Below are 128,843 nucleotides of genomic sequence, written 5' to 3'. Positions count from 1 at the left end.
CGAAACAACCCTCACCAAGTCCTGCCAGGCTCTTTCCCCTTTTATACCACTGCCTAGTTCCTTACAGTAGTCTAGCAGCACTCAGAACGCGTCCACAAATTGGAAAATTGCACTAGAAAGCACGTCATCACTTTGAAACACTACACAAAAGCAATATGTTAACAATCCTGCCTCAGGAAGAAAAACATCAGTAACAAATAACTTTGAGGCTGATTCCTACGTTAGCGGCCTCGACTTAAGCCATCGGCGTTACCGTTGAGACTCCCCTTTTTGTAACGCACCTCAAAAGAACATTGTTACAAAGCGAGGCTCCAGCGCAGGAGGCGGCCATTTGTGGAAGAGATGGTCTGCAGCCATTGGAGAGGGCAGTGATCCGTCTCGAAGCATGCGAAGCGGAGATCGCAGCGAGCGACCGTACACTAGCTCAGCTGGCGAAAACCCCGTAGCCGCATGCGGCGCGGTCCTCAATGCAAACATCACCCCAGGCAGACACAGCTCCCAGTCAGTTTGTTGTGCAAGCCACAATGCTCTCAACACGCGCTTCATGACGGAGTGGAGCTTCTCAACGGAATTCGACTGTGGGTGGTACACTGAGCTGTGTAACAGCTTTACGCCACACCTTTCGAGAAAAGTTGTCGTCAAAGCGCTAGTAAACACTGTGCCCTGATCTGACTGGATTTCCGCAGGAAAACCAACTCGCGCAAATATGGACAGTAGTACATTGACTATCTCAACTGAGCTGAGTTCTTTAAGCGGCACTGCTTCAGGGAACTTTGTCGCTGGGCAGATCACAGTCAAAATGTGTCTGTACCCCGTGGCTGTTACCGGCAGAGGTCCCACTGTATCAATAACGAGCGGTCTAAAAGGCTCCGTAATGATAGGTACCAACTTCAACGGCGCCCTCGATTTGTCCCCTGGTTTGCCCACCCGCTGACAGGTGTCACATGTCCTCACAAAGTGGTCTGCGTCCCGTAAACACCCTGGCCAATAGTACTCTTGCAAGAGACGGTCTTTAGTTTTCTTAACTCCTAGGTGTCCGGACCACGAACCCCCATGCGACAAGCGCAACAGATCCTGACGGTAGCACTGAGGCACGATCAGCTGATCGAACTCCACTCCCCTGCGGTCTAGATACTTCCGGTACAGGACCCCACCTCTTTCCACAAAACGAGCATTTTTCTTGGCGATACCTTCCTTGACATTGCAGCGCATGTTTTCTAGGCTGCCATCCTTTTTTTGCTCGGCTATCAAAGCCGACCGGCTGACTTTTAGCAACCTATTAAGTCCGTCTGACGTAGGCGCGATGAGCAAATCTGCAGATAGCTCTTCTAACTTTCCCGTGTCGGGCATTTCCTCTCCAGTATCTGGTGCCTTTAACGCTACAGGCTCAATTTTATTCAGTTCGCGCGTGCTTTGAATATCAGCTTGCTGCGCCTCTGACCCTTTCTCATTGTTCGACAACGTCGGCCCCGCAACTACCGCCTTTGCAGCGAGCTCCCGAACCTTCGATCTGGTTAAGGCCTGAACGCTAGCCTCACCAAACAAAAGCCCCTTCTCGCGCAGGAGGTGATCGGACCTGTTCGAATATAGGTACGGGTACTGGGGGGGGGGTGGGGGGGGGGCAGCATAGATGACACTGCGGCCTCCGTCTCAAGCGCTCCGAAAGGTCCTTCAATAAGCACTTTTGCTACGGGCAGACACACGCTATGAGCTTCCACGGCTTGCTTGATCCATGCGCACTCGCCCGTGAACATATCGCGTTCTACGTTAGAGGGGTGAACTACATCCGTTGTAGCTGCGGAATCGCGAAGCACTCGGCACTCTCCCGTTCACGAGGAGGTCTCGCATGTAAGGCTCGAGAAGCTTCATGTTCTCGTCAGTGCTGCATAATGAGAAAAACACGACTTTTGTTTTTGTTTCTGGACACTGCGCCGAAAAGTGACCCGGCTTCTGGCACGTATAACAAACGCGCGCTTGCCTCGTCTCGAACCGCTTTCTGCGTTCGGCTTCGGCTGCCGCCGTCTCCTTACGTTCGGTCGGACTGCTTTCACTCGCATCCGCACTACGTGTGTCCCCCTTTACTCTCATGGGTGTGAACTTCGGCCTCTCAAACTTGGAGCCAAATTCACCCTTTTGACCGTCTTTAGCTCCGCGAGCCCGACGCGTCACAAACTCCTCGGCTAGCTCAGCGGCTCTAGCCACCGTACTAACGTCTGGCCTATCCAAGACCCAGTACCGCACGTTCTCAGGTAACCGACTATAAAACTGTTCCAGCCCGAAACACTGCAGAACTTTCTCGTGGTCACCAAACGCTTTCTCTTCTTTGAGCCACTCCTGCATGTTTGACATTAGCCTGTAGGCAAACTCTGTATATGACTCACTTCTGCCTTTCTCATTTTCCCGAAACGCCTCCGCTGACAGCCTGTACTTTTTTAGCAGACTCGATTTCACTTTGTCGAAATCCTCTGCCTCCTCTCTCTTCAAGCGAGCGACTACGTCGGCCGCCTCGCCGGGTAACAAAGTGAGCAAGCGTTGTGGCCACGTTTCCCGAGAGAACCCCTGCTTCTCGCACGTTCGCTCAAAGTTAACCAGGAACAAACGAATGTCCTCTCCAAGCTTAAACGGCCGCATCAGGTCAGTCATTTTGAACGATACTCGTTCTCCTGCACCGTGTGCCTGACTTCCATTACGAGCGCGTTCCATCTCTACCTCGAGACGCTTCATTTCCAAAGCGTGTTCGCGCTCTTCTTTTTTCTCTTGTTGCTCTCGCTCTTTCTGTTCTTTAAGTTCGCGCTCCTGTTTCTCTTTTTGCTCTTTAAGGTCGCGCTCCTGTCTTTTTGCCCTCTCCTCAATGGTCTCAAGGCATTCCGACAGCTCGTCATCCTCAGCTTCAAACTCAAGAGTAGCCCTCAGCAGTTCTGGTTTTCTGAGTTTGTCTGAGACATCCAGACCCAACTCTCTTGCAAGCTCCAGCAATTTCGGTTTGCGCAACGACTTCAAATCCATGGCTGCTCTGAATGCTGCTTTCTCTACTGCCTACTATTGTCTTGCCGCAAACTAACCCGGCAGCAACGACAACCACAATTACCAGCTCTGTTTCTGACACTAACAAAAGCCTGGCAAAACTCAGAAGAAGAAAGTCCCGCACTCACCAAACCTCGCAGCCAAGAATTCAGCGCAGTCGTTCCGCTGCAGGCAACCAGTCATCACACAGGGCTCGTTGCACTGCTCCCGGATGGTCGTTGTGCTGCTCAGCATACAGTCGACCGCATATCTTCGCTGCTGGCCTCCGTTGTCGCGATCTCACCGCTGGCAGACAGTTGTTACAATCTCAGCGCTGACGCCCGTTGTTGCAAATGGGTCGCAAGCCCCAAGGGTAGCGTTGGCCTGGCGGCCTGGGGCACAACTGGAAGCATCCGAAGGTCCCGGCAAAGCATGAGTCGACTGGTAACAGAACAACTTGTTTATTCTAGCATCGCAAAAGAGCGGGCGGTCAGGTCGACCGAAGTGGAGAGACGGGAGAGCACGTAACTCAACGGATGAAATCGGAGCCTCTCTCGGCGTCCGGGAGCAGCTGCTCTTATACTCTCGGAGTCGAGGGGAAGAAGGAACGCCTCGATAGGGGCGCACGTGACGCGGGGCACGGACAGGCTGAGAGACACGTTGAGACGAGTGTAGTGACGCATCCGCAGGGCCGGCGCCGGTCAGACCTCCTCGCTTCACACTTGGGGAGCTCCTCTCCCCGGCTGCCGCGCTTTGACAAGCGTGGGCACCAACATGCACACACACACACACGCACACTTGAAGACACGTGGCACTGAAACATGCCTGGACGCGCGTGGCGGGGAGGCGTATCAGCGGCGCTGAACGGGCCAAAATGTCCGCCGCTTTGAACGAAGCCCCGGCGTCCGTTGCATCCGCGCCGGCTATACCGCGCGTCGTAGGCGAAACGTAACACTGTGAAATTATTGCAATTGAAGAGACCTCCTCCTATGAGGTGTTGTATATACTCACATAAGGTTGTCACTTCAGTGAACAATTTTCCGAAGTCAAACGAAGTTTCAAGTGCAGGAAATATATATATATATATATATATATATATATATATATATATATATATATATATATATATATATATATATAGGGGGTTTCTTTAAAGTTCAGCACGCAGGACCCGACGTAACATACGCAGGAAAGAGACGACGAACCTTCTGGAAGACGTAATTATTTAACGTTTTCGACTGGTGGACCAACCTTCCTCAGAGTACAGTAACGCAGTAACGCAGTAACGATGCGTTACTGTACTCTGACGAAGGCTGGTCTACCCACCCGAACCGTTAAGTAATACGCCTTCCAAAAGGTTCGTCGTCTCTTTCCTGCGTGTGTTAGGAAAGTTGGTCGGAGTTAGGAAAGTTGGTCGTGCCTCAGCCCCCCTCCCCGGAAAAATGAGAACTTTCCGCCTATGCAAATAAGGTGCGTGGATAGCATGGCTGCAAAGATGTAAGCGATGATACTATAATATGCTCTCGTTAACGGGGCTTTAACAGGCGACACTCTCTGACCAATATTTATTACGTGAAAAAAAAAAGATCTACACGCAGAATATCCTGTGGGAGTTCTCTAAGTTGTGCGTAAGCATTTGCTTCTAATCGCCTGCCGTTTCGTCGTTGTGTTTGATATAACTGCGAGAAACACCGCGAAAGAATCGTGAAACGGAGAAGCGCAAAAGGACGGAAGCACATTTGCAACACCGAAATGTTAACCGAGACAAGGGTGAGACGACGGAGAAGAGGCGAGTAGCAGCAATGTTCAATCAGGTTATAGATTTATGAACTCCCGGAGGAAGCGTACGTGGGATGAAACGATCGAGGAAAGATATTTTGTAAATAAAGCAAATATGTACATCTATTATGTACGCAGTCTATTGTTTGGTTCTTCTTATTGCACTTCTTCTTTATCATCAATATGGGTGATGGGTGCATTTGGATGGTGCCTGCTTCGTCGAGGATGAGCACTGGCCGATACGTGCTGTATAGCACGTGACGTAACTGAGCAGCGTCACGTTTGGTAGGCCTCGCACTTAGACTTGGTCGATGACGCTGCTTCCTCTCGATGCGAACCATTATCAACCGTGATCAACAGTACTCTGGCGGCGGCTGCGTATGGCGTGGGCCCTATCTTGAAAGTAGTCAGCGATGGGGGTCAGAGTGCGCCGAGTGCACATATCTTCGTGAGCGCTACGTTCCTACCGCTTAGTTCACATTGAAGCGAGAGGCCGCAGGAAGGTCAATTCGCTTGCTACCACGGGCCCTATCTCGAAAGCGATCTTGTCTTAGGTGACGGACGGACGGACGGTTTTCTTAACGCGACAGCGTTAAGGAGCTCGTGTCGCAGAAAAGACAGTCTTCGGCGTCGGTGTCGGCGGCGTTGGCCGTGAGCAAAAAATCCCGGAAGGCAATTCATAAATAAAAACAATTTGCAAGATGGGCTGGGTGGGAATCGAACCAGGGTCTTCGGAGTGTGAGACGGAGACGCTACCACTCAGCCATCAGTTCTTTTTTTTTAATGCGGTGTTGCCTTAGATACGTGCCATAGAAAGTTATACTGCTGTGTACATCGGTAATTATGGGCATGTAAATTACAGAAGTCGCAGTTACACGCGTAGCGGAGTACGTTTCCGCTACATTTCTTCTCCGCTTGCCGCACACGCAAAGCCATCTTGCAGCAAACACAGAAGACCCCCTCCTCGCAAGGTACAGCGCTGCCCCGACAGGTGGCGCGCAACTCGCCCGCTTCTCGCCTTCGTCTCGTTTGAGCGCATTTGGGCTGTGCGGGGACCGGTGCGGAGGCGCGTCGCGGCCGGGCTGTCCGTGCCGATAACGAACGTTTGGCTCGCGTAGATCGTTTCCCCCTCCGAGACACCAAGTTCTTTGGTTCGTTCCGCTTGCTCAGACGCACGTTTCGTTGCCGCACCGAACGCTGTGTTGCTCGGCGCTCACCGCGTAATTGGTGGGTGGAAAGTCCGATGCGGGGCGCCTCGTAAGTGATCGCTGCGCCGTAGCGCACTGTCTTACACCCCTTGGCGGGTCAACGAGAACGCTGTCGCGTTCCACTCTTGAAGTCGAAGCTGAAGCGTCCTCCAATTTTTTTTATAGCGAAGCTGTCTGCGGCTGGACTCTGAAAAAAATGTGTCCCCCGAGATATCGACAAAAAAAAATCATCATGTGGGCCGACCCTGGTGATAGTCAAGAAAGGGTCCAAGCTCAATGGCACATACCCCTGTGGGGTCGGGGACCTGTAACGCGCCCTTGAACAACCCTTATCACACGTAGGACCCAAAGAGGTCCCAGGCACAAGGGTATGAACAGATGTTTCTTGAAAAAAATGTTTTGTACAACTTTTTCAAAAAGGACTGTCAAAACATTTTGGACTCTGTACTCAGGACGTCATGCTGCAAATCAAGCAGCAACTACTACACAGTAAATCCAGGTCCACCAGAGCTATATTAGCGTTGGATCTCAAGAAAGCATTTGACAAAGCAGCATGTTCAGCCATACTCAGTCGGGTCAGCAACCTAAACCTAGGAGAAAGGACATACAATTACATTCGAGACTTCTTAACGAATAGGAAGTCTACCCTCACCATGGGGGAACTCAAGTCTGAGGTCAGAGACATTGGCGGTTCGGGTACGCCTCAGGGCTCCGTGATGTCGCCCATGCTCTTTAACCTCATTATGATAGGATTGTTGGAAATGCTCGACGACATCGAAGGAATCAATCACTTCTTATGGCGGTGGTGGTAAAACTTTATTTCCCAAAGTAGGCGTCCTGAGGGACACTCGGCTAGGTGCCAAGTGTAGAGGGCACCTCCTACGACGGCACAGATAGCCCGAAGCTCTCCGCCGCCGCGCGGGCCTCCTGTACAGCCCAAAGTTGGACGTGTAGTGAAGCACTTTTTAGCACTTTGTCCCAATGTTCCTTGTTCTTGGTGTCACTCGATGCACAACCACACAGCATATGGTTCAAGTCTACACGTTCACTGCAATGTTCACACACATGTTGTCCGTCGTAATATGCGTCGATGTGCTTCATGCGCCAGGGGTTGGGGTATGAGTTCGTTTAGAGCAAGCATAACGTGACCGACTGGCTGCGCGTTAATTTCTTATCCGGGAGGGGAAACTCTCGTCCGCCTAGATAAAAGTGCTTAGTGAACTCGTTCTAAGTGAATAATTGATCCCTGTACACGATATGTGGGGTAGCGGCGGAAACCGGTGAGACGCGGTCGATGAAACCTCGCGCAGCCTCGTGTGCGATCTCGTTGAGATTCCGCAGGCCGCCCCCTAAGCTGCCCATGTGTGCCGGGAACCATACGATGGAGTTATCGGTGATGTTACGTCCACCTAAGATTCGTAGCGTCACAACTGTATACAGCTACTCTAGAGCAATCACTGCTTATACGCGGATGATATTACCATATAGATCTCGCAAAGGAAGTGGTGTAGAGATAGAACAGAAATTACAGGAATCGGTAGATAAAGTGGAGGAGTACCTTACAGGCACGGGGCTTGAATGCTCTCCAGAGAAATCAGAGCTTCTCCTTTACAGACCTACCCTCAAGGGCAGGCCGCCCAAGGGATACATCAAGGAGAGAGATTACGAGAAGATACAGATTCGTACGAAGAATGGCGGCGCCATTCCCATCGTTAAACAAATTGGGGTCCTGGGACTCAACATTGAGCCCAAGGGAAATAACGGCGAAACTATTAGAAAGCTAGTTACCAAGGTCATTAACGCAATTATGTTGACCAGGAGAATCACGAACAGGTATCGGGGAATGAAGGAGGCTAGCATTGTTAGGCTCATTCACTCTTTTGCTATGAGCCGCATCATTTACGTAGCTGCGTACCTTAACTGGTACAAGGGAGAAAAGGACAAGATCAATACACTCGTAAGAAAAGCTTTTCAGCAGGTCATAGGCTTACCCGAAAGCACTTTAGAAGAATTTATTGAAGCTCAGCAGACAGCTCAGTTGGAAAGACTTACCAGCACCCGGACTGGCAGAAGTATACTCGATAAATTACGAATTAATTACCATAACCACCAAGGACCCACGGTTGCATGGCCAGAGAGATTAGAAGCAAGATTCCAACCCCAAATATACCCAAAAATGTGCACCCGGAATTCAATCAGGGCCGGAGAACGAGCAGAGCTAAAGCTCTATTCAAACAGTATGGAAATGACGAGAAAGCGCTGTTCGTGGACGCCGCGGAGTATTCAAGTCACCAAGCGTTTACAGCAGTAGCAATTAATACAAAGCAAAAAAGCATACACATGTGCTCAATCAAAACCACGGTATCTGAGGTTGTGGAGGAGGTTGCCATCGCTGTGGCTATCGCTTCTCCCAAATATAGATACATAATTAGCGACTCTCAATCGGCTATTCGAAATTACGCCAGGGGACGGATATCAGCTGAGGCTTCAAGAATTCTAAACAATAAAACCAAACTCATATCATCTGAGGAGTTTCACGACAAGAAAATCATCTGGTTCCCAGCCCATACAGCGTGCGAATCCACCACCGCCCCCAACCTTAACCAGTCTGCCCATCGTGTTGCGCGAGGACTCGTTAACCGCGCCCGATTAGGGGTGGAGGCTCTGAGCGAGGAGGAGATGTAACGGAAGGATAGGGATAGACTGTTAAAAAGCATTTGATTCAGTCGAAACGTCAGCAGTAATGAAGGCACTACGGAATCAGGGTGTAGATGAGCCATATGTAAGGATACTGGAAGATATCTATAGCGGTTCCACAGCCACCGTAATCCTCCACAAAGAAAGCAACAAAATCCCAATAAAGAAAGGCGTCAGACAGGGAGATACGATATCTCCATTGCTATTCACAGCATGTTTACAGGAGGTATTCAGAGACCTGGAGTGGGAAAAATTTGGGATAAAAGTTGATGGAGAATACCTTAGCAACTTGCGATTCGCTGATGATATTGCCTTGCTTAGTAACTCAGGAGACCAATTGCAATGCATGCTCACTGACCTGGAGAGGCAAAGCAGAAGGGTGGGTCTGAAAATTAATCTACAGAAAACTAAAGTAATGTTTAACAGTCTCGGAAGAGAACAGCAGTTTACGATAGGTAGCGAAGCACTGGAAGTGGTAAGGGAATACATCTACTTAGGGCAGGTAGTGACCACGGATTCGGATCATGAGACTGAAATAACCAGAAGAATAAGAATGGGCTGGGGTGCGTTTGGCAGGCATTCTCAAATCATGAACAGCAGGTTGCCACTATCCCTCAAGAGGAGAGTGTATAACAGCTGTGTCTTACCAGTACTCACCTACGGGGCAGAAACCTGGAGGCTTACGAAAAGGGTTCTGCTGAAATTGAGGACGACGCAGCGAGCTATGGAAAGAAGAATGATAGGTGTAACGTTAAGGGATAAGAAAAGAGCAGATTGGGTGAGGGAACAAACGCGGGTAAATGACATCTTAGTTGAAATCAAGAAAAACAAATGGGCATGGGCCGGACATGTAATGAGGAGGGAAGATAACCGATGGTCATTAAGGGTTACGGACTGGATTCCAAGGGAAGGGAAGCGTATAGTAGGGGGCGGCAGAAAGTTAGGTGGGCGGTTGACATTAAGACGTTTGCAGGGACAACATGGCCACAATTAGTACATGGCCGGGGTAGTTGGAGAAGTATGGGAGAGGCCTTTGCCCTGCAGTGGGCGTAACTAGGATGATGATGATGATGATGATGATGATGATGATGATGATGATGATGATGATGATGTTCTCATTCAGTGACAGTAAATTATATAGAAAGACGAGGTGTATATATCCGTCCAGCCCAAAACTGGACAGGTCTCACGCGGTTGACTGGAGGCACCTTCAAACTAGAACTTAGACGAACTCGGTACATCTTAACCGCATGTTTTCGGAATTACACCCTGATGCCAAATGTAAATTATGTGATAATAAAGGAGCCACCCTAGATCACATACTCTGGCATTGTGCAATAGTTCAGAGGAGAATTGCAGTCCCCCCCGGATGGACTATAATAGAGGCGCAGTGGAGAGCCGCACTGACTAGCTCAGATCTTCAGGATCAACTTTGGGCAATCCGGCAAGCCCGTGAGGCTACAGAGAGAAGAGTCTCTCTGCTACCCCCGGCGTAGCCTAGACCCAGGCCATCAATTGCAGGATAATTAATAAAGCTGTCACACACACAGATGCAACCACGCAAACGCGTAGTGCACTGCTCGCGCGTTCGTCGTCTTCTTCCTTAGCTGGCTGCGTTGTGCAAAAAAACTATCATCATCAGCAATGGCTCGAGCGCCGTCGTCTTCTTCCTTAGCTGGCTGCGTTGTGCAAAAAAACTATCATCATCAGCAATGGCTCGAGCGCCGTCGTCTTCTACAACTGGCTCCGTTGCGGCGCATCATTCCAGCGTAGAAGGAAGGAATGAAATCAATTTTATTCAAGGTCCTGCAAGCCACGAGAGCTTTGGGCTCTCATGGAGTGGGCGTCTCCCACGACGGAGCCCGGAGGTTGAGTTTCCTGGCGGCGGCGTGGACCTGCTGGACGGCCCAGAGTTGGGGAGCGAGTTCTTCGCTCCGGATTGCTTTTTCAAACTTGCGCTTGTCTGGTTCGGAGTTTATGTGAGCTTGCGAGCAAGGCCAGAGTAAATGATAGACGTTAAGGGATATATAGCAATTGCTGCAATAAGACTTGTCGTAGAGCTCAGGCATGTAGTGGTGTAGTCTGTTTTGCGTGGGGTATGTGTCTGTTTGTAGCATTCTGGGTGTAACCGCTTGAGCCCGAGTGAGCGTGCGGTGTGGCGTGCTATATCTCTAAGTTGTAGGTAGTAGTGTTTAATGATTTCATTGTATGTAGTGGGGGCGTCCTTGTTCTCCGAGTGGTCGGGTGAAGCCGCGCGGTCTGTAAGCGCGCGCGCAGCCTTGTGTGCCGCCTCGTTAAGGTTGGGGACATCGCCGATCTTTGGTCCTAAGTGTGCTGGGAACCACTATATGACGGGGTTCTTAATCTCATTCTTTGTGTACGCAGACCGTGCCCTTTTGGAAAGCTCTGATAGCGGCTATGGAGTCGATGTAGATGTGAGAAAGATTGTAGAATTTCTCTTTTGTCGTCGTAATGGGAAGGAGGAGGGGGGGGGGGTGTCTGCGCTTACTGCGTATGAGCCTTTGTCTTATGTAACGGACACATTTAATAACAGAGGTGATACGCGAATGTGTGTGCGTACCTATATCGCCACAATGACCACAGATTAGAACAATAAATATGTTCGTACCTTTGTCAATATTCTTGTTCACCTCTGTGTCGTGCGCTAAACATCTTCGCTGGTCACCAACCTTCAAGGAGTGGAATGGCTCGTGAATTTTTCTTTTTCTAGGGTAGGCATGGAAATGCATACTCATCAATGACGTAGTAACGGGGGGTGTTTCCAGGTGCCAGATGAGGGGGGGGGGAGGTCATATATGTCTGAAGAGCCGCCTCTTTCCGCCGGCTTGACTGGGCGTAAATGGTAAAGAATGCTCCGGTAACCAGCAGCCCGAGCTCATGTACCCGATGTACTACTACATGTGTATAGTGCCACAGAATTGTCGGCTACAGTTTACCAACATCCTGCATAACAATTGCGCGAATGTGCGGCCTAAACAATTTTATTCGCTAAGTAGTCGCTAACGTTTCATGTGCCCGCTTGTGTGGTGCGCTCATGCTCGGAGTAGGCGTGGCTGAACATACAGCCGGCCGATGTGGCTCATAGTCCGCGCTCCGAAGAAGAACAAAAACAGCAGCAATAGAAGATTCCTCCTGTGGGCGCTGAACGAGCGCGCCCGGCGCTCGCGTTTACGGTGAAGCGTGCCTCAAGAGCGACGGTGCAAAGTTAACAGGTGTGCCCGTCGACAGGCGCGAACGGACTGCAGTACTTTGGCACTGCGGGCAGCCCACTATGGCAGTGCCGAAACAAATATGAAAAAAGTGCTCCAGTGACGTCGATCTTTCTATACTTTCCGTTGCGAGTGCAGATTAACAGTAGCGCAAGCTTTCGTTGGCACGGGCTTCATCGCGGCCTTCTCTTTTTTTGCATGGTGACGCCAGGAATCGACGCAAAGTGTGCTCTATTCCGTTTCCAACTTTGTGGTGGTGCCGCTGCTCGTATAATCGCATTTGCCAATAGCATAAGAAGAAGAAAGAAAAAGAGAGAGGTATTTATTATGATAAAAAAGCTGGGAGGTCACCTGAATCAATGTTCTGACCTGCTACTCGGCGTTGGAGGAAGGGGAAAGGGTGTAGAAGGAAATAAAGAGAGAAAGCAAGGGTGTTAACCAGGAATGCGTCTGGTTGGCTACCCTACTCTCGGGGACGGGAAAGGGGAAATCGGAAGATGAGATAGAGGAGGTAGGGGAGAGGGAAGTCACGCAGAAGAGGCCCACATAGAAGTTCCGTGCAGCGCGCTGCGAAGCCACTAGCGGCGCACATGTGTTGAAAATGAAGCGCGGAACATATACAATGGTTAACCCCGGCTATTCAGAGAAGACCGAGGGGACGACGGCGGCGACAACAATTCGATTAGTTCCACGAGTCCTGCCGCTCCTTGAATAGCTTCAGGGTTAAACAAGTCCCGGCATGCTCGGCCATGCTGTTGCCTGCTTCCGAACGCACATTTTTTCTAGACGTGACCAGTGCATGTAGGCTCACCGCTTGTGCTATGCTTGCGATTGTGTGTACCGCGAATCTTCATTGCCCCGGAACGTGGAGTGTCATGCCAAGATATGCCTAATAAGTGTTGCGTGCCCAATTGCCGGAGCAATTACAAATCGGGGCAGAAAAATCATGTCTTCAAGTTTCCGCAAGATGAAGAAGCCCAGAGTGCCTGGATTAGGGCGATACCACGTGCAGACTTCATTGTATCACCGCACTCCAGGGTAAGATGTTCAGAACTTCTTTAAGTAGTTACTTTTCAAAAATACGGGGTATGCCGTGTACGCTACATTGAAAAAGCTCAACTGTTCGAAATGCAGGGACGCACTGACAGAAAACAGGTACGACCTCTTGGACGGTACGACCTCGTGAAACAAGTTGGCAGGGGAGGACTTCTCTATCCAGCTATACTTGCCGTCAGCGCTGTCGCACACAACTACGTGGTTGATAAGCAACTATCAGCGAAAGAGGAATTTATTAATCTGCCGAACCAACGTCGTTTGGTCACTGACCTCACGCTTGAACTGCTTGTCAGTGATGATTCCTCAGAGTTCGACGCCTGCGACGATGGACACAAATGCGAATTTGTGTTGAGGCACCTTTTGTGGTGTAGCACGAATATTTTACTGAAGAACTACTGCTGCAAGATGAATGACAAAATATTGGATGCCAACGCTAAGGCAACGAAGAAAAAAGCTGAAGAAGAGAAGAAGTATTTTAATGACTGGAAAATGTAGAGAGGTCGGCCGGATAATGGAGCATCTGGCCTGCTACTCTATAGGTAAGGGAAGGGGAAGAAAAAGGTTCACAATGGGGGATGATAATGGGAGGAACGAGGTAAAGGACACACTACACAACTGGTATCACAGGCGTGAGTCCAGGCCCGTGTCACCTAGGAAACGTGAAAGAGCACGGCAGCTGTTTCCTTGTAAATAGCTGCAAGAATGTTTTATATCCCATATCTAAACTTTTTTGAATTGTTGTAAATTAGTGCACTGCGGTAATTAGTGCGTCGAAAGCGAAATTATTCGTTTAAGCATAATCTAGATTGAAATAAGTACATGTGTCCCCAATAAAATTGTTCATACGCAATTGTGAAGCTAATGGAGTGCGTTACGTTCATCGTTGCCGCGCCATAAAAAACATAAGTACAAAAATAAGGAAGGAAATGTTTTTATGGATTCAATTTATTCGAAGTAATATGGATGAAGTATGGGGTATAATAATAATAATAATAATAATAATAATAATAATAATAATAATAATAATAATAATGCACAAACAACGTACATTACTAAGACGACAAAGCGCGACGCTATAAAAAGCTGCTGGCATCAATACCTGCACAAGCTTTACAAAGCTGCTTTGTATCTTGGCGTCTAAATAAATGCTTTGTAAGGTGTCTGCTGCTCATTCCGCACTTTCGACTGAAGAAAAAGTGTGGAGTGGTCAATGGAAGTATACTGCTGCTAGGTGAACCAAGCCGCCATCCCTTCTTTCAACCTGTATTCCCAAGAGCGCCGTCGGCCTCTTCTCTGTGACGTCACTCGCCGAGCACTCAGGCCTTCTTGCCTAGGGGGTGGATTGATGGATGGATGGAAGGTAGGAGCGTCCCCTTTGAAACGGGGTGATGGCAGTTGCCCCCATGCTCAGCTTTTTATTTTTGTTTAACTGTGTTTTAAGTTATTAAAATTCGCCATTTTCTTTAAATACGTCTTCCTACACTTTTAACCTTATGTCACCTCTCTGCTTTTGAGCCACCAATCCTCCCATCACTTTTTGCTAATTTCCACCGCATATTTATTTACATGACTATTGCTATCTCTGAACCCTAGATCCTCAGGCAGCGCGACTGTGCCCGCATCGACATCGGAATGGATACCATCACATTTTCGTATGAGGTATTCTATTGTTTCTACAGTTTTACCACACACAGTACATGCGTCTTCTTCTTCGTTATTTTCTTTTTTTGTAGCTCCGCGTTCTAAGACAACCTGACCTAGCTTCAAAGAGTAGGGCACTGACTCTTGAGCTATCATAAAACGCTTCCTTCCTGATCTGCTGTTTCCAGTATCGATATAGTTTAAAGCTTCTTTTCCATTGAATTTATCCAATTATTACCTTCCGCGTTTTTAACCTGTCGTTTAATGCTCTGTCTTTCTCCGTCCTCGTGTCTGGCATACTTACTGGTTAGCTTCCTAGTTCTTTTCCGCCATTGTGAGTCAACGCTCTTTCTGTATAGGTATTTAAATACCTTAGCTGCCCACCTGTTATCGTCCAATTTCCTCAGGCGTTTTTCGTGTAGGATTTTACTCTGAGCTTCCCGTGCTTCGAACGATGCCCAGCCCATATGCCCCTGTACTGCTTCGTTTGTGGTTTCCCGTGGGCACCTGCTAATCTTCCAACAGCTCTCTGATTTACTTCTAGTCTCGACTGAACTTCTACCCTTAAGCACAGGACCGCATTCCCGAAAGTAAGCCCCGGCACCATTACTCCCTTCCAAATACATCTCAGTACCTCATGCCTATTGTACCCCCACAATGCCCTATGTTTCCTTATCCCGGCATCTCTTCGCCCTTTTGCTATGAGAGACTGTTCGTGCTTTTCCGTGCGCATCTGCCTTTTGTTTATCCATACTCCGAGATATTTGTATTCGCCCACTCGGGGTATTTCATGGCCTTGTATTGTAAGCTCCTGATCAGTTGTATCGTTGAAAAACATCCCACCGCACTTAGCTGCACTAAAACTGAAACCTAAACTGTCTCCTTCTTCTCCACAGTAATTAAGAGTTTTCAAATCCTCCTGGCTATCTGCTAACAGTACAATAGCATCCGCATACATTAAACCCGGTAGTGGTTGCTCAACAACCTTTTCGCCTAATCTGTACGACAGATTATACCCTAGATTGCTTCGTTGTAACCTTCTTTCCATGCTTATCATATAAAGCATGAACAGCAGCGGTAATAGCGGACAACCTTGCCTTAATCCTTTGTGTGCCTCGACAGTTCTCGGGCTCTTAATTCCTTCCCATGTTATTTCAAAATTATTTTCTCGATATATTTCCTGTAGGAAATCAATTACCTCATGACCGATACATTCATCTTTTAATATGTTCCACAGGAGTTCCCTGTTCACGTTGTCGTTTGCACCGCTTATGTCCAGGAAGGCTAAATACAAGTCTACTTTCCGCCTTAGCTTTTTATATGCACTGGGTAAGCACGAACAGGCTATCATCTAAGCGCCTACCACTTCTGAACCCGTTTTGAAGTTCTCCGAGTATTCTATTACTTTCTACCCATGACTACATTTTTAATTTCACCACCTGCATCGCCAGCGTATATATAACTAATGCTATCGTAATTAGTCGTAAGGATTTTATGTTCGTCTTATGGTCTTTCCCTTTATAAATCAAATTCATTATACTCTCTTTCCAGCTGTGCGGAATGTGCTTATTTGTTATGACTGCCTTCAATGCTTTTATCAGCGTTTCCTTGTTTCTGGGGCCAAGTTCATTAGTTAACTTGATTGGAATTTCGTCTATTCCTGCGGACGTGCATTTTCGAACATTTGCTTCCACCTTTTTCCAGTTAAGATTCGTCAGTTCTAAGCTGTTTTCTATTGTGCCATCCTGTGTTCCCTCATTTGGGGCGATTACCCTATCGTCTTTCCTAAGTGACTCAGCTATAACTGAACCAATGTAGTTCACAGCCTCATCTCCTCTAACCATTTTCCCTCGGCATCGTGAATCTGTTCCTGCTTTCTGTGATTCGATTTACCGAGAACGCTTATATGGTTCCAGAATTTTCTTGACCCCCCTTTAGTTGCATCGCGAACTTCAGCCAGCCAATAATAAGAGGACTGCTTTATTTCAGCCTGGACGAGGACCTGCACTTGTTTCTTTTGTCGATAAGATTCCCATTCTTGGCCTATTTCCTCTTCAGATAACTGCGCCCTCTTTGCTTCTCTGTGTTCCCGTTATGCCAGCCATCGTTGTTCGATGGCCTCCCTAATTTCCTTATTCCACTAATTTCGTGGCTTCCTCTTTCCTCTCCAGCGGTTTACTCCTTTTACTTATTTTATTTTTGTACAAATGAGTAGTTCTAGCTGATTATAATCCCACTTTTCCATGGAATGTTTCTCTATTGCTGCCTCTATGCCAGCCGCTATTTGCTCTATTTGTTCGTCATTTAACTTTGCGTACTCTTTTTGACTTCCCTGCATTTCTCTTTTGAGCAGGGCTCCCAGCTGTAGACTAATACGCTTATGATTACTTCCGAGGCTGTACTTCCCCTCTTCGTCTATTTCCATTATTGCGTACTTGCTATACATCCCCTGCGACATTAAACAGTAGTCAATGGTAGTTTGCCTGTTACGGGGTCCCCACGTGATTTGTCCCTCACACTTAGTTTCTCTATTTACTATAACTAGGTTGTGTCGCTCACAGAAGTCTAGCATCAACTTCCCGTTACAATCTGTGCATCCATCCAGATCCTCGATGTGGCCATTTATGTCACCCAGCATGATAATATCCGCACCTTCTCCAAACTGCTTTATATCATCATGGAGACTCTTCACTAGATCATTGTTCTCTTGCCTGCATTTGTCCCCTGTCCCTCAATAAACTACTCCTAGCCATGTCTTTTTACCGGCAATTGTACCTGATACCAAGACATGTTCTTTGCAAGTTAACTTGCAAAGAACATCACTGGGTGTTGGGTGAGCTCACGCACGCGGAGGGCCTGAGCAAGCCAAGGGCGTTCAGATAGGCCAGGCGCCCTTAAGAAAGACACAAGTGCCTTCATAGCTTTGTGGGTCGACGAGCGATAGGGACGGTCTTCAAGTAGCACCTGCACGGACAACGGCCGATCGTCCAGTCGTCGCAATAGGATAGATAATGTTGCTCTTTCCGACTGAAATCGATGACAGTGGCACAATAAACGTACGATATTCTCGTCGCCGCCGCAGACGTCGCACGCAGCACTGTCGGTCATTCCAATCAAAGTAGTGTACGTATTCGTGAAAGCCACTCCCAACCACAACCAATATAGAAGCGATGCGTCACGTCGGTGCCGCTCGGGTGGAGGTCGGAGCTGGAGCGAAGGGTCCAGTTCGTGCAACCTGGTGCGCCTTATAGTTTGAGGGTTTCACTCTGTTAAAGAGAGCTGGCGTGCCAGGTGACGAAGCTAGCTTGCAGCGTGTCCTGGAAAGAGGAATGGGTACGCTGTGTTGTTCTTGGCGTGCCTCTAGGGCAGCTTTGCTTCACCATTTCCACTGGTCCCGCAACGGCCAAGTATCCACTGGAAAATAATTTCGGGGCCTTTCTGTTTGACGTCGTGATGAAGTTTGACAATATTGTACGTTAGCTGTGCGTGAGCTCCACGTCGGAGAACTGATTGCATGCTGTGTAAAGCCGGTTTCGAGTCGGAAAACAGGGTCCATGTACCAGGACTGCTTCAATAAATTGAAGCACACTGCGCATAGGCGCGAGTTCTGCGACCGTAGACGTCATGACCTGTGACGTCTTTAACCTCAATGTTATTCCTCTCGTCCGTATAAACACAGCACCGCCAGAACTGGTCGATGTAGTCGATACGTCAGTATAGATGTGTATATGGTTACTATATCTCTCGTGCAACAGGAGTAAGCTCAATTTCTTTAGTGCGGACGGTGGTAGATCTGACTTTTTATGATGTCCTGGAATTATGAGGTGTGATTCAGGATGGCACAAACACCCTGGAGGCGACACCAGCCTGGCCACACGTGTGTGCCCTGATATAAGTGAGGCACGATATGCGCTGAGAGTTGTGCTAAATTACGTGCCGGGACTTGCCATGGTCAGTGCGGCGGTGTGGTGGCAAGGGGTCCGGGCAATGTGCCTGACATGTGCACGCATTGTCTCGACTGCGAGGTGCGTCGCAATTGAATTATCTTGAGCAATCGCAATGGTTTCAGCCGTTGACGTAATTCGTGGTAATCCAAGGCATATCCTCAGAGCTTCGGCTTCAATGATCTGAATCGCAAGCAAATTGGTTTTGCAGGTGTGATATAACAGGTAGGCTCTACCGGAGGAACCCAACAAACAGCTGTAACATGTATTGTGAAAACACACTCCAGTTCTTTCCTGCAAAGAACCTGAACAGACGACAAATAGCAATCAGTCGCTTTTTCACGTGGTTCACGTGAGGAGTCCTGGACAAGTCTCTGTCAATCATGAACCCATGAACGTAGCTATAGCTACGAACCCAGAGATATATCTTGCCGCCAAGTGCTATTGCATCTAACGCTTTAAGGATGGCTTCAACGGTAACGTTATCGTAACTTCCTTTAATGACTAGAAACAAGGCAGAAGACAAGCGTTTACAGGCCTTCTGGAATTCGACGTACGTTACCAAGTCGACAACGTTGTCTACAAATGAACAGCCGCGCCTGAACCCTGTCAGCGTGTTTGGATAAATTTCACAGTGCTCTAGGTACCACTCTGGATGGGTTAGAACCATCCTTTCCATTACTTTTCCTACACAACTAGCAAGGGCGATCGGACGGTATGACATAATGTTCAAAGGTGACTTGCCAGATTTGAGAAGCGGAATCAGACGACTTGGCTTCAATTCCTGGGGAATCCGTGCCAGTCTGCCACGAGTTGTTGCGCAGGAGCAGGCGTGCTTTTCGAGCTCGTTAACCAAGGTTGCACAGAGCGCCATATGTAATTCCATCTGGTCCTGGCGCTGAGGAATGCCTGCATAAAGCAGGTGCAGCCTCTAGTTCCTCCATAGAAAAAGGGCACTCCATGCGGGTATCACGTTAGAATGGTGAATGGTCGTGAGCGTGCATTCCCGTGGAACTTGCTTCACCGGCAATTCTCCTATAGAAGGATTATGCGCCTTCACTCTCTTTGCATTGTAGGTAAAGAGCCAAGAAATTAAATGGGTGGCGCTGTCCAGGGGTTGCACGGAGGCCACGACCGGTTCTCCTTATAAGGGACAGAGGCTTTCGGGGATGCAGAGACTCGCAGAAAGGCATCCATCGTTGTGAAACCAGCTTGTTACGACGCTGTATTTTCTGTGTGCGTCTAGCCAATTTCAAATCATAAATGGACTTTGTGCGCCTATATCTTCGTTCCGCGCGCCGCCGAATTGCCCGAAGTTCCTCTAACCCGATCCTGGTGTTAACAGCACCAAACCTAGACGAGACACGAGACGGGAAAACGACACCGTAAGCGCTTGTGGTGTTGTCTTCTCGTCTCCTGTCGCGTCTACGTTTGGTGCGGTTAACACCAGGATGGAAAACGAACAAGCCCAAGCTGTTATGCTAACTCGATGTCGAATTCGGTACGTGCGGAGCTATTCAAAACCGAATGTGTGGCACCCTGTAACGCAATTTTCATTGCATCCCCTAGGCTGGATCCATCGCGACAGCACTCTTTGAAGATTTATTTAACTGTAGGCCAATCGATGCATTTGGCGGCTCCGGAGAACTTGGAAAGAAAGGCTTTATGGATCAGAATGAAAAGAGCTCTGTAAGTGTCATAGCAGTGGGGCCTGCGCAGTGGGGAAGCGGCGGCATTTTCTAATAGGGTGGGGAGATCAGTGTCACTCACATGCTATTTAATGTTCGCTTGGGTTCAGGGCTGCCCACAGCTCAAATACTGCACGCCGCGGTAGCACCTGCGACGATTTTTGTGAAGTCGTTGTTGGGCATTATTCGACTGTCGGGCTTTGATTTTGCAAATGCAATCTTGCCTCTAAAATCGCTAATTGAAACCTCCTTAAAATTTATTTTGTTGCTTGACAGCCATATTTTCCACCATGCCACACCTGTATTGGCTACCGAGCGTGTCTGACAGCAGATGTACGAGTGCACTTATCACAAATTATCAGCGCAGCACCCTGTGTTACTTGGTGCAGAAAAAAAGCAACCTGTATACCTGCTATATTCGTGATCTCTGGGAACGAAAGCGAAAAGGGAGGGGGTGGGGCGACATGCGTGGTATCCAAGGCGGCTGTGCTCGTGCTGAAATATAACCCCTCCACCTCCGGCCTTGCCTGGAATTTTTCGATATCCGGGCCTTCCCGACTACACCTGGGGGGGGTGGGGGGAGGACAGAGGACCTATGGGTCTCGGGTGCCAGACGACCTATAGCTACGCCACTGGTACTCATTTAAAAAATCGAGAATCTCGATTTCCTTTATTTTCCTCAATTACCTGTTGCATAGAGAGTCTCGACTTTGGCACTCCAGTTCATGCGATAAGACAGTACACAAGTTGCCTGCTCCTAGTGTACGTACATGACACCTACACTTGGGTGTTCCACATTCACCGCCATAGCGGTGAATGGTGCCGTCTAGCTATGCTGGCTAGAGTCTAGCTCTCCGAGGGCTACATCTAGCACACATACACTACACCAGAGTATAGCGAACTAGAAGCCTTCTAGTTCACTGTAACCAGAGTACAGCCACCATGGCAGCCCGTATTACGTACATAACGCAAATGGGCTTGGCTCCCACCTGCGAAATGTTGCCCATTTGTCTCGTCCCTTATCACTTATACTGATTCTTTCTACATTTAAATTAATAAGTTGCAGCACCTTGTACTTTCAGTCTTCATTTTCATGTGGTTGTAAATAAAAAAGAAGAGCCCCTCGTTGCCATTTTCCTCACTCATACCAAGATTTTTTATTTTTACCTTACGAGCTCCACGCAAAGCTTTTATTTTACTTTAATTAGAAGTGTGAAATGTTCAGTATTCAACTTGATAGACTACGGTCGTCTTTCTCAAATATCTCTAGTCAATTAGTTTAAGAAATGTTGTTCTTCGAACACCTCTAAAGAAGAAATAAAAAAAGACCAAAACGATCGGATGATGATGCTCAAAAGTCAACAGATAGCTTCGCAGTCCATTTGCAAAAATACTGCTGTTGGCGTCAGTGGGGAATGGTTTGCTGCATCAGTTAATGGTATGAGGTGCGTGGGTACCATGAGATTACGCTGCCCCTAGACTCTGCCTGCATTACAAACCGCATTGGAACCATAGCTAGACACACACATCATGCACTAGTACCAAGATGGCCAAGTCACCATTTCTGGATAAGTTCTCCATGATCAGGCCAGATTTAGTTTGCCAGACAGCTGTTCAAGCATTTTAAGGAAAAGGGGCAAATAAAGCTGTGATTTAAATATTATGCAGATCCAACACAGTGTGTAAATGTTACGTGAAGCATCTTGCAAAAAGGTGGCTATCTAGCCTAGTTTCAATTTGCAGTGTGCTACAAGATAACATGCATCTGTGTGAGGCAAGTGATTGTGTGGCACAACGATGGCATGATAATGACCATCGAATGACAGTAAAGGCAGCATGACAACTACGCCCACAGCATGTTAGCCGAGACAAGAACCTACCTCCTACAAAGTGCTTGGCACGAGGCAAATAAAGCTTCACATTCACATGAAACAAGTGCACAAGGATTGCATGACACTTTTATGCTATACCAAGTAATTTAGTTGTCCAGCCAAAATGTCTGCAAGGCAATTGCTTCTGCCGGCCAGTGAACATGCAGAGCTTGGTGCAATTGCTTCATACTGCCACGTCTGCACCAGCCTGCATTGCCTAAAAGCAAAGTGGGACTGCTGAAACAGCTTTTGGAGCAGGCTGAAAGGTACGAATGCTTGTAGCTGGAACTCCTAATACAGAGCAGCCTAATATAACGAAGGATCTGAATCTTGTAGCAAAATTTTTACAATATGTTTTAGGATTAACTCCTGCAGTGCTTTTAAAGATCCCCGAAAGTTATAAAACCCAACTTCACTAGCAATGCTTTTATATTCAATGATTAAGGTCCCGAAATGCCTGAACTCCTGTCGACTATGGTAAAAAAAACGAGCATTCTGAGCCAAAAAAGAACAACCACAACCACTATTTACAAACAGGTATACGCAAGCCAGCTTTAATTATCATACAAGAGCGCCAACAAAATAGTAGCAGCAGCAACAGCACTACTGCCAGCAACAGAAAACTTTGTATGCATATATTACACTATGTACAGCTTTTTGCTTTCTGCTGAAAGTCCATAAATTAGGGGGTGCATGCTGATAGTGACAGAAAAAGATAAAAGGACACTGTCCACTTTCTCCATCCCATTTCCCACACACGTGCAGTCTTTTTCACTATAGTCCTCTATTTTTCCTTCACACCAGTGCCGGGAACAGTTCCGACAGGGGGTCCTCCCAGGGCGGAGAGTCATCAAAAAGGCTGTCCTCCCGGAAGCTGCAGTCGCTCAGTGGAGACACTGCAGACTCGTAGCCGGTCTCTGTGCTGTGTGCCGATGGACTGGCAGCCATCTTGAACATTTGTGGCGACAATGACAAAGCCTCTTGCGGAAGGCCAGATCCCTGCGCGTCACTGCTCTCGTCACAAGCGAAATCCAGATTGAGGGGGACCGAATTGGGGCTTCCAGGAACCGGGGAAGGGCAGTCGTCGATGACAACCACGGTGTCTTCAACCTCAATGACTGACGCGGGGGACACTGGGGCCATCACCGAGACTGGGGTGTGGGAAGGGGCAGCCAACGCTGTCACTGCTACTACAGTTGTTGAGGCATCTTCCATGGCAACATCAGCTGTGCCTGCGCTACTGCCATCTTCCTGTTTGTAGTAGACATGGTCGAAGTGGATCAGTTCTTTGATGGAGTCCAGCTCTTCTGGTGAGGCCCCCACCATACGTGAGGAGGCGCTCCGTTTTCGACCAGGCGATTGCCTGGGCTTTGTTGTTGTTGCTGCCGCCGTTGGAGCAGCAGCAGCAGGAACAGGCAGAGAAGGGATGTCCTCTGTGAGGGGCATGCCTCCTTCAAGCAGGTTCTGGCTGCACTCTTGGAGCAGGGCGAAGAGGTCATCGCACTCGTCATCAGCTGCCAGAAGCCGAATTGCATCATCCAGAGAGCAAGAGCCCGCAGCGGAACCTGGTCCTGCTGCAGAGGTCCACTGATGAGCGATGCATACTCAACGGAACCGCTGCTTGCTCTGGTCTCTGGTGATGAACACGGCTGTGTTGACCACAACAGGTTGGAAGGAAAGAACAAAAGAGCAAAATTAGGCAACACCAAGCAAGTTAAAAGAAACTGCACACATCATAGCCGATGCTGCTGCTATATAAGTTCTTAATGAGTTACTAGCATTGCTTCAATGCAGCTACCACAGTCCCTGCCAATATAAAGAATATATTGTATAACTCTGATAGGAAAGGCAGCTGAAGATTGAACTGCTTCCTCCTGTCCCTAACATAATATAAATTGAGCAAGACACTACACAGAAACTAATCTAAGATTGGGCAGCTTGAAGAGCCACCTCAGAAAATCATGCCAGGCCACATAAACTCAAGGAAGCTCTGATGTGCTGACCACACTATCTTATGACGAAGCAGGACTTTGTCGAAGCTCATTGCCACTTTTAGGAAACGACAATGACAACTCTAGTGTAGGCTTGAAGAGAGACTAAAGAAATATTTTGGCAATTTGGACTGGTAGGTTCTTTCAAATCACTACATGATTTACTTAACAGAAAAAGTTTTACGTACAAGTGAAAACACCAATGACGTGCGTTAGTGTGATGCTGCAAACTTCACAATATTTTCCCATAATTGCATCCCCTTTGTGCAAGTATAGTCCAATGTTTTCCAGCTTAGAGTCTGTTTAGTGAGGCTGAGAACTGCTATAGCAGAAGTGCAACCTACTACTCTAGGTGAGATTAACATGTTTTTAGTTGCCTTTCAAAACAGCACTAAACAGATGTCAACCGAAGTTCACCTTATTCAACCTGTCTGCACCATTCAATTTTATTAGGAAGCCAAAGGGCTCCCTGTTACGGCATAATTTCAATGAACAGAAAAAACACGCTCTAAGTCAACTGGATTTTGCATCTTGGCAATTCCGTAAGAAACAGTAACTGTTACCGACTCCCCTAAAAATAAATAGACTTTTAAGCAGTGGCATCAGTTCATTCCATCCCTATGTGCCATAGCAGGCAATGACTACAAAGATACAACCTGTAGTATCTTGTACCATCTACCCATCACAATACTGAATGTGAGCAAGCTAACACAGTGCACATAATACAGACATCATGCATCTGCATCTTTTGTGCATTCAATCGGTGCACAGAAGCATGCCATTGAATGCCACTGCATTAGCAGGTGTACTGTAATGACAGGCAGCAAAAGTGCATCTACCTGCTGTGAGAAAGCCATGTCCCTTGCGCAGCTCTAGCAATGTAGCTAAAAAGCATACACGACAATGCCACAGCATACAGACAACCATACCATGTCTAAGAGATCACGCTCCAACAATGCTACAGTACCAGGCCTATCTGTCTACTCACCTCGACTTTGATAACTGGTGGAGCTTCAGATGAAGTGGTGGTGGTGGGTGTGGAAATGGCTGCAGGAAGTTGGTTGGCAGGCTTTGCCTCGAGCCTTTCAACAAGTCGCTTGTTCTCCCTCTGGCATTCTTCCAGCCTTTGACGCAGGAGGCGGTTCTCCTCCATCAGGGCTATCCTCTGATGTAGAAAAAAAAAAAAAAAAGAAAAACGACATCAGTTTCTACAAGGGTATTCACTACCAAATATGAACTGGCACCCTCTATATCAAGTGGTGCAATAAGTGTTAATTTCACTATGACCTTTGTAAAGCTTAATGCAGTGAGAATTTGGTGCATTATGTAGCTGTACACGGATTCTAAATATAGGCCTATTACAACAGCATACTGAAAAGTGGCACGTGAAATACAAAGTGGTGCTGCTATTTGCTGTCCATGGGAAGAAACCCATTCCAAGTGAACTGAAGGATTGGTTGCTCAACATTTACGAACCGCGCAATCAGACAGTAACCCAGCTGCACAAACTTCGACATGTAGATTAACTGGAAAACCGTTGTAGTGCTGCAGCACAACCAAATGCACACATCTTAACCCTCGGCCTGCTCACCTTCACTAAGCTTAACGTAATTCACACGGGGTCATATGAGCACTCACAATCCCTAAAACGTGACAGTAAGTGCAAAGCAAATCTACTGATGTGGAATGTACGCTGAAAAGAAGAAAAAAAAATTCACTTACGTCTGCCTGCAGTTGCGTGACCTGGTCCTCGAGTTCATCCATCCTTGCTTTTTTTCTGTCGCGGGCACTCTGCGCTGCCACACGGTTCTTCAGTTTCCTGGGAGCGGCCAAATTTGCATCGTTGAGCATTCAAGCATCCCTTCTGATATCCACCATAACAAAAAAGGAAACCAGAAGTCAGGGTGAAATTTCACGTGTACCTAATGTCCAAAATGCTGTTACGAACAGACTAGCCAAAAGAGTGTGTTCACACTGCTGCGCGGTGTTTAAGATACGCGATTAGCTGCGTTAAATAATTATGACATTAAGTGATGGCACCGAATGCAACATCTCGCAACGCTTTTCGAACCGCACACACCGGATACTCGTAATCTAAAAAAGAAAAAAAAAAACAATGTGGGACTTTAAGTGGCAACACCATGATCTGATTATGCGGCACGCCTGGGGTTCTTTAACGTGCACCGAAATCTAAGCACAAGGGTGTTTTCGCCCCCATCGAAATGCGGCCGCCGTGGCCGAGATTCGATCCCGCGACGTCGTGCTTACAAGCCCAACACCATACCCATTAAGGAACTACGGCGGGCTACTCGTAATCTCGGATGTCTGCGGTGTTAAACCATCAATATACAAGTGAACTACTGATGGCAAGCTACTATGAAAAATTCCCTGGGAGTCAGCTGTGTTGATTTTATTCAAGCGATGAACTTGATGCAACGATGTCCATTTAAGCGTGCCGCGTAGCTAAGCTTGCAGCGCGCTATCTTATTACGAAGGTCAAAGACCCGAGGCACAGCGGTTTCGCAATCTCGCGAATGTCAAGTAGCCCGCAACTACAGTGAACTAGAATACTTCTAGTGCACTATACCCGCAACCAACCCTCAAGCCGTGGCGTGAGGGACAAATCACGCAGCCTTTCGCGGAACACAATCCGTCTTTAAAGCGCAGACACACTGGCTGATGCAACAGCCGCCGGCGCTGTCGCCATGGTTACGGTGGTCACACAACAAACGCCGCTTGACGTCACAGATCAAGCCACGACCCCTGCCTACGCGGCTCTCTCCATATCCCGTCGACGTGGCGACTCCGAGGTCGGCGCCGACACAGCAAGCGATTAGTAGGCGGTTTAACGCATACTCAGTTCGCGGCGCGGGCTTGTGGATACGACGCAGAAATCCGCAAGTAGAACAGGGACAGCATATTACACCGATCAAAATACATCGATCGAGGAAACATAGGCGAACAGGTTCGCGAAAGTGAGATTGAAGGGGCACACTAGACGGCTGATGGAAGCGAATGGAATGCCGGTAGCACGATTGTTACATACGCCGTTCGGGAAAAGAAGAGCTTACCCTCAAACGAAACGGAAGCAAACATGTTTGTCGTAATGGGGCGGAACATTCCCGGCGCGGTCGCAAGCGATCACCATTCCCACAGCAACGAAAGATCGCCACTCACCTTCTCATGATCTTTTCCTCCCGCGTCAAGTGGTCGAGCCGCTGCCTTTTCCTCACGGGCGCAGCGGTGACGACGGGCTCCGCGACTTCCATCTCGGACTTGACGTGCCAATCTCGAGGTGCGATGATTGTGGTAGCTGCTTTCTCCAAAGAACGGTCGCGAACTGCCGTGATCACGATTCTCTTGGGAACACCCATGTTGATGCGGGGTACGAGGTTGTGGGACGCAAGCACGTCGAACACGTCAGAGAGGCATCACTTCGAGTAGGTACGACACAGAGCCGATCGCTGCATAGCCGAAACTACGCCAAAAGTCGTGAACGCCCTACGACACCATTCCGCAGCGTCGACGAGAACCGGACTGCCAGCAAAGCGGCGAAGGGATCGTGGCGTTGCCGGATTGGACGGGCCGCGACTTCTAGCACGCCCTCCGATTGGCTCGCTAGCGAGTGATGTCATGAAGCTGCGGAAAGTCGCGGCTTGTTTTTGTTTTTTCCGCGCTTCAGAGATCGGCGAGTGCCGCGCAGTTACTGAATTCTGCTGATGCAAGTTGACTGCGACCGTTGCTTCAAGTCGCACCGCATGCCATCGACACAACATTCTGCATCCATGAATACGTGTTTGCGTCCTTGATAGCAGTAACACTTAGGCAGGCAGACAACAAAACATCAACAAACAACCTTTATTTTCATTTACGTGTCAGGTCACGGCTGACGCAACAACAGCTGTTGCAGAGAGGGGAGAAAGTTCACAGCCACGCGAAGCGCAGCTGACGAAATTCTGTGAAATATTGGTTCCGTATGCACAGATCGAGGCGATGTTTACTGAAACTTAAACGTAGTCCAGTTCTTCCGGGATGCCGAACTGCTTGTTGAGCACCGTCTCCTCGATGAAAAACTTGTTCTTTACCCAGGACTTGATTGAAAAGATGTTATCTGCAAATATACAATGAAATGCTTATGAGTACCTGACATGCATATCACACTTGGAAACCCGCCCCAGAGGAGGCGTGCGAACACGACGATCTCATCTCACTCTGCCGGGTTATAACTTTGTCGGCTTTAAATTGCGATTACGCTTGTAACTGGTTCAGCTCTATGTGACCTTCAAGTATTTACATCTCCCGTTTTCATACCTTTCTTCTAAGAGCTCACAAAAATGCGCTAAAAGCTCGCACGTGCATATGTCGCATCGAGGCGAGATAGCGGAATTCCTTGTGCCGCGGGAAATATGTCGTCTTACGGAAATTGTTTATTCAGCCTACGAGCGGCACAGTTTCCGGCGCGCTTGAGCTATCCACGCATCTTGCAGGGCACTGGACGACTATTATGGGAGCAGAATCGCGCGTGCGTACGTCATATCGCGGAGAGATGGCCAAGTTCCTCGTCTCGGGGGATGTATCGGCATTACGGAAGTAGTTTTGTCTCGGCCCACGGTGTCTCAGCCTCCTAGGGGAGAAGCTTCCGACGCGCGTCAGCCATAACTCGGCAATCCACACGATTTCAAAACGGAATGAGCTGACGTGTTTTTAGCCTCTATGCATCCTCGTATTTTTCCGCCGTACAATAATTACTGAGCATTAATTACAGCTGTAGCTAGTCAATCGAATGCAAAAATCAACCTTCCACCGTAGCAATGGGCATTGTGAAACATTCAAACAACAGTTAATAAGCTAACTTCTGTGTAATTTGAAACACAACATAACAATGTATCAGTCAAAGCACTAGGCATTCACTGCTGCCCTATGGAACAAAGTGCACGAAGGTTAGCTGAAATTGATTTATGTGTTTCCGAATGATTTCAAAACCTACTGACTCGGACTGCAGCGTAGATTGGTAGAATAAGTGGATACTCACTCACCAATATTTTTACAGGCTATTTACTCAATCGCACTTACGTGTACTCATGCTTACTGCTACTTGTGCCCACTTGTACTCTCCAACACTCACTAGCGGTCCTGTTCATATAATGGTTCAAAAATAGTTCACACTTACAAGCACCCACTCATGGTCATAGTCACGTTCACTCAAACTTGCAGGCACTTACACCCATTCATTCACAGTCACGTCCATTCAGACCCTTAAATACTCACTAACGCACTATCTCACACCTGTGTTTAGAGCGAGTTTTTGACGGTGAACTTGTGAGTGAGAACAGCAAATGGACCACAGAAACTGCAGGTCACAAAAGAAAATACTGGCAATTAGCCCCTGTAATTATGAACCGAGGGGGGGAGGGTATTTTGTTGTGTGTTGACCTAGTGGACTGTCAATTTCCACCAATGTTGATTGGCTGAAGTAGTACAAGCAAGAAGGAAACTGGCTGGAAATGTTTGCCTCGTTCTGGCTTGCACCCCAGCCAATCAGCACTTCAGCAGCAGCCAAAATGGACAGCTCACTAGGTGGACACTTACAGAATATGGCCCCAGGCCTCGTCTCAAAGCTCTTTCTTGGCTCCACAGTGATTACTCTTCGGACAATGCTCCTCGAAGACCATCCCCTCATACCAGGCGCAGTTAATGTCTCTTTGCAGTGACTTTTAAGGTGTGGATTACAGAGCAAATGGGAGTAGCCGGTATTCTAGCAGAGGTGAAGAGAAAGAAAGGAGTTGTGCAGGCCATGTAATGCATAGAGCAGATAACTGCATGTCTACTAGTGTTTCAGAATGGGTGCCATGGGAAGTGAAATGTCGTCACAGATGGCAAGAACCAGGTTGTGTGATGAAATTAGCAAACCTGCTGGCATCAGCTCAAGCCACTAACGCAAGACAAGGGTAACTTGAGATTCGCCAGGGGAGGCCTTCGTGTTGCAATGGACATAAATTAGTCTGATGATGATGTGAAATCGAACATTCTACATAATGGGAGTAGGTACCATTTTTGCACGGTGGTAGTGCCAATCTCATCTTAAAGCTTACATAATTTTTCGCGCTCATAAAGCCTCTGCTCTTGCTAGATGTGCGGCTTTAGGTAATGTGGAACGTGTCACTTTACCTCGCACCATATATTTGAACCAACTAGAAAGTCTACTCCTAACCTAACCTTTTTCATCCGTATACCTGCCACCTTGTTAACATAAAAAATCCGTACAAAATCTGCATTTATGACTAGGGGAAAGGGCATGTAAAATTTAACTTGGGCATACACCTCTTGTGGGATACATAGTATGTACATATTTTATTAACAATGTTTACCTTTCAATGCAGCGTAGAAGCAGCAGTGAACTAGGAACTGCAGAGGTTGACAAGCAAGTCATCGTTTTTGATCACAGTGACTTCTTTGGCGACTTTGCTGCTGCCGATTTCGCCTGCTTCGGAAATTCGAATCAATATACTTGCTCGAAGCAAGTATGCCCCTGGTATACGGTATCTTGTGCTGCTACAAAAAGGGTAACACAGGTTCTATCGCAATCACTTCTATGCATCTTTTTCCTATTATGTGCAGCCCCATCCCTCAACATTTTAGCAAGCATAATCTATTTTTCGTAAAACATGACAACATTCGTCAAATCATAAAACAAGCCCGAATTCGTATAATATTTTGCAAAAGAAGTTCAGGAGAGTTGGCAGGTGTACATCCACCAAATCTGAGCACATGAGTACTTGCATGTTCCACCCTCACTGAAATACAGGTGCCACTGCTGGAAACCAAATGCGCCAATTTGTATAATCAACCACACAATGCCAAAGCCACTGTTCCAAAAAAAGGTGACTGACCTGTCCATCGGTTGGTTGCCTCCTTGGCTACGACTGTCTGCTTCTTGACCTCCTCCAGAACCTCGGGGTCGCAGTCTTTGTGCTTCTCCAGCTCAGCTGAAACCTCATCACGGCTCCGCTCCAAGTCGCTCAGTTTGGAAATTAGCTCCTCTCGCTCAGACTGCATTGATATTCCATGTGTCACTCGCTAGACCAAAGAGACAGCCTGATGATGTGAACTAAGAGTAGGGCCGGTATAATGTAAGGATCGCATTCACTCAATCACCACTCATTCATCACTCTCAACCTCCCAATCCTAACTTAACCTAAGTGGAGCATGATCAGACCGCTGACGAAGCACAAAAGGAAAAATGAAACAGAATGGTTGCACTTTTTTAGGGGGGGGGGGGGCAAGGTAGTAGTGGCTAGACTGCAATTGCGATGAAGTTATTCTCGCGACAGCTTGTGGTCATAAGTTTAGGTGCCTGTCCTAGATATCTTGAGGTACTATTTAGAGGTCGTATTCTAGGTCAACGGCTTTTGAGGATATCACTTTTAGTGAACACTAATTGGCTAAGCCTGAATGGCTGTCAGTCGGTGAGACATCATGCCGAATGCCATGTCACATGAAAGTACCTCCACAGAAGTGAGCAACCTAGAGCGCAGCCCCTGTGCAGATGTTTTCTAAAGAATACGCCCATTATTCAGACCTGCCATAGACCAATTTGATTCACAGACCCTTAACACGTAAACAATCTGAGCACACTTCAGATGGACATATTTTGTTTGTTCATTCAACATTTTAAGTGGTCGCTAGTAGCTGGATACTGAAAGCACGCACTTCAATTTGATTTGCCTGCGCTGCACCTAGTGGTTGGACATCCAATTATAGCCACATGGTGTATTGTACAAGATTTATTAGTTTTTAATTAATCCACCTATATGTATTAACATCTAACAATGCAGTACACATGCATATGAGTTAATTATATTTAACAATGAGATTTAAAGGAAATAGGCAAGTGTCATTCTTGCATGCATGCTGCCACCAAGTCAGCCAGTATCTCAACTAGGTCTGCAATACATCTAATCAGTATTATGAAGTGTTGTGAAATAAGGAAGCGGAAGTGAAAACAACATAAGAACCTAAGGCAATAAAAATTAAATACATTGGTGATCTTCTTTCATTTCTCCTTAAGAGCTCCCTTGATGCATGAGAAACCTCACATAACAAAGACTGCATCAATAACTTAATTAATTTAATTGTAGGGTTTTACATGCCAAAACCACTTTCTGATTATGAGGCACACCGTAGTGGAGGAAATTTCAACCATCTGGGGTCCTTTAACGTGCACCTAAATCTAAGTACACGGGTGTTTTCGCATTTCGCCCCCATCGAAATGGAGCTGCGGTGGCCGGGTTTCGATCCCGTGACCTTGCGCTCAGCAGCCCAACACCATAGCCACTGAGCAACCACGGCAGGTGATCAATAACTGTTAAAGGGACACTAAAGAGGAACGCTAAATCAGGTTAAACTGGTAAAGTATAGTAACAGCTTCATTTGCATTTGATAATTATTTTAAAAAATGAAGGCCAAACTTCCCCTTTCTTCAATTTAAGAATAAACCATAGCTCTAGCACATCAGTTTGATGATGGTGGAAAAGACACAAGACCATGTGAAGAAACGACGGGACAGCAAAGAGCATCTTTCCGATCCAGTTTAGTTTTTTTGCATGGTTTCATGTCTTTTCCCCTGCAATATGCAAGGACAAACCAGCCCAGCAACCAGCAGTGATCAGTCTGATGTCACGGAATTCGAAATATCTTCTCATAAATTTTAAGCCATTTCTTTGCCAAAAGGTTTTTGCACCATGCTGCGTAGTCTTTACGCCCGTTAGAATGCACTGTAGTTCAGGTACCTTTTTTACCAGAAAGCAATTAGCTAGGTCTGAGTAGACTGTCAAAAACCAATGATGGCCTGACAAGCTGGTGCGGGAACTTCAAGATGGCATCACCACCATTCTCTCACGTTTATGTATTTCCAGGGTTACCAGACCTCCTCCTGGAGAAAGAGTGGCTGCTTTACCATTGCAGAAGTGCAATTCATTATTACAGCTTAACTCTACGCTTCTCTCTAGTGCCCCTTTAACTACCAGCGGCTATTATCTCATTAACAGCATAGGAAGTCACATTGGAAGTTGCCACTCACCGAATCTTCCCTTCCCACTTGAGCCTTCGCCAGCTGATTCTCCACAAACTTGAGCTTCTTCTGTACATCGTCCACTTTTGTCTTCAGCTCATCTAATTTACGTTTTCTCTAGAAAGAAAATGTGCATTTTGCTGCTGTAAGCCACAGTTTATTTACTTGCTTTCACACTCTCCATTGCACAAAGGCTTTTGAGAGAGGAGGCAAAAGAACAGATATGATGATAAAAAAATAAAATCTTGGGGTTTTACATGCCAAAACTTCAACCTTTTTATTAGGCACGCCGCAGTAAGCGACTCCGGATTAATTCTGACCACCTGGGGTTCTTTAACATGCACCTAAATCTAAGTATGGGGTGTTTTTGCATTTTGCCCCCATCGAAATGCAGCCACCATGGCCGGGATTTGATTCCGTGACCTTGTGCTTAGCAGCGCAACACCCAAGCCACTAAGCAACCATGGCAGGTAGATACGATTATCAGTGGCTGTCTTGAATTTCTTGGTGTTATAGATGGCAGTGATGGAGGCAGGGAGGTGGTCCCATCCTACTGAGGTTCTTCATGCACATTAATTTGCTCCAGTCAGGTTGCAAACATCTGAACACCCAAGTGACAGGAGTAACTGTGGCGTGGCCTTATTCAATTTGCTTACCCAATATGCCAGGTCTCGCTTATATCTATAATTAAACAAGTTAGAAAAGGTGAGCCAGAAATTAGGTCTCTACATGAAACATGAATTTCAGAAAAAAGCTCATTGTGACCAAAGTAAATGTGGGAAGTAAATAGCAAGGAAACCTGTGTTACACCTATTTATTTATTTCCAACTAATGCCATTAATGTTGAACTTGTGTAGCCTTAAGTGCAAGCAATGTTATGCAAAGTAGATTACTTTTTCACACCTTCTATCATCCCCCATACAACATGCCATCAAGAGTAGTGCTCTGCTGTAAATACTGGCAATTTCCCCAAGTTTAAGCTTTTTATTTTCATGCTGTGAAAGAGGCCAGACAAATGCATTATTATCAAAAGACTAAAGCCAAGGCTCACCAAAGTGTTGCTTACATAAAGCACTCAGCGAATGAAAATGTCATAAGCATGGAGTTATCACTGGGGAGCCAAATACAGTCAAAATATGTCACAGAGGCTCTCGCATTCATCTTATACTGGAACGCATCACATTGGTGTCCCCAGAGCAAACCGGCAGCCATGCACTCCGAGTATCGCGTTTGAATCGCTGATAACTGTACATCATGCAATCACTATACGAGTACATTCTTATCGAAATGCTTGAAACTGCAAAAATAAAACCCATCATCAAAATGTTGATTACACTATATAATCACTGACAGTTGCTTGATGTACAATAATGCGACCACAGTTACTGTGAGATTGAACTTACTTACATTGGCTTAGGCAGGGCACGTGAGATGTAGACAGATACACTTTAGTAGAATGACTTAAGTATATACCTCACGGTCTCTACAGCACAATGTCACAGTTTAGTCTAGATTAACAAGACTCACCGTACTGACAGCTTTGCTTGGGAACGACCAGAAGTAAACTGATGTGCCGATCTTTTCAGAGTCCACCAGGCCGTCATCCACTAAAGACTGAACAACATCTTTAACTGCCTGCGCTATGACGCCCTTTTCTTTGGGACCAATCTTCTCGAGGTCTTTCAGTTGAAACACATCTTTCTGCAAAACAAAAATGAAAAAACGGAAAATGCAACGGAGAACGCCGGCCCAGAAGCTACGCTTTCCAAGGCTTTAAGCAAAAGCTAAGGTTAGCTGTGAAATTGCAGCTTTGAGAAACGTTATAGCGGGGGGCTTCGTATTAAATTTGACTACCTGGGGTTCGACACGCATTATAAATCTAGTACATGAGCGTTCTTTTCCAGTTCGCGATCGAAATGTGGCCGCCGAAATATGTAAATGTTCTCGTGCAAGAGACAGTGATGAGTCAATTAAATTTCAGACAGCTGCTATCGACAAATAAATAAGCAACTGAATACCATGTTTCTAAAAGACAAAACAAAGTTAGGAATAGTACATGTACGTACTTCTTGTGATTAACTCAAACTGAACGTGCGTGATGAATACGCTCACTTTTTCATAGAAGACTTGCAGCATCCGCTGTCGCTTTTCTTCAGCACTCACACCTTTTCTCTTGGACTGTAAAAACAATAAAAAACACTAACAATGTGTTATAACATCGAAAACAGCGCCGAAAACAGTTTAGGTTTCAGAGTGCGTCACTACAAAACAGAAAATCACACACCTAAACAATAATAATAGAAATCACGAGAATTTTAATGAGCGCTGCACTATCCCAATAATAAACCTTACCATTGCAGCCAGCAAGAATGCGAATTTTTGTCCAACACGAATGATGTCGTGTCAGGTGCTGTCGTGTGAAACAAATTTGCCGGGCAAGTCAAGACAAAGCAACTGTCACGTCTGCCTGCTCAAGCTCGGCGCGTTAACTGAACGCATGATATTAAATGCATAATATTCTAAATAACTGTTAGTATTAATACATATTTACGTCGATATTGCTTTACTTTAGCTCATTGTAGAATTTTTTAAACAAAGTATAAACAAATTTTGGATTGCAAAATACTTTAGAAGTCAGCCAAAGTCAACAACGTGCCGCAGCTTTAAAAAATGGCGGCTCCCATGGTAGACGCCGTCTGCTCATGAGGAAAGCGGGTTTGCAACATAACGGCGCAGGTTGAATAATCTATTCATAGAGCACTGCTTCCTAAATATTCAGGAAGCTGAGGTAGGGTTTTGGCTAGCCTTGGATCATACACGGGCACCATGGTCGACGAGATAAGGCAAACTTTGAGGAGTCAGCAGTGCGGTGCGTTTTTAACATTACTAGAATTATCTCTTTGTAATGTTGGTTTCAAAGCCCACTAAAACCATAGCACCCAGTTTCATCAAGCCTTTGCTTTTACTTGCAGCTGAACAGAAAGAGCGTCGAAAAAAACTTGTGGACGACAGGCGAGGTGCGTCAGTGCCTTCTACGAAAGAGTTCGAACCCGTACCAATCGAAGAGGTACGTTGGTTGATCTGGCATATTTGTAGGCTACAAGCACCTTTCATGTTTCTCCGTCTTCGCAGTTTGAAGCAATGCTGAAGCATTTGAAAGCAGAAAGGAACAACACGCACTATTTTAGGAAGCTGAAGAACTCGCTGGCTTCGGGCGACGAATACGTCAGTAAGTTTCTCAGGTAAATCACCCCACAGGGCCCTACGTTGCTGTGCTGTCGCACGAGGAATACGAGTCCGCTAAAGTCATTACGAGCTGTACAGGAAAGCCAACAGCTGTGTAATACAGTCTTTGATAGACTTGGGGACAATTTAGCGTGCACGAGGCCGATGGGTCGCCGAATGAAGGCGTTACTCCTTTTCTTGAGTTGACTGGGCAAGTGATGTAGGCTGTGCCTGTGTTACGTGCTCAACTCTTTTGCCATGAACTCTTTACAATATTTTTTCGTCTCTCCGTGCTGGAAACCCCTTGAAAGTTTTGAACTCTGGGACCTATTTTTCTATTATTATACCTGGCAGTATCACTTCTGCCAATTAGCCCACAATGATGAATATATCATTTTTACATGCTGAGTTTGTTAGCTCAAAACTCAGATTTTAGCGTGGGAAACACTGCAAAACTCATCGTAGTGTTCTTGACACACTGACGTGTAGTTTCATTTGCGTATAAGGGTGTTTCTCGTAACTTGAACCAAAGATTTCAAAAAAGTGGTTAACCACAGCTGAGTGAAACTAACAACATATGGTTTGCCGTCATGTAGGGCTTCTCAGTATGTATATATATATAATATTCTGCTTGATATTAGTTCAACAACTCAGATCCATCGTTCAAAATTCACTTTGGGCCAACTGGATTTCGTTACTTTGCAGAGGTGGTTCAGATATGACCAATTCAATTTTTTGTGGGAACATACATGCTACACGGTGATTTTTTTTTTTTTTTTTTTTGTCTGCGTGTAATGAAAGCTCATGAAATATGAAATAAAACCACGTAACTGCACTCGTGCGCTGTCGTATTGCAGCGCTCTCAACCGTGCTTCGAGCCTATCCTTTGACCGGGACGACGGTGCTTCCTTTTCGTGTGCCACCGTCAAAGATGCTGACGTACTGAAACCTGATGCCTTGAGCCCCGAACTCTCACTTTACCACGGTCCGCACTCACGTTTCTTTCGCTCGAAGCACAGTTGAACACGCAGCAATACGATAGCGCATGAGTGCAGCCACATGGTTTTATTTTACGTCTCGCTGGCTTTCTTTAAACACCGAAAGAAAGTTGCCACGCAGCATGTACAGACTTGGTCAAAGAACTTGCACCCGCTGTGAACGGCCGAGAATAATGAAAGAGGGCAAGAGAAGCATGTCTCTTACTCTCAAGCGTCGTTTGATAACAGCGCTCGTGAAAAACTAGAGCTGCTAGTGTGGTGAGCGTGACGGTGGCGAAGCGGAAGCCACCCGACCCGCTAGCATGCTTTTTGTAGCGTATGCTAGATGAGCGGGCGGGGGTCTCTGGCGACCGCTGTCAAACGCAATACGCTCAAATTTTGCAATTCCGAGTATCGTAGTCATCAGCTAATATTTCTCAGTACCAAATTAAAGGAACAATGCTATGAATAGTCCTGCGCATGCTCGAGCACGGGCACTTTGCGAGTATTGTAGCTAAGATCTGTCTTCAGCAGCTGAATGATATATTTAATAATGTGCCACAATGGCATCTCGTATTTGTAATCATGAAAGTCACAAGTAGCAAATTAATCAAGAAAGCATAAGCTTCAGGGTGGCACCTGCGTCCCTCGACGAAATCACAGAGGGAGCATGCCTTCAAGGCATTGATTGTGACTGGGTCTGGGATTGTCCCAAATAGTTACAGCTTGCCCATGTGTTTGACTGTAAACTAACCAAGGTTTCTGGTTGAAAGGACGCTATGTATAACCCTTTTTTCTTTAACTGCCTGTGAAGCCCTTTCTCGTAGAGACAAATGATACCTCAGTAAACTATATCCACAATACTTCTTCCAGTGAACCAGTGACAGCGACAACACCGCCAGTGTGATGAGAATGGCACTATGCGAGAATCCTATAATCTCGTGGCCCTGGTCTACTTTACGCGTTTGAAACGCATGATGCCCAGTGCAAACTGGATGAACTCACACTGACCTCATGTGTGCATGAAAGTGGGCCCTAACGACAATGAGGCATTGTGCATGAAGATATAAAAAAAAAGCGAGGTAGTGCGCATTTTCCAAAATGCCGAGGGAATGGGTCTAACTCAATCAGCTACTCAGGCAGGGCAAATTTCTTCAAGTCCCGAAAAGTTTCCATAATTTCACTATGCGTTTAATTAAAGAATTTCAATGCCAAACGCACTCGTGTGGTCGTTCCTTAGTGGAGAAGTGCAGTGAACGTATTTGAAATATTGTAACAGTGGTTACAGGCCCTTTCCGAAGGTTACAGGCCCTTTCCGAAGAGAGCCTTTCTAGTCGAAATTACTGCTTCTGGTCTTTTCTTAACGAACGATAATTGAATTGCCCGCATATTACAATAAAACCTGGAACAACGCTAGACAGCACTGAGAGATGTCAGTTTATATTTTATCTTTTGTTTTCATTGCACTCTGAAACACATTCAAAATGTTTACTAAAAGCATAATGCGAAGGCTCTCGGCTTTGAATGGGTAGGGTAAAATTGTAATAGGTAATTTTGATGATCAGGACCATTTCTATAGTATAATGCACTGCATGGAAGCCGGGCAGTTTTGCCCAAGCAAGCGCATTTACTCGCACCAAGCGCTGTACCACAGTCGCCCTCGCAGCTGGCAGAACGAATGACGCACTAGTTTTTCATGAGTGCTGTTATCAAACGATGCTTGAGAGTAAGAGACTTGCTTCCCTCGCCCTCTTTATCCTCGGCGCAAGCGAGCAGCGGCGGCGGCGGCATGATAGCGGAGCGCAGCCGCTCCCCGGCCGTTCACAGAGGGTTCAGGTTTTTTTACCAAGACTGTACATTGCCCTAAAAAATTGGATCAGTTGTTTGTGAATCTCCTCTACAACGTAACAATGCACTTGGCACTAAAGTGAATATTAAAAATTCTGCATAATCTATCTGAGTTTAATACCTGTGTCACACGGGCACATCTGGAAGGCCTTCCAGTCAACGGCCTTTGAAACGCCACAACTCTATCGACTCAAAGGAGTTGTCGCGCTGCTACACGGCACTTTTGAAAGGCCGTTGAGTGGTTCAGGCGTTTCTCGCAAAATTGTGTGGCGCTGCGGATCTTTATTTTCGTTTTCACGTCACGAAAAGTTAAACAACATTAAAACCATTTAAAAGCACTATAATTTATTTTCTGCTTGTTTATAAATACATTAAAAAATTTGTTTATACATTGCCATACATATATGTTTAGTTTTTAAGTTGTTGAGTAGCCAAACTGCGGCAACGTTTGCGCCGCTCAATGCGGCTGCCGTTTCGGTGTGTGTTCGCACATGTCAAGTGGCAAAAATACTTTATTGAATAATGAATAACACTCATGTATAGTGTATTTAGAGGATTTGGTTTGATTAGTTCTTCCTAACCGTGAGCACGAGCACACCGTGAACGAGAGGGCATGTTCGCGCTGTTTCCGCTTCCGTGGCTCAAAGGCCATCGAGATTTCGATAGAGTTGTAGGGTGCTCCGTTGACTCGATAGACTATTGACTCGGCGGCCTTCGAAACTGCCCGTGTAGCAGCTCGAACTTGACCTTTGAGTCAACTGACTATCGGTTGGAAGGCCTTCCAAACGCCCGTGTGACACGGGTATAAGTGGAATATAAAGATACTCTAAGAAGTACCACATGATGGCAAACCATGTGTCGTTGCTTTCATTCGCTGTGGTTAACCACATTTCTTTGAAAACCTTGGTTCAAGTTACGTGAAACACCCTGCATGTCTCAGTAAGACACCAATTAATTAATTACTAAACTGATCCATTACTCAAAAACCATTCTTCTGTCACTCCTCTGCAGAGCTCAAGGTTGCGGGTTTGATTCTGGTGGCAGTGGCCACATTTCAATGCGAGCTAAATGCAAAAATGATTGTGTACTTAGATTTAGGTGCGTGTTAAAAAATCCCCCGGTTTCAAAATTAATCCCAAGTACCCCACTACAGCGGGCCCCATAATCAGAATTAACTTCACAGACCAAATCAGTTTTGTTTTAGTACAAATGTGCTCTCCATGACCACAAATTGAGGTGAACAAGTTGTTTTAATTTTATTTGATGTGGAATAGTGTTTCGGCTTTGCAGGATTAAAAAAAAGAAGTGAGTTTGTCATCAGAGAGTTGCAGTGGAGCCACAGATTTTCCTTCAACTTTTCATTTTCTGCTCGTGTGTGCCCTGTCGGCATGTTCCACAGCGCATAAAAACATGACCAACATCACTTCCACCACATATACGATTTTAGCCTCCTGCTGGGCCTCTTGTTACCAGAGTACATATTTTCTACCCCATTTCGTGAAGGAACTCGAGAGGGTCGATATTCTTGCAATTAGGCCCCTTGGAAATATTGATAAGGAAGATCAACATGTTACTTACTAATAAAGCATTTCTGTGGTTTATTTTCTACCTTATTATGTCGGATTTCTTTATGCAAATAAAGAAAAGGAAGAATTTTTGTGTTCCTGATTTGAAGAATGGTCAATCGGCAAAAGTTTAATGCGGCAGGCAAAGTCGTGCACCAATCTGCTTTGTGTGTGTGTGTGTGTGTGTGTGTGCGTGTGTTTGTGTGTGTACATTGAGTGGACATGTTCATTTTTTCTGCCGCTGAAGTTCTGATTGACTGCGCTACACGTCAGAAGAAGACAGGTGCTCGCAGCCTATCAGAACTTTAGCAGCAGACAAAATGGACATGTCCATTAGGTGGACACTTGCAGAATACCCGCCAGGCTTACATAAAAGGACACTGTAGAGCATCATTAAGTCAGGTTAGAACTGCAAAGTATTCTTTTAATATCCTGTTTTCATTCTTTAGTGGAAGAAGCTTAGTTATTTGTACTTGAGAAATGGAGGCCTAGACTTTCTTTTTTTTGAATTTAGTGCTGAAACCGTGATGTCAGTGTGAAATCTAGATTTCAACATATTTTCCCCTATCTAAGCCATTTTTATATGTGAAAAGTTCTCAAAACCTACAAGGCTGAGTGTTCTGTCCCTTCAGAATGCAATTTAGTCATTCTTCACCCATAAAACGTTACCTAGAGCTTAGCTGGTGCAGTCAGAGTCCATAAAATCACAACAAGCTGATGTGGGAAATTCGAGGCAGTAGCACTACATGTATTTCATTTTTTGCGTCTTTTCTGGCTTATATGATAAAAGTGGCAGTTTTGCTACCGCAGAAGCATCATTTACCAATGCAGCTTAGCCTAACATCGCTCTCTTTCATGAAAGGTATTACATGTTTATGGGATTAAAAGGCATTTCTTGACTAGTATTTTCCAACAAAACAGTTTTAATGCATGTTGTACGAGCGGCATTATTAATAATCAAGCACAGTTGCGGCTACATGCTCACATCCTTTCCCGACTTTTTGTCATTCCACCTAGTTGTAATGGTGTTGTTGTTTCTACAGGCAGTATTAGCCAGGCAGATCACTGCTAGAAATCGCTTCATCTATGCACTGCTTCCGAATGGCATTCAAAGATGTGCCACCGTGACCCCATGTAGAGACATCCATCTTGCTTCTCAGAAATGGTGCTCCAAGCTTTCTATGACTTCGAAATTTGGCCGCGTGATCCTCCATCGCACTGCATAATCTTAGAGGCCTTGGTATAATGAAGCATTTCGCACTTGCAAAGAGCAGAATGTGGCATTTCTTCACCTATCATCACCATCATTTTTCTCATAGAGTTTGATTAAAAACGGATGATCTAGGCAGCCATAGCATTGGTCTTGGCTATCGGGAATTTTATTGTTCTCCACAGCCAAGCATTGCTACTGCTTCATCAGTGGTGTAACTTTTCTATTTTCAATTCCACTTGAGGCATTGCTTAGTCATGTGTAAAGAAATTTGGCCAGTGGTCATTGTGTATAAGTGCTTAGGAAGCTATAAATGAAAAACGGCAGTGATTTCAGAAAGTTAAGCAAAACAGCTCGCTGTCTTCGTAATGTATGCACTGTATGCACTGGACTAGTACTATATTAGGCACATATGCAACTAAATAGGTTTCGTTTACCATGTTGATATGTTGCAGGGTTCATTTGATAGGACTATTTTCACATGTGTCAATGTGTAATTATTATTGTGATAGCAATTATGTGTATACTCCACGAGAATTTTCGCCATCGGCATTGCATCGGGGCCCATATATTTAGGTATATGTATGCTATATGCTTATTTATGCCGTATATGTGAGTTATATCGCTACACTATTCAATCGCTAAAGTTACTCATACCAGGTCTTACGTTCTTGACCAAGTTATTCCTCAGAATTGTGAGAATGGCAGCCCAAAAAAATGCCGGGAAACATAACATTCACAGCCCATGCTTTCTATCTTAAATCTTCTCAAACTATTAAATATTAAAAGTGCAAAACAATATCAGTGCTCAAACCTAAAAGTGATGTAATTTTACTGGTGCAGCTCTCTGCAGGCAGCCTGTGCCATGTCATTGTGGGCCCTACACGGTGTGCTCAAGCTTTTTAACGGTGGAAGAAATTTTGGTGCACCCGCATATGTTTCGCCCACGTTAGTCGGCCTGCCACATATAGACCATTTTCATGGTGATCCTGTGGGTGTTGACATGTTTGATCATGTGGTAATGCATCCATTGTTTGCCTCAGCTGCCTCTGTTGCCTCCATGTTTCCAATTGATGTGCATGATGCCTGGTGTGGCTCAGCAAACATCTGTTCTGGTGGATATCGTAGATGGTGAATGGGTGGATGACACGAAGCTTTGGCCACAGCTTCAAAGGACATGTAATCACTTTCAGAGCTCGTTATGCCTTGTCCAAACAGCACGAGCAGCGTATACGGGGCTTGTATGAGAAGTGAGACTAGAATTTATTCCAAACTTTATGCTTGTGAATTTAATCAAAATCGGTGTATTTTGCTCTTCGTTCTTTGTTTGGCTAACAATATGTAGCAGCGGCTTGTCATGTCTCTGATTCGGTAAAGTTCCTCGGTGCGGTCACTATCTGATTGTTTTTATGTCTAATCGCTCGTGGGTGTGCTCAGTTTGCGATATATTTGTTCTTGCTGCGCACAAGGCGTGAAGCATAGATGTTCCGTGCTTTGTAAAAGCTTGTAGCAAAGTCGTGTTATTTCTAGTCACTCGCTTACTTTCTGGACCGTCACAAAACATTCAGCTTCAAACATTTTAATGTTGTCTGTGCGGTTGCTGTCACCCATGCTTTCAGCACATTGATTCAAGTATGTGCCCATTCACTATTTCTTGATACGATGGCGATAGAGTGGGCACAAGTTTGTGTGTGAGTTGGGGTACTTGGGTGGGAGCGGCACTACTCCCTTTGTCGCTGTATCGGTACTCACAACACAAGCGGTACTCACTCCTGCTGACGACCCGGGGTTGAAGTTCTTTCTTTGGAGGTCAGCGGTACAAAGCTGGCAGATGAGTGAAAGCTTCTGTCCTCGAGAAAAGTCATGCATTGTGAAGTGCCAGCAATGCAGGCACTTCTTATGTAGCAGCGGTCCGTGGACTTGGTGACACAGATTCATCCCATTCCTTAATATGCCAGTCACTATTTTCGAAATCAACTACTGCACACATCTTCCCTCTATCATTCTACATTTTGCAGCATGAATGGAATACAATGCATTAGGAACACCCAGTTGCATTTCCGACAGCTGATCACCTAGTCACAGGGCAGAAGCGGTAATGGTTTCGCATTCATACACTTTCGTTGAGGCAACGTGCAGTGCGCCGCTGAAAGCGCCATGTCGTTCCTCTTGAGCAAACTGTGCCATGAAAAGGGTCTATAGTCAGAACACCATTCAAGAAATTCAAGGGCAACTCTAAACCTTGCTATCGCAACCAGTGCTTCGCCATTTGAGCAAAACTGACAGTTCTTTAAATTAATTTTATTGATTTGTGAAAGTAAACCAGCTTGAGAATTCCCTCCTGATTCTGGAAGGCAAACACGGCAGGTGCAATGCAACACTTCCTTTCTTCCAATTTTACTCTGTTCTTTTTGCCCACAGCATGTGACTGGCTGATTTTGTGACTGGCTGACTTTATGATGTAGGTGGGATGCCACTGAAAGCCACTTAGAAAGTGCATGCAGGAATTTAAATGGAGTAAGGTGTCTGAAAGTATCTCTCTCCTGACTTCTCATCTCTTGTAACTTTGTATTGAAAACCATGTGCAGTGCAAAGATAGAAAAAAATTTTTACTATAGTGGTTCCCAGTCTATGTTGCATCAACTTCTTGCACATTCATTATTTTCATGTGTGTGTTCGGTATGTTTAGTATGTTCATTTCTGTAGACTTTTTGATGTGTTCATTAAGGTAACTTGTTTTTACACAAATTGCTCTCAACTCACTGTCAAATAACCACCTTGTGATTACTAATTTTTTCTTGGGTAATTTCAGTATTGATATGTTGTTTACATTTGCGCGTTTGAACCATCTACGCCAAGTTAGACTGTTCAACCTTTTCTTGTTTTCCTCTGCGTTTACTTTTCTCATTACTGTCGTATATAATGGGGACCATGATGTTTTACTGACGTCTTTGGTACCCCCTTATGTAATACTTTGTAAGGTGTTTTTAAGTGTTAATAAATGATGATGTTCAACAGCTGTTTAACATTTCTTTGAATGTCACACCAGTGTGCACATTTAGTAATGTTTCTGTCACTACTGCACTTTCCTGTCAACCAGGACCAACAGTGCCTTGGAGCAACTTCTGTCAGTGGTCCTGCGCAGCTGTGAGGCTTCGTGCCAGCTGGAAGCCCTTGCGTGCCTGACCAACCTGGCCTGTGGTGACCACAAGGCCACTTACCGAGTGTTGCGCTTGGCTGGCCCTTATCTGATTACATTCCTCAACGGTAGCAACCCTTTCCTGCAGGCAAGGTCCTTAGCATCTGAACTAGTACAAAGCTTTGTCCTTATTGTTTAAAATTTGCATTTGCAAACCAGCATGAAACATGAAGTCAGGAGAGGCTCTTCTTGTATTTGCGTGTGTTGAGGTGAATAAGGCCATATAACCTATGCTGGTTGAGGATGCATCATGCATTAGATAGAATACTGTAGTGAAGAAGACCAGTAAGCCAATTACAAGTTTGGATAGCAGATACTATACCTGTCGTGTCAGATAACAGATACATTGTCGTGTTACCTTCTAAGCTGTGGGAGATACGGGTTTCTCTTCCGTACTCTTGGGACAAAGGAACGACAACACAGTAGTGCAAACAGTCACAAGGGCATTTATCGCACCTTTCATGGATCAATGCCTGCTAGCCGAGTGGCTATCCACAAAACATGCCGATGGGCGCGCGACAAATCTAGAAGTCCGACTCACCGCGAGCGAGCGAATATGTTCGCCCCATGCTGGATCCCAACGCCTGGTCGTTCGCGTGTTCGGTCACGCCAACGGAGGCGCGCTCGAAGGCCGCCACGCGAGGCGGTCTCGCAGGAGCATGGGTCGCCGCGCGCGCGTGGGACGTCCACGCCGTGCGCCCGACCCGCCGGGAAAGAGGGTCGCTCCACGCGCGGCACGGCACGTCCGTGCTGCTTGCTGTCTCGAACCCAAGAGACCAAGCGCCTTCCCTTTCGGCGCCCGAGTAACCCCGCCGCGACGGTGGCGCCATCTCTCACACCGCGCTTGTACCACTCCGAGCGCCGCGGGCGCCAGGCCACGCGAGCCGTGCGGGAAAAACAGCATATCAGGGGATGCGCTATGCGGGAAAACATCAGGGGAGGCGCGAGGGTCGCGCATCCCCACAAAGCATGACCTTGAATGAGCATGAATGACCAGGACCACGAAGGGCCTTTTCCCGTGGTCACATTCTAGTGGGGTCATAGTGCAAAAGCACTTGTGTACTTTGATTTAGGTGCGTGTTAAACAATGCCAGGCCCCTACTACTGCATTTCTCAGAGTTCATCAGTCGCATTAGGATGTTTAGCTCCATAATTTGAATTGACTTTGATCCTGAAGATTGTTGCTTTTGAAAATTGTGTGATTTTTTTTTTCTTGCACAACAAGCAAAGCAATCTGTATGAACCTCTCCCAAGCAATGCACCCCTGGAAAGCCAGATGCCTGGCTGGGGGATGGGGGGGAGCTGCTTGTACTCGTCTCATAAACTGGTGGACCATCATCAGTATTTTCAACGTAATTTCATAAAACTGTCATTGGATGACATTGCCTGTTGTAACCTCATAATTCTTTATTTTTTTTCGTTGTCTCTCTTCTGTGACATTTCAGGCATTGAGGGCATCAGTAGTCCCAATACCATAATTTTTATACCTTTCAGATGCCGTTTGCCATGTTCTACAAGACTTCCTTTTTCTTTTTTCACTCTGAACCTCCCACGTGTGACCCAATAAGAGGAAATGTGACGGTTGCTGAGAAAAAAAAAATGGCTTAGGCCCCGCCCATATGGGTTGTGTTCAAGTCATTCTGACCTGTCAGGGAGGGATAATGGAAGATTCGGAACAAAACATATTGGAATAGTTTCACGGGGTCCCAGACATGGTTTATTTTTTATGAGAGCACGCACAACTGTGTAGAATGCATATACCACAGGGAGCTTCCTTATTCCTTGAGATGTGCTGATGATCAGGCATTTCTTGACTGTGTGTATGTTTGCCCCACGATGTACTCAAAACTCGTCTAGGGCCTGTACCTTCAAAGTAAGTATATGAAGTACACTATTCATCTGGCTGTCAGTGAGGCCACAGAACTCCGTATTAGACAGAGGATGATATCATTTTTTTCTCAGTTGGAAGTTCCTCTGTACGTTGTCGTAAGGAGGTAGTCTTGGCACTAATTCATCTGGCAGCTTGCTTTCATCTTTGCGAGCAGAAAGCTGCTAATCAGGTCAACCTCACCTTTGTCGCTTTTGCCAGCATCTGGTATGTTCCTGGAAGCAATGTCCTCTAGAAGTCTTTCTGCTGAATGTGAAATTTGTTCTTGTAGAGTGTTGTGCAGAGCACACTCGAGATCTATGATACAGCACATGTGGAAGGTTATTTCATGAGGATCGGTGGCGGGTGTTACTGCAGGTTTGTTATCATGCTTTGCACACGATTGTGACAATGCGCTAATTTCACACATTTGACAAATTTGTAAACGTCGCTGGACTTTCGAGAAAAGTGACAGAAAGAACTTATTTGCACTTCCCTGCCGGCATGGCCACAGGCTCAACCATTCTATTCGTTTAGGTGCATAATTGCTGCTTCCTTTGTCGTAGAGGGCTGTAGATAGGCACATCGCCAGAACAAATGCACAAGGTTCAGCGAAGTAGAACAAACAGGGCTAGTTTTGAATGCATCTGCCGTAAAATGTACACAATTGTATATATAGCATTCCAAAAATTTAAGCTGCTTTGATGGAACCTCTTTATTGGGCTTTTGCAATACAGAAATGAACATGCAGAAATAAAAGGAAAAGCAGAGTAAGGATTAAACAGAAGTTAGGAGAAATTATGGTACCACCAATTTAGGTATTCTGCATCTCAGTGGTTGTGGAACTAAAAAATGTAGTTGTGATCTTGAAGGCAGAGAGAAACTTCACACCTCATGCGTATGTCCCTACTTCTGGTGTTAGAATGAATGTGCCCTGCTCAGCGATAGCAAACCTCACCAGGTTACACTGTCACAATTCTTGTTCACTTGAATAGAGCACCATGTGCCAAATTTGATTAACAGTATGACATTTGTAACCTTGAAATCCAGCAGATAAAGCCTGTCTTTTTTTGGGAAGCATGATCCTCTCACAGTTTCTTTGATATTCAACCAGTACAAAACAAAGAAAACGTAGACGATTCTCAGCTTTGGCCATAAGGCAAAGCATTGGCAGTGACAGCAGCTGTGGGAGTCTCAGACGTGCTCTTGAGACAAAGAAACAAGAGCACATTAGTGCAAACAGTCGCAGTGGCATTTATTGCACCTTTTATACACTGATGCCTGCTAGCCGAGTTGCTATCCACAAAACATGCTGATGGGCGCACAACAAATAGAGGAACTCCTACTCACCGCGACCGGATAGCAAGCGGATATGTTCACCCCATGCTGGATGCCAACGCCTGGTCGTTCGCGTGTACAGTCATACGAACAATAGCCCATTCGTACGAGGCCTTGCGAGACGGTCTCGCAAAAGCATGGAGCACTACTGCACAAGCAGAATGTCCGCAACACTTGCCGACCCTGAGCCAAAGAGGAAGAGCCTACGGCCTGTAGTGCTGAACTAACCCCGCTGTTAGGTGGCGTTAGCAGCACAACACTCGTGCCATCTCTCGTAATGCGCTGCAACCAGACCGACCGCCACCAGCACTAAGCTACACAGAGGAGCCAGATTACACAAGACACGAGAGCCATGCAAGGAAAACAACATCAAGGGATGCGTCAGAGTCGAGCATCACCACGCAGGGTAGTATTAGAATAGTACACGAAGTAAGGCTGGTAGTTTAATGGATAGTATAAATTGCAGTAAACATTCACTCGCTAACTAAACATGCATGGTGTCAAAGAAACTGAAAGGAGCATGATGTCACACAGCCACCTTTCGCAAGCAGGCATTCCATGCTGCTGCTCCCTTTACCATTTCACTCTGCAGTGCCGCCATAACTCAGCAGCTCACTAGGCCTCGAACACGTGGCATCTGGGAAGAGAGTGCAAATTAAGGCCTTCTCGCATTAAGTGCTTGCCCTCGCAGAATCAGTGGTGATGATGCTGGAACATACGGGTTAGGCCTGGAATTGGAGTCTGGAAACCGCTTGGCCTGTAGCGCCTCTTTCAAGGTAAATAATTTGTCACTACGTGTCTGAAGGTCCACTCTCTTGAAGAAATTCAAAGGAAGGTGCAGTATTTCTTTTTTGATGATGTGGTGGCCTTTTGGAAGCACCAGACGTACGTAGTTGTGGGAAATATTCTCCTCATGGCATCAAGTAGAACATTTAGCTCTGCAGTATAACATCGGCAGGACCACATAAAATGCTCCGCATTGCCCAACTTGCTGCAGTCTGCACAAAGCAGGAAAGGTGAGCTTCCGGTCTTAAATGACCATGCTGGCGTGTATGCCGAACTCATTCTGATTAGAAAAAGTAGTGTGACCTCTGAGCAGATTAGCCTCTTGATTGTACAGGGTGCATTCGATGGCATCAAAAGCTTTTGAAAATAACAATAGATGCCATAATTTTTTAGATGGCAAATTTTTAGGTAGTTTCAGTTTTCTGGGGCTTGATAGCACTGCACTTGTGATAGAATCAAGTTTCTCATTTTCGGGAAAGCCATCGTGGGAATGTATCCTCTAAAATTTGACCATCAATTCTTTGTTTTTAAGTGGTGGTGGTGGTGAAAAACTTTTATTGATGAGAAGGCCAAAAGTAAAAACAAATTAAAAAGCAGCATTGTGGCGTCCAGGTTGCAGTTGTGCAACCTGAAAAAAAAGCAGTTGTGGTGTCCATGCCATGCCTAGTCGCGATGTCCTCCGCCCAGTTCGCCAGCCGGAGTTGGATATTTTTACGTCTAAAAAATTCTAGAGATTGTAGACAGACTTGGTTTGATGGCAGATCACACAATAGCTGACGAAGTGCATGCTTTGAGTTAGCAGAAATGACCACATTTTAGGCAGGACATCTTTTAATTTTCAAAAGTGCAGCTGTTATAGCAGCTCCTTCTGTGATTGTCAACGAAACTTAGCTATCTAGCTGTCCAGTCCAGCTAAGGCCGAGGGATGGAATACAAAATGGACTTGCACAACTACCAGCATCTATGCTGACTGACCTGTCCATGTAAACTTGCAGATGATTCTGTTATGCTACTTCCAAGTGTTCCAGCACCAGTGAGCAAGCCTCCTCAGAAGGAGCAGATCACTTAGAAAGTAGTGGAGGAACAGTGAGGTTGCACATAACGTCTTCAAGCATCCACGGTATTTTGATTCGCTGGGGTCATTTAAGTTGTTGAAAGCCAAGGACACCAAGTGTACTCAAGGTCGTATAGAAATGGGAGCAAAGTCAAGCACAGATTCTTCAATGCATGGCTGTTCAAGCGGTGGACTCGCTCAACCGAAGGAATTGTTTTGTTAGGGCCTGAGAGGCTTGAAGGCAGAGGTGGAGAGGCTCTATTTCATCTACTACTATTCTGCTTGATGCTGATATAAGAACACCTAGAAATAAGACCTCTCCTGTGGATAACTTCCAAACATTGGTATTGGCTTTCCATCGCAGTCATCTCCCGGCACGAGACAAGCGCTGCCAGAAGAGACACCTCATCAACATTCAAACGCTCAGGGCAAGTTCAGTTTAGCATGACTTCCTGCAGGATAGTCTTTTATTAATAGATATCCACATTAGGCATCATATAGAGAACACTTTATATATAAAGTACTAGAAGAAATGTTCAAATTGCACTTAGGTTCGTTCGAATAGCAACACAGTAAAACCTCGTTAATTCAGATTTCACGAGAAAGAAAAAAAATTCCAATGAGCGTATCAAGAATACAATAAACGAATGTTTACTACGTCAACATGCTTTTATTTACTGACTGAATGGGCAAATTCTCTTTCTATTTTGCACAAATGCCATGCGAAAGCTGCAGTTCTCGTCATCTCCTGACTGACTAGTGCTTGCAGTAGCGAAGGCCTCACGACTTCGTTGGCAGCATGGCTGTGTCTTTATCTGAAACATGCGTTTCAGTACGGCGTGCACATCCTGATTATTTTTTCGCCAGTGAGCTGGTCACGGATTGCCTGTCCATCGCGATGTAGCCAGCGCTGTTCGTCCTCAACAGCTTTGCACCAAGTTAAAATGATACTATTGTTTGCTGCAACCACTGTGGACAAAACCGTGGTTGATGTCGACGTGATCATGAATGGAAACTACACCGTTCTGAAGACACGTGACCATTGCGGTCTCATGAGAGGCGGTAAATGCAAGAATAAAGGCTTCAAAGGCACAAATAGGCAAGAAGCATTCCAGTGTTGCAGTCATTCATGTACGATTTCCACTTGTGACTATGGCGATGTAGACTCTGCCAATTTGTTTCAATTGGATGCTAGTGCCGTTGTTGCTCTTTTGCATCACACATTTGTGGAGCTCCACACTTGCCGAGTTCCAGAGTTGTCTAAATTAACCAATGTGCGGTCAATTATATCTTAATTAACATGAGTTTGATTGCGTTAAATAATGCATATGCCCACTGGGATTTGAGGACAACTCTGAATTATCCAATTTTCCAAATTAATGAGGGTCAGATTAATGTGCTTTTACTCTATTTAATACTGAATCGAATATGAATCAAATAGCACCAGAAGTAAATCATATTGAACATTGAATACCTTTCGAATAGTTTCCGAGTAAAAGGCGGTCTTTTCCAGCATTATTGCAAAATTATGTTTATACTCTAATACGTTAATAATATTAGCAAGTTTCTGTCAAAGCATTGCACATTGTAACACATTGTTTATTAAAACCTTTAATGGAGCATTCAGAACAAGTGAGCAGTTTGCTCACATACCCAATATTCTTTGGAGAGTGCAAATGATTGCAGTCTAGAAGGAAAGGTCCTGCTCTCTTGGCGATGTATAGTGCGCTGTATAACTTCTCGCATTTTGTTTACTATGGTTGGCAGAGTGAAATTTATTGTACTATTTATCTAATTTTATGTTTGATGAGTACACTTGAGGATTTGAACTATCAAAAGAATAGTCAAATTTATGAATGCTGATCAAATGTTTTCACATTCCTATTTGCCCCGGCTTGAAAACTAATTGGTTGTTCTGAGGGACATGCCTGTATGAAAACCCGTGGTTTGTAATGCAATGCGGTGCAGGAACAGTCAGCCTGGTGCCTTGCCAACATTGCCATGGATTGTGACAAGTGTTGTGACCTGCTGAGGTGCCAAGGGGCAAGTCATGCCTTTGTCAAAGCACTCCAGGTTAGCCACTGCATACTGTCCTCCTGCTTATAGCGAACCAGTTTCTGTTTTCGATGAACTGTGCTCGCACACAGGGCTGCTAACTGACAGAAGAGTAAGAGCAGTGAAGACAAATACCTTGCTAAGGTTTTACCACGTTTAGCAGCACAAATATATACACAGACCTGTATATAACAAAGTCGTACTTGCAGCAACAAAAGTTATTAGTAAATCGCAAATTTTGTTAAGTTGAGGTTACTGTGTTTTTAGCAGTAAAAGCTAGTTAACAGGTTCCTAGAACAGTCCCAATGGTTGGAATCTTGTCAGTAAGCATTAATAAACAGAGTCCTGCAAGAAACATGGCGGACTGAAACTGTGGGCTCAAAAGCACTCGTGCGTGCAGTAAAAATCATGTCCAGCGCAAAACTTCGGCATGAACCACGGCCACTGTTAGTGGCTACCACCACATGGTGCCCTGTACACGCACGTACCGTCATGATCACAGCCCACCGTCACTAGGCTGTCATTTTGTTGGTTTACAATGGTGCAGTGGATCACAAGACCAAGATTGCAGTAACCCCACTTGCCATGTTCGTTTGCAATAATGACAACACACTGCAGTGGCAGTGCGGTAGCACCAGTTACTTTTGTCATTCCCAAAGGGCTCATCATCTCGCTTTCACTTTGCATTTTCCAGGGGCAGAATTCTCGAACGATCACTTTCAGAGATACGATCGCTTTCACGAGACATTGCGTGATTTGATATCGAATGTGTCGGTGTCTGCGGCCGTCAGTACTCTCCACGCAGCGACAAGCGTGCTGTCTTGGCTCTGTGCCAGGAACATTGTCACCAGCAGGCGATGATGCGTCCAATGCTGAGTCACTTGAATCACCGTACTGCATCAGTCGGGCAGTGGGTGCAGGAATGAGAGTGGTGCAGCACAGCACAGTGATGTATTTAGTCATCTTTACTGCCAGTTTTGCAATTGTATATAAATGGAGTGGAGACGTGGTTGCAATTACTTTTTGCAGGATAGCACATGACTGTCATCAAATGCAGCAGGATTTCATTACAGTAGTTTTTTCTGCGAATACGCATAAGCTTAGATGAATAACACCATGTATAAGAAAGAGGGACAGAAGTAAACATCTAGCAGTTGCTAGTACAGCAGTAGGTGAATGTACAGCAGTAGCCGAGTGCTCTTGCTGTTCTTTGGCGAAATGATGTTACATGGTGTCATTCCCATGCATTGGAGTTTTCTTAGCTTAGTTGATGTAAAGTGCCACTCTTCTCCCAGTGGCACAACCTGTGAAAACGGGACCACCTCGGTGTGTCTTTCTCGCATTCTGCAGTACTCAGGGTGTCCTTATTATTTATTATGATTATCATAATATTTCGCAATGCAACACTTAGTTTTTACACACTGGGCACAATGTGACGCTCTAAGAATACTCTTTGTTTTTCCTTACTGCAAAAACTGAGGTACATTCTCCAAGAATCCTGAGTTGCACTTGCCTTTCATGGACTCTGTTTAATGTGATGCAATCAGCATGGTCATCAAGAAAGATGTAGGCATATTGTCTAATATTGTCAAATAGACATATTGTTTAGCATATTGTCAGCATTGTAAAGCACCTTTACCACATGTTACCATGTGAGATGTGGAAGTCCCATGTTCTAGAGTTAGAGCACCAGCTTGTACATTGAAAGCACAATTCAAATGGGCACATTAAAAAAAAGTTTTTTCTTTTTCTTTCAATTTTACATGTTGGTAGTAGAAATACAGTGAATTCCTGGTAATTCAAGCTCTCTTCATTCAAATTGACGGATAACTCTGATTACTCTGTCGGTCATGGCAGGTCTTACGTATTTGACTAGAGAAAAACTCCCGCGAAATTGATATCCAAAAATCGCGCAACAGTTATACATGTATTGAACAAAATTTGGCACTCCCAAGGGTCACTTTTTGGACAAGCCTGAGCCGAAGGCGTAGGTTCGATTTGTCATTAGCTACTGTAATGTCACATGCCATAAATATGATGAGAAAAGATGCACTAGCAGCTAAGACCCAACAGTACGGTGTGCGCCCTACTTTTCCGCCTGGCTTAAAAAAAGTACGGCGGAAACCTTAGCGTGTGTTTTATCACATTACTGCGCGTGTTTAATCACATTACCACACACTCAATGACACAATCTTCAAGATTGGGCATGCGGGACGACCGTGTGCATCCTACCACTATCATTTTCTGCTCACCCTCGCATGTTTTCTCTTGCACCCATGAGAAACAATGCACGCTACACAATCTTATCGCACTTGGCCTTTATACAGAACCTAGGCATCTTCGGGTGCATGTCGTCACATGCTGATGAAGCACCTGCACTACAGAACCTATGCTTCTTCTGGCACATGTTGTTGCATGCCGACAAAGAAAAGATAATACTTTCAATGTAAACCCAGTGACGGTTTTAGCCTTGTGCGCTGTACCGCACAATTGATCGGGCACTGTACTTAAAGGGGCTCTGTGAGGGAAGGTTTGAAAAATCACGGTAATGGAGGGGAAACCTTTGTTGCCGAGAGGAACGAGGCTGTTTGCATTTTGAGTCACTCTATTTCAACACGATAAGAGAACTGAAAGTGACCAAGCTAGATAAACACTAGAAAACATGCAAGTACCGCATACTTGTCTAATACTGGCCAACCAATAAAGTCCCACGGAACTGTCCCACACCGTGATAAACAATGTTTGTAAGCATTCACCCTGTGGATGTCGTCGTACTGTCGGTGGGTCAGTAGAGTCTGCTTCACGATGACGGCAGGGACACGCATGGCATGAGCGGACGGGTCATGGGTAGACTAGGATCGAACAGCAGGGTAGGCCTGGCACAGTCTGTTCTCAGACAACCAACGGAAGGCCCAGGGCTGAAATTTACCTCGGTCAGAGTACAGCGGACTGTGGCTAGCTGAGGAATCGCCAGGTAAATGGAGTAGCCTGGCAGCAGCTGGGCTTTGGGACCCGAACCTGACGAGCTCTTGTGGCCTGGTGCTACTTGCTTCTCTCCTACTCCACGAGCTTCTCCCAGCACTTCCTTTTCCTTTTTCTAGTTCTTCGCATGTTAGTTTGCTATTGGTAAAAATTGTTTGATTGTCATTTCTGGTCTTCTTATTTTTCTTTATCTTACGTTCCCTACATGCCAGCATCATTGCCGGTTTGTCTTCATCATGCTCGCATCATTTTATCTACGCACCCACCGCACAGCACCAACGACACTGCGCACCACATGAGTATACCGTGCACAACATGACAAAAGCTCACGAGGGTTGCAATGTGGGCTTGTTGGTAATGCATCTTCAAGGGGAGTATGGTAGTGCGATTCAAAGACTGGACAAGAGAAGACACAAAGGGACACACACAGCGCTAACTTCCAACACTGTTTATTGTCGAAAACCAGGTCGTACTTATACACTCAGACCACATGAGTCACAGGCACGTGAACAGATTAACAATCAGAGCGATACATTTTGTGATATGCTAAACCATGCGCAAAAATTTCAGTTCTTTTTCAGAGAGAGCCAATGATGGTTTGCTGATACATGAATCCCCTAGGGCATCAATCTGCTCGGCTTCTATTATAAGTCTAGTGAGTTCGCACTTGTTTCTACCAGTAATGATTGTTGATTCGAAGAGAGGGGAGCACTTATGTTGCTTACAATGAAGGGAGAGAAACCCATCTGATACAAGTTTGTCGACTTTATTTTTGTGTTCGCGCAGTCTATCATTAATGCATCTGCCCGACTGTCCGACGTAATACTTCCCACACGATAAGGGTATACGATATATAATTGAAGTGTTACATTCTCTGAACTTCTTCCTGTGTTTACCTTGGCAGCTAGGGGCACTTTCTTTCTTTTCTGGTCTTGTTTTCCTGCACAGGCTGATTAGTTTGTGGGGTGCTGAAAAAACCACATCAGTGTTACCTCGGCGGGCAATTTTCTTTAGGTTGTGCGACAACCGGTGGATATAAGGTATCACTGTTGGTCTTTTTTTCTCTCGGTTACTATCTCTTTCCGCTCGTTCAGCAGTCCCTGATTGCTGCACTTGCCGAAGTATTCCCTCTGCAACTGATGTCAGTACAAGATTGGGATAGTCTGCTTCATGTAGCCACATGGCTTGTTGTGTGAAGGCTTCGTCAGTGCAATGATGGCATGATTTAGTTAGTGCGTTAGTGAAACACATTTTCGCCATTCCTCTTTTTACCAGTTTAGAATGGGCTGAATGATATGACAAGACCAGAAAAGAAAGAAAGTGCCTACAGTCTTCATCAAAACCTACAGTCTTCATCATAACAAATATCTTCATCTGTACATATGTCATGTCATATAATACGTGACTTTCTTTTTCTTGTTATTGTGGTTTCAATTTTGTTTGCTTTATGTACTCGCGCTATGTACGTTATTTTGCACAAGTGTTACATCGCCTTTTATGTTAGGGTGAAATGTACTTTTCATTCCTTTCCCGATAACTCTTTGTATTGATTTAACGTTTTTTTAACACTGTTTTGGAAGCATGTGATCATTACAAACATTTTTAGCTCTCACATTTTTTAGCGCTCATATATCTGTTTTCTCTTGTCATTTGTTCAATGACGCCCCCCTTACTCAATGCTCCCCTTGGGGCCTGTAAGGTACTTTGAAATAAATAAATAAATAAATATATCTTATACCCTTATCGTGTGGGAAGTATTACGTCGGACAGTCGGGCAGATGCATTAATGATAGACTGCGTGAACACAAAAATAAAGTCGACAAACTTGTATCAGATGGGTTTCTCTCCCTTCATTGTAAGCAACATAAGTGCTCCCCTCTCATCGAATCAACAATCATTACCGGTAGAAACAAGTGCGAACTCACTAGACTTATAATAGAAGCCGAGCAGATTGATGCCCTAGGGGATTCATGTATCAGCAAACCATCATTGGCTCTCTCTGAAAAAGAACTGAAATTTTTTCGCATGGCTTAGCATATCACAAAATGTATCGCTCTGATTGTTAATCTGTTCACGTGCCTGTGACTCGTGTGGTCTGAGTGTATAAGTACGACCTGGTTTTCGACAATAAACAGTGTTGGAAGTTAGCGCTGTGTGTGTCCCTTTGTAGGTAAAGGCAAGGCGCAGAAGACCAGGACTTAGGAAGAAGAACACAAACGACAAGACGGGCGCCACTCGGACTTGAGTATTTTGCATACGCGCCTGACGTGCCCAGAAGACGGTTCCAAGACGCCGAAGATAGACTGTACTTCCAAAGGCACCAGCTTTTTTCTCAAGCAATACGACACCACTTGAGACTGGCAAGCTGATACGGCGATCAAGTTGACGCACAAAATGGCAGGATCGTTGCGAAAGCTTTGATGAAAGAAAGGGCCCAATGTAGAAGAAATATGCTCAAGTAAAACTCTTGCTTGGGCTAGTTGGTTCATGCTTGAAGTAGGTAAAGGCAAGGCGCAGAAGACCAGGACTTAGGAAGAAGAACAAGCTGATACGGCGATCTTGTCGTCTTGTCGTTTGTGTTCTTCTTCCTAAGTCCTGGTCTTCTGCGCCTTGCCTTTACCTACTTCAAGCATGAACCAACTAGCCCAAGCAAGAGTTTTACTTGAGCATATTTCTTCTACATTGGGCCCTTTCTTTCATCAAAGCTTTCGCAACGATCCTGCCATTTTGTGCGTCAACTTGATCGCCGTATCAGCTTGCCAGTCTCGAGTGGTGTCGTATTGCTTGAGAAAAAAGCTGGTGCCTTGGGAAGTACAGTCTATCTTCGGCGTCTTGGAACCGTCTTCTGGGCACGTCAGGCGCGTATGCAAAATACTCAAGTCCGAGTGGCGCCCGTCTTGTCGTTTGTGTTCTTCTTCCTAAGTCCTGGTCTTCTGCGCCTTGCCTTTACCTACTTCAAGCATGAACCAACTAGCCCAAGCAAGAGTTTTACTTGAGCATATTTCTTCTACATTGGGCCCTTTCTTTCATCAAAGCTTTCGCAACGATCCTGCCATTTTGTGCGTCAACTTGATCGCCGTATCAGCTTGCCAGTCTCGAGTGGTGTCGTATTGCTTGAGAAAAAAGCTGGTGCCTTTGGAAGTACAGTCTATCTTCGGCGTCTTGGAACCGTCTTCTGGGCACGTCAGGCGCGTATGCAAAATACTCAAGTCCGAGTGGCGCCCGTCTTGTCGTTTGTGTTCTTCTTCCTAAGTCCTGGTCTTCTGCGCCTTGCCTTTACCTACTTCAAGCATGAACCAACTAGCCCAAGCAAGAGTTTTACTTGAGCATATTTCTTCTACATTGGGCCCTTTCTTTCATCAAAGCTTTCGCAACGATCCTGCCATTTTGTGCGTCAACATGATCGCCGTATCAGCTTGCCAGTCTCGAGTGGTGTCGTATTGCTTGAGAAAAAAGCTGGTGCCTTTGGAAGTACAGTCTATCTTCGGCGTCTTGGAACCGTCTTCTGGGCACGTCAGGCGCGTATGCAAAATACTCAAGTCCGAGTGGCGCCCGTCTTGTCGTTTGTGTTCTTCTTCCTAAGTCCTGGTCTTCTGCGCCTTGCCTTTACCTACTTCAAGCATGAACCAACTAGCCCAAGCAAGAGTTTTACTTGAGCATATTTCTTCTACATTGGGCCCTTTCTTTCATCAAAGCTTTCGCAACGATCCTGCCATTTTGTGCGTCAACTTGATCGCCGTATCAGCTTGCCAGTCTCGAGTGGTGTCGTATTGCTTGAGAAAAAAGCTGGTGCCTTTGGAAGTACAGTCTATCTTCGGCGTCTTGGAACCGTCTTCTGGGCACGTCAGGCGCGTATGCAAAATACTCAAGTCCGAGTGGCGCCCGTCTTGTCGTTTGTGTTCTTCTTCCTAAGTCCTGGTCTTCTGCGCCTTGCCTTTACCTACTTCAAGCATGAACCAACTAGCCCAAGCAAGAGTTTTACTTGAGCATATTTCTTCTACATTGGGCCCTTTCTTTCATCAAAGCTTTCACAACGATCCTGCCATTTTGTGCGTCAACTTGATCGCCGTATCAGCTTGCCAGTCTCGAGTGGTGTCGTATTGCTTGAGAAAAAAGCTGGTGCCTTTGGAAGTACAGTCTATCTTCGGCGTCTTGGAACCGTCTTCTGGGCACGTCAGGCGCGTATGCAAAATACTCAAGTCCGAGTGGCGCCCGTCTTGTCGTTTGTGTTCTTCTTCCTAAGTCCTGGTCTTCTGCGCCTTGCCTTTACCTACTTCAAGCATGAACCAACTAGCCCAAGCAAGAGTTTTACTTGAGCATATTTCTTCTACATTGGGCCCTTTCTTTCATCAAAGCTTTCGCAACGATCCTGCCATTTTGTGCGTCAACTTGATCGCCGTATCAGCTTGCCAGTCTCGAGTGGTGTCGTATTGCTTGAGAAAAAAGCTGGTGCCTTTGGAAGTACAGTCTATCTTCGGCGTCTTGGAACCGTCTTCTGGGCACGTCAGGCGCGTATGCAAAATACTCAAGTCCGAGTGGCGCCCGTCTTGTCGTTTGTGTTCTTCTTCCTAAGTCCTGGTCTTCTGCGCCTTGCCTTTACCTACTTCAAGCATGAACCAACTAGCCCAAGCAAGAGTTTTACGTGTCCCTTTGTGTCTTCTCTTGTCCCGTCTTTGAATCGCGCTACCATACTCCTCTTGAAGATGACAAAAGCCCCCCCTGCCCCCCTTCGAAAGTTTTTTTTATAAAAAAAACCCCAGAAAACTGCCTGAAATGTGTGCAAGACAGGGAACATAAATGTTTCAGCAACATGCAATGTACGCAGAATGTCGCATAATGACAGTATGTCAGTTCACTGCACTAAGCAAGCAAGATCAGTCATTTTTCTTTCAATCAGTTGCATGTTGCTGTCTTCTTGTTGATGACTGAGAGAAATGATGGAAGTTGTGCCAGCTAGTTATTTTTGAGGCTTGATTTTTAAACTTGCCTATCGGATGCTCAATATCGACTGTTTCAGGGTATCTAGGATGTTATCTTCAAGTAGTTGTGGCGACCCAACCTCGTCTCTATAGTGCACTGCATTTGGGCTGCCCTGGAGTAGCGAACACTGCAGACGAGCGATGAAACCTGAGAAATTACTTCTGTTTGACGTCCTTCGTATAGCTTCAGCATATTAATGTGAAACAGTCTTGTTTTGCCTCTCAGGTCCAACCAGTAGTTGTGGTCATTCTTCTTTCCTGTAACCTTTCCAATGCATAATTAGCTTGCTTTTGCTGGCTGGGAGTAGTACGAGGGCCCGGTCACTAACTTTGAGTTGTCGTGTCATGGCACTTCGGCCAAAATACTTTTGCGCGTTTTGAGCTCATGACAGACTTTCTTGCGCCAGCCTCAAAGTCTGTTCAAGACGTTCTTTCAAACCAAGCATTCCTTATCACGATGCACTGTTTTGTCTTGCCTATTTATCAAAGCTTCCCTTACAGCAATTCGAACAGTGTGTGGAATCTGCACAACTTCTTTTTTCTTGCCTTTACTTACAGAGCATCTACCCTCAGGTTGTCGACATGGCAGTCCTCGCACTGCAGGCTTACGTGCAGTCCTCTCCAGACATCGTGCAGTAAGTTCCTGCTCCTTCACACCCTTTTGTGCACCTTTTCATTCTGCACTGCGGGCTGTTTGCCAACAGGCTTGCCGAAAAATTTTTTAGGCTTTTGTTTGCTAAGAACCCGATTTGTTAATTCTTCCTTATGGGCCTAAATAAGACTTGTGCTCTTCCTAAAAGGTAAAATAAAAACATCAGCCAGTGTAAGAGTCAGGTTCTGGGGGTTCTGCAAGCTTTTCAACAAAGGAAAAAGTCACAAAGAAGTATGCACAGGCCTGCTTTGCAGGAGGTGGGATGCTTTTAATCTTATTGGAAGCCTTTCTTGACCATATACATTCGAAGCATTTCTGTGTTCACATTAGAACTGTCCGGCCTTTCGTCCTTGTCTGCTATAGTCATGTTTGACTGGTTCCCAATATGCGCTCTTGCAGCAAAATTAATGGGATACCAACTAGACAAATCAGCAACTCATCTTCGAACATAAAGTAGTTGGGTAAACATCCTATCAACACCACAGCTACCATTTGCAAATTTGGGGTTCATGCAGGGAAAAACCAGAGCTGTGTTAATTTACTTCCTAGTGCATTAAACTGCTGTTTACATGGCCGCTTACATGTACGTGACGCGCAGGAAAGGCAATGCAATAGCTATTGCCATATTTATGCTAATGTGGCTTCTAGAAAAGCAACAAACTTTCATCCACCCAAGACCGGCAGTTACTTGAGTTTAAGTGAAAATAAATCATATGATATACTGATTGATGGGTTAATAATATTAATATGCTATATCTTGACTGCATACACACAAAAAGTGGGTAGGGTCCATTAATCTTTTAACACCTGCATTTATTATTATCCTTTATGAAAGAGCAAACTTCGGGGACAACTGGGTATAGCCCGATTTTCATGAATTGTTTTCGTGGTTCCAAAATTGGGAATTATTGTGTTTTACCCTAAAATGGAGGACCCTATGTATATCCCACGTGGTAAAACGGGCAAAGGTGGTGTAAGTTATGCAGTAACACTTTTGTAACCCAAAAGCATGATGACTCCTTACGTGACAGCACCAACTTTGGAATGCACCAGTGCTATGCTACGACAAATTACGACATATGTCTCTCGCTTCTGATATTGCCAATGCTGTGTGTTGGTTTTGTTGTTGTCTTACTGCAACAGCAGTTCTAAAATTGAAACTGGGTTTTCTGTGTCCAGCCTTTCTGTTATGCCATTGTCATGTGGTCATCATCGGGCCACTTTCTCATCCTCAGCTTCACCTTCGTCACGTGGCAAAAAAAAAGAAACAATACTTTGCCCTCTACCACCACAGGGGATCGAACTCACATCCCTCTGGCAATATGCAATTGGGAGCTGGATGTGCTAACCACAGAGCTATTACCATAGAGCTATGATGCTTTGAAATTAGCACAGTAATGTTAGTATAAATATATATATTTAAGAATGCTGGCCTCTAGGCCTAGGTTGGTCTTGCATCTCTCACATGATATAGGAGAGGCGTTAATTCAAATGGGGACTGTGACCATGTACTGCCACCATGAACTTGTATGTTCACTTGAGTCACCCCAAGCTGTGATAATAATAGTGACCATTTCCCGTTTCTGGAGATGGTGTGGTAAGCACTCTCGGTGCACTAAGCCTCCTAGTAGTCTTCGAACTGTAGAGCATTAGCACAATTCAGTTTGTGACTTGTAGCGCAGGGCAGATTTGTTGCTGGCTATGTTGCTGTGTGTCCATGATGGGGGCTGCTACAGTGAGACAGTCTCCTCAGGTGTCGGTTGCATTCCACGCTGGCACGCATGCTTTCATCTACTGTGGTGCCAAAACGCGCCCTAGATTGGAACAAAAGGAATATGTTCCAAACTGAATGGGAAGCATATGAAGAGACTGGCGTTGGGAGTAGAGGACGGGGTATGCTTGTTTGCCTCTTAGCAGCCACATGCAATTGCGGGATGGCCCAGAGCCCTGCAGAAGTGGTTCACGTTGACTTTGTCGACAACGGCCGTCATCGCTTTGCAGACATTCGACACCCGACATGAATGCATGTTCGTGGAATCGGGGTGGCGCGCTCCACAACCACCTGTGGTTTCAGTACCATTGCTTGGCACTTGCGCACTGCCTTGGGGCCACGCAGACAGTGTCAATGTTCACTTTCTCGTCTGCCATTGTGTGCTTCTGCGGGCATTTGCCACCAAGCCATTGTTACTGTTTACTTTTGCGGAATACAGACTAATGTAGTCCACAACCATGTGCAGCTTCTGAGTTCTCCTAGCGTTTGTGGGATGGCTGTCCATCAGTCACCTGATAATCCAAATAGCCATGCCCATGCCTTCTTGGAAGCATTGTTGCAGCTGGCATGCTGGTTTGTTGCCAAAGATGGTCACCCTGCATGCATGTGTAAGTGCAAATGGGAATGGTGGGAATGATTTATTGCCACATATGAGAGCTTGCGTCCTTGGAACCCACAAGCAAGGCCTAGGCTTAGTGTCGAGGGTTCAGAGTGAGACAACGTGTGTCATCCAGTGAGCCTTTCTTCTGTATGTTGCACATTGTTTTACTGTTGTGACCAATGCCATGTTTGTTGCAAGAGCTTTTGTGGATGCTAGAGTAGGAGTTGTCATATATGTTAGGCTGGTGTGCCACCGTTTGCGCCAATCAAGGGTTTAAAGATTAAAGAGTGGTGTTCTGTTGTGAGAGAGAGAGAGGATGTTCAGGCTTGGTCCCGGATTAACACAGTGGTGTTCGTTGGAATAAAACATCAACAGCTCTTAACTCGTGCTGCTACCATGTGCTCAAGTCATTGAGGGGCCTAGTCGTCTAACCTTGAAGCCAGTGAAGAACAAAGTAAATTAACTGGAACTGTACGCTAATTTCCTCCTGCATTCTATGTTCACTCTAGTGTGGACCACAGAAACCTCAATATGGCTGTCAGCACATTGCTGTCGACCCCAGCTGACGCGATGATGAACTTCTGTTTCTTTAGTTATACTGTGAATTATGTTATATGGTTCAACCCCATTATAGCGAACTCCAGTATAATGAAATTATCAATATAATTTAGTATCTAACTTTTTATAACTTCTTGTCCATAGAACACCATGCATTTAGCACCTCAGTATAACAAAGTGTGTCTATACACGATTTCAACGTAATGTAATTTTACTGCCACCGCAAAGGAATACCGAAACAATAAGTGAATACTTCTGTGGATGCAAATGACCAAATGGCTGAATCACAAGCAGCTGCTTGTGAATGCACCTCCCAAATCGCACGTCGTGTGACTAAGAGCGACCACCAAAGCAGAGCAGCGTCAGGTTCCAAGTAAAGTTCAAGTGCAATAAAATCCTATTGTTCCCCGCATGCTGTATGCTTTGGGCATGAGGGAAAGCGCGCTAGAGCTAGCTGAGAAGGATGAAAGTTTGTTTAGCACCATCTTCCAACGTGTCTTCCTGCAGGAGCAAGGGGAAAATTGGGGGGTGGGGAGGCAGTGGAGCAAGCTTACGGTAACGTGATCAAGCACACTCAAGGGGAGGAGGGTGGGCGCATGTCTTGTTTTCTAGTGCAGCTATGGCTGTGCATGGCTGAGCACATATGCAGCTCATGCACTCTGTTTTAGAAGTAATCTGCTATATGTGCCCAAAGCGAACGGGCCGATATGGCAGGGCATCTTCCCATGTGTACTCGAGGTTGCCTAAGCTCGAGTTTCAGATATGCATTGAGGCACGAGGCAGATGAAGCATGTGCTTCCCACTGCCTGCAAGAAAAATATGCAGATCCCACACACTGTGGAAATCGATGTAAACGAAGCTTTCTGTGCTGTTTGTGCTCATTGACAGTGTTTGGTGGTGATGATGGCATTTGACAGTGGTGATGTGACATAAAATGTCACCTTGCCTGCACCATTTGTGTTTTTCCATGTAATACACAGAACACACAGAGGGATGTGTTTGCTTGACACATTGCTTGAGACGTGTTGTGTGCCGTTGTTTGTAGCCAGCGAGAAGGTAAGCACTGTCATTGGCTCACACGGCGCATCACATCTTCGCAGAAGTGTTGATATGCGAAACGGCCGCTTGCGTAGTGTCATGCTCATGCCGTGATGCCAGTAGAATGGTAAGCAAGGGCCCATGAATGAAGAAGTGCGAAACGTACTGCTGAACGTTAATCGTATGAATTCCCTTTGCAAAAATGTGATCGATTGCACCACCAGCTCTGGAAGTTGGTAGTGGTGTGGTGGAGTCGTAGCTCACGAGGCGCACACTGAAAATCTCTAGCATAAACGTTGCCAGCCATTGGTTTTCAGCTTTCCTCAGATCAACGTTGTAATCTCTGGTGAATACCAATGGCATTTTATTTACACTGGGGCTGTCATAACCAGGGATCAATGCTCCGGGTGCATATTGAGCAAACCTGAGTGCAAAGAAGTGTTTGATTTCTTTTTGCTTCACCAAGAGGCTGATGTAGACCCCGACCAGTGCAATGTTGATGTCCTGTTGCTTCAGTTGTACAATGCATGCGTCAGCAGTGCCGTCAATCAGTGCGTGCCTGTCTTTGCAATCTGGTGGTAAGGACAACATTTCTGGTTCAGTGGATAAATGGACAGCCATTTCATTCTTTCAATGGCCACTCCAGTGCACCTGACAGACTGTTGCTTCCAGTAGCACACTTGTTGGAAACCAGTGATGGGTTGTGGGTCAGCACTCCATGTTTCCGACAAGGCGATGATGTCCACACAATCCGCTTCAGTGACCGGGACGTAGTCGTGTAGACTTTGAACATTGAAGGACATGACTGAGATGTCTCCGTTTCTTGTGGCTTGTTGCAGCCTGTCGATCTTGTAATCAAGACAAGTGCTTAAATGTGAAGTCATCGTTTCTATTTGTTAGGTACAAGCCTTCAACAGCAGTCGCACACGATGGTGTGACGTACATAAGCCGCAAAGGGGGCCACTCACCATAGTCGTGCACAACCTGTGCATACGTGCCACCCTGTGATTTGTGGATGGTGATTGCATTGGCTTGTACTACGAGAGGAAAGTTGACCCTCATGCAAGTAACGTTATCGCGCTTGTAAAAAGTTACGGTCACATTACACTTGTCTACGGGGCACCCACTGGGGTTATATTGCAGGCTGGTGCAACCTGGCATTTTTTTGCCTTGGTCTTTATGATGATACTGACTGACGCATTAGGAGATTCAAGCCACAGACATTGTGGATCGTCGTTCTCATTAGTTTCCATGTACCTTATTAAGCCAACATTGCCATTGACTAAGCCATCAGAGACATCTATGTTGGCTGTAATAATGTAGGGTTGGCAGTGCTCAATTTAAGTTCTGTGGGCACAGAACACAAAGAGGCATGTCATTCATTCACTGATTCCTTTACTGAAAAGAGCCCAAATGAGCAATGCTTTCTCACGACGCATTTTCTTTCTCCTGTGTCAGGTTAGTTGAACTGCTACCAGCGCAGAGGGGGAAGGTTAATCACCCATTTCCTGACCGTGTTGGTACGGGATCCGGCTGTACCCATTCGCTGCCTTCTCTCTCTCTATTCCCTCTCTAACATTCTCCCTCCTCCCTGGACTGTCGTTGCTATTGCGTGTGAGCCTCCCAAGTGCGGCAGCTCCTGCAATGCTTTTGCGGGGGATTACACCTGATACGGCTCCCAGAGGGCATTGTGGCTTCCTCCAGGGCGCGTCGGACAGTATTGTCGCCCTACTCTACTGAAATGTCGTTGACATTGCCTACCTTGTCTCCCACACTCCTGCCGTGAGCTCTCAACCACCTCCCAACATGGCATGCAAGCAGCATCAACAGTAGAAAAGTCGAAAGAAAAGGCAAAGAAAGCTTCGCTTTAAAAAGTGAAGGGCATTCTTCTGCCACCAGCAGCTATGGCAGCTTTTGAGTAATTTGATATCAAACTGTATCCAACCATAATGACCCTGTTGCAAATCCTCACTGTATTGTCAGTTAGTGTAGCCACAGCTGAGCGCTCTTTTTCCACCCTCCGACATTTCAGTATTTGGATGAGGTCATAGGGTGCAGTGAAAAAAAGGTCTCGCCCTTCCAAGACAAGCAGAAAGTTATCGAGAGCTTTACACAAGGGACGTAATGATACAAGAACTTGTTTCTAATCTAAAACTGTACCTGACATTAGGTACCAAATTGTAGATATGCTTTAATAATTTTTAGCTTCAAATATGAACACATAATAGAATAGAAGCATTTCACTTGTAAAAATCCCAACAACCAATGTTTCTTTTTTTATTACTGCTTTATTTGAGTGCCTCGCATTGTTTCAGAGATCATAAATATGTGCACTTTTTTTGCAGTTTCCTTTCTTATCGGTAGCATTTGGGATTGTTAGTGTAATCACTGCAACCTTTGTCTTATACTTGCTACAATAAAAATACTTCGTTCCCACTAAATGTAAAGCCACTTGTCATTTAGTGCACTCTTGAGGTCCAGAATAAATCTTGAGCTGCCTGGTTTGATTTTAGAGAGCCATAGTTCCAGGATATAACATGTTCAACACAATTTGGTGACTACGCATACCTAACATGCATTGTCGGGAGCTACTGGAACAGCTGTCTTCTGGGAAGACTCAGGGCAAGCTGAAGGCGGAGTGCTGTGTTTGCAGGACAAGAAGTACAGCGGGAGAGGAAAGACATGGACAATATTGCCAGGAACTTGCACCTATAGGAATATGTCTATGATCGCACAACTGTATAGGATAGTCATAATGAGCTTCCTGAACTCTCCAATAAATCATGGATCCTTAGTGAGCAATGTGACAAGTACTTAGACATGTACATTTCTGCAGTTCAAAAAGATATTATAGAAGAGTGTGAGAGGCACTGTCCTGTTCGCAGTAACCTCTCAGGGGAAGAGGAAGCATTGTGAATGCTGCGAGACGATCAAGCCATTGACATTAAGCCGGTGGGCAAGGGTGGTGCAGTGTTGGTGCAGGACGACACCCCAGCTTTCATCTCGCAGTCCTGTGCATCGATTGAGGACAACGTGTCATTTTTGGACTTTGTGCCATACTCTGCGACACCTTTGTGCTACACGTGGGCATGAACGATCTCGCCTCCAAGTCTGATAACATGGTCTTCCAGCAGTACAAGAACCTGCTGGCCATAATTTGAAAGCTGTGCCCTGAAATGAAATAGTTACTCACCACCTTGTTGTGGTCGAGGGCACCAAACCGATGCCAAGCGTGTAGCAATAGACCATTAGTCGAGCACTTCAACAAAGAGGTACACCAGATCAATGCCTTGTTTCAAAATTACTGCCTGACGGCAAGGAATGTGCTCTGCATCGACCATGAATTCCAGTAGCTGCCCCCCAGCAGAAAACTTAAAGCTGACGGTGTGCACCCCAGCTTCGAGAGGGCAGCCATCTTTGTTAATCGCCTGAGGTGTGTGCTCCAGTGGGACAGCAGATGGTCTCGGGGTTCTTGGCTTGATCGCTCCATGAATGGTTGCACGAAGTCCATGCGGCGGCACTCTCCATCCTCTCTAGGTGGTGCCCAGGCTGCCCCCTGGGACAGCCCTGACTGCCGACATGTCTCTTTGACACACTTGATATGCCTGGAGCCTAGGGAGAACGAGGGGCACCAATTGCCAATAGGGGAGTAGACACTACAAAAATCACCGTACCTGTGCAGAGGCTGTCAGCTGCATGACGTCAACGAGATTGGCTGACCAACCCTTCAGGTACGGCCCTATCTGGCACCTTTTAGTCCTGCGAGTTCATGACATTGCGGAAAACAGTTGATAAGTTCAGGTGGTTTGAGATGCATGGCTCGAATTTCAATAACTATTTGGCTTCGGGCATAGCACTGAAGGGCCTTCAGGTGAAACAGAAGCCAGCAATGGATGCATTTGATGGAAGCGTAAGAGAGTAGGGGTGAAATATAGTCTGCAGGAAGCCTTGCTTAAGTTCACTCAGATGGTAGCATAGCATACCGACCATATAGCCTCATAGCTAAAATGTGAGAAGCAGCTGCAGTTATCTCAATCAAATTTCTCTGAATCAGAGACTCTGGAACTGTTAAAGTATGGGGTAAAGAAAGACTTTAACATCTAAAAACAACGAAAGAGAAACGCGAGGGTAACCATGTTCCAGCGACCATCAGCACCAAGTTTGAAAGTTATAGTCTTGAATCTGAACCAACATGCTGTGGTGGCTTAGTGGCTAGGGTGTTGCACTGCTAATCACGAGGTCACAGGATTCTATCACAGCTGCCACTGCCGCATTTCGATGGAGGTGAAATGCAAGAAGACCTATGTCCCATGCAGTGGGGCACATTAAAGATTAAAGGTGGTCAAAATTCGTAGTCCCCCACTACGGCATGCTTCCTAATCAAATTGTGGTTTCGGTGTGTAAAACCAGAGAATCTAATTTTTGAATCTGAACTGGCCAGTTGTCTTGGAGCAACCAATAAAAAAAGGCTTGAGACTTGTGGGGATGCGCGACTCTTACGCGTCCCCTGATACGTTGTTTTCCTGCATAGCTCCCGTCTCCTGTAATCCGGCTTCGCCGCGTGGCCTGGGGCCAGCGGTGGTTGGTGTGGTTGAAGCACAGTATGAGAGATGGCGCAAGTGTTGGGCTGCTAACGCCGCCTCACGGCGGGGTTACTTGGACGCTGAAAGGAGAAGGCTCCTCTTCTTTGGTTCAAGGTCGTCAAGCAGCACGGACGTTCCGCCCGTGCACCGATCCATGGTCTGCGAGACCGTCTTGTGAGGCCTCATTCGAACGCGCCACCGTTTGCGTGACCGTACGCGCGAACGACCAGGCGTTGGGATCCAGCATGGGGCGAACATATTCACTTGTTATCCGGTCGCGGTGAGTCGGGACTTCTAGATTTGTCGCGCGCCCATCGGTATGTTTTGTGGATAGCAACTCGCCTAGCAGGCATTGATCTATGAAAGGTGCAATAAATGCCGTTGTGATTGTTTGCACCACTGTGTTGTCGTTCCTTTGTCCCAAGAGCATGGGTGTGAGAATCCCACAGACTATGGGCAGTGCCTCAAATGTCATCAAGTTGTCCAGTAGCCCATTGTCCAGTGCTCAGCTAAATCTCCTCTCGAAAGGACTGGCTTTTTGTACAGCGTCCGGAAGGCTGAATGAGTTTCGGTTATTCCAAGAGTTGGATGATTTCAGAAAAAAACTTGCACCTAAAGGAATAATATGGTTGCACAACTGTCGATGTGAGTCATAATCAGCTACTTAGACTGATAAATCATTTACACCTGGTGAGCAATGCGATAAATACTTGGTCATGTATATTTGCACAGTTCTAGAAGACATTATAGAAGAGTATGAGAGGCACCGTCCTGTTTGCAGTAACCTCTCAAAGGAGGATGAGGGAAGCATTGCGAACGCTGTGGGGCGATCAAACAATTTTTATTAAGCCAATGGACAAATGTGGTGCACTGGTGGTACTTGACTGGAACGATTACGTAGCAGCACTCTCAACCATGCGTCAAGCCTGTCGTTTATCAGGGAAGACGGTGCTTTCCTTGCATGTGCCATCACCATAGGTGCTGACGCACTGTGAAGCAGATTACTAGAGCTGCGGCCACTCACTTCGCCACGGTCTACGCGCACGGTTCTTTCACAGGAACCATGGTCGAGAGCACGGCAATAGGATAGCGCATGAGTGCAGTCACATGGTTTTATTTCATATTTTGCGGGCTTTCTTTAAACGCCAAAAAAAATCACCACGTAGCATGTACATTGCCATAAAAAATTGTATCAGTCATTCCTGAACCCCCCCTACAACGCAATGAAATGCGCTTGGCCCTAAAGTGAATATTAAATATCTTGCATAATTGATCTTAGTTAATTAACTAATTAGGCAGTATATAAAAATACTGTGAGGAGTGCCACATAACGGCAAACCATATGCCGCTAGTCTTATTCAGCTGCGGCTAACTGTTTTCTTAAGATCCTTGGTTCGAATTGCGTGGAACAACCTGTATGTATTTGACCCCGTGTGTTCCTTTCCACAAGTTACCGCCTTTCTCTCTTCCTTCTAGGCTCCGTCTCTTGTGCTTCCCGCTATCTTAACTAACTTGCGCTTTCCTCCTACAATGACAGCATGCGCGCTGGTACAGTGGGGCTTCTGCTTTCTCCCTGCCTCGTTACAACAGGGACCTAGCTGCTGCTACACTCTGCCCCTCTCCCTCTTCTCCGACTTATATCTTTTCGCTTCCACTGTCATTGCCCTACAAACATGGAACTCAATGTTCCTCCTGCCCTGCAACGTTGCTGCTAAAGCTGCTGTAAAGATGTCGAAGTTCCTAGAGTCTATCACTGTCACCACTGTCCTTTTTGCTTTGATGTATCTCTTGCACGTTTTTCTTTTCTTTTTCCCCTAAGGATGGCTAAGCACACTGTCTTCTTTTGTTCACTATCAGTGCTAAAGTGCCACTTTTTTGTAAACCCTCATGAAGACTGGTCGACCAGTCAAAATTAAATACTTGTTCTATTTACCTTGTAGCATCACTCAAGCGTGCGTGCGTGCGTGCGTGTGTGTGTGTGTGTGTGTGTGTGTGTGTGTGTGTGTATTGGCACGCACTAGTTACGCTAGAAGTCGAGGAAGAAGAAGTGTGCGTGGTAGCTGCTGCAAAAACGAACTGTAAATGGCCGTTCACTTAGAACTGACTGACTGGCTTTTCCTCTCGTGACAAACTGGTGGAGGTGCTGGGTACGCATCCATCGTATGCCTACGGGTCCTGAACCAGAAGCTACCGACCCCAGTACCTCGGGGACGGCAGAAATCTATCGAAGCAGCCATCGCCTCCAAGGTCTTCCACCGCAATACAGTCCCCTGGCAAGCTCCGTGAGGAAGATGTCAACAACTACCGCAAGCCAAACCGAGGGGATCGCGAATGCTGCCGTACCATGCATTCTCAACGCGCCTCGCACGCCTAACCCGTTCCTGGCGACGCCTTTGAGGACGTTGAAGACTGGTTGGACCATTTCGACCGGGTCGCCGCCTTTAACGACTGGGACAATCGCCGTAAGTTGAAGAACGTCTACTTTTCCCTTTTAGACGCGGCGAGAGTATGGTACGAGAACCACGAAGCCTCATTTACCAGCTGGCAGGAGTTTTACCGACTGCTTTGCAAAGCCTTCAGCACTCCCGAAAGGAAAGAAAGAGCCGAACAGGCACTGTCTTCGAGGTTCCAAATGCCAAACGAAACCGTCACCATGTTCGTTGAAGACATGACGCGATTGTTCCGTCGGGCCGATCCACTAATGCCAGAAGACAAGAAGGTGCGTCTGTTAATGCGAGGCGTAAAGGAACAGCTTTTCGCGGGCCTCGTGCGCAATCCTCCTACAACAGTCTCTCAGTTCGTTCGTGAGGCAACAGTCATGGAACGTATGCTTCAGCAGCGGCTCTCGCAGTATGAACGCCAGACCACCATGACTGCTGCATGCTCTCTCGTACCTGCAAATGATGACAGGGAGTCCCTTACCGAGCTAATACGACAAATTGTTCGAGAAGAACTGCAGAAGTCCTATGCATCGGCTCCGGCACCTCCCAGTGCCGCGGTTCTTACGGATGTCATTCGGGAAGAAATCGGCAAAGTGGTTCATCCCTCGCCACCAACACGACCCGAACCTCCCACGTTCTCGTACGCGGATGCTCTTCGGGCTTGCGCGCCGTCGACAGGCCATTTTTCGCAGCCGCCTGCTGGGATTTCTCGACGCTCCCCAAGTCTGATCCACCGCACGAATCCGCAAGCACCCTTTCATCCTGGTCCGCGCAAATCTACAGTATGGCACGCCCCCGACAATAGTCCATTGTGCTATCACTGCGGGGAGGCTGGTCACATGTATCGCGACGGCCAGTACCGACGGATTGGTCTGTGGGGATACCATCCGGACGCCCGTTGCCCGCACTATGGCGAACGCCCGCACGAAATCGAGCAATACTTAGAAAGTAACCGGCTTCCTCCTGCCCCACAGCGAAGACAGTCACGGTCGCCTTCACCTCGTCGGTACGCGTCACCAAACCGTGCTCGACCCGACTTTGATTCCGCTGGAGTCAATGGTATAAGCCCGCGCCGGGAAACTGAAAACGGCGACCTCCGGGGGTGAGGCCGCTGTCATGCGAACCGTCAAATATCCTCCCCCGACGCCATCCCCTCGCAACGTACCGCTGACGCCTTCATTCGAAACTGCAAAAAGAACTTCTGCTGCTATTACTGCTTCCATCAACGGTTATCCGGTAACTGCACTTGTCGATACGGGAGCTGACTACTCGGTTATGAGTGCCTCACTGGCCACTCAGCTACGCAAGGTGCTGACAGCGTGGGACAGCCCACATCTGATTACGGCCGGAGGACACCTCATGTCACCCATTAGACGATGCACTGCCAGACTTGCAATTTCTACTTCGACTTTCGTAGCGTCTTTCCTTGTGCTGCCCAAGTGTTCTCGGCTAGTTATACTGGGCATGGATTTTCTCCAGGAATAGGGGGTGATCATTAACCTTCGTGACTTGTTCGTGACTTTTTCTAACTATGTTTCTTCGGATTCGAGTGTGGAGGATGAACATCACCGCGCGGCTTTACGCGTGATTGATGACTGCGTGACGTTACCGCCTCGAAGTAGCATCTTCGTCCTCGTTGAATGCCCCCAAGACCAACTAGGAATAGGCATCGCCGAAGTTAACCTCACCATATTGCTGGATCGCGAAGTCGGCGTCGCACGAGGTCACGTAGAGCTCCAACATAGGCAAACCACGATTCTAGTTACCAACTTCAGTGGCGAATACAAGCACTTTGCGAGGCATACCACCATGGCCTACTTTGAAACGGTGACCGAGTCCAACGCCTGTGCTTCGGTAATGACAATCTCGATTCCGGAGCCCAGCGATGTGGACTTGACCAGTCACATCAACGTCAACCCACAGCTAGACCAAAACGAGAAGGAGAGGCTCCTCACTCTGCTATCGTCATTTAGCGACTGTTTCGCCACCACGTCGAAGGTCAAACAGACTCCTTTAATCAAACACAGAATCATTGCTGAACCAACCGTCCATCCTGTTTGCCAACACGCTTATCGTTTGTCGCAGAGAGAACAGGATGCTACTCGTCATCTCGTTAAACAAATGCTCGACGATGATGTCATTCAACCATCGACAAATCCTTGGGCTTCACCTGTTGTATTAGTTAAAAAGAAAAATGGTTCACTACGATTCTGTGTCGATTATCGCAAACTGAACAAGATCACGAAAAAAGACGTTTACCCACTTCCTCGAATTGACGACTCCTTGGATCGCCTGTGACATGCCCGTTACTTTTCTTCAATGGATCTGCGTAGTGGGTACTGGCAAATTGAAATTGACGAACGGGACCAGGAAAAAACGGCGTTTATAACACCCGACGGTCTCTATCAATTTAAGGTCCTCCCTTTTGGATTGTGTTCCGCTCCGGCCACATTTCAACGCATGATGGACACAGTTTTATCTGACCTCAAGTGGAACTCGTGTTTAGTCTACTTAGACGATGTAGTTGTTTTTTCCACCACGTTTGAACAACACATCCAGTGGCTTGAGGCGGTTCTTCAAAGCTAGCCGCACTGCCGGCCTCTCCCTGAAGCCCTAAAAATGTCACTTTGACTACGAGGAGCTCAAATTTCTAGGTCATATTGTCAGCAGCACCGGTGTGCGCCCTGACCCCGACAAAGCCATGGCAGTTGCTCTGTTCCCGATATCGAAGACAAAACACGATGTTCGCCGATCTTTAGGGCTTTGTGCGTATTACTGCCGTTTTGTACCCAATTTTTGTGAAATTGCCGAACCTTTGCAACGACTCATCAAGAACGACGTCACATTTGTTTGGGGCCCGGCACAATCCGATGCCTTCCACGACCTTCAGCGACGTCCACAGACACCACTGATCCTTGGTGACTTTGACGCCGAGGCTGACACAGAAGTGCATACTGATGCTAGTAACGTTGGTCTCGGAGCGGCACTCGTACAGTTTCAATCTGGTGTTGAGCGCGTTATTGTGTATGCCAGCCGAACCTTGTCTGCTGCTGAAAAAAACTACTCAGCAACTGAAAAAGAATGTCTGGCAGTCATATGGGCTATCCAGAAATTCCGCCCATACCTGTACGGACGCCCCTTCCGTGTCGTCAGCGACCACCACTCTCTCTGCTGGCTGGCGAATCTCAACGATCCTTCAGGCCGTCTTGCAAGATGGAGCCTTCGGTTGCAGGGATTTGATGTGACCATCGTCTATAAGTCTGGCCAGAAACACACTGACGCCGACTTTCTCTCCCGCGCCCCCGTCAAACCCGCACCACTAGATACTGACGACGATTCTGGTTTTCTTTGTACTCTTCCGTCTGTAAACCTTGCTCAACAGCAACGCCAAGATTCCGAGCTCCAGCTCTTGACTGAATACCTTGAAGGAAGCCGCCCACAACCCCCATGGCAGTTCGCGCGTCACTTGTCCTCTTTCTGCCTACGTGGTGACATCCTATACAAGCGGAACTTTCACCCTACGGCAACCGTTTTCCTGCTCGTTGATCCTGCTACTCTCCGCGACGACGTTCTACGTGCATGCCACGACGAACCAACGTCCGGGCATCTTGGTTTCACGCGTACTCTCGCGAGGATCAAGCAGAAGTACTATTGGCGAAAACTCACAAAAACCGTGAAGCAGTACGTCAGAAGTTGTCCAGATTGCCAGCGTCGCAAAGTTCCACCACTGAAACCAGCGGTCTGCTTCAGCCTGTCCGACCTCCTTGTTCACCTTTTGAACAAGTCGGCATGGATTTACTCGGCCCATTTCCCAAGTCTTCGGCTGATAACCGCTGGATCGTTGTCGCCACCGATTACCTCACTCGATACTGCGAAACACAAGCCGTTCAGCGAGCTACTGCTTCAGATGTTGCTAACTTCTTTATCAAAAATATCGTCCTTCGATATGGTGCTCCCGCTGTCGTCATCACAGACCGTGGTACGGCCTTCACTGCCCAGTTGGTCCGAGATATTCTGCAGCTGAGCGGAACAACGCACCGTACGGCAACTGCGTATCACCCGCAGACTAACGGTTTAACTGAGCGTCTCAACAAAACGATTGCGGATATGCTTTCCATGTATGTTGCCACGGATCATAAAAATTGGGACGAACTGCTCCCGTATGTGACATTCGCGTACAACACTGCCCTACAAGAAACCACCGGGTTTCCTCCTTTTCGTCTGGTCTACGGACGCGACGTCACCACTATGCTCGACGTGATGCTCCTACCAACTTCGTCTCAACCTACCGCATCAGATACAGACGCCTTTTTTCAGCATGCTGAAGCAGCGCGGCACCTTGCGCGGCAACGAATTCTATCCCGACAAAGTTAAGATGCTCGTCGATACAACATATGCCATCGAGACGTCACATACAACCCGGGAGATCTCGTATGGGTGTGGACCCCTATACGTCAACGAGGCCGGTCAGAAAAATTATTGCGCCGATACTTTGGCCCCTACATAGTTTTGCGTCGTCTAAGTCCTGTCAACTACGAAGTTATTCCAGCCGACACTTCGCACCACTCCCGTAGACCACGTTTCTCTGACATTGTTCACGTTACCAGGATGAAGCCCTACCATTCGCGCTGACTCTCATCCACAAACTTTGTGATGCGGGCCTTGTCGTCACGTCCGTTGTCTTTCTCACTTCTTTTATTTTCTCCTTGAGGCATTTAACATCTCCCCAACTTTATTTTTTATTTATTTATTTTTTTTTGGAGGGAGGGGTAATGGCCTGCACTAGTTACGCTAGAAGTCGAGGAAGAAGAAGTGTGCGTGGTAGCTGCTGCAAAAACAAACTGTAAACGGCCATTCGCTTAGAACTGACTGACTGGCTTTTCCTCTCGTGACAATATATATATATATATATATATCTATATATATATATATATAAAATATGTGTGTACTTATAAAGATTGACAATGCATAGACGTCTCTTTCTCTCTATCTTAGAATGATGAGATGCATTACCAGCAAGCCCAAGTTGCACTGCTGTCAACTTTCTGTGAAAATCTGCAAATTAATTTTCTGCATTCTCATGCGTGTGACTTAAAGATCCAAGATGCTGTTGCACAAAGTGGTGACACATATATTACATCCAATTTACCTCTTTCAATGAAGCTTCATGGCTGCACACTCGTGCTTGCTGTGAAGGCAAATTAAGATTCAGCGGAAGGGAAGTTGCAAAGGTGATAATGACCAAGGCTGCAAGGTTCATTTTACAGCGAAGGCATTAAGGGATCATCCGTTTTTGAGCTGTGTGAATGCCGGCGTGCAATGGTATGGGCAATATCAAATGTTAATTGAACCGCCAGAGTCCCAAACTATTCCTTTGCAGCACAATTATCAAGATTATAAAATAAATGTTACTTTGAAGTCACCTCACTTGAATAGATAACTTATTTCCATGGCTTTTTTATCCAGTAATCTCTTATTTTTGTATCTCACATCGCGTTTTCCCAGCTCCATGTTGGAAGTTAGCTTGGAGTTTGTTTGGCAGTGTTAATGAAAGCTGCTATATTGGTAGGGTTGGTGCTGCAACACAGCATTGCTGATGCACTTGAGTGCGGCCATGGCTGGCTGTTTTTTGTGATGGCTACGATGCAGGATGCATAGTGAAAGCTGACGTGTTGCTGCAATGTAGTCTGCATGGGAGCCGTCACTAAGACCAGCCACAACGTGCTCGAACACAGCCAGTTAACAGACACCTAGTACTCTGCAAGGATGCGAGTAAACACTTATATACAGCTTCGCTGTCTTTGATATCTCAATTGTTAAAGTGGCACACATCTGTGAAGGATTTCTCTTTTTTTTAAACTTTTTCTGAACTCTTTACGTTCACCTAGTTGCTTGAAGTACAATCTACTCCACTGTTGTGATGACTTTATTGTGCGTGTGTTTGTGTGTGTGTGCGTGCGTGCGTGCGTGCGTGCGTGCATGCGTGCGTGTGTGTGTGTGTGTGTGTGTGTGTGTGTGTGTGTGTGTGTGTGTGTGTGTGTGTGTGTGTGTGTGTGTGGGTTGGGAGTGGGGGGATCACAGTTCAAGCTTTCTTTAATAAAACAATAATGTAATTTGATGTATGTTCTTATATTGAAACATTGAATTCGAGGCTGTGCCCAAGCTTTGCGGGAACGCAGCTTTCAAATCTTATGACCTGTATTCTTTTATGGCAGACTGTACAATTACAGCAACACATTGCTTTGCTCCTCTGCTGCAATGGTGTTTATGCACAGATAAAGTACAGAAAGAAAGAGCGTCTGCTATCGCCCGTTGTGAGTCTTCTGCCTTTTGATAAGCTTCAATGGGTAGTTTGCCTGAGATGAACACACCTGTTGAAAAGAAGCCACCAAGCAAGCAGCCCAGAAATTAGAATAAACGCGTGTTAAGTTCCATAGAAAGAATATGAACTTTAATATAAAAATAATGTGACATTCCTCTTACATCTACAATCTTGTGGACAAGTGGACAACTTGGGTTTCTATAATTCAATGAAGCTTCTTTGTTTCAGAGATGTGGTCACCCGGGGCCTGCTCAAACACCTGCTCCCACTGTTTGACCAGGACTCGGCAAAGCCCGACTTCATCGCTCAGCTTGGGTGGATCGCATTTTACATCCATAGCAAGTGAGAAATCCAACATATCGATCATTACATCTGTGTCACAGAAATCATATTGAACTGGTATTCATTATGCAAGAATTTTACTGTGCATAGTTGCTATTTGTGACATATTTTCTTTTGAATTGCCTTTTTTTTTTTGGGTAGCACCATAGCTTAGTTATTTGTTTCCGCTACATAAATATTTCCTTGTTACTCTTAGACTGCTTTGACTTTTTAAAGCCTCTCTTTTATGTTTCCATTGCTATTGTGCCTTGCTATTAAGCTTAAAATGCTTGCTCCTCATATTTGTGCCATATACATACAATTGTAGGAAATGCACCAATGGACTGCCAACCTAAGCGTGCTTAGGTTATGCCTTCACATTGTCATCACTGTATGACATGGCCTGTGACATGTTTCTATACAGATGCTGCCAGTACTCTGTAATCTTTCGGTCCCAGGTAAATAAGCCACATGCGTTTGCGCTTGAAGTCTCCCTCTTCTTTTTTTCTTTTTTAAACAATAGTTATAGTACCTAGTTTTGCCTAAAATGCAGCTTCCGCACCTATATTTTGCCCTTAAAGTGCACATATTTTAGTGCCTAGAAATTCGGCTTCTATTAATTGCTAATTCCTCTGTAGTTTTTACCGTTATATGCTGTAAATCTCTTGAGGATATTGGAAAAAAGCTAGCAAGTGCTTTAGGGATAATGATGGCACACCAAAACAGCATTTTCTGCAACAAATTTCTGTGCTCCCCTCATTTTCCTCAAGGTTTGATGTGCAGTGCTGCTGATATTGTTTCTGAAGTCTTCCTACCTTCCTTTCAGTTTACTATGTATGTATGTTTTTTTTCCTTTTCAGTGACAGTGCTCAAATTGAAAGCATGGACTGCACAGCAAGGCTGTGCCACATAGTAGCTAGCAGGATGGTTCAGTACAGCTCTGCACCTCAAGAAAATGTCACTGTAAGTAGCATTTGTCTCTGCAAGAGAAAGCCATACGCTGTATTCACTCTGAGTCTTTTAAAGGATGCCAAAAGTGTGAACAGCTTTAGCGCCTTATGCCTTATTGTGGCAGCAATTCGTATACAGACACTGGAGGCACATTCGCACCATTGGTGCCGCCGCTGCCATGCTGTCCTCGAATCAACTATGCAGGCGCGGCCCACGCGTGGAGGATTAGTAGGTCTTTAGAGATGCACAGTGCATCTTGCTTGAAAATCAACGAAGCCGAGTGGACGCAGTGTAACACTCAGTTGGTTCTGCTAGAGATAGAGCAGTGTTCCGGCTTCTGTTGCTGGCAAAAGCATTGTGCACACATGTGTTAGCATGTAGCATTTGATCCCACAACCTTGGTTGTGGGATCGTTCCCCACCTGCGGCAAGTTGTTTTTTCGTCCACTTTCATTCCCATTAATTTATCATTTCTTTATTGCATTTATTAAGCACAAGTAATTTTCCCTATGTTGTCCTTGGTGTCAGTGTTTGTTGGCTTCTTACGATATGACTAATAAAAATCAGGCCCTTCGGTTAACCCCTTTTCTTCTCGTTTTACATAACAAGGGTCTCGAATCCAACGACATTGATGCCTTCAGGTAGAATGTGTGGGCTTATTGACCGGTTGCCTTCACCCAAAAAGATCACGTTCTCGTGATGCCTATGGCAGAAAGGATGTTCCACATCCACCACCAAGGTCTATGAGTGGTGGCACTGGCTAACACTTCCAAGGTTTTACTAGGAAACATAAATACCGAAGAAAGTGGATGGGGAAACGGCGCCACGGTAGCTCAATTGGTAGAGCATCGCACGCGAAATGCATAGGTTGTGGGGTCGGTCCCCACCTGCGGCTAGGTGCTTTTTCGTCCACTTTCATTTCCATTAATTCATTGTTTCTTTATTTCATTTATTAAGCACAAGTAATTTCCCCTATGTTGTCCTTGGTGTCAGTGTGCGTTGGCTTCTTACAACATGTGCATCAAGTAACACGAGCAAGAAACATGTGAGCAAGTCTGAACAAGCAATAAGAGACACCTAGACATTGATGGTATTAAACACAATAAATAGGTCCCTCTTGATATAGCACAGATGGGCAGTACAGTTAAATATTATTTATTGATTACACGTAGCAAGATATCCTATATACTGATAGCTTCAGTTGATATGTGTCCCTGGAACATGCTAATATTCACTGTGTCACGTCATGCAAATTGATTGTTTCTTGGTAAATTTGCAGTGGTTGACAAGTTTGAACAATGTTTATGGAGTTCAACTTTATTAATAGACAATAGTTGGTAGTTGATGGTTATAGACAGTTATAGGTAGTTATAGCCAGCAGCAGCTAGTGAATATCACGCCAGAAATGTCATCTATTTTGCATTCTAATGTCATTCAAAGCACTTGGTGCTTCTTTATTACCACAGTCATGCACATTGGAAAAAGATTACTTCCCAGCAGAATAAGAAAGGAGGGAGGTTTCTCCTTGAGGTTTCGTTCTTTAACTGAAGAGCTCATGACATTGTTGTGAAGCGGCAGACTTCATGGTATTTGTGTTTCATACTTGGCTCTCTTCTTGCACAGGAAAAACAATTAAAGGGACACTAAAGAGGAAAGTTGAGCTTATCTGCTAGATTAGTGTTCTGGAATAGTCAAACCTTGGCATAACAAAGCTGCAACTGACGTGAAGATAGCATGGTTATATCTCATATTCAATATAATCATATAGTATTTGTTACGTGCTGATATCGGGGATAAATATTTTATGCTTCGTCATATCTGATAATTTATTATACCCATGTTCTCCACATAAAGGCTTGACCATACTGAAAGGATCAGTCTTACCATGAGTAGAGACTCGATGAGCCAGAGAAGTATGAAGTAAGCCAGAGAAGAAATAGTATGTTTTTACATCCTGTCTCCTGTACCAAAGCCTTTTACTGCAGCGAAACTTCACAGGACCCACGTACTGTCTGCAGGGCTCACACATGGCCTGCTATTGTGAGGGAAATTGTGGCATGGCTACAGCTAGGGAAGCACGAAAAACTAGACCCGTACACATCTTCTCAAATACAGACAGCGTGAACAGACAAAGGCAGAGCAAGGAACGGGACAGCGAACTGTCCTGTCTTGTTCTTTGCGCTGTCACTGTCTACTCCCTCTGTCCATACTTGCAATGTCACCACCAACCATCCTAAAGAAACACATTAGCTGCAAACATATCCTCATTGCCAGGCAGCGGAGCCACATAGGTCAGGTCGCACTGCCATCAGCATTGTCTGGTCATCAAATATGTTGCACCTATTCCGCCAATGCTAGGCCAGCTCAGCACTGGTGGTCAGAATTAATCTGGAGTCCCCCGCTAGGGCATGCCTCATAATCAAATTGGGGTTTTGGCACGTAAAACCCAAGAATTCAGGTTTTCCAAGTCCACGCCATCCACCAACAGCATCTAGGTCAGCAAATCCACACATGCGTGTGAGGAACAAATACGTTCTTCACTGCCGTTGGACATTTGGACCAGTGTGAAAGCGTGGTTCCTTTTGCTCGATTCTATTCCTCACTTATCATCTGCCACTCCTAATTGCCTGATCCCTGTGATAAACGTATCCGTGGCACTACCTGGACCACTGAGAAAACACGAAAAGGAATAGAATCTAAACAAAATCCTTACGTTATCCCAACCCTGCTGCATTTTGGTGTCCCTTTGGGATTATGGAATGTGCAATGCACCTTTGGCAGCATTCTGAATTCCCTTCCTAACAAGACCTGAGAGCCAAGTTGTTTCTTTCTAGGCAATAAATTTTAATTCATGCTCACTGCTTCCTTTTGTCCCTTTCTTTTCTTCTTTTTTTCTTTTTTGAAAGAACTGTCCAGAGGAAACTACCTCCCATGTTTTCTCATCGCAGTAGCCCAGTGGCTACAGTACTTCACTGCTGAGCTAGAAGTCATGGGCTCGATCCTAGTCTTGGCAGACACATTTTAATAGGGACGAAATACAAAAATGCTTGTATACTTCAATTTAAGTTCTCGTTGAAGAACCTGCGATGGTCAAAATTAATATGGAGTCCTCCCACTACGGTGTTCCCCATAATCAGATCATGATTTTCGCGCGTAAAACCCCAAAATGTAATTGAATTTTAATTTTAATTCATTGCTGTTTTTATTGCAGGCCCTGACATCCCTGCTGGCATGCCTTGCCAACTGGAGCAGCCGGTGGGGTGACCTGGCTGGGGAAGTGGCTGCCACGCCCGGGATGGTGGGTGCACTGGGCCACCTCCTGGAGGCGCCTTATCTGCACCTGCGCAGGGAAGCCCTCTGGCTCATCCAGGGCCTCTCAGGTGAACCTTTCTTGATTGCATGCCTTAACCCAAGGTACATGGTCTTTCAACAGTGATTTGTACCCAATTGCTTAAAAATGAGAAGAGACTACAATTTTTCCTGGGCAAAACGCACAGCTGCAGCAGATACAGGCTATGCTCATTACAACGGACCCGCCTACAACAGACTTTCAGATATAACAGAGCCTATTTCAACCTTAGTTTGGTCGGCCTATTTTACAAAGTTCGCTTTTAACAGACCACATTACAACGGACTATTGACTGCAGCGCATGAAATTAGCGGCAATTTTTGTCAAAATCAGGTGTATAAAATGGACTTTTGCCGTGTCGACGACTGGCAGGCAACTGACATGTGAGGGTCAGCCGACGATCGTGGCTCAATATCGTGCACGCGAGGGAAGAAGGAAAGCGGGACGGAAGTACGCCGCCTTTTGCTCATGAGGCATGGGGTGGGAGCTGAGGGTGGGAGGCTTCTTCTCCGGTGGCTCCAGTTAACGGCGTGGCTACCCGGGCGCCGTATCTTGAAAGCGATCTGTGATGTAGACAAAGTGCACCCAGTGCCGGTAGCTTTGTATGCGCTGTGCTTTCGACGTTTAGTTCACGTTGAAGCGAGTGACAGCACGTAGGTCAATTCGTTCGCTGTTGCTGCCGCGCTTCCCCACTCCAATGTTTTGACAGCGACTTTCCACGGTCATCGAGCGAGATGTGTTCATGTTTAACTACGCACATGTTACCTGGTGCTTGTTAATTTTGTTACTAAGTGAATGTTTAAAACTTCATACGGTCGCTAAAACCAGTATCCTTACTTCGCATAGCTGTCTACTAATTTTCTATCACTATCGATGCTTCACCTTTCGGGCGAAACTGCGACTTTTCTTGCTTGTTTTTTACTTTGGACGTTCGTCACTCACTCCTTGCAGTAATGTTGTTACATGTTGCGACCAAAGTTTTAGAAGTGAGGCGTTTCGGATATTACAGATTTCCGATAAAACGGATAATTTTTGATAGATTATCAGGGCCTGTTATAACGAGAGTCGACTGTATCAGAACATGTACAGTCACCTCCGACAAGTTTGAGCATTACTTCTCAAACTGGCTTCTGCACGTGCCTGGTGTGCCCTCCCCTCCTCGCTGCACCCTTGTACTAGCGAGGGTGGTTTGTAACTTTTAAGCTAAAACCGTCTTAAAAGTTCTACAAGCTGAGAGCCACTTTGAAATTTCACGGCGTCTGCCTCGTCAACACTTGTTGCCGGTGGATGATGACATTGGGCATTTTCACAGCACATTGTAACGGAAACACAGGGTGCCTTCACACAATTTGTTCAGGTGCATCGGCATGGCGCAGTTTTGATACAGGCTGGTTCACTACGGCACTGCATCGGTTTCTACCTCATCCAGAATAAATACGAGCGATAAGCATTTTGATGTGTGCAAGGGACACTGCTGCATGCAGCACGACATGGGCGTTTAGGCTTTGCGTTGCAATCGGTATATTAAAAATCATTCTGCAGTGCGAGTGACTTGTGACAATCGCGAGGAAAAATTAAAATAAGCTCTTTTGCATCGAACACTTTGTTTGCATCCGGATGCTATTTATGGCATGTGGTGCCTACGGTGCCGGTGCCTGCAGCAGCTGCATGATCAACGTGCACTGCATTACGGACATTACGGTATGCGGAGCGACGTGGCAGAAAAAAAGAAATCACTTGTTAAAGTACTGTCATTATTTTTTCATCAAGACCAATAGCACATGGGTGTTTTTGCATTTCACCCCCATCGAAATGCGGCCGCCGTGGCCAGGATTTGATCCCGCAACATCATGCTTAGCAACCCAACACCATAGTCACTGAGCAACCACGGTGAGGTGTTATTTTTTTATCATGACCAGAAGCTCATAGGCAATGAATCCAAGGAAAGCTTAGGGGTAATTAGCCATGGCTGCAATTGAAATTTAGAAAATAATGAAGAAAATAGGTAATGAAAGTGGATGAAAAGAAAGCTTGTCACTATGGGGGGGGTCCGAACCCACAACCTTCACACTGTGCATGTTACTTTCTCTCAAGTTTGCATGGTATGTGATGCCACTAGGCGTAAAAGGTGTTCCACATCCACCTACCATGGCTCTGAGTGGTGCTGACTAACACTTCTAGGTATAGGTCTAGTACCCATAGGTATCCGAGTTAGTGGACGGATTGATGGTCGTCACTGTAGCACAATTCGTAGTGCATCTGCATTCGCAGAAGTACCCGTTTATTGTCTTGGTATTCCTTCAATGTGGCAGTGAAATTTCATTGTATTGAAATTCTGTATAAGCACACTTCGTTATATTGAAGTTCTAAATACACGCTGTTCTGTGGACAAGAAGTTATAAAAGGTTAAATGCTTCATTGTAGTATTTAAATTTGTTATATCGAGGTTTAACTATATCTGTGTTTGTTCTGTTGAGCTTAAACTGTACAAAAAAGCATACTTTGGAGTCTCTCACATCATGGTTACATTTCAGCATGCAATTCAAGAGAGTGAGCTTTGGCCTCAATGAATGAACATAGAGTGCGGAAAGGTTACTTGACCAATTTAAACTGCTTCTGTATGCCTATTTGTTGTCCACAAACAAATTTTTCTGTGTCTGTGCTCTTTCCAGGTGTCTTGGCTCGGTATGACCTCACCGATCTCACTGCTGCCACTAGCGGCATCATTCCCTTGCTGACACCAGGAGCTGCATGCATAAATGAGGTGAGTTTGCAGGCTACTCATGGTTATTGCAGCTTGCTTATTAGACAGTTTTAGTATAGCAGGTTCAAAATGCGCATTGCCGAACACAGTGAAAAATTTGCAGGTTACATATGCGTGCAACTTTTGGATTTTGCATTATGGTCTTTGAATGTCCAGCATATCAGAATGGTAGTGCCGGAGCTGTCTACCTCGCTCCGAATTTGGCTATGTTACTTGCTCTTTATAGTGACAGCAAAATAAGAATGGTAAAATTGGCTTTCGCTTAGTCTCCTCTCTCTTTAGAGTATCATTATACATTGGCGACATTTTGTCGTCGTTATGAAATAAGCTCTGTGTTCTGATGACGACAGGTTTACAAAAGACCAGAACATGCTAGAGTATTTGGAATTCTCTATCTGTTTGCCATGTGGAGTGCTCTCCTAAAGGTCTCACTGAGGACTTCATAGCGAGGTCATAGTTGTTTTGTGTGTGTCTGCATAAACAGTCGAAACACTATGCTAAATCTGTCTATTAATGCAGCCTTAAGGAGGCCTTTTACACCTTGCATTCTTCGCAGCAGGCAATTTAGCACACTTCACAACTGCTCTATACTTACGCATTTTCTAACTTCACCCATGTAGTATCTGCTTTAGCATACCTGCCAACTTCCACGATTTCACTGTAATATGTCAAACTTTTATTGCTTGTTCACGATCGTACTGAAATCCATAATTTCGGGATTGTTTTAGGGGGGTCTAGTTTAGGGCTAAACTAATTTCAGTAGAATGCAAGTACAAATGCCAACCGATTTTTCAATTTCTCTCAATTATACGGACCTAATGATAGAACCGGTGATAATGGTAACCAAAATTTGGCTGCTGTTATACATGCATAATTAAAAATAAACTTCATGAAAATTTGCATTTCTGGCGAAGATAATACTTGTTGCGACTGTAGAGCAGTGTGCCTGTTCACAGCTTCTCTGCGGAACAAAGTCTGCGAAAACTCAACATCTTGAGCAATACAATAATTTTTTTGCTTTTCACCAAATTTTAGTAATTTTTCACTTTGACTTTAGCCTATTTGAAATTTCAAGGTTGGCAGCTCTACGGTAGTTTTGACAGTTTGAAGCACCCAGAAATTTGAAAAAGAGTATCTTCCAAATTAATTGTTTAGGTTTTTTTTTTTTTTTTTTATACGAATAACCGTACAGGCCTTCGAGAAGGCATTGTGTAAGGGGGGAAATATGTTAGCATATTCGTAAGGAATTAGGAAGCAAAAAACAGGCATCAGTACAATAAAGGGAATATTCACACAATGCAGCAGTATGGAACATTAATACAATATTAGCAAATACAAGATCAAGAGCGATAACTTTAAAAACTGTAAACACAATAACGTAATAACATTTGCCCCTCACTTGCATTTTATGGTTCGATTTGCGATCATAGAATGAATGAATGCACTTTATTAAGAATGAAAATGCAGTGAAAATTTTTGTTTCAGTACCTGCATTAGGTGCAAAATGTGCAGGTTGTGAAAGACATTAAGAAGTCATAGTCAGGTTTTGGGCATGCTGAAATCTTGGACACCATACAGTCATTCCATCTCATGTGTGCCCAGTGTTTTGTCAACCGTCTCCAGTTCCTTTGAAATGGATACATAGATAGTTTAGAATGGCTGCTTCAGCGTACTTTGTACTACAGTGTATGATGTACTAAAATAATTGTTTTATGCCATGAGTATTGTTTCAATATTGTGTACAACAGTGACAGTAGGTGTTGCTTTAGAATTTCTAATGAAGTAGTGCTTGTGTACATCATTATAAAGCTTGTACTTTGCTGTGTGGAGATGATGTTTTTTTTTTTTTGCTGCACTGATAGACTTTAATAAATTGTGTAAAATCTTAGTTGATTTTAATGTAAAACGACAACTCAACACAGTAGGGCTTTCCACTGACCCATTATTTCATTGTCTTCACCCAATACAGTAGAACCCCATTGATACCGTTGTGGAGGAGGCGCGTTTGATTACAAATGATCTAATGAGAATAAGTGCCCAGAAAAGCAGTCACTGGGTTCCGCACTCAGCGCCCAAAATTTGTCGTCCTCTTCGTCTCGCCGCCACCTTGATATTTCATTCAGATCTAGTATCTTTTCTTATCATCTCGCTACAACCATGGCATTACATACCCAACTTTGCAGACGAAACTTATCAGCTGTGTCAGGGCTGAGTGACGGAGTGAAGTAATTTCAGGCGCATAATATGCACAAGCTGAGTAGTATTGCTAGAGCGGTGTCCTTGCGACATGACACATATGACCATCAATGTTAAATCACTGACTGGGTCAGTAACCGTGAAGGGACCAATATACTGGGCCAAATCCATAGCCACACCAAGTTACCTTTTTCAGATGAAACTGGCTCATGGTGGCAGTCATACCGCTCTTTGGAACGATCTTGCAAGGCCAGTGACCGCAGATTGGAGGGTGGTATCGAGGGAGCTGCACAGCAATCAGGTGTAGAGCAGGTAGAAAGGGGTATATTCTGTGGTTTCGTGCTTGACCATATTGTAGGCATAGGGGATAAACAGTAAGACATTATCCCAGTTCTTGTGATTGGGTACCACATACATAGGCAGCATGTCAATCAGGGTGCAGTTTGTACGTTCCACAAGGCCATTTGTCTGTGGATGGTACGATGTTGAATGGCGGAACTGCGAAGTGTAGAGCCAAATAAATTCTTGAACAGCCTTGCCAATAAATTGGTGACCACAATCATTGATGATTACGTGAGGTGGACCATGACAATGAGCTACAAAGCGTAACAAAAAGGCAGCAATGCAAGCAAAGCAGCTGTGGAGGAGGGCACAGCTGTGTTTTCCGCTTATCTAGTGAGGTGGTTGATACAGATGATGACCTAGCGGTAGTTGTTCGATGACTGGGGAAACGGTCCTAGCAGGTTGATTACACCTTGCCCGAAAGGTGTACAGGAAATATTACAGGGTGGAGAAGGCTGTACGGAGCACTTGTGGGTCACTTATGACGCTGGCACTGGTTGCAGCTGGGTTCGTGTTGTTTAGTAGTATTGTGCCAGTAATAGCGCTCCTGTATTCAAGCAATGTGCAAATGAATCCTGGTATGGCCTGACATTGGATCAACATGCATGGCACAAAGAACATCACACAGCAAGCTTTCGGGAGCAATCAGTAAATATTGCGTGCCACTTGCTGAGTAATTTATCTTGCACATCTCGAAGGGGCAGCACAATATGACGAAGACAGAAGGCAGGAACACACAGGACAGAGCTTCTGTCTTCATCATATTGTGCTGCCCCTTCAAGATGTTCAACCAGTACTAACTCGCCCAAATGTCGATCCTCCTACAGTATATTGCCTTGCATAACAGTCCATCGCAGAGACAAAAGCAACTACTGGCCTTAAGTGCAGGCTCAGGTGAACAGGGGGTTCAAACATAAGTCATTTCACTGTTCTCTCTGGAACACAGCGACATCAGGAAACGTGAGGGAGACAGCAGTAAAGCAGGCATCGAAGGTGTCCACATCATTCAGCATCGGCATGACGTCGTCCACACTTGTAGGAAACAATAAAGTAATATTCTTGGAGCCATAACTACCAACATGCAAAGTGGCCAGACGGGTCACAGAAGATAATCAGCCAACATAAGGAGCGATGGTTGGGGACAATTGTAAGTGGACATCCATAGAGGTGGCAGTGAACACAGAACACCAAACAGCAGCTTCTGAACACCAGATACAGTGGCCAGCCATTCTCGTTCCATCACGGTTTAATTGCTTTCAGCCGTGCTTGAAAAATGACTTGCATAGGCAGCGAAGTACTGTTCGTTACTGTGGCATTGAACTAGGGCTGTTCCGATGCCTATTCCTTTTGCTTCAGTGTGCACTTCGGTAGGAATAGATGAATCAAAGTGATGAATTTTATGCTGTGATGTCAGCAAAAACTTGAGAGGAGAAAATGCCACTTCACATTCAGGTGTTCATTCAAATGGGGTGTCTTTTCGCAAGAGACTTGTCAATGGTTACACAGTGTTCACTAATCTGGGTACAAAACGTCAAAAGTAAGAGCATAATCCCAGAAAGGTGCAGAGTTCTTGTAGCGACTGAGGTGGCTCAAAGGCATTGGCAGACTCGATTTGACATGATCTGGTTTCTTAGGGGACCACAAAAAAAAAGACTCATGAACCAGAAGAACCCAGCATCCGATAACTTATGTGGCAACACTACAAATTAGGTAAAAGGCTGCTTTTACGTAGAACATTTTAATGCGATTAACATGCTGAGGATAATTCGTGCACTTCTTATATTTATTTATGTCTTTGTTTGTCCCGACTCCTTCAGTAAAAAAGAAAACCATTAAAATTTTCCAGTGGGCGGTATTGTATCCACCCCACACAGATCTCTCTTAGAGCTGCCACATGCTTTAGGGAGCTATGCCACGAATACTTGTGTGCCACTCTTCAACGAACTTCTTTCACATCAACTTGGTTGACTGGGTATAGACCCTTTTTATGCTTACAGAGTTCCTAGAAGACTTCCAGTTTAACCCTCCAGAACAACACAAGTTAGAATAGCCTCCAAATTTATAGGACCCTCCAGCTGGCACCAGTTTTGCTCCAGAGTCAAAGTGTTTCACAAGTGAGTTCTATTGTTAGGTGCAATAAAAAAAGCCCCTACATGAGCTTGATGCACGGCACACATTTTTTATGTCTGAAAACATCAAGAATATGTGCCTACAGTATACGATGCGACAAAATACATTCTTTTTTTTTTTTTTCTTGTCTAACTGGACTGTCGAGAATGGCTGATCGGAAGTTCTCAGAGGTCACGAACGGACTGCTACCACATCGCGCATGCGAAGGGTCTATATGCCGCTGTTCAATGAAGAAAAGTATACAGCAACGATTACGATACTCCCCAATGCGAAATTTGAGCGCAGCTGCACACAGGGTGCTTCACTTTACTTGAGCCAAACATTAAAAATATGCAAGTGCTACGTAGCTGGAAATAATCAAGGCAATATTGTTTGCCATTGCTTAAAGATATTATAATTAGCCTTAATAAATTAATGAACTTCTCAATTATAATTAGATAAAAGGTGTCAATGAGAAAATTTTAGAGCAACAGGAGAAGCTTTAGATACAGCATTCTGTTGCTAATACGTGCTACATAAAAGTGTTTTTCCAAGCGTGAAAGAAGCTCGCGAATACACCCCAAGTGCCTCTAGCGGCCAGTTGCATGGCAATTTTGCTCAGATTCGCAGGGTTGTTTCATGCTTGGAAATACAGTTTGATGTAGCACATATTGAGCAGCATAAAGCTGTATAGGGAGTTTTTCATGTTACTCTACAATTTTCTCATTTACACTTTTATCTAATTAGGCAGAACGCAAAAATAAATCTGAATATATCCAAGTGACGGAAAACAACATTACCTTGGTTCGGTCCAGCTATGTGGCATTTGCATAGATTTAACGTTTGGCTCAAGTTACGTGAAGCACGTTGTATGCGTTTTCATTTTGCTATATATTCGGTGGCATGGACAATCTGTCTCATGCGGCACATTGCAAACGGAGTGAATTGTGGCGTAACTGCCTCGTTAATCAAGATTTAGGTGCAATGAATACATTGTTGTGCCAAAAGGGAAATAAAGGCTTAGGAGGGCAAGTAAGAAGCCATAGATCCAGCACTGAACTTCAACTAATTTTATTGTTACAGCAGAGCAAGGAGATTCAATAAATGTGCATCATGCATACATCAGCGTTGCCTAGAGCGATTACAGTGACATTTTTATTCGCTGCATCTTGTTGTCAAACAGAAAAACAGATGTATCGCTAATACAACTCGTGCCTCTCTCTTTTAAGTGATAACTATGCTATAGTTCGTAAGGACCGGCCAACACGTGGGGGGGGGGCATGGCTTTGTTAATAAAAGATGAAGTCCCTTTCATTACTATGCCTGAAGTTGAGGGGGTGGAAGCGATTTTTTGCAAACTCTGTTTTTCTAGTAACGCTATCATTGTTGGATGCGTTTATCTCAGTCCTTGTTCTGATTCAGACATATTTCAATCATTGTGCACTTACATGCAACGTCATGTTAAGGGCACCAGACTAATACTGCTAGGGGACTTCAATCTTCTTGACATTGACTGGAGTACACTGCAACATTCACCTTGCGCAGAATTTGTTTTCAATATAATGCTTTCTTTTAACCTCACGCAGATCGTAACAGAACCTACCCGTGTACAAGGAACTAGCTCTAACATTTTAGATTTAGTGTTCCTGAGCAAGCATTTCCCTTATCATGAAGCGAACGTAGAAATACTAGAAGGCCTGTCTGGCCACAAACTAATAATGTGTTCTGTCCCATTTCATTACACTACGCCCTCTTCCCAATCAACAATCAGATATCCTGACTATAGTCGAGCTGATGACACTAGCATACTTGACACATTATCTGAAGAGCTATCATTGTTCCGTCAACTCTCAGATGACACTAATACCGATATGGAAGCCCTATGGCGTAGGTTTAAAATAATTCTATTGTATTGCATTACTAATTTTGTTCCTACTGAGACTGAAATAATGTGAAAGAGTAGTCCATGGATTACTTGAACTGTAATTCGTGCCAAGCAGAAGGTCTGATGACTGAAAAAAACACAACGCCACCCATCAAAAGGAACAGCTGAAAAATTAACGTTAGCCATTAACGATATAAAATCTAAAATAAAAATTGCCAAAGCTTCCTATTTTTCAAGTATGCTAACAAATTTCCTAAAACATTCTCCCCAAAAGTTCTGGCATTACTTAAATCCTAAAGTACATAATGAAAGTCTTCCGTCCTCGAAGGAAAACCGAAATACTGCAACCACACTAAATAACTACTTTTGTTCCATTTTCACTACAGACGATAGAAATGCACCTCACAACAGCCCCTGCATCGGCAAGAAACTAGGGCCCCTTACTGTGAGCGAAGCTGGAGATTTAAACCTTCTACTAAATTTAGACACTTAAAAAGCACCGGGGCCTGATAACATTTCTAACACATTTCTGCGCAGATATGCCGAGTGGATTGCGAAGTTTTTAGCAATACTCTTTAACAAATCCCTGTCATCCTGCACCCTTCCTAAAGAATGGAAAACAGCTAAAATAATATCAATACATAAATCAGGCAGCAAATCATATCCCTCAAACTTTAGACCAATATCACTAACCAGCACAATATGCAAGCTACTTGAGCACATCATCTTAAAGCACATAACAGCCTATCTAGAAGATAACCAACTTCTAACACCTTTCCAGCATGGCTTTTGTAAGGGACTTTCTACCGTTGCTCGACTAATTGAACTCGTGCTGACGTAACAAGTTGACCTCATTTTCTTAGACTTTTCGAGTGCCTTCAACCGTGTGTCACACCCAAAACTTATTAGGAAGCTTGAACTATCTTTAGGAACTGACCCAATTTTAGACTGGATTACTGATTACCTCGCTAACCGTACTCAGTTTGTCGAAATTAACGAGAAATCCGTAACAGCTGATGTCACATCAGCTGAACCACAAGGAGGCATCTTAGCCCCAGTCTTATTCCTAATTTTTATAAACGACCTTCCTGCTAGCATGTTTAACAACATTAGACTTTTTGCCGATGACTGCATACTATATCAGGAAATTAGCTCTGTCATCGACCATATAGCTTTAAATAATGCCATAGCAGCAGTAACCAAATGGTGTGAAGATTGGCAGATGACTATTAACGTTAACAAATCTGTTCTATTATCTGTAACCAGGAAGAAACATAGATCACTATTTCAGTACACATGCCTCTTGCTTTGGTCTGCGAATACAAATACTTAGAAATGTTACTAACCTCTGACCTCAGATGTGATGCTCACGTTAACGAAGTCACAGCAACCACATTAAAACAGTTATTTTTCAATAATAGACGCCTCAGGCTAGCACCATCTCATATAAAGCTACTAGCATATAAAACATTTGTCAGACCGGTACTAGAGTGTGCAAATGTCGTTTGGTTTCCTTTCACTAACAAGCTGATTAAAAACCTATAGGTGTTCAGAGAAAGGCACTCGGATACATTTTTAACAAACATAGGCTATCAGACTCACCGACAGAACTACTCAAACAAGCGGGGATGCTAACCCTTCAAAACAGCAAAACTAGCGTGCCTTAAAACCATTTACCAACTCATAAACAATCAATTAAATCTGGATACCTCACGATACATAAAATCTGAAACGAGGAAAACACGTTGTAACCCCTCACACACACTAAACGAGTTTGCATTCCGTACTGACACTTTCAGGTATTCATTCTTTCCGCAGACTATGCGTGATTGGAACGCTTTGAATGTGAGCTCTGTTAATAGTTCATCACTAACTGCCTTTATGACGCTTGTTGAAAACGATCTACTTACATCTCAGTAATTATTTTGTTTATTGTCAGTATCACTTTGTTACTACCTTTGTTTTGCATGTTGTGGCACATTTATCTGTCCAACCCAAATCTTGCAGCATGAACCTCATTGTATATTTTTTTTACTCCTGCCGATGTATAAGCTTATTCAATGTAATAATGTGCATTTCTGAACCGTTTATCATTGTCATGTTTGTATGTCAGTGTACTTTTTTGAATGCCCTTTCTGTTACGATCCCTGACGGGATTGACAGTATTGCATAAATAAATAAATAAAATAAATATGCTTCCAAAAGTTCTCTTGCTAAGTATCATCACTCCTGCCAAGTATCCTAATCTCACACAGTAGTGGCTGGCATCTTCCTGCCAAGCAAACTATGCGATGCGCAGGTAAATGCGCATTGCCTTTGTTAATTATAGACAATTCATACTCCCGAGCCCGGTCTTTGGCACATCTTCCCGTTTGTCCCACGTAGGACCTCCCACATTTCAGCGGTATCTCATATATATTAACCATGGCACATTTCGTGTATGGTCTCGTATGGTTTTTCTGGCATCCTGACTTTTTGTCAACGCGGCTTATGCGCAGACATAGTCCAGCCAACTTGCATGGCGCCGGGAAAACAACTGGCACACCAAACCTAGTAGTGACTTTCTTCAAGTTGTGGGAAAGTTTGTGGACGTATGGCTCCGCTGTGTGTTTGCATCCTTTTTGGTCAGGGCTAGGCATACACTTTTTTCCCTTCACCTTCTGGAGCAATGTTTCTGACACCGCCCCTACAACTGAGTTCGGGTAACCAACTGTGTGTAGCCTCGCCAATTGTTTGTCAAAACTAGCCTGCATTGCGTGAGGGCATGACTTCAGGAGAGCATATTCAAGGCAGAGTGGCTATTACTCTTTTAACTAGCTTTGAGTGTTCCGAATTGTATGGCAGCAACTTCTGGGCATGTGGGCTATACTGTCAACAGACGTCGTTTGTGTTAAAAACTAAAGACAGATCTAAAAACTGACGAGTGCCATGCCCTTCCCACGTAGCTTAAGAATGCGTAAGACTGTATTAATGCATTGGTAAATGGTAAAATCATGGTCACATTTTAAAAGAATGAAAAAATCATGGACATATCTAAATGCCTTAAGGTAGAACCTATTGTCAAAGGAACTGTGCAGGTCGTGGTCAATTGATGCCAAGAAAATGTGACACAGCACAGGAGCGAAGCAGGAACCAGTGCACATTCCTTGCCGTTGAACATACAATACGTCGTTAAAAGAACAAGAAATAAAAGTAGACTAAATAAAATTCCAATAATACCATAACATTGTCAATGGATGTGCCCACTAGATTCTGAAAATCTACTCGGCCGTTGCAGTCAATGCAATCCCTAACAGAGGCACACATTTCCTGTTGAGTAAAACAAATTTCCTGTTCCTGCTGAGTAAAACAAATCAACTACGTCTACAGAAATTTACCTGCGCATTGCATGGTTTGCTTGGCAGGAAGATGCCAGCTGCTACTGCGTGAGATTAAGATACTTGGCAAGAGTGGTGATACGTTAGCAAGAGAACTTTTGGAGGCATATCACATAAAAGAGAGAGGCACGAGTTGTATTAGTGATATGTCTGTTTTCTGTTTGACAACAAGGTGCAGCTGTCAAAAACGTCACTTTAACTGCTCTAGACAACACTGATGTACCCATGTGCATTTATTGATTCTCCTTGCTCTGCTGTAACAATAAAATCAGTTGAAGTTCAGCACTCAACCTGTGCCCTCCTGTCTTTATTTTCCTTTTGGCGCAACAATGCATTCATTAGATCTCAGCCAACTTGCCCAGCAACAACCCCAGGTGATCAAAATTAATCCGGATCCCCCTCTACGGCATGCCTCATAATCAGATCATGGTTTTGGCACATAAAACTTCATAATTCTTTTTTCTCGCTAATTGGGAGATTGTGAGAGGCAGCACATGGGTGACCCTTGGGCAAAGTTTAGAGCATCCACTACAGACAGACATCTGCTCATGCAGCGCTTTGTTTCCATTATGGTATCATCGGACGTACTCGCCCCGTGCCATCGGTGAACAGACGACGCCTCGTTACTCTGGCGCCATCTCGTAGTGGTCGTCACCGCAAAGCCCGTCTTGCACGGCACTATGCTTTTCTTTTCACGCTTTCGCATTACCCTCCTCCTCCGCTTTCCTCCTTGCACACTCGTCGCTATCGCTGTCTTTCATCTCCTACTGCACTCCGCATTCGCTTTCATCCTTCGCCATGCTCGGTCGCTCAGTTACAAGGGATGACACGGACACTCGCCGCAGGAACAGGCACCTAAAAGCTGCACTCTAAAAAACCGTAGTATGCACACAGTCGCTAAAGTTGTCTACCTGCTTGGCCCACTAGGTATGTGTTCATGATGCCGTTATGGTCTTTCCATCATCGTCATTACAGCTCCTGGATCTGACTCATCATGCTGTCGTCATCACGCCTTCTAGTCTGACCTAATGGCCAAAGTTGTCTAATACAGCTTGGGCCACTAACTGTGTGCTCGTGGTCACTGCATCGTCATCATTCCATCTTGGTTATCTGATTGTTGTCATGCCATCATCATCATGCCATTGTTGTCATACAGTTGTGCATTTATTGCCACACCGCCATCTTGATGCCGTCCGGGTTGTTCAATCATCGCCATTCTAACTTCATTATCCTATTCGTGATACGGTCATCGTCACGCAGTCATAGTCATACCATTCTCGTCATGCTATCAACGTCATGCTGCCGTCGTCAATCTTTCTTCGTCATTCTCTTGTAACAATATTGTTGTGCCATTCAGTCATGATTACGCTGCCATTGTCACGCCGTCATCATTAGACAGCCACTATCATGAATCCATTGTCAGAGCATCGTCGTCATGCTGTCATGGTTGTGCCATCATGGTCTTCCTCCTTCGTAACCCCGCTCTCGTCATGCCATTGTCGTCACGCCATTGTCATCTTGCAGGCTTTATGATACAGTCATTGTAACGCCATTGTCGTCATACACTCGTCATCATCCCGTTGTCTTTATGCTGTTGTGATGCGATTGTCCTCTTTGTGTCCTCGCCATACCGTCGTCGTCATGCATTCATTGTCATGCCGTCATCATAATGCCATCACAGTATTTCCATTGTCGTCATTTCAACTTCGACATCTGGCTATCGTCATGCCATTGTCGTCACGCGGTCGTTTTACCATCATCATCACTTCAGTAATGTCATCCCATTGTCGACATGCCATTGTCATCATACTGCCTTCGTCGATCCTTCGGTCATTCCTTGTTCGTTGTTCTATTGTAATCATGCTATCATCATTCAGTTGCGATTATGCTGCCGTTGTAATGCCATCTTTGTCATTGCATTGTTGTCAGACTGTCTCTATCATGCCCCCATTTTCATGCCATCATTGTCGTGCCCTTGTGGTCCTGCCATCATCGTTATTCTAGCTTCGTCATCCTGTTGTCATCGTACCATCATAATCACACCATCGTTGTCATATGCTCATCATCCCGTTCCCCTCATATTGTCACGATATCATCATTATACCATCGTGATCATTTCAGAATTGACATCTCCTCGTCATGCCATCTTTGTTATACCACCTTTCTCGTTCCATTGACGTCACTCCTTCATCGTTCCATCATTGTCACTGCATCAGCGTCATGCTCATGGGTGACCTTGGCAAGCGAGTGTCATAGCAAAGTGTAACCATCATAGTATATATACTAAGTAGTGAAAGCCTCAGAATGACCACTATAGAGGTTAAGTAAAAGTCACTTCAGTTCAGGAATATGGTGTGTCAGTACACTGTTCAAATGCTAATAGCATTACGTCGACAGTCATCGGGAGGTGAGTTCAGCTGTAATTTTTTCTCTCCTCTAGGCCGCTGTCAGTGACGCATCAATGTGCTCACGCCATATTTGTGACCTTGAGGAAGATGTAATCGGTACTTTTGAACAGCTGCATCAGCCCATACACTGGACTATAAAGAAGCCATTATGAAAGCCGACAGCGTTTCGGTGACATCACGGCTTGATAAGGATGCTCACTTCATGTTTGCGCAACAGTGAAAATGTCGCATTACTCGTGGGCGTCTGCTAAAGGCATGACATTCACACTCTTCCACTGTTCAGTTTCGGTTTTCTAAATGAATTTGTTCAGAATTCAGACGCCGACGTTTACAGTACCGATGCAAGCAGAAGAGACTGAGAATATTGCTGGTAGCATTTCGTAAAGGTATCATGTGGTCTATGTGTGGCCAGTGGGCTTCTATTTTGTGATTTCGCTTATCTCGACACTTTTTCCGACTGTGGCAGTGCCAGGAGCTGCCAACCTGTACTTGCAAGATGTTTACTTAGGTTTGCTAAGCACTCAACTACTCCCACTATAGCAACGCCTTTAGTGGCAGCATGTCTCTACAGAGCTCAGCGGACCACAATGTTCAGCACAATGCGTTGGCGGGCAAGTTGTTACTAATCTATCAATACTTTGTTTATCGCAAAACAACAGACACAAGAAAGACGACAGGACGTCGTCTTTCTTTTATTTATTCTTTTGCGCTAAACAACATATTCATAAACCACAATATATTGAACAAGCATCATCTCCCGTCTAAAACGGCGATTTTCAGCCTACCCAAGAATATTTTCAAGCAGCAACACTAGCTCACAAGACCTATTACGGCGCTTACCCAACTTTTTTTTTTATTTGACCGAAAATTGCCTGCACAGTGCAATCAGATACAAAAACAAAACAGTGTTCGCAGCATGCATATGCTTTTCTGTATAACATGATTGTGTTGCAGGGAAGCTGGCTTTATGAACCCAGTCGCCATTGTGCAAAACATACTAGACCCTTGGCCATATTTCTTGCCAAAGACTAGGGTATGCATTAAATTTTTACCATGTTTAGGAGCTTCAGTGTCATTTCTACGTTGGTTTTTACTTTGGACACATAGTAAGTGAGTGCGCGTGCGATTGCGAAGGGGGGGGGGGAGTGGTCGGGCAAATACTGCCAAATGAATCAGCAGTTCGTTATGATATTGTCTCGTATGTGGTGTTTTTGGCACCTGTGCGATTGTCGGGCCTGTGCGAAAAAGTGAATGGTGCAGAAACACAAATGTGTCCCTGTGCAATCAACCACCGAAACCCCTACGTCACTTGTACAGAGAGAAGTAGTTTGTAAGATCCCTCTGTTGTGTAACAAGGTATACAGGCAGGTGCTAGAATAAGAGGCTAACTGAGCACAATTATCACTACACGGCTAAAGATTCAGGTCATTTAGCCTTTCATTGCAGGAATTGTGGCTGCAAACCTGTCCTGAAAGACACGGAAGTTGTGCGCAGGCTACACAAAAAACAAACAAGGGAAATCCTTGAAGCATAGAAATTGGCAAATGGAAATTGACAAATGGAAAGACAGGTGTATCAGTTGCCCTTCGGTATCATTCTCTGATAAAGTACGCCACTATCTTAGACTTTGATTATTCCTAGAGTGGGAATCTGAAAAATGCTATCTGTGTCTCCTTAACGCCTTACTGCTGTCAGAGCATGTGCGCTTCTTAAGGGATGCTACAAAAGGCGGGTCTTTGGGCGATAAAACGGTTGTTGCAGTCCAGCGCCTGTGTATGTCCCTTTTAATGTGTGTGTGCACGTGTCAGAGTTAAGTGCACTGCTTCAACATCATGGCTCACCAACTAGCCCATCAATATGTATTTAGCAGTTTGTGTTGGCACTTTTCTGCAACTTGTTTAATTCGGTCCGCCCAATAAGTCCTTCAATTTCGTTGATCCTGTCAGGATCGACTTAACGGAAGTCGACTGACCTGTGGACAATTAAAGGCTACAACACAACTAGAACCATGAGGAAAAAGGTGCAGTTTCACCTGAAGGGTGAAGCATTGATTGCCATAGCAAATTAGTAGACAGCTATACAAAGCAAGGAGAGTAGCTTTATCGGCCGTATTAACTCGGAAACATTCACTTACTAAGTGAATTAGCAAGCATAAACACATCACTCTCGATGAGCGCAGACTCTCGCTGTCAAAACGCCGGTGTGAGCAAGTGCGAGAGCAGCAGCGAGTGAAGTGACCTTCGTGGTGTCCACAGGTGTATAAAAGGGGGGAGGGGCGGTGCAAGGGGGTCACTTGCCTTCCCCCCACTCTCAGGACTGGGGGGAGGAGCAAAGTAAGTCATTTACACCCCCCCCCCACACACACACACTTTCGAAACCCGGCTATATATGCGCCTAGAGTACCAACCAAGATCACTCTGGTCTATAGAAAGCAGCTTGAAGCACTGGTAATGGGGGTCTGGCCTCTCCACCAGCTGCATGTTGAGTCTTGGCCACGTTGGTTCTTCAGTGCACTCATCACTGGTATTTATATAGCACACAGAGTCTACTTGTTAACAGTTCATAAGTTTCCCCACCTCTGCAAGTCTGCAGTAGTCTTTCAAGTCTTGATCTAGACATTGATTCAGGCTACTTGGTCTGTCAATAGTGGAATTGAACCTCACTAGTGCAAGGTTCCCAGAACTTTCAAGACTGCTTTCACTTATTTGGTTGTGAAAGGTGTTCTCGCGGTGAAACTGAGGCATCACGAAGCGTTCGCTTCTCACTGCCGGCAGTCTTCATCACGTCAGCGTAGTGACAGTCAGTGCTCGTGGTCATCGAGTGAGATGTGTTTATACTAGCCTCTACGTGTGTGACACCATGCTTGTCATAGGTGTATCTACCAGTTCGGGGAGAGGTGTACCCCTCCCCTCACAATCAGAATTGAAAAGGAAAAGCAGGCCATTTATCCCCCCACCCCCCTTCTATGCACGCACAATTGTGAAAGTGGGCATTGTCGGCTGCACATTGCACAAATACAACAAAACAACAGCTGAGGCCAAGTTTTCTCTCAGAATTGGGCTCACATGGGTGCGATTTATTTATTACATATCCCCTGCTTTCGGGCCTTGCCTCCATGTGCTGTAGCAGATTACACATTACTCCATACTTTGCGGTGCAGACACCTGCGGGACCTGCCTTGCAAGCATGCATTGCTGAGAAAGTTATCGCAAGGCTGTCCAAAATAAGTTTAGTCTACCATCAGTTGCATCATCCCGTGTTTGTTGGGGCCGTCTAACCTAACCATCTTTGAAAACACAAAATCAAATTTGCTTTTGTAAGTTACTGGTACAGTCAAACCTCGATATATCGAACACGGATATATCGAATTATTGCGTATATCGAACACTTTCTTTATCACGTGGAAAATCGCATGCATTTTTAATTTTTTATTTCGAACGGGGCCGGATGTAAAATGGATATATCGAACTCCGCCGCCCCAGACCAAGTGCGCTCTGTTGACAGGAGGCGAGCTTTCCCGCAACACTCTCGAAGATAGCGGCGGCGCGATGGGCGTTCCGGACTTTCCGGACTAGGGTGCCTCGATGTCCTCCTCGCCCGGAGCGGCGGGCGAGGAGGACATCGAGGCACCCTATTCCGGACGGCTGCGTACGACAGCTGCCCACATCGGTTGCGCCGAGGGCGCCATTTGAACGTGGCGGCGTACATACGCGGCGGCTTGGAGCCAGCACGGCCGCCTCGATCAAGCGCGCACACAGGGGTAGCACACTCTCAAGTTCAACAAATGGCCACAGAGGGCGAAAAAATCGACCGCGCGCCGCTGCTAACAAAGCCGACGTAGTAGCATCACTTTCGGGATTCGTTCATTAGTTCCAACATTTCCCGGTAGAGGCGTCGTAATAAGCGCAATTTTATCTTACAAACATTCTCTTACAATTACCGAAGCATTTTCTTTTACATAAAAACAGGGCAAAATTATCATTGCTAATTAGATATTGTGCTCTTTGTTAGTAAGTTTACTGTTTCTTCGCCATTATAAACGCAAATAGCGTTCAGCATCATCGATCTTTCACGTGACCTCTGGCCTGGATTTAAAATTTTTACCGGTATTTCCGAGTGCACGGCGGCACGGATTCATTCGTTCGTACACTCAAGACTGCTTTGTTTCTAAAACTAGTTTCTTGCGCTTCGATGTCTCGCGTTATTTAACTTGGGGTGAAGTTACGTGTTTGCAAGCGGACATGTAAGCCCGGCAGTTGGGTTTCGGTCGTGAGCCATTCGGAACAGGTCTGCATCGAAACGGGAGCTGGATTTTGCTGCGGCTGACAACGGCAATAACGGTGAGTCGTTTAACACCGCTGCTTGAATCGTTATATAATATCCGTGTCATTACCTTCCAGGCGGGCACAAGTTAACGAACTAGATCCTGCATTACATATGGGCAGTGAGGATCTCAGTTGCTGTTTCCTAAATAAACCTTTACTTGCGAGGCTGTCGTTTGGTTTACACACACAACCAGGAAAGAAAGAGCGATATCGGAACGCGCGTCTCATTTTTCATGTTATTGTAGCCGTGGTTGTAGGTGACTGAGTAGCCTTATCAATATACATATTAAACATTTTTTTCGAGTCGGCCGGCAACGTCTTTCGTCCACAAAACCGAATAATCCTTTGGTAAAATAAAGTGAAAGTACAGAATTTAATGTATTAAACAGTTGCAAGCATGATAATTCACCCATATTTCGTACTTGTTTGTTCCAAATGTTCTTGCTGTTCAGATTGGTTTACCGTAGGGCATTTATTTTTGCAGTAGTGAAGCGGTGCATCACGTTCGTGCAGAAAAATAATGCATCAGTTCTAATAGCTTCATGACTTTCATGCATTTGCTTGCGGAACTAGCAGTGTGATCACTTGTAGTGTATAAATGAACCCACAAATGTTCTCATTTGTGATCTTAATAGTACTTGCGCTGTTGACATGCATTGTAGTTAGGCAGACATCAATTTTATGGACAATAGCAATATTTATTTAACATGCTGCTTAAGCACCCTAGAACAGACAGTGTACATTTGCATGTCTCTGTAGTCGCAAATCATTACAACATATATGTCACACCTTTTTGCATTTTAAAACTTTGCTTTTTCAATTTCTGATTCAGTCAAAATTTCTGTTCCAGACATGCAGTAATGAAGACGGCACCAGTATAAAGCAACACACTCCACGCACTAAACAGAAGCTGCTGCCTGCTACAACAAGGTCATTGTGTGGACATTGGCTACTACTACAAGGTAAACAACACATGGTTCAGAAATAAATATGTTTGATATATGCTGTATTGGCTTGCTGTTTGCAGCAGATATGAATGTTTGTTCATATTTATGGTTCAGTATAATTGGTTTGAACATATAAAACACACATAAATTTGGCTAATCTGTGCTGTATCTCATGTGTCACCGTTTTGCCTCAACAGAGTCTATGCCAAGCACATCTTGGTCATCACAGGAGCTCCTATCTGCGCCAACAGGAAGGGGCTGGAGCCGAATTTGCAAGGCTTTTACACCAAGAACAAAGAAGCACATGCAGAAGAATATGAATGAGATATCAAGTCTGCAGAGGACTGTGTCAAGACTGAAAAGAGCTTCAGCCACCATTCCACCAGCACGGACATTTGGTTGAGTCATCCAGGTAACTCAAAAAGGACTTTCTAGAAATTCTTCGTCTTCAGGTGCACCTGCAACATCTGACCAAGCACGGACGACGCTGGCCAAAAGATTGAGTTCCATCAGTTTGCCCTTAATCAGCTTCCTAGCCATGTTAATTCCGTTTGTGCCAAGTGTAATTTTTCTTCTATAAATGCAAGCTTTCTCATTGCCCATTTTTGTTAGAGATCATTCATCCTCATCCAAATATAAAGGTCAACCGATTCTTCGCTGATACTTAATACCAGTCACTCTCTAGCAGCCTAACATATCTGTAGCAGTATCTTCTAGTGTATGTTGTCATGCGCAATTCCTCTCCTGAAATAGCTGATGCAGCATCGGCATGCGTCTTGCATTAACCTATGCACATGTGCTATGCACCATTTTACTTTTTTTGATGTTTTTAGCCTTCAATGCTTGCAGAGCAGAGTGGCTTCTCTCTTGAATGCAAGCTTTCTCATTTTCCATATTCCTAGTCTCGTTGATGATTGCTCCTCTTCCTTGATAGCCTGGGTCTTTGTGCAAGCTACAGTGAAGTGATTGATTGCAGAATCTGGTTTTGCTGCCACACTTGGCTGTGGTAACTGTGTTACGTTTCTCAGATGTGGGGGCCTGGTCAGTTGCATTGGTAAGCAGTCCCTCGAGGTAAGCATTTGCTCCTGCAGTCCGCAAAGCGACATAGACTCCCAGTATACACACACCGTAACTGGTGCGCCCCGTTCGTTCTGGCCTGCTGCAGTAATGGGCAAATTGTGCTTGTGGCTTACCTCGGCCATGATTTGCTCAAAACGGAGACCAGCATATGTGCTCACATGGTTCGAAGTGTATGCAGTTGATAGCCGTATGGGTGGAAAGGCCCGCAAGAATGGCTGCCGAAGGTGATGCCCACAAAAGCGACTTGTCCACATTGCGACAAAGTGTGAGCCACACATAGCAGCCCCCGAAAGAAAATAAATGTGCACGTTGGAAAGGAGTTAACGCTAAAATGCCGGGTAGTCCATGTCGCTGTGTTGGTTGCGGAAGCAGATGCCTGCGTCACCTGATTGCTTCGCAATGGAAGTTGCTCATCTTCAACGGCAACTGTTGGTTCAAACAGGTGCGAGACTCTGTCCAATCTGTTTGTACCGCAGGTTGTCGCTCGTTACCAGACCACCACATGTGACAAAGGCAAGCATTATGCCGTAAGATGGTTCGTAGCCAATGTATAATGTATTGTCTGAACCTCATGCGGTGACTGATTGCTGTTTAATCTTGCTGTTATGCCACTTGGTTACGGTCGCAGTTTTATGTTTTTCGAATATTGCGGCCTGGTCGGTTGCACTGGGAAGCAGCCTCTCGTAGTAAGCATTTTATCCTGCAGTCTGCACAGCGACATAGACTCCCAATTTACGCACACCGTGATTCGTGCTCCCCGTTCACCCTTTCCTGCTGCAGCCATGGACAAATTGTGCCTCTGGCCTTTCTCGGCCGCGATTAGGCATGAACGGAGACCAGCATAAGTGCTTACATGGTCGGACGTGTATGAAGTTGGGTGGAAAGGCCCGTAAAAGTGGCTGATGAAGGTGATGCCCACGAAAGCGACTTGTCCATATTGAGACAATGTGGGACACCAAGTGTGAGCCACACATTAGCGGCCTCCAAAAGAAAAGAAACATGCAGGCTGGAAAGGAGTCAATGCTAAAATGATGGGTAGTCCATGTCGCTGTGTAGGCTGCGGCAGCAGATGCCTGCGTCACTTGATTGCTTTGCACTGCAAGTTGCTCATCTTTAACAGCGACTGTCGCCGCAAACAGGTGGGACACTCTGTCCAATCTGTTTCTGCTGCTGGTTGTTGCTCGTTAGTAGACCACCACGTGCGACGAAGGCAGGCACTACGCCTGTAGGTAGGCAGCTCAATGTACCCTAAGAGACCCGTGTATGTGAATGCTCACTGTTGCCATATGGTTCGTCGCCAATGTATAATGTATTGTCTGAACCTCATGCGGTGACTGATTGCTGTTTAATTTTGCTGTTATGTCACTTGGTTATGGTCGCAGTGTTATGTTTTTAGAATATTGCGGCCTGGTCGGTTGCACTGGGAAGCAGTCTCTCGAAGTAAGCATTCGCTCCTGCAGCCTGCACAGCGACATAGACTCCCAATTTTCATGCACCGTGATTCGTGCTCCCCGTTCGCGCTTTCCTGCTGCAGCAATGGGCATATTGTGCCTCTGGCCTTTCTCGGCCGCGATTAGGCATGAACGGAGACCAGCATACGTGCTTACATAGTCCGATGCGTATGAAGTTGATAGCCAGATGGTTGGAAAGGCCCGCAAAAGTAGCTGATGGAGGCGATGCCCACGAAAGCGATTTGTCCATAGTGAGACAATGTGAGACAGCAAGTGTGAGCCACACATTAGCGGCCCCCGAAAGAAAAGAAACGTGCAGGTTGGAAAGGAGTGAATGGCTAAAATCTGGGGTAGCCCATGTCGCTGTGTAGGCTGCGGTAGCAGATGCCTGCGTCTCCCGATTGCTTCGCAATGCAATTTGGGCATTTTTAACGGCGACTGTCGCTGCAAACAAGTGGCACACTCTGTCCAATATGTTTCCGCTGCTGGTTGTTGCTCGTTAACCTGACCACCACGTGCGACGACGACGGTGAGCCGTTTACGAGCTCGCGTCAATGATTCCAGCGTATCTCGACATGCAAACTTTATTTCTGCTATTGCACGAGAATGTACACTGCTTGTCTTCTGCCAATAAAGTCGCGCGTTCTGTTCACTCACTTGTGGCTTGTTTGTATGGGCGTCAGTAGAGGCTCTTGGCAATTAGAACGCACCACCTACGCGGCAGCGAAGGCATTGAGGCATGCCGCATAGCCTGCAGGGCAAGCACGGCGCGTACCAGCGTACGCGACCGGCAAAAAACGGCCATATTGAATTTTGCTCTAAAAAAAAAATGTGTACTTCCGCTTCCGGTTTGAGCAACGTCATCTGGCGTCCCCCAAAGTAAGTTCCATGCGCTGCCGCTGCTTATTTTCGAACCACGGCGGAAGGTACAGTTTCCCTTCTCTAATTTTGTTCTTTATTCTATGCGCGCACGGCGGGGCAAGCCGCCTCGATTACGCGCGCACGGCGGGGCTTGCCCCCGCCGTGCGCGCGTGATCGAGGCGGCCGTGGAGCCAGTTGGAGCGCTTTGTCGGTGCTGAGCCACACAGCATGTGCATTGAGGACTTCGTTGGCGGTGACGACAGCACCGGAACAGTGGCGGAGTTTGCTCGAGCCGCCCATCGCCGCAAGCCGCACCGCACGCGTGCGGTCGCGCGAAATATTGCACGTATCAAACACTTGTGCACAAATTTCGGTTTACGATGTGTAAGGTATACACTGTGCACACAGTGTAAACGGTAATTTGTGCACAAGTGCTGGATACGTGCAATTTTTCGCGCGACCGCAAGCGTGCGGTGCGGCTTGCGGCGATGGGCGACTCGAGCGTAACCGTTTGGACTATGTTGAGGACGCCGTGGTCAAGCACGCGGTTGCCAATATGAAGTAGGCTACGCTGCTTCAGTACTTTCAGCAAACAAAATAAATACTTTGTTTGAAGCTTCATGTGAGTATCTATTGCGCCACGATTGGTTCATTGATTGATTTGTGCTAGTTTTTGACGCGTTTTCTACGTGATTTTATATATCGAATTCTGGCTATATCGAACTATTTTGCGATCACCGCGCTGTTCGATATATCGAGGTTCGACTGTATTTCATCAGTCTTGCCGTTTTAGCGATTTTGACGTAGATTTAGTGACTTTTGTGCATGTTTTCGGCAAAGTTTGCTATTTAGCAATCAGTGACATTTTTAGTGACTTGAATGAACAGTTGGCAATATTTTAACGGCTTATAAGTTAGAAAGATTACTTGGAAAATGGCCTTTAAGAACGCGCTTTGATATTCTAAAGCCACATGTGAGTGGCCAAAACTCGAGGTAAAATGCATAGGCTCCATGACTGTGATGAACAAATGGTTGGCTTTGCATTGTAATACTGCTTCACAGCACAGTGTTCACCATAGCCTTGAGATTGCGTCACGAAATTGAAGTTTATTTATTATTTACAAAACCTATGTGAACCCGCAGCGTTTAAACGCTGCGGGTTCAGCAGCGTCACTAAATCAATTCAATTGGTAGACGCTTGGCAAGTGTGTCAGAGAAATAATTTACCAAAACCAAGTGGAATAAACTTTCTGTTCAGATTTAGAACACAGCAGATGAATGAGACATATTGACTTCATAAAAGCGTAAATATTCGAACGGCTTAGCTCGTTCATGTGTGACTGAACAAATCGCTTCCATTTCTCACACCTTTCGGACCAGTCAGTACTTCACGGTGGCTTTCAGCTAGATCAAGGGCGAAGAAATGGTATTTAACCTGTACAAAGCTCGGGTAATTGTCATTGCCATGTTAACAGCATGCGGCCAAATCCGTTCCACAGAATCTAGTTCTGCTACCTCGAATGCCGAGAAGCAAAAAAAATTTAGGGATAATATGCAGACTAAATGTATTTTCATGCTGGGAAAACTACGTTGCTTGTGTTCTTTTGAATCGTGCTATACTTGTAACCTTCCAATCTGAAGATAATGAAAATTTTAAGCTGTCATAATCTAGTATGTAGATATTAGAGGTAGGGCGATGAAATATAGACTTTTTGAAATGCGAATAGTAAGTATCGAATATCGAATAGACAAACGCAGATGCACGTATATACAACAGGAATATTTGTTTCAGTATAATTAGGCACACGCTTGAATAGACAGTCAGCTATCACACACAATTAAGATAGTTTTAAGCACAAGATCACAACACTCATGAAAAGAACTACACGAATAGCCACTTGACACCTTTAAGCCTGGTGGCAAACAAGCTTTCCAAGAATGACAGGCATCTGAAATTGACCAACTTTTCAAGAACGCATAATAAATAGTTGTTGAAATAATATTAGAAGTTATGGAGAAGGAAAATAAAATGCTAAGGAGGGTTGAAAAAATATTAGAAGTTATGGAAAAGGAAAATAAAATGCTAAGGAAATGTTTCTGTGCCCTAGACAGAATACAGAGCCTTTTACAAGAAAAAACATCACTGGTTGTAACGTAAGAGATAAAACTCCTACATGACTAGGCTGCAAGAAAGACTAATTTCGTAGGCCATAAGAACAATATAGCTGATTGTCATTTATTGGGCGAAAAGAAGGGGAACCGAGGGGCCCAGTTTTGGAAGAACGCTCAAATGTATCTTTTAGTCAAAACCACATGAAAATAACAGATGATGAAGAAACGGAAAGCATAGGATAAATTATTTGTAGTTTCTAATTGAAGTGCAAAAATGAGAAGCTTATGGGAAATGGAGGGAAACTCAACTTGGCTGACGGTGAGAGTCGAATCCACAACCTCTGCCTTATGCACACGTTGCACTTCAAATTGTGCTACGGTGACGACGTCAGTCCCCACGTCCATGTAGTCGTAGGTATTTATGTATGTATACAAGATCTAACCCGAGTATTAACCAGCGCAAAACTTCCACCGTAAAACAAAACAAAATTAAATTCTAGGGTTTTACGGGCTAAAACAACGATCTGATTATGAGGCATGCCATATTGTCCGGAAATTTGGACCACCTGGGGTTCTTTAACGCACACCTAAATCTAAGTACATGGGTGTTTTCGCATTTCGCTCCCCATCGAAATGCTGCCACCATGGCCGGGATTCAATCCCGCGACCTCATGCTTAGCAGCCCAACACCATATCCTTAGACTAAGCAACCACGGTGGGTCTCGCAAAGCCGAAAACAAAGCTTGTATTACTGATCTGCTTTCTGCATTGTGTCACAAATCTTGTTGCTGTATTACTTCTGGTAATCATAATTGGTGATACTTTGTTCAGCAGGTGGAGAACAGTAACCCGATTTGAACAGTCAGTTGTTGCAAAATATTTGATTAGTTTTGATATTCAAAAATACGAAATAGTTAATTTTCGAATACGAATAAAATACTGCATGCCAATTATTCAAATCCGAAACTTCGATATTCGCTTATATTATAGTACATATACATTACTAAAGCTAAAGCCGTCTATACTCTGTTGGTAAATTCACTGATTTGCTTCAGCTGCACGAACATTAGACCAACATGACACATCTAGGTAAATTATTTACTTCACGCTCGCTTATGTTAGAGTGTTTCAAAATACCTACATTCTTCAAATATACTTCACAGTTATAGCAAGAGTTTTACTGACTTTTTTGTCTAACTTCAGTGACACGCTTCCTAAGATGTTGGCAACACTATACTGTAATAGTTCATGATGTACGATTGAAAACTAGATCTGTTAATGACAAAAATAACTTTCGCTGACACATTTTTCAGCCTTGTTTATTGAAATGGCAATCAGGTAATCCACAAGCGAGGCAAACTTTCCACTATACGTGCCACCTGGGCCTGCTCTGAGTATGCATTCTCCGCCCAGTCGTAAACATGAATTTCCATATAACCTCCAATGAATATTTTCGAACAAGTCAACATGTCATTGACACATTAAATAAAAGAATGTGTCATCGTTTATTGGTCTGTGGCCACTAAAGCGGCATCTACCTTCCCTCCCTCCCGCCCCAAAGGAGCCAGGTGGGAGAGAGGTTACAGCGCACACAAAGATATGAGCCGCCTGCAGATTCCTTTCGACATACGGTGCGTGCGACCACGTGTAGCCGTGCAAAGTACGCACTTGTTGGCGGAGTCAAAGCTGCCCCCTCCCTCCCGTGCTGCCTCCCCGCTTTCCTCTATATATGGCGCGCAAGATTGAGCCGCGATCCCGCGACTGCCGAAAAATGCTTCGGGCAGCCAGGCTCAGGCTTTCGGGTCAGCCCGGGCCGGTGCAGTGCTCTACTTATCGCCCCTGGACTTTATACAGAACATCAGGGCGATGGCAATGGCAAAAATGCGTCTGGAGATTGTCCGTATAATTGCTACCACAATGAAATGAAGCCACATTTATTTATGACAACGGAACAGAAGACAAAGGAGAAGAATGTGCAACGAAGATAGCTGTCAAGTAATATAGAAAGGAAACATAGTCTCTTGATTGTTATGTAGCAGGGAAAAACGATAAATTTGGGACATTTGACGATCCCAACAAATCAACAGAGTCAAATCAACAGTCAACAAGTCAGGATTTGGGGCATTTATTCAGAAGTTGGAGCTGTTCTGCTAAACGTGGGATGGTTGGCAACCCTACGTACAAGAGGGAACCACTCAAACTTTGCAGGACCAATAGTTGGTATTAGTGACAGCACAGTATCAAAGCAGAAATCGCTGCTTCAAAAGTTCTTTTTCAGCAGATATGTATGGAGATAGCTATTTCTGCATCAAAACAAACAGTTGTTACTCTTATTCTTTAAGAATTGGGAATAAATGAGAAAACATCTGGCTGGAGCTCAGATGGAATGACCCTTATGCTGTGGCTTTTTTGGAAGCTCTACAACTTGTCATTTTTGTTTATGCCTCTGTGTGTACATGTGTGTGAGAAGGCATATGTGCAATGCGCTTACATGCATAAAATTAATCATCTTGGCCATGTTTCTGGCTAACTCCTTATACCATATAATGTTTTCACCTGTGAACTAGGTGCTCTTTTCTTCTGCCATCACCTTTGAACACAGTTGTGGGGTCTACCCAGGCCCATATTCCTGGTAGTGAGAGCTCAAAGCAATGAATCACTTATAATCACCATCCTGCCCTTTGTATAGGCAAGTTGCGTGCATCTAGACAAAAGGGAGTACTGTATTGTATAGCGTAGGAATGTGCAGAGTTGAGTACAGCAGGAGCTTAGGCTGAAAGAGCATATGATTGCACTGGCTGACCACGTCATTTTATTCATCCAGTGCATTTCACAGAAAATCTCAAATGTAAGCACAAATATGCCCACAAGCTCATACACCGATGCAGCTTTGTCTGACTGGCAATCTCTTATACCTATGGCAATGCTGGCAGCAGACTGCATCTCCGTGACATCCTACATCGCAATTTGGCTATATTAACCTAGAGCAAAAGCAAGCTATCTCACGAAACCTGTTCTTACCTAATGTCTGTTAAGGGAGACACATTCATTTCTACTGTATGTAAATGCAAACCAGTTCTCTATGCTTATTGCACATTTCATATTGTTACAGGTCCTCCTGCTGCTTCAAGGCATTTGCATGGCTCTACCAGCCTTTAGACACTGTCTCGCAAGAAATGCAGCAATTCTTGCACAGCTGCAGCAAATGACTCCCGAACACAGTCATGAGTGTCAGAAGCTTCAGGCAATACTCACCCATCCCTAGTATGTTTCTAGTATGCTTTTACTACTGGTGATAATGATCGAGTGCAGGCAGAGTGTGTCACAATCCACAAGATGTGCCCCTGCAACTTTAGTGCTTTGCTCCCTTTCTTGTACATACATCAACACACTCTTTTTGTACAATAAAATACTACATGTAGTTCAAGTTCAGGGAAGTTGTTCACACTAGTGGAAATCAGTCCCACACCGCAGAATTTACCGACAAGGTACCCAATTGTTGCTAGTTCTTGCTGCGCATTAGCAGTTAGCAGCATTTTTGTATATTCTTATTTCTTGTTTGCATGGTACTGTTACTCGATGAAGTCACCTGTGGAGACTGAAAATCACCAAATGGTTGTAATAGGATGTTTTAAAATACTGCAAAAGGTTGGTTGCTTCTTGCAATTGCACTGGCTCGGACACAATGTCACAGTCACTCGCGCCCCGCATGTGGTACATAATATATACTGGCAAAGCTGTGCTGAAACAGTGCTGCAAAGGTCTCTGTCCCATATGGCTGCAGGTCCTTGGTACTAACTGTATCACATGATGATGTTCAACGGACAAAGCAGCTGTTCGTGGGCGTCAAAAGAATTTTGCCTCCATGTCAAACCTGTCGAGTGCAGCTTTGTTTCACTAGTACAGTTAAACCTCGATATAACGAACTAGGTAAAATAGGCAACTTGCTTCATTATATCGAAATTTCGTTGTATTGAAATTTGATCTTTCATGTAAATAAGTACAGTCACCAATCGGTTTTACTTACATGAAAAGGGCCCGCAGAATTTTCGGAATTATCGGGCAATCGAAGAAAGCAAGTTTGAATGAGAAAACGATTTTGATGAATTTGGGAGTATATACAATTGTTACGGCGACAAGTGGTTCGGTTTCATGCCACGTCGACGATACCTTAACATCGACGGTACGAATTTAGCAAAGTCAGTCACGCGGTTGATAGCAACGCTCGCACTTGAGTGATGCTATCATGAAAAGCGCCGGCAGTGGTGAGCAAATGCTTCATCTGCCTCTTGCTCCAATGGGTCATCGAAACTCAAGATTACGCAACCTTCAATACTAAACGAGCGGGAGGACAGCTTACGTGATGCCACGCTGTCTCGGCATGCCCGCACTTTGCACACGAGGCAAACTACCTCTAAAAGCAGAGTGCGCGGCTGCGTATGCGCTCAGCCATGCTTACAGCCATGCACAGCCACGGCTGAGACTCGCGCCAACTTACCCCCTACTCCGCCCCCTCTCGCGCGCTTCATCGCGTTACCGCGAGCTCGCTCCCCACCCTTCTTCCTCTTTACTCGCGTGGGAAAGTGGCACCTGTGAAGGCACCATCTTTCTTGTCTCACCCTCGCACACTCACTGGCACCTAAGGGATAAAGTGCACGGGGCGCGATAGGATCTTATCACACTTGGACTTATACGGAACATGATGCGGCACCACATTGGCGGTCGCTCTTGTCGCACAGCGCGCATTTGAGAGGCTCGTTTGCAAGCAGCCGCTTGTAATTCAATCATTTGACCATCTGCGTCCACGGAAGTTTCCATTTATTGTTTCGGCAATCCTTTGCAGCAGAAGCGAACTTTAGTTATGTTGAAATCACATACAAACACTTTTCATTATATTTAAGTTCTAAATACATGGTGTTCTATGGACGAGAGGTTATGAAAAGTTAAATGCTTCGTGATATCGAGAATTTCGTTATATTGAAGTTCGTTATGTTGAGGCTTAACTGTATACACTTTGCAAGCTCTTGTGCTGTTGAAGTGCACATCCAGCTTTACTACGGCTTTTTATAGCATCGCTGCTTTGAATGAAATGCTGCTTATAACATAGTAACTTCCCTTTTCCATTGACTTCGTTATAATGAGGGTTTACTATACTGAGGAAACCAGCACTGAAACCTTTCCAGTTGACAGCAGCAACGCAGCATAGAAGGGGGTGGGGAAGCAAGACAAGTTTTATTAGAGCGTGTTGTGCTTTCACAACGCCTCACGTTTCAGCAAATTGCAGACAACGAGCCTTTTCCATGGACGCAAAGCACACTTGCACGAAGCCCCTCAGGGGGAGGCACGTGTCCGCTTCTTGTAGAGAAAGAATCTGTTAAAAGTTGGAAAGTGAACCAACCTCCACTTAAAGTCGATGAAAGAGTCTTCCTAAGCGAGTTAGGTCTGAGATAGGGGCGGAGTCACTGCAAGCCGCACTTCATCGCATCACTACTTGCATGAGGGGAGTAGGAGGAGCATCTGACTCAATATGTTTTTTTACTGCGCTTTCTTCGGGATCGGCCCTCGTTTTGACTTGTGATGACGTTATAAATCATTTTAAATAATTTCCACGATTTCAATGTCAAAACTACGATCCGATTATAAGGCACGTTGTTATGGGGGAAAAGCGTCCGTGGCTTAATGGTTACAGTATCAGGCTTCTGTGCTAGATGTCCGCTGTTCAAATCCGGCTGTTGAACAATTTTATTCATTGATCTACCTTAAAAAATCGCAATTTCACTATAAGGGCAAAACACTGAGTGTGATAGCAACATGTCAGAATAATACACGAAGTAAGGCTTGTAGCTTTAGTGGCAGTATGAATTGCAGTAAAAATGTGTGACGTGACGTGTGCAGACGCACATGAACAGAAAGAACTCAATGGCCGCAAGCAGCATCGGCTAAGACTACAGATTCTTGTCGGCGTTGTTTTCTTGCAACGGCCGCGCGTTCATATTCTACACACCAAGCACCAAGCATCATTCAGGTAGAATTCGCTGCACGGCGCATCACAGTAGATTCCACGAAATACCATTATGTGGTGAGCAGTCTGCCCCCATAAACCGCTAGCGAAATTCGAGACCTGTTGCTTTCCCCACCAGCAAGCAACGTTTACCAGGCGTTTGAAGGCAACACTCATTCGCAGGATCACGACCCCCGAAAGCCAACGGCTACAACAGCTTCTCCATGAAGCCAACCTCGGCGACAGAACGCCAAGCCAGTTGCTGCGTCATATGCAGCAATTATTGGGCAGCAAAGTGGGTGGTCTGGACAGCCTGCTGCTCCAAGAAGTATTTCTACGAAAAATCCCCCCGAACGACAGAATGGTCATGACTGCCCCAAATGAGAACGGTCTATCCAAGCTGGCCGAGTTAGCCGACAAGCTCATGGCGGTAGCTCCCACATTTGTCGCGGCCGTCACGAGCGAACCGTCTCCACATGAGCAGCTTCATTAAAACTTCTTTCTGGGCGAGTTGGTGCATACTTGACATGAAAACTGTTTACAGCGCAAACACATGCAACCACAAAGTATAAGGGACAGGACACAAGCGCTGACTGTCAACTAACTTTTATTAACGGAAGACGGGTGCCTTATATAAGGGGAAAGGCAGAAGTGAAGGGGGAAGGGAGTGATACAATCGGGGAAAATGACGATGCGCATCGATGAACGAACGTGCCAGCATTCAACGCATTCAGACGCGAAGAAACAAGAAAACGAAAAAAAACGAAAAAAGTATACAAACACTAACAAAAGGCGAGGGATACTAAGATACAATGAAATCAGTAAGCAGCCGCTTCCAAAAAATTAAGCTCTGCCGCAAAAAGCGATACAGAAGGGGTGCTTACGCACTTGCTGCCATATTTGTGTATGTAGAACGCTTCCAAACTGACGCGCGCCGTCGCGTCGGCACTTTTGCCGAGAATCTTTGTCTCTCCCAAACGAGCCTCGCATCCTGTGCATCCAATTACATGCGCGACCAAATGTGCGTACTTGTCCTTTAAGTTGCTTAAATTTCGGGCATGTTCCCCCAAGCGTTCATTAATGCAGCGGCCGGTTTGGCCGACGTAAGCCTTTCCACACTTCAAGGGAATGGCGTAGACCACTCCTGTGGCACACTTGATGAACGGCTTCTCATGTTTTAGCTGGCAACCTCTTTTTTTAGAGTTGCAGATGCGTGGGCACAACTGTGCCAGCTTGTTGGGTGCCGAAAAAAAAAACGTCGGCCAAACCGGCCGCTGCATTAATGAACGCTTGGGGGAACATGCCCGAAATTTAAGCAACTTAAAGGACAAGTACGCACTTTTGGTCGCGCATGTAATTGGATGCACAGGATGCGAGGCTCGTTTGGGAGAGACAAAGATTCTCGGCAAAAGTGCCGACGCGACGGCGCGCGTCAGTTTGGAAGCGTTCTACATACACAAATATGGCAGCAAGTGCGTAAGCACCCCTTCTGTATCGCTTTTTGCGGCAGAGCTTAATTTTTTGGAAGCGGCTGCTTACTGATTTCATTGTATCTTAGTATCCCTCGCCTTTTGTTAGTGTTTGTATACTTTTTTCGTTTTTTTTTCGTTTTCTTGTTTCTTCGCGTCTGAATGCGTTGAATGCTGGCACGTTCGTTCATCGATGCGCATCGTCATTTTCCCCGATTGTATCACTCCCTTCCCCCTTCACTTCTGCCTTTCCCCTTATATAAGGCACCCGTCTTCCGTTAATAAAAGTTAGTTGACAGTCAGCACTTGTGTCCTGTCCCTTATACTTTGTGGTTGCATGTGTTTGCGCTGTAAACAGTTTTCATGAGCAGCTTCAAGAGATGAAGAACGAGATCTCGCGTCTCGTGGATTCCGTAGCCGCCCTCCATATACCTCGTCACGGTCAACTAGTCAGAGTGCTCCGCAGTCGCCTATGAAACGCCAAAAACTATGTTGGTACCATCGCAAGTTCGGCAATGCTGCACGCAAATGCGTGCCACCCTGCGAGCTCTCGGGAAACGCCCCGGGCAGGCGCTGAGGACGACCAGCGTTTCTGCCATGCAAGAACGTCGCTCATCATTCTTTTTCCTCACCGACCGCAACAGCGATTTCCGCTTCCTCGTCGACACAGGCGCCGAAGTGAGCGTACTTCCAGCTTCGCCCGCGGACCGCAAGCGCCAGAACACATCGCCTTTGGAACCAGTCGACAACACAGCCATCGCCACGTATGGAAACCGCTCCCTAACCGTCAGTCTGGGCCTGCAGACAACGCTACGATGGATTTTCATTGTAACCGACGTGAAATTCGCCATTCTCGGGGCGGATTTTCTGCGTCGACGTGCATAACCGGAGGTTACAGTACCTTGTGTCACAAAGCGCTGTAAAAGGCAAGCCTTCAAGACATACGCCGCTCAGTCCTACGCTGATCAAGCCAGCAGGCCCTTTTCGTTTCACTTCCATACTGAGCGAATTTTCTGACCTGACACACCAGCGCTAAGTGGGATCCCCAGTAAAACACGTGTTTCACCACATCACTACTACTGCACCACCGGTTCACGCTCGACCACGTCGATTGTCGCCTGAGAAACTGGTGGTGGCACGACAGGACTTCGACCATATGTTGGAGTTGGGTATCATCAAACCTTCTTCCAGTCCTTGGGCATCTCCCCTTCACATGGTTCCTAAGCGATCATCGGGCGACTGGCGTCCTTGCGAGGACTATCGAGCGCTGAACAACGTGTCACAACGCCCGACAGGTACCCCGTGTCACATTAACGACATACTCGCAGGTCTGCATGGGGCCAAACTTTTTTTCAAAATATGATCTCGTGCGGACATACCACCAGATACCTGTGTCACCGGAAGACGTCCCCAAGACTGCTATCACTACACCCTTTGGTCTATTCGAATTCCTGCGCATGCCATTCGGCCTTCGCAACGCGGGTCAAACGTTCCGAAGGTGTTCTACGGAGCCTCGATTTTTGTCACGCCTACTGGACGACTTGCATGCTTATCGCGAGTACCACCCCAGAAGAACATGAAGAGCACCTGCGAATTGTTTTTCGGTGCCTCTCTGAGCACGGCGTTATCGTCAACGCGGCCAAGAGTGAACGGCGTGCCTGAGTTATGTCTGGGCCACATCATTTCGAGCTCGGGAGTACGGCCGCACTCATCTAAAGTGCAGGCCATACAAGATTTTTCACTGTCAACCACGAAGCGCCAACTACGTGAATTTCTCGGATTGCTAAACTTCTACCGCCGCTTTATGCCTAAATGCGCCCATATCACACAACCGCTTCACGGACTGCTCGAGGCAACGCAAGGATCTTCGAATGACCTGCCTTGGTACGAAGAAGCGAAAAGGGCTTTCAACCAAAGCAAGCAGGCCTTGGCAAATGCGGCTCTCCTGACATACCCACGGCCAGGAGTTCCCCAGTGTTTAATGGTCGATGCCTCAGACATAGCCATCGGCGCCGTGTTGCAACAGCTCAGCGACTGCATTCTTCTCGGGGAAGCCGACACCTACTGAGCGCCGCTACAGCACCTTCGGGCGTGAACTGCTGACCGTCTACTCGAGTATACGCAACTTCCGGCATTTCTTGGAAGGCGTCGAGCTCTTCATTTTAACCGATCTTAAGCCGCTGACCTATGCTCTCCGCCCTATGCCTTCGGTCGGTGGCACGCACACGGCCCGTGAACTTCGGCAACTGGCATACATCTCCGAGTTAGTGACAGATATCCGCCACGTAAAAGGGAGCGACAACGTCGTTGCCGACGCCCTGTCGCGGAGCGCTATAGACGTCGTCAACGCCCCAGAAGGAGTTAACTTCGACGCGCTGGCGGCAGCGCAAAGAAGACTGAGAGCTAAAAAGCCTCCTAACAACAAAAACGTCCCTCAAGTTACACTGGATGCAGATTCCGGCATCAGGCGATCAGATTTTCTGCGACACTTGCACGGGCAACCCACGCCCCTTCGTGCCTGCCAATCTACGTCGCCGCATTTTCCTTTCTGTTTACAAGCTATCGCATCCTGGAATCAAAGCTACGCAAAAGTTGCTCACAGCAAGGTTCATCTGGCCAGGTATCAGCCGATGCGTGCGTTGCTGGGCAAGAGGATGCATACCGTGTCAGCGTGCCAAAATTCATCGACATACTGTGACCCCGTTGGCAAGGTTCGCGCCTCCAGGAGCGCGTTTCGACCTCGTACACCTCGACATTGTCGGACCTCTGCCGCCTTGCCAAGCGCATGCCTATTCACTGACGTGCATTGACAGATTCACGCGCTGGGCGGAGGCCATACCTATAGTGGATATCACTGCTGACAAGGTTGCCCGCGCCTTCTGGCACCACAGGGTTGCTTCAGTGCACCATCTATAATAACAACGGACCGGGAAAGGCAGTTCGAATCATCACTTTTCGCCAGCATTACACGTTTCATTGGTGCTTCTCGCATCAGAACAACCGCCTACCACCCGATTAGCAACGGCATGGTGGAGCGTTTCAACCGCCAGCTCAAGTCTGCGCTCGTCACAACAGAAAAGCTCAGCTGGGTGGAGGCACTACCACTCATCCTCTTGGGAATCCGGACAGCTGTCAAGACAGACATCGGCTGTAGCGCGGCCGAACTTGTCTACGGAACGACATTACGCCTTCCAGGAGAATTCTTGACGGGCAGCCCACAAGACGGTTGTACAGCCACCGCAGCCTACGCCCTTAGGCTACGAGACATAATGGCAAACCTTCGCACTACGCCACCGCGACGGGCAGCGCCACGCGCGGTGTGCGTACCATCAGAACTCGCTTCGTACACTCACGTGTTTGTGAGCCAAGACGCAATTCATCGGCCACTCCAACCACCACTCCGAGTGCTGCGTCGAGGTGAGAAGCAGTTCACTATCCACGTGCGCGGTCGTCATGAAGTGGTATCACTTGATCGGCTGAAGCCAGCGCACATTGAAGAAGCAGACACCGTTTCACATGCACCGTCATCTCTGACACCACTCTCCAAGGCTCTACTCGTCCAAACACACCAAGTCACAAGGACACGCAGTGGACGAGTGTCTAGGGTGCCCGGTCGTATGGACTTCTTAACAATTTAAATCGTCCTATGAACGTTCGCTAACTCACTGGGAGGGGAAGTGATGCGGCGGCCTTACGCTCGCCATGCAGCAGCCAGACATCTTTTCCGCTTTCTGACTCGGTAAAATCTTATCGCGGTGTGCGCAGGAAAGGGAAGTTGTGCGAGTGTGCTCAGCCGAGCCGTAGAGGCTGGGCAAAACACAAAAACACAGTCAGTTGTTGCTTGCTCTTCAGATAGTAGACAGTTTTAGTTACACGTACGTAGAGGCTTTGCGTACGTAGAGCTTCTACGTGTCAGCAGTGCGCATGCGTAGAACGTAGCGGCCGCGCGCAGGTCTCACGGACGTACGTGAGATTCATTTCTTTGCGTGCGTTTCTTGCGCACGTAGACAGCTTCGCGTGGGAGTTCCGCGAGATCACGAACAAGCGATAGCGGGCCGCGCGCGCGCAGACGGCTTGCATCGAAACACGGCGACAGGATTGAATAAATCAGCGTTGCCATCTGGTGAAATTGGCCACCAGATTTCGGAAATCTGGTGAAAATGTAGAGTTCCTGGTGGCCAGGCCAACAAACTACTACAGCAGACAAAATCTGGGGATATCTGGGGAAAACCACTCTACCGAAATTACCGTCTACCCACGCTGCTCATCCAAACATTTAACACTAGGTAGCGCCTGCGGCCGCCGCGATTCTAAGGCCTATATTTGTATTTGTTTATTCCTCATGAAATTCCTGTGTTGCTGTGCTACCGCTAGAGTACAGTGAACTATAAAGCTTACTGTAGCTAAGGTTTGGGCTAGCGTGTGATGCTAGCGCTAAGTTTCAACGCACGTATATTTATAAGTCGTTTCAATAGACGGCACCGGCTCTTCTAGTGGAGGAATGAATTTACCGTGGGAAGCGCGGGAAGAGCAACGCCGGGCCATCGGCAATGCGTCAAGTGGCCAGCCAGTACACGTGCTGACGCTCCGCTCGTTTCGCTGTCACAAAAACCTGTTGCGCAGGCCGTCTTCGACGGGAAACTTCCTGAGGATTCTGCAACATTCTGGGCTAGAATTTTGAAGTTTAAAAATGCCATGGGGGAAAAGCCCTACCAGGACCTTGCATTGTATGCACTGGCATGTCTTTGTTGCCCAGTGTCGAATGCACTGGTGGAGCGTGTCTTCAGTCAGGTAACGTGTGTTAAGACGAAGTACAGGAACAAAATGTCGCTGAAAACTTTAATTCGCACAACGTTGGCCTCCAGAGAGGGGTGTTGCGTGAAGTTCACTATCACAGACGATATGCTACGCAGGTTTCCATCAGGCATCTACGATGCTCCAAGCGATGATTACAGGCTCCTCATCATCACAGACGATATACTACGCTGGTTTCATTCAGACATTTACGATGCTCCAAGGGATGATTAAAGGCTTCACATCGTGATTTTATATACATAATGAAATGGGTGCTTGACGAATGTTGATTCTTGGCCATTTTTGTGCATCTTAAGGCAATTTTATTTTCTGGTGAAATGTGGGGAAACGTTAGCGAGTTTCTGGTGTCGTGCCGACTTTCCAATCTGGCAACGCTGATTGAATTGGCTACCGCCGTGTTCACATTTCCCGATAGATGTAGCTACGGGGTCCCTCTTGTCGTGCGTCGCGTACGTGTAGCTAAAAGCGTTTCAAATGGCGTGCACGTAAAGTACGTAGGCTTTTCACGTTTGCATACGTGGAGCCTCTACGTACGTGTAACTAAAACTGTCTAGTTATGTTAGACCGGCTAAGGCTGGCAATCTTCGGGGAAGCGACCGTCGGAAAGACGCCAACATGCCTGCTACGACGACTCGCTTTGAAAGGACGACCATATCAGTCCCCAGCCCATCGGCGCCACCATGGCTGCGGCAGCGACTCGTTTTGTTAGGAGGACGATGCGCCGCGTCCCCAACGAAATGGCGCCACCATGTCTAGGGGCGGTCGGTGGAGCAAGTATTAATGTGTACGCCCACACCGTCACGGTCTGTTTGGAGCAGGGGAGCTCCGGGAAGATGCATTGCGGTGCCGTCTCGCGCAGCTTAGAAGTCTTCAGTCAATGGACAGACGCGGCGGCCACTGCCTGCGGTGTCGACTCTGGGATAAAGAGGCGCCTGCTCGGGACAGCACCGTGTCTGCGAAAACCCTCTCACCTCGTGTGGTCAGTGCAACCTGTGCGGGAGTAAGTGCGTAAACCCTCCCCCTCAAAGGCTACGATGACTTTGGACGCTCCGTTTGGTCGAACGGCCGTTTTTCCTCACCCAGGGATCTAGGGAGGACAGAGTGTTTATAAGCAGCCGTTGTCGGCTCTTCAGTGTGCATTCCTCTTTCAGTCATGTTAGACTGATGAACTGTAACGTTCCAATGTAGATATTGTAAATAAATCCGTATTCCTCGTTTTCGATGAGAACAAGTCTCTCCCTTCAACAGCGTCCTCAGCGTGGATAAGTTAGACGACGGCATGGGCCAGCTACCATCTATTTCATGCCCGAACCCAAACATCACAAGGGGCGCATTACTCGCTTCTTTCTGCTGATTTCCAGCCGCGCTCGCGTCCCGCGCAACAGGGTGTTTCAGCGAACACATAAAAAAACTTGTCGATTAATTAATCGATTTCGCACCTCAATTTTTTGTGCAAGTATTGTCCGTGGCTTCGAGTAGACCAGCTCATGAACTAGAATTGTGATATCTGCCACAGACAAATTTTACAAATTTTTGACACAATATATATATATATATATATATATATATATATATATATATATATATATATATATATATATATATATATATATATATATGAAATTTAACCTAATGGAAGTACACAGTTCTTCCCGTCCGACACATTCACTGAGAGTGCGTCTTCGTCGTCGTCGACCTCAGCTTCTGCAGAAGCGGCAAATCCACTACACAGCCAACTTTTATGCTCGCGGCAATATTGACGCCTTAGAGATTCTCGAGCACCAATTTATCACCTTATCTTGGCTTAATATTTGCCTTTATTGTCCCTTTAAAGGGAAGGTGCGAGAGAAGGCAAAACAAAGTAAGTCAGGATAAAGTAGAAAGTTTTGATAATTAGGAGACATACTTATTACGTGGTTGAGTGTGAATTAAAGTTATTTATAATTACATATAAACGGCAAATTTAATGGTACCAGACTAGCGCACTACACCATGTCACAATGGTCCGATCACAAAAGACGACGACACGCCCAGCACGCTGACGGTGCGCGAGCAGTGGAATCGGCGGAATCAGGCTTTCACCTGATTGAGCGGGATCGGCTAAAATATAATTTGTGGACACCAGGCACCAGCGTCTGTCTGACTTTTCTTCTCCCACAAATTGGTGACCAGAACGTGATTCGAACCCGCAACCTTCTGATTTCTGACTAATCTCGAACGCACGATCAGCGATTTGATTAACAATCCAATTATTGATTCAGAGAATTAACATGGTAGCCTCTTTGTGGGGCAGATATAGTCGAAAATGGTCATGCAGATGTTGGGACGCGATTAGGCGCGGAAGGAGAGAGACGACTCGACGGCGTGAATCCGAAACTTACTGTGTTTCTTGTGAAGCCTCCCGGCGGCCGCATCTATCGATGGTGGTGACGTGCTTGTCCCCACGGCGGAGGACATTTAACGGCCCATCATATATGGTGGTTGAAGAGGCCGCCGAACGGCGTCGTGTCGCACAGACACCTGCGGCCACGATGTGAGCCGCGGGTCGACATGTACAGGCCCGTGTAGCGCGAAAGCGCAGCATGAAGTTTGCTCGTCACATCGCGTAGACCAAGTGCGTAACCACTGAGCCCTTGCACAAAGGACTCCCCTGGCAGCCTGAGTGTCCTGCCATAGACCAAGTCAGCGGTGCCGCAGCGACTGTCTGCTTTCAGAGCGGACCGTATATGCCTACAAGGACAAGCGGGAGCGCCTCCACCCAGTTGTGTTCTTCAGTAGCTGTGAGCACCGCTTTAAGATGACGGTGAAAGCGCTCCGCCATGCCATTGCTCATGGAGTGACACGTCGTTGTTAATATACGAGAGGCACCGATGAGCTGAGAAATGCCAGTGAAGATGGCTGATTCGAACTTCCGGCCACGGTCCGTTGTGCTCGTGGAAGGCACTCCGAAGCAGGCAAACCAATGGTACGGAAAAGCACTGGCAGCCGTTTCAGCGGTGATGTCCCCTATAAGCATGGCCTCCGCCCAACGGGCGAATCTGCTCATGCATGTCAGCAGATAAGTCTGTCGGTGGCAGAGTGGTATATTGGGCCAACAATGTCCAGGTGAAAGTGATCAAATAGGGAGTCCTGCGTTGGGAGTGCTCCCAGTGCTGTCAAGGTGTGTCGCTGTATCTTGGAACGCTGGCAAGCTACACATTCACGTGCCTAGTGACAGACGTCACGATTAATTCATAACCAGACAAGCTTTGCCGTCACCAGTCTCTGTGTGGATCTAATCCCTGGATGAGAGGGTCTGTGCAGGGATTGAAACACCTGGCGACGGAGGTTGGAAGACAAACGGGCGAGCTCTACCGATACTTGTGTCACAGCAGATTTTGTCTGCGGATCCGGGAATTGGTAGCCACTGCTGCTTCAAGGCAGTGGTTGTGGTCAACAGCTTCGTCATCTTCATGTTGAGCTGCTGGCAAAGTAGAGAAATCAACCTGCTAATGGCATTTATGGGCTGTGTTCCAATACTCGCCATAGACGGCAAAGTAGACGGCTAAGCAGTTGACAGCGGTCGTCTCGTTCCAATTCTGACGAAGACGTCAAAGTAGACATCGCGAAGACAGCATGGGATTCGATAACGATGCAGGCTACCTTCCTGTCCAAACAAGAGTGCGGTTGAGCAGGGCGCTTTGAAAGCCGACAGGAAGGTCGTCTGCGCACAAGAAAACGTAGACACGCTTTCCTTTGCCTTTAATGTAAGCCACATCGTGTTTTCCATAGGTTCACAGGCACAAAGACATAAAAACAGAAATAATAGCTTTTTTCAACTTTTTCTTGGCGCCGCGAGGAGGCGTCACGTCGCATAAGCGTCTTCCATACGTCTTCGAGGCGGTTCGGAACGTGTTCCATTACACTGCCGCGAAGCTGCCTCGACTGTCTCTTTGGCTGTCTACGTAGACCGTCTACGATGCTGGCTGGAATTGGTACACACCCATAGGGTTTCGGAAAAGGGCGTCTGCCACCTCGTTGTCGCCCACCTTCGCGTGGCGGATGTCTTTGCGAACTCGGATATATATAGGAAGTTTGGTGCAATTCCCGCGCAGTGTGCGCGCTACCGTCGGAGCTTAGTGAGCGCAGGGTGCAGGTAAGCGGCTTGTGGTCAGTAAAGACAAAAAATTCGGCGTCTTCCAGGAAATGGCAAAAGTGTCGGATGGCCGCGTACATGGCCAGCAATTCTCCCCCAAGAGTACTTATCGGCGCTCAGGGGGCTAGTGCGTTCGCTTCCTCGAGAAAAACGATTCCATCGACGAGCTGCTGTTGTACAGCATCAACGCAGCCTGACCAACATCGCCGCTTTCTTTTTTTTTTATTACACTTTCATGATTACAATACATAAAACATAGACAAAACTGCTAATACCCATACCCAAAGGCTAGTAGCGGGTCTAAACTAAAGTGTGTAAGTACAAGCAATAAATTTTGCATAGCAAACAATAAATAATAAATCCATTTCTGGTAAGAAAGAAAAAAAAAACGCGAAATACAAAGCATGAGCTGCGAATGATTATAAGGTATTACATAACAGGGAAAAATGCATTATAATACAATTGACATACAATTGACATGGTGCTACATACACTGCAACTCCAATATAATAGAATGCTAATACAGGATAATAAAAATACGCTATGCATACTAATGACACTTACAGTGAAGAAAGAAATATTTGAATGCATGTAATAAAAAGCCATCTAGGACAAACACTACGTGTGAATATTTTGGGTTAGGCACTGTGCACTTGAAAATACTTTAGTTTCTTTTACGTGGCTGGTTATCTCGTTCTCGACTTTCACTCTATTAAGTTGCAGTAGTCGTTCACCATAATCATTGTTAGTCAGCGTAAGATTGAAATTGTGTAAGGTGACGCGTCTAGTTAGGCGGGGTGAAGAAGCAAATATTGGTGTAATAAAGGGGTTGTTGTGTTCCATGACACCATGGACGGTAACAGCAGTTTTATGCTGTAAGATATCGAAAGGCAAATTTTCTGCTTCATGAAATAACGCGCAGTGTGTTGATCATATCTAATGTTAGTTATTTTTCTAAGGGCCCGCTTCTGTAGCTTCGGTATTAGATCAAAGTATGTTTTAAACGTCCATTCCCATGAATCGACGCAATATGAGAGGTGACAATGAAAAAAGCGAGATATAGAACTCATACAATATTACTATGAAAAAAAATTCCTAGCCATTAGCAGCATATTGCACCCAGACCCTAATTTAGAGCATACTAAGTTGGAGGGAAGATAACCGATGGTCATTAAGGGTTACGGACTGGATTCCAAGGGAAGGGAAGCGTAGCAGGGGGCCGCAGAAAGTTAGGTTGGCGGGTAAGATTAGGAAGTTTGCAGGGACAACACGGCTATAATTAGTACATGACCGGGGTAGTTGGAGAAGTATGGGAGAGGCCATTGCCTTGCCAGTGGGCGTAACCAGGATGATGATGATGATGATGATGACTTTGTCAGTTTAGGTGGCTGTCGAATATTACACCCAAATGTTTGAAATTTAACGTCTGCTCAAGCGGACAGCTGTTTATTGTTAGGCGCAAAGGTTCAGTATTTAAAGGTCTACAATGAAAGTGGAAAAGTGTGTATTTAGTTAACATTAATTGTTAATTTGTTCACTGAAAACAACTTACAAACGTTTTTTTAGTTATGCATTCGTTCTATGTTGCAGTTGACACAAATTATTAGCCGTAACTATGATCGCCGTATAGTCGGCGTACATTAGCATCTCCACAGAATTTATTATGTTTGGCAGATCATTCACGTACAACGAAAACAGTAAAGGTCCGAGAACGGGTGCCTATGGCACCCCTCTTTTTATGTTTAGTAGGTAAGACGAAAGATTGCTCATTGTGAGCATTTGTTGGCGTTCGCTTGTGTAACGAGAAAATAAGTAAAAAATTTTGCCGCGGGAACTGTAGTGCTTTAATTTCATGAGGAAAATCCCGTGCTCTACTGTGTCGAAAGCTTTCTTTATGTTAAGAAAAAATGCAGCTGCAAGCAGATTATTGTGTAATGTTTGAAGTAGTAGCTTAGCGCGAATAAAACCACGGACACAAGGAAGACAGACAAGGACAAGCGCTACTCACAACTGGCATGTTAATTTTTTGTGCTAAAGTTAGCACAGCTGCTGAAGTGGAGTGATGTGACCTGAATCCATGTTGCTCAGGGTAAATGGCATGGTATATGTTCTAGGAAGATACGTACACATCTTGCAAGAATTTTTTCAAAAATATTGTTTATAATACTCAAAACATATATAGGTCTGTAACTTGAGGGATCAGAGAGATCGCAGTCTTACTATATCGGTGCTACCTTAGCTTTTTTTCAACAAGAGGGATACTTTGATATTCGCAACGAATAAAACGGGGCCCATAAATTAAAATTAAAATAAAAAAATTACATAGAACGGGGCCCAGGATGTCAATATTATCTTTCACTAACCGCGCATGTGACCCCCTCTAGCCCGCTAGCTTTACTGGTGTTCACATTAGCAACAGTATATATGAATTTCCTCTAAAGTGATGTTGTGAACAGCAAACGTATTCGATAAAGAGTGTGAATGACATTGGTTTCTGTCAGAAGAGAACTGCACTGCTAATGTTAAACCGATTTCAGCGAAATATTTATTAAAGCTGTCCACGGTGTATGAATCGATGTCAGGTAACACGAGTTGTGAAGGTGGATTGCCAACAGCTTCCTTTATGATCTCCCAAGTTCTTTTACAAGGACCTTGAGCTTGTTCAATAAGACGGATATAATATTCCCTCTTTCGTGCTCTCAGGAAGTATGCGGTCTTATTTCTCAAAAAATTCATCATCATCATCATCATCATCATCATCATCATCATCATCATCCACTTTCAAGTCCACTGCAGGACGAAGGCCTCTCCCTGCGATCTCCAATTACCCCTGTCCTGTGCCAAGCGATTCCAACTAGCGCCCTCGAAGTTCCTAATTTCATCGCTCCACCTAGTCTTCTGCCGTCCTCGACTGCGTTTCCCTTCTCTTGGTACCCATTCTGTAACCCTAATGGTCCGAAACCGGCGCATTACATGACCTGCCCAGCTTCATTTTTTTTTCTCTTGATGTCAATTAGAATATCTACACCCGTTTGCTGTCTGGTCCAAAGCGCTCTCTTTCCGTCTCTTAACGTTATGCCTAGCAATCTTCGTTCCATCGCTCCTTGCGTGGTCCTTAACTTGTCCTGAAGCTTTTTTGTCAGTCTCCAAGTCTCTGTCCCATATGTCAGCGCTGGTAAAATGCACTGATTGCACACCTTCCTTTTCAATGATAATGGTAAGCTTCCATTCAGGAGCTGACAATGTCTGCCGTATGCGCTCCAACCCATTTTAATTCTTCTATGAATTTCCTTCTCATGATCAGGGTTCCCTGTGATTATTTGACCTAGTTAAACGTGCTCCTTCACAGACTCTAGAGGCTGACTGGCGATCCTGAACTCTTGTTCCTTTGCCCGGCTATTCATCATCTTTGTCTTCTGCATATTAATCTTCAACCCCATTCTTACACTCTCTCTGTTAAGGTCCTCAATCATTTGTTGTAACTCGTATCCATTGCTGCAGAATAGAAGAATGTCATCGCAAAACCGAAGGTTGCTGAGATATTCGCTGTCGATCCTTCCCAGCTTAATAGCTTGAGTACTTCTTCCAAGCATGCAGTGAATAGCATTGGAGAGATTGTGTCTCCCTGTCTGGCCCCTTTCTTTATGGGTGTCTTCCTGATTTTCGTGTGTAGAATTAAAGTAGCTGTAGAACCTCTGAAGATATTTTCCAATGTAT

The 128,843-nt window shown here is 45.7% G+C and overlaps 4 protein-coding genes and 1 long non-coding RNA gene across 6 annotated transcripts; 3 read left to right on the top strand and 2 right to left on the bottom strand.

Moving 5' to 3' along the window:
* Positions 1-23,311: 23,311 nt before the first annotated feature.
* On the bottom strand, positions 23,312-27,667 carry LOC126525146 (X-box-binding protein 1-like). The gene is made up of 4 exons (XM_050173198.3): positions 27,286-27,667; positions 25,831-25,927; positions 25,097-25,273; positions 23,312-23,766 (listed from the first exon to the last, which is right to left on the bottom strand). The coding sequence occupies exons 1-4, from the start codon at positions 27,480-27,482 to the stop codon at positions 23,398-23,400; spliced, it is 840 nt and encodes a 279-aa protein (XP_050029155.2). The 5' UTR covers positions 27,483-27,667; the 3' UTR covers positions 23,312-23,397.
* Positions 27,668-27,950: 283 nt separating this feature from the next.
* On the bottom strand, positions 27,951-35,653 carry LOC126525147 (meiotic nuclear division protein 1 homolog). Its single transcript, XM_055067563.2, has 6 exons — positions 35,531-35,653; positions 35,291-35,356; positions 34,706-34,879; positions 33,188-33,295; positions 30,999-31,158; positions 27,951-28,219 (listed from the first exon to the last, which is right to left on the bottom strand). The coding sequence occupies exons 1-6, from the start codon at positions 35,531-35,533 to the stop codon at positions 28,116-28,118; spliced, it is 615 nt and encodes a 204-aa protein (XP_054923538.2). The 5' UTR covers positions 35,534-35,653; the 3' UTR covers positions 27,951-28,115.
* A 178-nt stretch (positions 35,654-35,831) lies between these two features.
* LOC126525144 (uncharacterized) lies at positions 35,832-112,133 on the top strand. 2 transcript variants are annotated; one of them, XM_050173197.3, is made up of 11 exons: positions 35,832-36,047; positions 36,151-36,245; positions 36,311-36,420; positions 45,104-45,290; positions 52,216-52,320; positions 60,822-60,898; positions 78,458-78,571; positions 79,411-79,513; positions 82,712-82,880; positions 85,522-85,613; positions 111,819-112,133. In XM_050173197.3, the coding sequence occupies exons 1-11, from the start codon at positions 36,005-36,007 to the stop codon at positions 111,969-111,971; spliced, it is 1,248 nt and encodes a 415-aa protein (XP_050029154.2). In that variant the 5' UTR covers positions 35,832-36,004; the 3' UTR covers positions 111,972-112,133. The 2 variants fall into 2 exon arrangements, with proteins under 2 accessions (XP_050029154.2, XP_054923537.2); XM_055067562.2 differs by having other exon boundaries at positions 36,027-36,047; positions 36,151-36,195.
* LOC140216431 (uncharacterized) lies at positions 102,832-106,385 on the top strand. Its single transcript, XR_011893098.1, has 2 exons — positions 102,832-103,217; positions 103,400-106,385. It is a non-coding gene; the product is annotated as an uncharacterized lncRNA (long non-coding RNA).
* A 4,640-nt stretch (positions 112,134-116,773) lies between the features above and the next one.
* On the top strand, positions 116,774-119,814 carry LOC126525012 (uncharacterized). The gene is made up of 2 exons (XM_050173072.2): positions 116,774-116,940; positions 119,172-119,814. The coding sequence occupies exons 1-2, from the start codon at positions 116,774-116,776 to the stop codon at positions 119,812-119,814; spliced, it is 810 nt and encodes a 269-aa protein (XP_050029029.2).
* Positions 119,815-128,843: the final 9,029 nt, after the last annotated feature.

This window comes from Dermacentor andersoni, chromosome 3 (assembly GCF_023375885.2).
Source record: "Dermacentor andersoni chromosome 3, qqDerAnde1_hic_scaffold, whole genome shotgun sequence".
Classification (NCBI taxonomy): domain Eukaryota; kingdom Metazoa; phylum Arthropoda; class Arachnida; order Ixodida; family Ixodidae; genus Dermacentor; species Dermacentor andersoni.
The sequence above is the reverse complement of the archived record's forward strand: the minus strand, read 5'-3'. Positions and strand labels throughout refer to the sequence as shown.

What these genes read in the sequence shown, in the direction of transcription:
- LOC126525146 (XM_050173198.3), bottom strand. Translation starts at nt 27,482, where the DNA reads ATGGGTGTTCCCAAGAGAATCGTGATCACGGCAGTTCGCGACCGTTCT. An exon ending in GAGGAAAAGATCATGAGAAG is followed by an intron (nt 25,928 to 27,285) that starts GTGAGTGGCGAT and finishes GGCCGCTCCCAG; the next exon opens with GAAACTGAAGAACCGTGTGG. An exon ending in CACCAGTTATCAAAGTCGAG is followed by an intron (nt 23,767 to 25,096) that starts GTGAGTAGACAG and finishes TGGTCAACACAG; the next exon opens with CCGTGTTCATCACCAGAGAC.
- LOC126525147 (XM_055067563.2), bottom strand. An exon ending in CAAGCAAAGCTGTCAGTACG is followed by an intron (nt 33,296 to 34,705) that starts GTGAGTCTTGTT and finishes TTTTCTTTCTAG; the next exon opens with AGAAAACGTAAATTAGATGA. An exon ending in GGCAACCAACCGATGGACAG is followed by an intron (nt 28,220 to 30,998) that starts GTCAGTCACCTT and finishes GTATATTTGCAG; the next exon opens with ATAACATCTTTTCAATCAAG.
- LOC126525144 (XM_050173197.3), top strand. Translation starts at nt 36,005, where the DNA reads ATGGTCGACGAGATAAGGCAAACTTTGAGGAGTCAGCAGTGCG. An exon ending in TTTGAGGAGTCAGCAGTGCG is followed by an intron (nt 36,048 to 36,150) that starts GTGCGTTTTTAA and finishes TTTTACTTGCAG; the next exon opens with CTGAACAGAAAGAGCGTCGA. An exon ending in CACCTCAAGAAAATGTCACT is followed by an intron (nt 79,514 to 82,711) that starts GTAAGTAGCATT and finishes TTTTTATTGCAG; the next exon opens with GCCCTGACATCCCTGCTGGC.
- LOC126525012 (XM_050173072.2), top strand. Translation starts at nt 116,774, where the DNA reads ATGCAAGAACGTCGCTCATCATTCTTTTTCCTCACCGACCGCAACAGC. An exon ending in GACAACACAGCCATCGCCAC is followed by an intron (nt 116,941 to 119,171) that starts GTATGGAAACCG and finishes TTCTCGCATCAG; the next exon opens with AACAACCGCCTACCACCCGA.